This window comes from Furipterus horrens, unplaced genomic scaffold, assembly GCF_987537825.1.
Source record: "Furipterus horrens unplaced genomic scaffold, mFurHor1.1.pri manual_scaffold_13, whole genome shotgun sequence".
NCBI classification, from domain to species: Eukaryota; Metazoa; Chordata; class Mammalia; order Chiroptera; family Furipteridae; genus Furipterus; species Furipterus horrens.
This window is the reverse complement of record NW_028327183.1, coordinates 38,105,862-38,250,040: the sequence shown is the minus strand read 5'-3', so window position 1 is coordinate 38,250,040 and position 144,179 is coordinate 38,105,862. Positions and strand designations below refer to the sequence as shown.

Sequence of the window (144,179 nt, the reverse complement as noted above, 5' to 3'; positions counted from 1 at the left end):
TTAGCCTGATTTTAATTCCTTCTATTGTGTTCTTTAATTCAGAGATTGTATTCTTCATTTCCTCCTGGCTCTAATTGATAGCTTCTACATCCTTTTTCATGCTGGTGTAATTCTCGGTAAGTTCCTTGTAGTTTTTCTGGAGTTCCTTATAGTTTCCGCTGGGCTCATTGAGCTTCTCCATAATCCATGTTTTGAATTCCATATCTGATAGTTTGCTCCCCTCTATTTTCATTTAGTGCTCTTTCTGGAGATTCTACCTTTCCTTTCGATGGGGGTTTGTTTCTCTGTCTCCCCATTTTTGTGACTCCTATTGTTTGTTTGTGCTTTAGAATGATCTGCACTTCCTGAGCTGCCCCTGGTGGCGTCAGATCCTGTACCAGTCTGGGCGTAGGCAGCCTGTTGGAGACTTCCAGGGATCTACTGCCTTTGTCTGACTTCTTTAGTTGTTAATCTGTTCAATCTGTGATTAGCCGTCAGGCTTAAGGACCGTGGGTGCAGCTTAATTTTTGTAGGCTGGGCTTTTGGTTCCCCTCAGGCTAATGCCACTTGGAGTGGGGGGAATGATCTGCCTGCAGTACTGGGGATGAGCCAGCACTGGGACCCGGTTGGCTGCTTCCCCAGTCTCCCCTCAAAGCCACCACACCAAACTTTCCCCAAGCATCTCCAGTCCTCTCTGCCTTCCCTCCACTCGAGCCCAGGGTAAGTGGGGGCCAAAATATTTTCGTATGTGATCCACTTAAGAGCTCTTTTTCTCCAGCTGTTTCCCTCCAGCTAACAAGAAACCCTGTGGCTTTTCACTTTTCACAGCTGGATACTATTTTACTTTCCACTCTGTTGCTGTAGGCTGGGAAGCTCAGCTGGGGGTTTAGACCCTGCCCTTCTCAGGGGGATCCCCGGATGCTGAGCTGTCTCTCAGTCCCTTCAGCTCCCACCCATGTGAGCCCAGCCAGCCCTTCCGCGTCTTCGCACTCCCTACTGGTCACGTTGTGATGTAGCGGCCTTTTCTGTCTCTCCGTGGTTATAAGACTTTTCTCCAGCTAGTGTTCAGTTGGTTATTCCAGGTGATTTCTCCAAAATTAAGTTGTAAATCTAGACTAGTTCTGGGAGGAGGTTAGTGTAGCTTTCACTTTGTCTTCCGCCATTTTGTTTCACCTGTGTTAATTTCTAATCCTGACTTTTCTAAGTTTAAGCGTGGTATTTATTTAGGACCCGTTTTATGACCTTCAATACATTGATGTTTCTTTTCCTTTTTTTTAAAGTATATTTCATTTATTATATTGTCACAATAGTTTCAATTTTTGCCCTTTGTTCCCCTCTGTCCAGCACCCCCGTACCCCAGTCCATGCCCATGGGTCACACATACAAGCTCTTTGGTTTCTCCCTTTCCTATTTATTATTTTTTTAATTAATTAATTAATTTTTTATAACAATCTCCCCCTCAGATTTAAGACCCTTTATGATCTTATAGAGGACAATGGGCAACAGTCTCATGCTCCTCTAGCTGCTTCAAGCTGGGCATGGTCGTCGTCCTACCTACTCTTGGGTCCAAAATTCCCTAATAAGAGTAGGGGTGTGGAGGGGAAGGTGGCCTTCCCACATGGGGAAGGATCTTGCAGACTCCAGGTCGCTTGGCTGTTCCCAGACAATGGTGTGCTTGATTTAACAGGCTGGCATCCTTCTTGTATTCTGGGGGCAACAGATCTGGCAACAGGGTTAAAAGACATCATTCAATCCATAACCACTAGATGACAAAAGAGAGGTATTAATTTTTTAATGTCCCAATTATGGGGAAAAAAAAGGGCTTCTTTGGAGGAATGTGTGCCAGGCATGTCATACCTGTCCAAAACCCCTTTGCCCACTATACTTAGCTTGGGCTGAGGGAAATATTTTAGGTTTCCCCCCTCTCAGACCTCTGGGTCCTTTTTGTCCAAGCCATTAGGATAGAAAAGAGAAACCCGTTTTAAGGTGAAGCCCACAGACCACCCCATTCTTCACCAACCCAGCCACTTAGTTCAGCCAAACCATTGAGTCTCAGGAGGCAGCAATGCGGACAAGATTAAGCGAGGCCTGTACATACAGACAATCACTCAGGTAATGAGATCATAGCCTTATGCCCTTTAAAAAACAGAAAACACATGTTAATTTATGCAATATAACCCACAAACTAGTCTAAGTCTGTAAGACTATCTTATTGGAAAGACATCCAGTTACAAGGCATTTGACATTCTTCTTGCCTGTAAATTAAACATCTTTGATGATGTCACAGACCTAGTTTAACTTACAAATGAAAAGAAACTTTAACTGAAAAGAAACTTTAAAGACAGTTAGCTGCACTACTTTATAGTCTCCCACTGAGAATTGTGATTTTCCTTGGATCACAATTTTTCTCCTTAAGATTACTCTTCTTGTCATTAAGGGGACTGCATTAGATCCATTTATAATTTATCCTGTTCATTGGCATAAACACAACAAGAGCAGCAAATGATCACTTATGATCTTTAGTTCTGCTTTGCTGGAACTTACATGAGGAACATTTAGGGTGACCTTCAGTCTGCCCTTCAGGGCACAGAAGCTGAGCCACATACCTGCCATTCAGGCTTGCCTGTAAACACCTGTCTTTTCCAAGTCTTTCAGGTTTTCCATTGTGCCTTAACGTCTCTTCTAGCCATCTTTCAGGAAAGCAACCTTCGTTCCTTCCCTGGAGAGATTGCCATGGACCGCACATCCAACCAAGGTACCAGGCCTTTTTTCTCGTGAGCTCTTATTACCGGCGAAAGTCAATCCTAATTCCTCAGGGCTTTTTGCTAACAACCAGAGTCTAAGCATGTCACCTTTAGGCATCACATTCCAGTCAAAGTCTTGATCAACAAAACCTCTAGTAACAAGTGGTCTTATTAGCTTCATGCAAAGAACCTTACGTCATTACTTCTTCAGAATGCCAAATTCTGGAGGGATTAGGTACAGAGAAAAATATACAGAGTGAAGGAAAATTATTGTCCTTCTAATATTCACTAGAATTGCATTTCCATTCTTTATATTTTCATTTTTCCCTCCGCTAAAAATGATTTTTTGTTTGTTTTTCTATTACATTTGTCCCACTATTTTCCATATTGCTTCCCTGCACCCTGCCCACCCTTACTCCCACAGTTGTCCATGTGTGGGGGTCATTTATACATGTTATTTGACTAGACCCTTCCCCCTTTTGCCCCCTTCTCTCCCTCCCCCCTCCACCCTTGTCACTGTTAGTCTGCTCCTTGTTTACATACCTGTGGTTCAATTTTGCTCATTTGTTTGTGTTGTTAATTAGTCTCCTGTAATAGGTGATTGCATAAGGTATTTTTCTTTCATTGCCTGGCTTATTTTGCTAAGCATAATTCTCTCTAGTTCCATCCATGTTGTTGCAAATAGTAGAAGTTCTTTCTTTCTGCTACATAGTACTCCATTGTGTAAATGTACCACAATTTTTTTGATCCACTCATCTACAGATGGGCACTTAGGTTGCTTCCAGCACTTGGCTATTGTAAATAGTGCTGCTATGAACATAGAGGTGCATAGGTTCTTTAGAATTGGTGTTTCAGGATTCTTCGGATATAATCCTAGAAATGGAATTGTTGGTTCAAGGCAGTTCCATTTTTAGTTTTTTGAGGAAATTTCAAACTTTTTCATAGTGGCTACACCAGTCTGCATTCCCACCAGCAGTGCACTAGGGATCCCTTTTCTCCACATCCTCGCCAGCACAAGATGTTTGTTGATTTGTTGATGATGGCCATTCTGACTGGTTTGAGGTGGCATCTCATTGTAGTTTTTATTTTCATCTCTCTGATGGGTTGTGATATTGAGCTTTCTTTCATATGTCTATGGACCCTCTGTATGTCCTCTTTGGAGAGGTGTTTGTTCAGGACCTTTGCCCATTTTTGAATTGGGTTGTCTGTCTTCTTGGTGTTGATTAATCCCTTGTCTGAGATATCATTGGCAAAGATATTTTCCCATATGGTTGGTTTCCTTTTCATCTTGCTGATGTTTTCTTTTGCTGAGCAGAAACTCTTTAGTTTGACACAGTCCCATTTGTTTGTTATTTCCTTTATTACCTTTGCCTTAGGAGATATATCAGTGAAAATATTGCTACGTGGGATATCTGAAATTTTCCTGCCTATGTTTTCCTCTAGAACTTTTATGGTGCCACAGCTTGCATTTAAATCTTTGATCCATCTTGAGTTTATTCTGGTATATGGTGTAAGTTGGTGGTCTAGTTTCATTTTTTTGCATGTCTCTGTTCAGTTCTACCCACACCATTTGTGAAGAGGCTCTTTTTACTCCATTTTATGTTCCTTCCCTCTTTGTTAAATATTAGTTGACCATATAGACCTGGGTTTATTTCTGGGCTCTCTGTTTTGTTCCATTGATCTATATGTCTGTTCTTATGCCAGTACGAGGCTGTTTTGATTACCGTAGCCTTGTAATATAGTTTGATATCAGGTATTGTGATTCCTCCTACTGTGTTCTCCTTCCTCAAGATTGCTGTGGCTATTCAGGAATTTTTTTAGTTCCATATAAATTTTTGAACTATTTGTTCTAGGTCTGTGAAATATGTCATTGGTATTTTAATAGGGATTGCAATGAGTCTATGAATTGCTTTGGGTAGTATGGACCTTTTAATGATATTGATTCTCCCCATCCATGAACATGGTATGTGCTTCCATTTATTTCTATCTCCATTAATTTCTTTCTTCGGTGTTATGTAGTTTTCTGAGCACAGGTCTTTTACCTCCTTAGTTAAGTTCATTCCTAGGTACTTTATTTTTCCGATTGCTATGATAAATGGGATTTTTCTTTTAGTTTCTATCTCTGATATTTTATTGTTGGTGTACAGAAATGCCTTTGATTTCTGAATATTGACTCATTAAGTCGAGTAGTTTTTTCGTGGAGTCCATAGGGTTTTCTATGTACACTATCATGTCATTGGCAAATAATGACAGTTTTACTTCTTTTTTTCTAATTTGGATGCCTTTTATTACTCTTTCTTGCTGATTCCTGTGGCTAGAACTTTCAAGACTATGTTTAATAGGAGTGGAAAGGGTCGACATCCCTGTCTTGTTCCTGACCTCAGGGGGAATTCTTTCAGTTTTTGCCCATTGAGTATGATGTTGGCTTCAAGTTTCTCATATATGGTTTTTATTATGTTGAGGTATGTTCCCTCTATTCCAATTTTGCTGAGTGTTTTTATCATAAATGGGTGTTGTACTTTATCAAATGGTTTTTCTGCATCTATTGATATTATCATGTGGTTTTTTTCTTCCATTTTGTTTATATGGTGTATTATATTTATTGATTTGCAAATATTAAACCATCCTTTCATCCTTGGGATGAATCCCACTTGATTGTGGTGTATGATCTTTCTAATGTGTTGTTGGCTCCAGTTTACCAATGTTTTGTTGAGGATTTTAGCATCTATATTCATCAGCGATATTGGCCTGTAGTTTTCTTTCTTTGTTGTGCCTTGACCTGGCTTTGGAATTAGGGTAATACTGGCTTCATAAAACGAGTTTGGTAGTTTTCCCTCTTCTTGGATTTTTTTTGAAAAGTCTGAGAAGGATAGGAGTTATTTGTTTCCTAAATGTTTTGTAAAATTCACCTGTGAAGCCATCCCGTGCATGGCTTCTGTGTGCCAGGAGTTTTTTGATTACTGCTTCAATTTCACTAGTTGTTATTGCTTTGCTCAGGATTTCTGCTTATTCTTGATTCAGTTTTGGAGGATTATATGTTTCCAGAAATTTGTCCATTTCATCTAGGTTGTCAAATTTCTTGTGATACAGTTGTTCATGATAATATCTTACAATCCTTTGTATTTCTGTGATATCGGTTGTGATTTATCCTCTTCCAATTCTGACTTATTGGGTCCTCTCTTTTTTTTTTCTCCTTTTTTAAAAAGTATATTTTATTGATTATGTTGTTACAGTAGTTCCAATTTTTTCCCCTTTGCTCCCCTCTCCTCTATCTCCAGGAATCCCACCCCCCTTAGTTCATGTCCATGGGTCATGCATATAAGTTCTTTGGCTTCACCCTTTCATATATTATTCTTAAGTTCCCCATGTCTATTTTGTACCAACCAATTATGCTTCTTAATCTCTGCATCATTTCCCCATTTCTCCCCCTCCCGCCTCCCGGCAGATAACCCACCAAATGATCCCCATGCTTATGATTCTGTTCCTATTCTGGTTTGCTTATTTGGATTTTGTTTTTATTTTTTAGATTCCGTTGTTGATGGTTGTGTTTGTTGTCGTTTTATTGTTCATAGTTTTCATCATCTTTTTATTAAGTAAATCCTTTTGATATTTCATATAATAATGGCTTCGTGATGATGAACTTTTTTAGCTTTACCTTGTCTGGAAAGCACTTCATCTGCCCTTCCATTCCAAATGATAACTTTGCTGGATAGAGGAATCCTGGTTGCAGGCTGCCTTTCATCACATCAGCTACTGCTTGCTGGTTTCTTCCTGCATGCAAAGCGTCCTATGAGAAGTCAGCTGATAGTCCTATAGACACCCCTCTGTAGTCAACTCTCTGCCTCTCTCTTGCTGCCCCTAGGACTCTCTCCTTATCTTTCACCTTTGGCATCTCAATCATGATGCATCCTGGTATGATCCCCTCTGGGTCCAGCTCGCTGGGGACCCTCCATGCTTCCCAGACCTGTATGTCCATCTCCTTCACAAAAATTGGGAAGTTTTCCTCATTTTTTTCAATTCTTGCTTTTTCATTCTGCACTGGTGGCCTATTTTTTAATTCCTTATGTTCCAAATCATTGATTTGAACTCCAATTTTCTTCCCTTCACCATTGGTTTTGTGTGGATTTTCCTTTGTTCCACTTAGCTTAGTGTTCACTTCTTCCCCTATGCATCTACCATACTCAAGCATATCTGTCAAGCCTGTGAGCATCTTTGTCACCAGTGTTTTGAATTCTGCATCTGTTAGGTTTACTATCTCCTCATCTGTTATGTTGGCTATCTCCTCATCGCTTAGTTCTCCCACTGGAACCTTAATCCGTTTCCCCTTTTGGCCCATACTTCTCTCTCTCCTCATTCTGACAGGCTCCTGTGTTTGTTTTTCTCCACGTCCTAGGTAGAACTGTCGCTCCTGTTACATTGTAAGGGGCAGAGCCTTAGGAATTCATCAATACAGGACGACCTCTTTCAACACATTGTGGCGCTGTATGTGGGAGAGGGATCCGGGAGGGAACAATGCCACTGGTCCAGCACTCACCCCTTTTTCAGGCACCTCTGACACTTCCGCACCAAATTGGCGCCCCTCTAGCTGCTGTCCTGGCTGTCATTTCCAGAGTGTGTAGGTCTTCAGACATTCTAGGACCATGGGCGCCTTTTAAACAAGTGGACTCTGCTGAGAGACCAGCAGTTTCTGCCTCCGCCCCAAACCCGTCGTCTGCACAGTCAGAAGCAATGAGGCTTGATTTTCCACGGTACTGGGACAGTGAGCTGAGAGGTCCAGTGAAAAGCTGGGAATGCACCCCAGGTGTCCCTCCTGAGTTTTTAAAAGGTATGATTGTGCTTTCTGCCAGACTGCCACTGCTGCCGCCAGCACACCATGTCCTCTCCGCCCTGGCTCTGCCATTCCTACCTGTCTGGATGAGTATTTCTTCTTTATACCTTTGTTTGCTGGACGTCCATGCAGTTTGATTTTCTGGAACTTCTGGTTGTTTCTAGTTTTGAGGTATTTGTATTCCTTCTTAGTTGTGGAGGGAGATGTAGCATGTCTTTCTACACCTCCATCTTGACTGGAGGTCTCTGTTTTTTTCTTGACGAGCCTGGTTAAAGGCTTGTCAATTTTGTTTATCTTTTCAAAGAAACAGCTCCTACTTTTGTTGATCTTTTGTATAGTTTGTTTGGTCTCTATGTCATTTAATTCTGCTCTGATCTTGATGATTTCCTTCCTTCTACTCACTCTGGACTTTGTTGTTCTTCCTCTCGTTCTTGTAGCTGTAGATTTAGATTTTTTTTTATTAGAGACCCTTCTGTCCTTTTTAGATAGGCCTGTATTGCTATGAACTTTCCTTTCAGGACTGCTTTTGCTTTACCCCATAGGTTTTGGGTTGTTGTGTGTTCATTGTCATTTGTTTCCAGAAAGTTCTTGATTTCTTCCTTGATGTCAGTGTTAACTATTCATTATTTAATAGCATGTTATTCATTCTCCATGAGTTTGAATGTTTGAGTTTTTTCTTTGAAGCTGATTTCCAGTTTTAAGTCATTGTGATCTGAGAAGATGCTTTATATAGTTTAAATTTTCTTGAATTTGTTGAGGCTTGTTTTATGTCCTACCATGTGGTCTATCTTTGAATATGTTCCATGTGTACCTGAGAAGAATGTGTATTTTGCTTATTTGGGGTGAAAAGTTCTATATATATCAATTAAGTCCCTTTGATCTAGAGTGTTGTTCAATGCCTCAATATCTTTGGTGTTTCTTTGCTTCAAAGATCTGTCTATTGTTGACAATGGGGTGTTAAAGTCCCCTCCTATGGGTGTGTTGTTGTCTGTATACTTCCTAAAGTCTTTCAAAATTTTCCTTATATATTTGGGTGCTCCTATGCTGTGTGCATATATGTTTATAAGGGTTATATCTTGTTGATGGATTTTTCCATTAAGTATTATGTAATGTCTTATTTGTCTCTTTTTATGGCCTTTGCTGTGAAATCTGTTTTGTCTAATATAAGTATTGCTACCCCAGCTTTTTTTTCATGTTCATTTGCTTGAAATACTTTTTTCCATCTCTTCACTTTCACTTTCAGTGTGTGTAAATCTTTTGTTTTGAGGTGTGTCTTTTTTAGGCAGCATATATGTGGTTCATGTTTTCATATCCATTCTGCTACTTTATGTCTTTTAATAGGGACATTTAATCCATTTACATTTAAGGTTATTATTGATAGGTATTTATTTATTGCCCTTTGTACTTGTGTTTCTGTCCTTCTCTTTTTTTCTTATTTTTCTTAAAGCATTCCCTTTAGCATCTCTTGCAATGCTGGTTTGGTGGAGATGTATTCTTTTAGTCTTCCTTTATCTGATAAACTCCTTATTTCACCTTCCATTTTGAATGAGTGCCTTGCTGGGTAGAGTATTCTTCATTGTAGGCCTTTGTTTTTCATTGCTTGAAATATTTTTTTGCCATTTTCTTCTGGCTGTAGTGTTTCTGTTGAGAAGTCAGTTGATAGCCTTATCCGAGCTCCCTTGTATATTATTTGCTGTTTTTCTCTTCCTGCTTTTAGGATTCTTGCTTTGTCTTTGAGTGTTGCCATTTTAATTATGATGTGGGCCTATTTGGATTCATCTTCATTGGGACCATCTGTGCTTCCTAGATTTGCATGACTTTTTCTCTCACAAGGTTAGGAAAGTTTTCTGTCATTACTTTTTAAAACTGGTTTTCTACCCCATTTTCCTCATATTCTCCTTCTTGTATCCCTATGATTCTATTGTTGTTTAGTCTCATGTTGTCCTGCAGTTCTCTTAAACTCTCTTCATTTTTTAAAAATCTTTTTTCATTTTGTTGTATTGTCTGCGATTTTTTTCTACATTGTCCTCTAACTCACTGATCTAATCTGCTTTATTTAGCCTGCTTTTAATTCATTCTACTGTGTTCTTCAGTTCAGACATTGTATTCCTCATTTCTTCCTGTTTTTTATTAATAGTTTCTATGTCCTTTTTTATGCTGGTGCAGTTATATGCTATATGTTTAGTGTGAGGGGGAGGATAAACAAAACAGACAAACAAAAATTAAAGCAGAAGGATAGGGGGGATAGAAGGTAGGAAATAGATTAAAGAAAGTGTTTTTCTTAAAATAAAAAAATAATAGAAAGTAAGAGAGAGAGAAAAGAGAGAGAAAAAGAAAAGGGGATGGAAGAAAAAAAGAAAGGAAGGGGAGGAAAAAAAGAGGAAAAAAAAAGAAAGAGTGTTTATTCAGTTCAACCTTTAGGCACAGTCTCCTTTTTTTGTGGATCCGCCCCTGGTCAAAATTTCTTGGATTTCAAATCTTTTCTGGTTGGTTGGCTGGCTGTGGGGAGATCCAGCTTGCTTCTGGGCCTGCCACCACTTTGCTGTGAGCCGAGTTTAGTTGTCCCCTCCTGTGGTACCGTCAGCCCTCCTCAGGCTTGTCTAGCAACATTGTTCTGCTGTTGGGCCAGCGTGCGCATGCCAGTAATCTCTGCTCTGCTTCCAGTTGTGTCTCTATTCCCGAGCTACAGCATCCACTCACATCCCTGCCTGTATGCCTGCGCACACCACCTGCCAGCCTGAGGTTGCCACTGAGTCTGCAGTTCCACTGCAGCTTTCCATCATGGGCCCCTCTCCTTGCCTGAAAACTTCCCCTTTGTTCGGTAGGGCCCTGGCGCAATCACTCAAAGCGCAGGGGCATGCACCTCCTGCTCACCTGGAGTCCCCACCAAGTCTGCAGTTTCACCGCAGGTTTCCCATGTGGGCCCCTGTCTGTGGCTCAAAGCTGCCCCTTTGTTGGGGCCCTGGCTCGAGTGCCGTGCTCACCCAGAATGCAGAGCTTTCAGTTCCAGGTTGCAACCAAGGGGGTCCCCACCTAGACTCAGTTCATACAGTTTCTCCACGTTTGGGTTGTTCACTGTCCTCCTATGCCTCCGGCCTTATCAGCCAAACTCTCTCGCTGACTCTCTGCGAGACTTCACTGGTTGGTGCACCCCTGGCAGGGGGAAGTCTTCAAGCAGTTCCTGGCTAACAAGCTGTTCAGCAGCTGCCCACCTCGGGTGCAGTACGGCAGATGAACCAGTCCCAGAGACCAAGCGACTCAGCCTGGAGTGTGCGACTGAACTTTCCGCCCTCCTTCACGCTGCTCGCACACTCCCTTCCCTGTTCACACTGACTGAAATCCGCAGTCACTCACTCCTCTCCGTGTTTGCACCCCAAGTCCTTCTGTGATGGGAGTGAGCAGACAACACCGCTACCTATTTCACTACCATCTTCTCTCTCTGACTTTTCTTGATCAGGCTCTTACATGGCTTTTGTTTGAACCAGAGGATTTTATTTTACCTACATCATTCGTTCTCTGATGTTTTTTCTTTGTTTTTGTAGATTCTGGTTTCTGACCTATATAATTTTTCTTCACTTTTAACATTTCTTGCAAGGTAAGTCTGCTGGTGATAAATTCCCTCAGTTTTTTTTTATTTGAAAACTCTATTTCTTCTTTACTTCTGAAGGATAATTTCCCTGGATGGAGAATTATAATTTTTTTTTTTTTAACCCTCTCAGTCTTTCACTACATTCTCTTCTTGATAATATGGTTTCCGATGAAAATTCTGCTGTACTTCTTATCATTGTTGCTTTATAGGTAAGGTGTTTTCTTCCTTTTTTCTTTCCTTCCTTCCTTCCTTTTTTGGGTTTTCTTCAGTTTTGGTATGATATGCCTAGATGTGGTGTTTTTTTTGGTAACTTATTTTGCTTAGTGTTCTTTAAACATCATGGATGTATGATCTTATGTTTGTCATTTATTTGGAAGATTCATAGCCATTGTTACTTAAAATATTTCTCCAGTCTTGCCTATTCTCCTTTTGGTGTTCCAGTTATATTTTCCCATATGTTATATTGTCCTATACTTTAGATGTTCTCTTCTGTTCTGCTCTTCATTGTTTTTTCTTTTTGCATTTCAGTTTGGGAAGTCACTATTAACCTCTCTTAAAGTTCACTGATGGTTTTCTCAACCATGTTGAGTCTGCCAATGAGGACATTGAAGGCATTCTTCATTTGTTAATGTATTTTTGATTGCTAGCATTTCTTTTGATTCTTTCTGCTTACATTGCCCATTTATTCTCCTAATATTTCCATTAGAGCCCTCAACATATTAATCAGTTACTTAATTTTAAAAATTTATTTATTTATTTTTCTATTTCCTGAGATCATTTTTCTTCTGATATGTATTCTTTTTTTAAATTGTAGACACTATTACAGATGTCCTACATTTCCACCCACCCTTTGCACCCTCCATTCAGACCCTGCCCCGCTAGCCTTCATCACATTGTTGTGTGTGTCCATGGGCTATATGCATATGCATATGTTCTTTGACTAATTTCTTCCAGTCACCCTCAACCCACTCACCTCTGAGATCTGTTTGTTCCATGTATTCATGTGTCTGGTTCATTTTGTTTGTCAGTTTATTTTGATCATTAGGTTCCACATATGAGTGAGCTCATATGGTATTTGTCTTTCTCTGACTGGCTTACTTTGCATAGCATAATATTCTCTTGGTCCATCCACATTGTCACAAAGGGTAAGTGTTCATTCTTTTTTATAGCAACACAATATTCCATTCTGTAAATATACCAATCTTTTTTATCCACTAATCTACTGATGGACAGTTGGGCTGTTACTGGATCTTGACTATTGTAAATAACACTACTATGAACATAGGAGTGCATATATTCTCTCCAATTGGTGTTTCAGGAATCTTAGGATATATTCCTAGAAATGGGATTTCTGGGTGAAACATCAGTTCCACTTTTTAGTTTTTTGAGGAAACTCCATACAGTTTTTCACAGTGGTTGCATCAGTCTGTATTCCCACCAGCAGTGCACTAGGGTTCCCTTTTCATCACATCCTTGCCAGCACTTGTTGTTTATTGATACTGGCAGGTGTGAGGTGATAATTTACTTATTTAATTTGCACCTCTGATGATAAGTGATGTTGAGCATTTTTAAAATATGTCTGTTGACTATTTGTATTTTCTTGTTGCAAAAGTATCTATTCTGATTCTTTGCCATTTTTTAATTGATATTTTTGTGTTCCTATTGTTGAGTTGTATAAGTTCTTTATATATTTTGGAAATTAACCCCTTTTCAGATATATCATTGATGAATATGTTCTCCCATACAGGGGATACTTTTTTCATTTTGTTTATGGTTTCTTTTACTGTTTGATATAGTCGCATTTGTTTATTTTTGTTTCTGTTGCCCTAGGAGATATAGTGGCAAACATATTGCTACGTGATGGCTGAGATTTTACTGCCTATGTTTCCTTCTAGGATTTTTATGGTTACATAACTTACGTTTAAGTCTCTTATCCATTTTAAGTTTATTCTTGTGTATAGTTTAAGTTGGTGGTCTAGTATCATTTTTTTTCAAGTACCAGCCCAATTTTCCCAATACCTTATTGAAGAGACTGTTTTTACCCTGTCATGTGCTCTAGCCTCCTTTGTCAAATATTAATTTAATATAAAAGCATAGGTTTATTTCTGTGTTCTATGTTATGTACCATTGATCTATATACCTCTTCTGTGCCAGTACTAGACTGTTCTAATTACAATGACTTTGTAATATAGTTTAATATCTAGTATTGTGATCCCTCCAATGTTCTTCTCTCTGAAGATTGCTGAGGCTATTTGGGGTTTTATTTTGTTCCATGTAAATTTTTGGAATATTTGTTTTAGATCTATTAAATATGCCATCAATATTTTAATAGGAGTTGCATTGGATCTAGAGATTGCTATGAGCAATAAGGACATTTTAGTGATGTTAATTCTTCCAATCAGTAAGTATATATTTTCACTTGTTTGTGTCTCTTATATTTTCTTAAATGTCCTATAGTTTACTGAGTACAGGTCTTTTACCTTCTTGGTTAAGTTTATTCTGAGGTATCTTATTATTTTGTTGTTGTTGTTGCCTTAGTAAATAGGATTGTTTTCTTAGTTTCTCCTTCTGAGAGTTAATTATTGGTGTATAAAAGTGCCACTGATTTCTAGATATTAACTTTGCATCATGCTACGTAGCCATATTCATTTATTCTACATCATGTCATCTGCAAAAATAATATTTTCCTTTCTCCCTTTCAACTTGGATGCCTTTTATTTCATTTTTTTCTCTGATCACTTTGTCTAGGAATTCCAGTACTATGTTGAATAAGAGTGGTAAAAGCAGAAACCCTTGAATTGTTCCTGATCTTATGGGAAACCTTTTAGTTTTTGACATTGAGCATGATGTTGGCTGTAGGTTTTTCATATATGGCTTTTATTGTGTTGATGTTGATCCCTCTGTTCCCATTTAGCTGAGAGGGTTTTTTTTTTTTTTTTTTTTTTTTAACATAAATGCATATTGGAATTTATCAAATGTTCCCTTGACATTTGTTGATATGGTCCTGTAATTTTTATCCTTCATTTTATTTATGTCACATATCACATTGGTTTGTGAATATTTTACCAGTCTTGCATCCTTTGCGTAAATCTCACTTGTCATAGTGTGTAATCTTTAAAATGTATTCCTGGATCTGATTTGCTAATACCTTGTTAAAGATCTTAATATTTATGTTCATCAGGGATATTGGCCTATAATTTCCCTTCTTTGTGGTGTCTTTATTTGGTTTTGGAATTAAGATGATCCTGGCCTCATAAATAGATCTTGAAAGTCTTACCTCCTGTTGATATTTTGGAATAAATTGAGGAGGATAGGTATTACTTCTTTGACTGTTTGGTAAAGTTCTCCTGTGAAGCTATCCTGTCAAGGACTTTTGTTTGCTGGGAATTCTATGATTACTGCTTCAATTTCATTAATTGTTCTCTGTCTATTTAGGTATTCTGATTCTTTCTGATCCAGTTTTGGAAGATTAGATCCTTCTATGAATCTGCCCATTTTGCCATTGTCCAATTTGTTGTTATATGGTTGTTCATAGTATTTTCTTACACTACTTAGTATTTCTGTGATCTCCATTGTTACTTTGCCTCCTCCATTTCTGACTAAAAAATTTAAGTCCTCTCTCTTTCTTTTTTTTCTTTTGTTTTTATTTTTTTATTATTGTTTTTCAATGACAGTGTTCCTATTTCTCCCCCATTGCTCTGCCCCCACCCAGCCCACCCTTTCTCCCACAGTCATATCCCATCCCGCTGTCCATGTCCATGTGTCATTTATACATGTTCTTTGGCTAGACCCTTCCCTTACTAATCACCGTTCTCTCCCTCCCCCATTCCCCTTATAACTGTTATTCTGTTCCTTGTTCAATTTTGTTCATGTTTGTGTTGTTCCTTAGTCTCCTGTATTAGGTGATATCATATGGTATTTTTCTTTCTTTGCCTGGCTTATTTCACTAAGCATAATTCTCTCTAGTTCCATCCATGTTGTTGCAAATGGCAGGAGTTCCTCCTTTCTTTCTGCTACATAGTACTCCATTGGGTAAATGTACCACAGTTTTTTAATCCACTCATCTACAGATGGGTACTTAGGCTATTTCCAGCACTTGGCCATTGTAAACAGCTATGAACATAGGGATACATAAGTTCTTTTAAATCGGGGTTTCAGGATGCTTCAGGTCTAATCCTAGCAGTGGAATTGCTGGTTCAAAAGACAGTTCCATTTTTAGCTTTTGTATGAAATTTCATACTATTTTCCATAGTGGCTGCACCAGTCTGCATTCCCACCTACAGTGCACTAGGGTTCCCGTTAATTCACATCCTTGCCAGCACTTGTTGTTTGTTGATTTGTTGATGATGGCCATTCTGACTGGCGTAAAGTGGTATCTCATTGTGGTTTTTATTTGCATCTCTCTGATGGCTTGTGATGTTGAACATTCTTTCATGTGTCTATGGACCCTCTGTGTAGCCTCCTTGGAGAGTGTTTCTTTGGGTCCTTTGCCCATTTTTTAATTGGGCTGTCTGTCTTCTTGGTATTGAGATGTGTAAGTTCTTTATATATTTTGGAGATTAATCTCTTGTCTGAGGTATCATTGGCAAGTATGTTTTCCCATATGGTTGGTTTCCTTTTCATCTTGCTATTGTTTTCTTTTGCTGAGCAGAAACTCCTTAGTTTTATGTAGTCTCACTTGCTTATTCTTTCCTTTATTTTCCTTGCCTTAGGAGATATATCGGTGTAAATATTGCTACGTGGGATATCTGAAATTTTCCTGCCTATGTTTTCCTCTAGGATTTTTATGGTGTCACATCTTACATTTAAGTCCTTGATCCATCTTGAGTTTATTTTGATATGTGGTGTGAGTTGGTGGTCTAGTTTCATTTTTTTGCATGTCCCGGTCCAGTTTACCAGCACCATTTGTTGAAGAGGCTCTTCTCACTCAATTTTATGCTCCTTCCCCCTTTGTAAAATATTAGTTGATCATATAGACCTGGGTTTATTTCTGGGCTCCCTATTTTGTTTCATTGATCTATATGTCTGTTCTTATACCAGTACCAGACTGTCTTGATCACAGTGGCTTTGTAGTATAGTTTAGTGTCAGGTATTGTGATTCCTCCTGCTGTGCTCATCTGTCTCAAGATAGCTTTGGCTATTCAGGGTCTTTTTTGATTCGATATAAATTTTTGAAGTATTTGTTCCAGGTCTGTAAAATATGTCACTGGTATTTTAATAGAGATTGTGATGAATCTGTAAATTGCTTTGGATAGTATGGACACTTTAATGATGTTGATTCTTCCCATCGATGAACATGGTATTTGCTTCCATTTATTTGTATCTCCCTTAATTTCTTTCTTTAGTGTTACGTAGTTGTCCAAGTATAGGTCTTTTATCTCTTTGGTTAAGTTTATTCCTAGGTACTTTATTTTTCTTGTTGCTATAGTAAATGGGATTTTTTAATGTTTCTATATCGTTGCTGTACAGAAATGCCTTCAATTTCTCAATATTGACTTTGTATCCTGCTATTTTGCCAAATTCACTTACAGTAGCCCCTCTCTCTATTGCGGTTCACTTATCGCAGCCTCACTTTATCACGGGATTTTAAAAAATATTATATTTAATTATTTATCATGCATTTTTTGCTATATTGTGGGATTTTGCTGTACTGTGTATGTTTTTAAAGTTATATAGGTTAAAAAGTGTGGGATAAATATAAAGTTCCTACTTCACAGAGGGGTCTAGAACATAATACCTGTGATAAATGAGGAATATTCTATTACGTGGAGTAGTTTTTTAGTGGAGTCTATAGGGTTTTCTATGTACACTATCATGTCATCTGCAAATAATGACAGTTTTACTTCCTCTTTTCCAATTTGGATGCCTTTTGTTTCTCTTTATTTTCTGATTGCTGTGGCTAGAACTTCCAAGACTATGTTGAATAGGAGTGGAGAGAGTGGACATCCTTGTCTTGTTCCTGATTTCAGGGGGAATGCTTTCAGTTTTTGTCCATTGAATATGATGTTGGCTTCAGGTTTCTCATATATAGCCTTGATTATGTTGAGGTATATTCCCTCTGTTCCCATTTTGCTGAATGTTTTCATCATAAATAGGTGTTGTACTTTATCAAATGCTTTTTCTGCATCTATTGATATGATAATGTGATTTTTGTCTTTCATTTTGTTTAGGTGTTGTATTACATTTATAGATTTGTGAATATTAAGCCATCCTTGCATCCCTGGGATGAATCCCACTTAATCGTGGTGTATGAACTTTTTAGTGTGTTGGTGGATCCAGTTTACCAATATTTTGTTGAGGATTTTAGCATCTATGTTCATCAGCGATATTGTGCTGCAGTTTTCTTTCTTTGTTATGTCTTGACCTGGTTTTGGTATTACGGTAATACTGGCTTTATAGAAAGTTTTAGAGTTTTCCCCTTTTGGGATTTTTGGAATAGTTTGAGAAAGGTAGGCATTAATTCTTCCGTAAATGTTTTGTAAAATTTGCTGTGAGGCCATCCGGTCCAGGGCTTTTGTGTGTTGGGAGTTTTTTGATTATTGTTTCAATTTCACTCTTGTTATCAGTCAATTCAGGCTTTCCTCTTCTTTTTTTTTTAGTTTTGGAAGATTATATGTTTCTAGAAATTTGTCCATTTGATCTAGGTTGTCAAGTTTCTTGCCATGCAGTTGTCTGTAGTAATTTCTTACACTCCTTTGTATTTCTGTTATATCAGTCACGATTTCTCCTCTTTTGTTTCTGATTTTCTTTATTTGGGGCCTCTCTCTTTTTTTCTTGATGAGGCTGGCTAAAGGCTTGTCAATTTTGTTCATCTTTTCAAAGAACCAGTTTCTACTTTTTTTGATCTTTTGAATTGTTTATTTAGTCTATGTCATTTAATTCTGCTCTGATCTTGATGATCTCCTTCCATCTACTCGCCCTGGGCTTTGTTTGTTGTTGTTGTCTTAGTTCTTGTGGCTATAGGGTTAGATTTCTTATTTGATATTTTTCTATTCTTTTCAGGTAGGCCTGTATTGCTATGAACTTTCCTATCAGGACTTCTTTTGCTGTGTCTCATAGGTTTTGGGCTGTTGTGTGTTCATTATCATTAGTTTCCAGAAACTTTTTGATTTCTTCTTTGATGTCATTGTTAACCCGTTCATTATTTTATATCAGAGAGGAAGCAGCTCTGAGGCTCTCCGCATGCACTCACGAGGTGCAAGGCCAGATTCCTTCCGTCTTTAAAGTCACAGTTTTGTGAGCCTCGGAGAAGCATAATCTTAACGGAGTCATGGACATGTATGCGTAGTATCTCAGCCTGACACTTAGTGTGAAAAACTGTTCTGGAAGTGGCAGCCACAGCAGCAAACAGCGGGACCAGCTCCATGCCTCCTACTTATCTGGGTGAGTGTTTCTTTTTTGTATCTTTGTTTGTTGGCCTTTCATGCAGCTCGATTTTCTGGAACTTCTGGTCGTCTCTAGTTTTGAGTTACAGTATCCCTCACTTATCATGGGTATTCCATTCTAGACACCCCTCAATTGGTGAAAATCCGTGAAGTAGGAACCTTACATTTGTTTTAGTATCTATATATATTAAGGCTTTATGAACCCTTCCCACACACTTACAAACCGTTCCCAGTCCCTTATTAACCTTCTCCACACTTTCATAAACACTGCTTATGTTCTTGAACATATTCTGCACTCTTAAACCTACGTAACTTTAATAACATATGTATACAGTACCACAAGCCTTCCACCCATCCCCCTCTGATCAGAATCAGGGAATCAGGTCCTGGAGGGGGCAGGTGGCTCAGACACCAAGTGGGCCATCTCTACTCCTGTAAAGGAGGAAAGAGGAAGGACATCTCTAAAATCAGAGAAGGAAAACTCTGACTCCAAAAAACCTCCGCTGCCTTGCGGCATACCTCTTCAAGGAAAGGCTAAGGGAGTAAACCCCGACAGAAAATCCGGAGCCGGAGTCCCTAAGGTGGTTTGACATTGTAGTCAACACCGGCAACTCCTGCGGCGCACCTGAAGCCAAGCTGTATTGATTTCGTCTTTCCCTTGGACCCTTCAGCTGCGAAGAGAGGGGGGGTCTGCTGCATGGGCAACAGCAGATCCTCCATATCACCCTGCCAGGCTCTGTAGCTTCAGTTTCACTGGAGAGGACACTCCAGCATCATCGCAAGATGTCGACTCAACACGGGAGGAGACAGATACCGGTTATAAGCTCATCCGATTGGCGAAGGAAACGAGCGCCAGGGGTCTCCTCTGATGGTGGGAGAGGTCATCGCACCTCACTGGACAGCTACCGCCCGCCTCAAGCTGGGCAGCCCCAGCCAATTAGGTGCCGTCTCGCCATGGCTCGCCTGCCCCACTGGGTGCGTGGGGATCAGAGAGGCGCCTCTCGAAAAGTGGGCCACAAAACACCCACACCAGTTAATTCCAAGCAAACAACAAGAAAGAAGCCTCCAGCTCTTCGCCTCGCTAGCTGGAACATCAGGACCATGTGCCCCGGACTTACTGCAGACCTTCCGTGGATCAATGGTGCCAGGAAAACCGCTGTCATCGATAGGGAACTGGCACGACTAAACATCGACATTGCGGCTCTACAGGAGACCCGGTTGGCCGACAACGGAACTATCAGAGAAACCAACTACACCTTCTACTGGCAAGGGAAGTCTCCGGACCAACCAAGACAGCACGGTGTTGGGTTCGCTGTGAAGAACACGCTTGTTAACTCCATAGAGCCACCCACAGGAGACACAGAGAGATTACTTACCCTCCGATTGTCAACAACTTTCGGCCCAGTCAGCATTCTTAGCGCGTACGCCCCAACCCTCTGCGCCACCATCGAAGAGAAAGAACAGTTCTACCATGCACTGGACGAAGCGTTATCCAAGATCCCCAGAAGTAACGCTCTCTATCTCCTTGGAGACTTCAACGCAAGAGTAGGAGCCGACCACATGGCCTGGGCCACCTGCCTTGGAAACTTTGGGAGAGGAAAGATCAATGAGAATGGTCAGCGACTGCTTGAGCTTTCGTGTCACCACGGCCTGTGCGTGACAAACACATTCTTCAAGTGCAAAGAGATACATCAGGTGTCATGGAGGCACCCCCGCTCCCGCCACTGGCACCAGCTTGACCTCGTCATCACCAGAAGAACGGATATTGACAGCACCCTCCTCACCCGCAGCTACCACAGTGCAGACTGCGACACGGACCATGCCCTCGTGGTAAGCAAGGTGCGCATAATGCCGAAGAGGTTGCACCACTCCAAGATGAAGGGTCGCCCACGCATCAACACCAGTTGTGCCAGCAACCCAGTTAAGACCCAGCAATTCATCAACAAGATGGAAGATGCACTCGGCGAGGGAGTGGCGGCAGACGACATTATCGAATCCAATTGGCCACGTCTCCGCGACGCCATATACAACTCCGCCATTATTGCTTACGGGAAGAAAGAGCGGAAGAACGCTGACTGGTACGAGGCTCACTGGGAAGAAATGGAACCCGTGATCAAGGCTAAGAGGAAGGCCCTACTGGCTTACAAGGCCACGCCCACTCCCAGTACACTTCAAGCTCTACGGGCTGCCAGGAACAAAGTCCAGAAGACCGCCTGCCACTGTGCCAACACCTATTGGCTAAACCTGTGCAGAAGCATTCAGGAAGCCGCTGATATAGGCAACGCACGAGGAATGTATGAGGGTATCAAGAAGGCAACAGGCCCAATCCCCTCCAAGATCGCCCCCCTTAAGTCCAAGACAGGTGAGGTCATCACTGACCAGGAACAGCAAATGCGGCGGTGGACCGAGCACTACCTCGAGCTGTACGCAACGAAGAACACCGTAACAGACACTGCTCTTAACGCCATCCCAGACCTACCAGTCATGGAGGAGCTAGACACCCCACCTACTGCGGCAGAGCTCAGCAAAGCCATCGACCGCCTCGCTTGCGGGAAAGCACCAGGAAGCGACGGAATCCCTCCAGAAATCCTAAAGAGCGGGAAACCAGTCCTGCTACAGCCGCTCCACCATCTACTCTGTCTCTGCTGGAAGGAGGGTTACATCCCCCAGGATATGAGAGACGCCAACATTATCACCATGTACAAGAACAAAGGAGACCGCAGCGACTGCAACAACTACCGGGGCATCTCTCTCCTCAGCGTCGTCGGCAAAGTATTCGCCCGGGTCGCTCTTGCCCGCCTGCAGACCCTTGCTTCCCGCGTCTACCCAGAGTCCCAGTGTGGCTTCAGAGCTGGCCGATCAACAGTGGACATGATCTTCTCCCTACGCCAGCTGCAGGAGAAGTGTCACGAGCAGCATAAACCACTCTACCTCGCCTTTATCGACCTTACGAAGGCGTTTGATCTGGTCAGTCGAAGCGGTCTCTTCAGCTTGCTACGGAAGATTGGCTGTCCACCACATCTGCTTGCTGTGGTCATGTCCTTTCACGACAACATGCACAGCACGGTGTCCTACAACGGCGCAACCTCTGAGGCCTTCCCAGTCAGCAGCGGAGTAAAGCAGGGCTGCGTCCTCGCGCCTACGCTGTTCGGAATCTTCTTCTCCATGCTCCTCCAATACGCCTTTAAGGACTGCAGCGAGGGTGTCTTCATTCACACCAGATCTGATGGCAAGCTCTACAACCTGGCCCGTCTACGAGCCAAGACCAAAGTCAAAGAGGTGCTCATCCGTGAGATGCTCTTCGCCGACGACACAGCTTTGACATCACACTCTGAAGAGGGACTCCAGCAGCTAGTCACTTGCCTTTCCCACGCATGCAAGGAGTTCGGACTAGCCATCAGCCTGACGAAGACGAATGTTATGGCTCAAGGCACGGGGACTCCCCCATGCATCACCATCGACGGATACACCCTGGAGGTTGTCAACGGTTTCACTTACCTCGGGTCCACCATCTCGAGCTCTCTGTCAGTCGACTTGGAGGTCAACCGGAGAATCGCCAGGGCAGCCACAGTTATGGCCAGACTGAACCGGCGAGCGTGGAACAACTCCAGCCTCACTGAGAAAACCAGACTGCGCATCTACCAAGCCTGCGTACTCAGCACTCTCCTCTATGGCAGCGAGACGTGGACCACCTACGCAAGGCACGAAAGGAAACTCAACAGCTTCCACATGAGGTGCCTGCGACGCGTCCTGCATGTCGCCTGGCAGGATAAGGTCCCCAACACCGAGGTGCTGAAGCGAGCCAATATGAGCAGTTTGCATGCAGTTCTTAGCGAGAGACGCCTCAGGTGGCTCGGCCATGTCAAAAGAATGGATACAGGCCGTATCCCCAAAGACCTCCTCTACGGCGAGCTAGCAGAAGGCAAGAGGATGACAGGGCGCCCAAAACTGCGGTTCAAAGACATCTGCAAAAAGGACATGACACAATGCTCCATCAATCTCAGCACATGGGAAGTTCAAGCAGACGACCGCCTAGCCTGGAGGCTCGCGGTCAGGCAAGGTACGTCACGCGCGGAGGCTGCGCGCAACGAGGAGGCGGTCCAGAAAAGATCGAGGCGGAAGCAGCGTCAACAGCAGCAACAACAGCCGTCTGCCTTCACCTGTAACAAGTGTGGCAGGGATTGTCACTCCCGAGTCGGACTGCACAGCCATTCTCGGCGGTGCAGATAGACTCTCAGGAAGCTACACCATCGTCTCTCGAGACGGACGGCTGCCGACGACGACGACGACGACGACGACGACGACGACGATTTTATATCATGTTATTCATTCTTTGCGAGTTTGGATGTCTTCGATTTTTTTCCTTGAGGTTGATTTCTGGTTTCAAGGCATTGTGGTCTGAGAAGATGCTTGATATAATTTCAATTTTCTTGAGTTTGTTGAGGCTTGTTTTGAGTCCTATCATGTGGTCTATCTTTGAAAATGTCCCATGTGCATTTGAAAAGAATATATATTTTGCTTCTTTCAGGTGAAAAGTTCTATATACTTCAATTAAGTTCATTTGATCTAGTGTGTTGTTCAATGCCTCAGTATCCTTGGTGTTTCTTTGCTTGGAAGATATGTCTATTGTTGATAATGGGATGTTAAAGTCCCCTACTATGAGTGTCTTGCTGTTGATATTCTTCTTGTAGTCTCCTAGTACTTTCCTTATATATTTGGGTGCTCCTATGTTGGGTGCATATATGTTTACCGGGGTTTTATCTTCTGATGGATTGTTCCCTTATGTATTATTAAATGCCCTTCATTGTCTCTTCATGGCCTTTGTTGTGAAATCTGTTTTGTCTTATATAAGTATTGCTACCCCTGCATTTTTTCATGTCCATTTCCTTGGAATACTTTTTTCCATCCCTTCGCTTTCAATCTGTGGAAATCTTTTGTTTTGAGGTGTGTCTCTTGTATGCAGCATATATATGGGCCATGTTTTACTATCCATTTCACTACCCTATGTCTTTAGAGTGCAGCATTTAATTCATTTACATTTAAGGTTATTATTTACAGGTATTTATTCATTTCACTTTGTACCTGTTTTCCTCTCCCTCTCTTTTCTTCTTTTTTTTTTTAAAAAGCGTTCCCTTTAGCATCTCTTGCAATGTGGGTTTGGTGGAAATGTATTCTTTTAGTCTTCCTTTTTCTGGTAAACTTATTCTTTCACCTTCCATTTTGAAAGAGAACCTTGCTGGGTAGAGTATTCTTGGTTGTAGGCCTTTGGTTTTCATTGCTTGAAATATATTTTTCCATTCCCTTCTGGCTTGTAGTGTTTCTTTTGAGAAATCAGTTGATAGCCTTATCCAAGCTCCTCTGTATGTCATTTGCTGTTTTTCTCTTGCTGCCTTTAGGTTTCTTGCTTTGTCTTTGAATGTTGCCATTTTAATTATGATGTGCCTTGGATTGGGCCTCTTTGCGTTCATCTTCATTGGGACCCACTGTGCTACCTGGCCTTGCATGACTTTTTCTCTCATGAAGTTAGGAAAATTTTCTGTCATTACTTTTTCAATCAGTTTTTCTATCCCATGCTCCTCTTCTTCTCCTACTTGTATCCCTATAATATGAATATTTTTTTGTTTCATGTTGTCCAGCAGTTCTCTTACACCGTCTTCATCCTTTTTTTTTTTCTTTTTCTTTTGTTGTATTGTCTGGGAATTTTTTTCTACATTGTCCTCTAACTCACTGATCCAATCCTCTGCTTTGTTTAGCCTTCTTTTGATTGATTCTACTGTGTTCTTCAGTTCAGAAACTGTATTCTTCATTTCTTCCTTGTTCTTCTTGATAGTTTCTATGTCCTTTCTTACACTGGGGTAGTTCTCAGGAAGTTCCTTGTAGCTTTCCTGTAGTTCTTTGTAATTTCCCTGGAATTCGTTGTCATTTTCTCTGAGTTTGTTATGTTCTTTCAGCTTCCTTATAACCATTCTTTTGAAAACCATGTCTGAGAGTTTGCTTAGCTCTGTTTCATCTAGCTCTCTTTCTGGAGATTCCTATTTTTTTTTTTCCATTGGGAGATTGTTTCTGTGTCTCCCCATTTGGATGCTTCTTGTTTGTTTTTGTTTCTTAGATTTTTCTGCTTTGATTTCCCACCATCATGGTGTGAGATTCTGTATAGAAGATCTGGGGGATTCAGTGGTGCAGTCTCTTTGATCTCCTGAGTTTGACGCTCTTGGGATGCCTTTTATGCTGTTTGTTTAAGCTGTCTGATTGTATTTTAGTTATCTTTGGTTACCCTTGGTGCATCACAGGCTTCAAGTTCCTCTAAAGATACATATTTTTAAGGTATGGGATAGTTTTTAGCATTCTTTTTTTTTTTTTTTAATATATTTTATTGATTATGCTGTTACAGTAGTTCCAATTTTTTCCCCTTTACTCCCCTCCACCCAGTATCTCCCTCCCCCAGCATCCCCCCCCAAGTCCATACCCATGGTTCGTAAAAAATAACTATCCCTCCCTCTCAGATATTAAGACCCTTTGTAATCTTGTAAAGGACAATGGGCGAAGGTCTCAAGCTCCTCTAGCTGCTTCAAGCTGGACATGGTCGTCGTCCTACCTACCCTTGGGTCCAGAAATCCCTAATAAGAGTGGGGGTGTGGAGGGGAGGGTGGCCTTCCCACATGGGGAAGGATCATGCAGACTCCAGGTCAGTTGGCTGTCTCCGGACAACGGCGTGCTTGGTTTAGCAGGCTGGCATCCTTGTTGTGTTCTGGGGGCAACAGATTTGGCAAAAAGGGTTAAAAAGCATCATTCAATCCATAACTACTAGGTGGCAAAAGGCAGGGATTAATTTTTCAATGTTCCACATTAGGAGAAAAAAAAAAAAAAAAAAGGGCTTCTTTGGAGGAAGGTGTGCTAGGCACATCTCTCCTGTCCAAAACCCTTTTGCCCATTTTATTTAGTTTGGGCTGAGGGAAATAGTTTATGTTTCCCCCCTCTCAGACCTCTGGGCCCTTTCTGTCTAAGCCATTAGGATAGAAAAGAGAATTCAGTTTTAAAGTGAAGCCCACAGACCACCCCATTCTTCACCAACTCAGCCATTTAGTTCAGCCAAACTGTTGAGTCTCCGGAGGCAGCGCTGCAGAGAGGATTAAGTGAGGCTTATGCATACAGACAATCACTCAGGTAATGTGGTCATAGGATTATGCCCTTTGAAAACAGAAAACACATGTTAATTTATGTAACATAACCAACAAAAAAGTCTCTAAATCTGTAAGACTGTCTTATTGGGAAGACATACAGTTGCAAGGCACTTGACATTCTACTTGCCTGCAACTTGAATCTCTTTGGTGATATCACAGATATGGTTTAATTTTCAAGTGAAACCATTTTTTAAATGAGAAGAAACTTTTAAGACGGTTAGCTGCCCTACTTTACAGTCTGCCACTGATCATTGTGATTTTCCTTGAATACTGATTTTTCTCCCTAAGATTACTCTCCTTGTCTTTAAAGGGACTACATTAAGTCCATTTTTAATTTATACTGTTCATTTGCATAAGCATAACAAGAGCAGCAAATGATCACTTATGATCTTTAGTTCTGTTTTGCTGGAACTTACCCAAGGAACATTTAGGGTGGCCCTCAGTCTGCTCTTCAGTGCACAGAAGCTGGGCCACATACCTGGCATTCATCCTTGCCTGTACACACCTGTCCTTTCCAAGTCTTTCTGGTTTTCCATTGTGCCTTAAGGTCCCTTCTAGCCATCTTTCAGGAAAACAACCTTCGTTCCTTCCCTGGAGAGATTGCTGTGGACCGCACAACCAACCATGGCAGCAGGCCTTTTATGTCGCGGGCTTTTATTACCTTTGAAAGTCATTCCCAGTTCCTTAGGGCTTTTTGGTAACAACATGAGCCCAAGCATGTCTCCTTTAGGCTTGACATTCCAGTCAAAGGCTTGTTCAGAAAAAGGAACCTCTATTAACAACTGGTCTTATTAGGTCTATGCAAAGAAACTTAAGTCATTACTTACTTGTTTAGAATGCCAAACTCTGGAGAGATCAAATAGGGAGAAAAATATACAACGTGAAGGAAAATCTTTGTCCTAATATTCACTGAACTGGCATTTCCATTCTTCATATTTTCATTTTCCCCCACTAAAAAAAATTTTTTTGTTTGTTTTTCCATTACAGTTGTCTCTCTTTTTTTTCCCCTCTTGCTTCCCTGTATCCTGCCCCTCCCTTCCCCCACATTCAGTCCCCACTCAGTTGCCAATGTCTGTGGGTCATTTATACATGTTCTTTGATTTTACACTTCCCCTTCTTACCCCCTTTTCTCCCTCCCCCCTCCCCCCTTGTTACTGTTAGTCTACTCCTTGTTTACATACCTCTGGTTCAATTTTGCTCATTTGTTTGTGTTGTTCATTAGTTTCCTGTAATAGGTGACAGCATAACGTATTTTTCTTTCGTTGCCTGGCTTATTTCGCTAAGCATAATTCTCTCTAGTTCCATCCATGTTGTTGCAAATGGTAGAAGTTCCTTCTTTCTTTCTGCTACATAGAACTCCATTGTGTAAATGTACCACAGTTTTTTGATCCACTCATCTACAGATGGGCATTTAGGTTGTTTCCAGCACTTGGCTATTGTAAATAGTGCTGCTATGAACATTGGAGTGCATAGGTTCTTTTGAATTGGTGTTTCAGGATTTTTCGGATATAATCCCAGTAATGGAATTGCTGGTTCAAAAGGCAGTTCCATTTTTAGTTTTTTGAGGAAATTCCAAACTGTTTTCCATAGTGGCTGCACCAGTCTGCATTCCCACCAGCAATGCACCAGGGTTCCCGTTTCTCCGCATCCTCTCCAGCACAAGTTGTTTGTTGATTTGTTGATTATGGCCATTCTGACTGGTGTGAGGTGGTATCTCATTGTGGTTTTTATTTGCATCTCTCTGATGGCTAGTGATGTTGAGCATATTTTCATATGTCTATGGGCCCTCTGTATGTCTTCTTTGGAGAAGTGTTTGTTCAGGTCCTTTGCCCATTTTTTAATTGGGTTGTCTGTCTTCTTGGTGTTGAGTTGTATGAGTTCTTTATATATTTTGGAGATCAATCCCTTGTCTGAGATGTCATTGGCGAATATATTTTCCCATATGGTTGGTTTCCTTTTCATCTTGCTGATGTTTTCTTTAGCTGAGCAGAAACTTTTTAGTTTGATGTAGTCCCATTTGTTTATTCTTTCCTTTATTTCCCTTGCCTTAGGAGATATATCAGTGAAAATGTTGCTACGTGGGATATCTGAAATTTTCCTGCCTATTTTTTCCTCTAGGACTTTTATGGTATCACGGCTTACATTTAAGTCTTTGATCCATTTTGAGTTTATTCTGGTGTATGGTGTAAGTTGGTGGTCTAGTTTCATTTTTTTGCATGTCCCTGTCCAGTTCTCCCAACACCATTTGTTGAAGAGGCTCTTTTCACTCCATTTGATGTTCTTTCCCCCTTTGTCAAATATTAGTTGACCATATGAACCTGGGTTTATTTCTGGGCTCTCTATTCTGTTCCATTGATCTATATGTCTGTTTTTATGCCAGTACCAGACTGTTTTGATTACCGTGGCCTTGTAGTATAGTTTGATATCAGGTATTGTGATACCTCCTACTGTGTTCTTCTTCCTCAAAATTGCTGTGGCTATTCGGGCTCTTTTTTGGTTCCATATAAATTTTTGAAGTATTTGTTCTAGGTCTGTGAAATATGTTGCTGGTATTTTAATAGGGATTGCATTGAATCTATAAATTGCTTTGGGTAGTATGGACATTTTAATGATGTTGATTCTTCCCATCCATGAGCATGGTATATGCTTCCATTTATTTGTATCTTCTTTAATTTCTTTCTTCAATGTTATGTAGTTTTCTGAGTACAGGTCTTTTACCTCCTTGGTTAAGTTTATTCCTAGGTATTTTATTTTTCTTGTTGCTATGGTAAATTGAATTTTTCTTTCAGTTTCTATCTCTGAGTTTTTATTGTTGGTGTATAAAAATGCCTTTGATTTCTTAATATTGACTTTGTATCCTGCTATTTTGCCGAATTCACTTATTAGGTCGAGTAGTTTTTTTGTGGAGTCTATAGGGTTTTCTATGTACACTATCATGTCATCTGCAAATAATGACAGTTTTACTTCCTCTTTTCCAATTTGGATGCCTTTTATTTCTCTTTCTTGTCTGATTGCGGTGGCTAGAACTTCCAAGACTATGTTGAATAGGAGTGGGGAGAGCGGACATCCTTGTCTTGTTCCTGATCTCAGGGGGAATGCTCTCAGTTTTTGCCCATTGAGTATGATGTTGGCTTCAGGTTTCTCATATATGGCCTTTATTATGTTGAGGTATGCTCCCTCTATTCCCATTTTGCTGAGAGTTTTTATCATAAATGGGTGTTGTACTTTATCAAATGCTTTTTCTGCATCTATTGATATTATCATGTGGTTTTTGTCTTTCATTTTGTTTATGTGGTGTATTACGTTTATTGATTTACGAATGTTAAACCATCCTTGCATCCCTGGGATGAATCCTACTTGATCGTGGTGTATGATCTTTCTAATGTGTTGCTGGATCCGGTTTGCCAATATTTTGTTGAGGATTTTAGCATCTATGTTCATCAGCGATATTGGCCTGTAGTTTTCTTTCTTTGTTGTGTCTTGACCTGGTTTTGGAATTAGGGTTATACTGGCTTCATAGAATGAGTTTGGCAGTCTTCCCTCTTCTTGTATCTTTTGGAATAGTCTGAGAAGGATAGGAGTTAGTTCTTTCCTAAATGTTTTGTAGAATTCACTTGTGAAGCCATCCGGTCCAGGGCTTTTGTGTGCTGGGAGTTTTTTGATTACTGCTTCAATTTCACTAGCTGTTATTGGTCTATTCAGACTTTCTGCTTCTTCTTGATTCAGTTTGGGAAGACTATAGGTTTCCAGGAATCTGTCCATTTCCTCTAGGTTGTCAAATTTCTTGCCATACAGTTGTTCATAATAATTTCTTATAATCCTTTGTATTTCTGTGGTATCAGTTGTGATTTCTCCTCTTTCATTTCTGATTTTATTTATTTGGGTCCTCTCTCTTTTTTTCTTGATGAGCCTGCTTAAAGGCTTGTCAATTTTGTTTATTTTTTCAAAGAACCAGCTCCTACTTTTGTTGATCTTTTGAATTGTTAGTTTAGACTCTATGTCATTTAATTCTGCTCTGATCTTGATGATTTCGTTCCTTCTACTTGATCTGGGCTTTGCTTGTTGTTCTTCCTCTAGATCTTGTAGCTGTAGGGTTAAATTTTTTATTAGATATTCCTCTAGCTTTTTTAGGTAGGCCTGTATTGCTATGAACTTTCCTCTTAGGACTGCTTTCGCTGTATCCCATAGGTTTTGGGTTGTTGTGTGTTCATTATCATTAGTTTCCAGAAACTTTTTGATTTCTTCCTTGATGTCATTGTTAACCCATTCATTATTTAATAGCATGTTATTCATTCTCCATGAGTTTGAATGTTTTTGAGTTTTTTCCTTGAGGTTGATTTCCAATTTTAAGCCATTGTGATCTGAGAAGATGCTTGATATAATTTCAATTTTCTTGAATTTGTTAAGGCTTGTTTTGTGTCCTACCATGTGGTCTATCTTTGAAAATGTTCCATGTGCACTTGAGAAGTATGTATATTTTGCTTCTTTGGGGTGTAAACTTCTATATATATTGACTAAGTCCATTTGATCTAGAGTGTTGTTCAGTGCCTCCATATCTTTGGTGTTTCTTTGCTTCGAAGATCTGTCCATTGTTGACAATGGGGTGTTAAAGTCCCCTACTATGAGTGTGTTGTTGTCTATATCTTTCTTGGAGTCTTTCAAAAGTTTCCTTACATATTTGGGTGCTCCTAAGTTTGGTGCATATATATTTATAAGGGTTATATCTTCTTGATGGATTTTTCCCTTAAGTATTATGAAATGCCCTTCTTTGTCTCTTTTTATGGACTTTGCTGTGAAATCTGTTTTGTCTGATATAAGTATTGCTACCCCGGCTTTTTTTTCATGTCCATTTGCTTGGAATACATTTTTCCATCCCTTTACTTTCAGTCTGTGTAGATCTTTTGTTCTAAGGTGGGTCTCTTGTAGACAGCATATATGTGGGTCATTCTTTCTAATCCATTCAGCTACCCTATGTCTTTTAATTGGAGCATTTAATCCATTTACATTTAAGGTTATTACCGATAAGTACTTATTCATTGTCATTTTTCCCCTTTGTACTCGTGTTCTTCTCTGTCTCTCTCTGTTTCTTTATCTTCTTAGAGCAGACCTTTTAGCATCTCTTGCATTGCTGGTTTGGTGGAGATGTATTCTTTTAGCCTTCTTTTGTCTTGGAAGCTCCTTATTTCACCCTCCATTTTGAATGAGAGCTTTGCTGGGTATAGTATTCTAGGTTGTAGGCCTTTGTTTTTCATTGCTTGGAATACTTTTTGCCATTCCCTTCTGGCTTGTAGTGTTTCTGCTGAGAAATCTGATGATAGCCTTATTGGAGTACCCTTGTATGTTATTAGTTGTTTTTCTCTTGCTGCTTTTAGGATCCTCTCTTTGTCTTTGAATGTTGCCATTTTAATTATGATGTGTCTTGAGGTGGGCCTGTTGGGGTTCATCTTCATTGGGACCCTCTGTGCTTCCTGGACTTGCGTGACTCTTTCTCTCGTCATGTTAGGAAAGTTTTCTGTCATTAGTTTTTCAAAGAGGTTTTCTATCCCTTGCTCTTCTTCTTCTCCTTCTGGAATTCCTATGATACGGATATTATTACGTTTCATGTTGTCCTGCAGCTGTCTTAGAACCTCTTCAGTCTTGTTCAGTCTTTTTTCATTTTGTTGCATTGTCTGGGAGTTTTTGTGTAGGTTGTCCTCCAGCTCGCTGATCCGATCTTCTGCTTCCTCTAGCCTGCTTTTAATTCCTTCTACTGTGTTCTTCAATTCAGAGATCGTATTTTTCATTTCCTCCTGGCTCTTATTGATAGCTTCTATGTCCTTTTTCATGCTCACGTAATTTTCTGTGAGTTCCTTGTAGTTTTTCTGGAGTTCTTTGAAGTTTCCGCTGAGCTCATTCAGCTTCTCCATAATCCATGTTTTGAATTCCATATCTGATAGTTCGCTCCCCTCTATTTCATTTAGCACTCTTTCTGGGGATTCTACCTTTCCTTTTGATGGGAGGTTGTTTCTCTGTCTCCCCATTTTTTTGACTCCTATTGTTTGTTGGTGCTTCTTGGAATGATCTGCACTTCCTGGATCTGCCTCTGGTGGCGTCAGATCATGTACCAGTCTGGCCCTAGGCAGCCTGTTGGAGACTTCCAGGGATCTACTGCTGTTGTCTGTCTTCTTTGATTGTTAATCTATTCAATCTGTGATTAGCTGTCAGGCTTAAGAACTGTGGGTGTGGCAGCTTAATTCCTGTAGGCAGGGCTTTTGCTTCCCCTCAGGCTGACGCCACTTGGAGGGGAATGGTCTACCCGCAGTACTGGGGATGAGTCAGCACTGGGACCCAGTCAGCTGCTCCTCCAGTTCTCCCCTCAAAGCCACCGTGCCAAATTCTCCCCAAGTGTCTCCAGTCCTCTCTGCCTTCCCTCTGCTTGAGCCCAGGGTAAGTGGTGGCCAAAATATTTTCGTATGTGATCCACTTAAGAGCTCTTTTTCTCCTGCTGTTTCTCTCCGGCTAGCAAGAAAGCCTGTGGCTTTTCGCTTTTCACAGCTGATACTATTTTACTTTCCACTCTGTCGCTGTAGGCTGGGAAGCCCAGCTGGGGGTTTAGACCCTGCCCTTCTCAGGGGGAATCCCCGGCTGCTGAGCTGTTTCTCAGTCCCTTCAGCAGCCACCTGTGTGAGCCCAGCCAGCCCTTCCGCGTCTCCGCACTCCCTACCGGTCACGTTGTGATGTAGCGGCCTTTTCTGTCTCTCCGTGGTTATAAGACTTCTTTCCAGCTAGTGTTCCGTTGGTTATTCCAGATGATTTCTCCAAAATTAAGTTGTAAATCCAGACTGGTCCTGGGAGGAGGTTAGTGTAGCTTCCACTTACTCCTCCGCCATCTTGGATCGAAATCGTTTTTAGCATTCTTTACTCAAAGTATATTTCTCCCTTGGCTTTGGGTATTCCATTTGTGCTGCTCCTGAGAGGGACTCACTCTCTTGCAGGTCTCCCAGATGTATTCCACTGTTATTTTCATTTGATATGTGTTAATGTATTAGGGGTATGTATAGGATTGGTGGAGAAAAGTGGGCGCTTATATTCTAAGCCTAGTACTTTTGCAGGCACTATGTCTCTATAGCATTAGGCCTAGTAGATATTCCTTCCCCACTCCCAGAGGTAGTGCTTTTTTTTTTTTTTTTTCAGTTCCCTTTCCTGAATAGCAATACATTAAACCAATGCTTTTCATTGTGTCAATTAAAGTTTTTGCTGTGTGTGGAAGATGGGTTTGGGCTGCCGTTCCTCATTTTATGAGGCCAGCCATACCCTGACACCAAAACCAGACAATGAAATTATGAGAAAAGAAAACTTCAGACCAATATTTTTCAGATATTTAGAAACAAAAATTCTCAACATTGAATTGAAAAATCAAATCTAGCAATGTACAAAAGGGATAATATATCATGACCAAATAGGTTCATCTTAGGAATGCAAGATGAATTTCAAGTTCATTTTTTGAAAATAAGTTACCGTAATTAACCATAACAAGAGATTAAATAATAATCATATTATCATCTCAATAGATTCAGAAAAATCACTTGAAAAAATTTAACATTTATTCATAAAAAAATAATTCTTGCCAAATTAAGAATAGAAGGGAACATCCTTTAATAAAATCCATCTTAAAAACAAAAACAAAACAGAAGACATAGAATTTACATTGTAGTTAATGATAAGATAATGAATGCTTTACCCCTAAGATTGTGAACAATGTAAGGTTGTCCTCTGTTACCAACATCACTCACCATCACATTGGAAGTACTAGCCAGTGCAATAAAACAAGAGAAAAACATAAAAGACATACAAATTAGGCAAAAATGTCTTTTTCGAGACAACATGATTAAGTAGAAAACTTCAAAGAATCTACAAAAAGCTCCTAGAATGATAAATCATTTTTATATTCCAGGAATAAACTATTGGAATTTTAAGTAAAATGTCACTTTATTAGCACCTCCCCAAATTAAATACATAAAAATAAATTTCACAAAATATTTGCAGGTAGCACTGAATGCTGAAAATTAAAAAAGAAAAACTGATGAAAGGAATGAAAAGTAAATATAGAAAAACTACATTTATGGATTGGAAGATTTGTTTTTATTTTTGCTCAGTTTGATTTATCGATTAAAAAGAATCCTAATGAAATCCCTAGCAGTCTTTTTGGTAGATATTAATGAGGATGGAGGTGGAATCAAAATGGAATGCAGAATATGAAAAATTATTTATTGTACTACTAGTGTATGACATAGCCTTACTGAAGGTGATGTGGAAGAAAGCAACTGACCTAAGTAATTCTGTAAACAGTGTCCATCTCCCCCCAATAGAGGACTTTTATTGCATCTTTAAATTAGCACAAAGAGTTCTTAGGAATTACCCAAACTTTTTTTTCTGTAGTTGGACAGCTCTTATGTCTTCTTTTTAAACTAGAAAACAGAGAAATTTCCTTTACCTTCTACCAAGCATTATCATAAATCCTGTTGGCTAATTCTCTGTCACATGGTAACTTTTAGCTATTTGAAGGGTTGCTGGGAAAATAACTGGCAAAGGGGAACAGGATTACTGTTATTAACTTAGATCAAACAGGATTCATCCTTGGTAGAGTTATGTTGCCACTGTGATAAAAGTAAGGTCTAGTTTTCAAGGAATAAGGTGGGGACAATGGCTATTTTTAGGTAACAACATTATTTGCCAAATCTAGCCTAGGATATGCTGATTCTCCATCCTTAGCTAGGCATGAGATTTTATTTACAGACTTTCACAATGCTGGTGTCCTCTTAAAATTTGATTGTAATGGTTCAAAGAAAATGGATTTGGACTTCCGGCCAAGATGGAGGCTTAGACAGACACGCTCGGTCTCCCTCTACAACTAGAGAGGAATACAACTACTTCAAAACAAAAGATAACTAGAAATTCCAGAAAATAAAACTACACGGAAGCCCAACGTATGAAGTTATAAACCAGCGGCGCCCTTTGGGCAGGTAGGACGAGTGAAAGGGGGCGGTGCTGTTTGCGGTCGCACCAGGGACAGCGGCAGGGAGAACAATCCCAGCAGCAGGGAGGACAATCCCGGCTGCAGTGGAACCCCTGGCAGCTTGCGACCCCAACGCTGGGGAAAGCAGCCACCACATCGCCTCAAACAGTGAGGCCCAGGGGGACGGGAGGATGGATCCCGGTCTCCTAGCGGAATAACTGTGTGAATCCATCTTGGACCCCCGCCCCCACACAAGCCACCACAGGGCTGCGAAATAGGTTGTGGATAGACGCCGGTCGCTGGGTTGTGACGACAAAGCACCACAGCGCAGCGAGAAAGGTTGCGGATCGGCACCGGTCGCTGGGTTGTGATGAGTACACAGGCACTGCCCCCTATAGCCGGCCCAAGGAAACAAAACGCATCTGTCAAAATGAGGCAGATAACTATAGAAATCCTGGTGGCGCAGCTCACCAGGCAACAGATGAGGAATCTGACAGATGAACAAATAAGAAACCTGTCAGAGGCTCAGTTCAGGGCCATTGTTATCAGGTGGCTTATAGAATTAACAAAAGATCTGGAAAAAGATGAGAAAGAAGCGAAAAACACTCATAACGAAAGGAACAAAACCACACACGAGACAGATGGTGAGGGAAAAAAATCCAGAGTTCATTTCAACAAACCAGAATATAGAGAAGGAACAAACAGTCAACCAATGCAGAAAGAGGAAATGGGAAGCAACGATGAGAGGATCAGGAACCTCTGGGACAGCTATAAAAGGCCCAACATAAGAATCATTGGTCTGCCAGAGAGCGAAGAAGATGAACTAGAACTTGAAAAATTGAGTGAAAATATAATAAAGGAGAACTTCCCAAACTTGGGGAAGGAAATAGACTTACAGGTCCAGGAAGCACAGAGAATTCCAAAAAAACTGGACCCAGGGAGAACCACTCCAAGACACATTATAATCAAAATGTCAAAAATTAAAGATAAAGAGAGAATCTTAAAAGCAGCAAGAGAGAAGAAAAGAATCATGTACAAAGGGGTCCCAATTAGACTATCAGCTGACTTCTCAAGGGAGACCCTGCAGGCAAGAAGGGACTGGCAAGAAATATTCAAAGTAATGAAAATCCAAAACCTACAACCACGAATACTCTATCCAGCGAAATTGTCATTCAGAATAGAAGGGCAGAGAAAGTGTTTCCAGGAAAAAATAAAACTGAAAGAGTTCATTAGATCCAAACCACTGTTATATGAGATGTTAAAGGGACTGGTTTAGAAAAAGGAGGATCAAAACTATGAAAACTGCATCACAAGAAACAACAGAAGCTAGGGAATTGAAACAAAGGCAAACTAAACAGGCAACAAGAGTGGAAAAAGAACTATAGGTACGGGAAACATATTGGGGGGAGGTCAACAGGGAGGGGGAATGGGGAGAGGGAGGGAGATGATATAGGAATTAAGGATCATGGTAGGAGGGAATGGAATAGACAGAGAGAGGTTGAGAAGAACTATATGCACAACTAATGGACATGGTCTAAAAGGGGGGGACAACTGGAGAGAGGGGGGCCACCAGGTGGAGGGGAGCAGAGGGAAGGGAAATTGGGACAAATGTAATATTATAATCAATAAAACACAAATTAAAAAAAAAAAAAGAAAATGCATTTCCCAGAGTCATAGTACTTTTCAGTGACATAGAGGACTAGAAAGCAATTCTATTTGCCCCCAAGTCATTGTTCTTTCCCATTATAATTAATCTGGCCTAAAGTTTCTTTTAAAAAATCTCTTAGGGATGAATCCCAAATGAGTAAAAAAATGAATTAAAACAAGCCAAAAACAATGAAAGAAAAAGTAAAAAAAGTAGGATCGTAAAATAACAGAGAAATTTTCCTCGGTCATATTAAAACTGGGAAAGGGGCTGTGCATGTGGGCAGGGGAGAATATCCATGTTGCTTGACTATAGTCATGGTGTATATTTCTTAATTAAATTTGTATTTTGGGGAAAGTAACATGTGAACTTGTTTTAAAAAAATCAAATAGTGCTACCATACTTGTAATAATAATGAGAAAAACTACAGTGGGACCTTGGTCATTGAACTTAATTCATTCTGGAAAACTGTTAGAGAAGGGTTTTGTTCAAAAACTGAATCTTCTTGTTGCCTGAGAGATGTGTGAGTGATCGTACAGGTGTCAGCATGAAAAGGTTGTTGGGTAGAGAATTGAGACTCGAAGTTTTGTTAGTCAACCGAGATATTATTTTCATGAATAACTTGGTCGAGACCCAAATTGTTTGAGAACCAAGATGTTTGAGAACCAAGATGTTTGAGAACCGAGGTTTGACTATACCCTGTTCATTTTCTCCCCATTCATAATTCCTATTCCCAGAGAGAACCACTTTCTAATCATAAGTTAATTTCTCATTTACTCCATTTTTCTACATCATGTTTATTGCCTATAATTTGACACGTTTCAAATTTGAATTTTTTTTTTACTATAGAAAATAAGAATTTAACTCAGCACCACCAATATCTCTGATATATTTCATTCTCACATACAAACTTTCTACTCCTTCCTCAAAATATATTGTCACCATTTTGGTTAAATTCCCATTTAGTTGGTACTTAAATATTTCTCTTTAAATGTTTCAATATACTAAAATACTTTAGGATTTTGTCAGTTTTATAATTTTCTTGGTTATATGCTTTCATGAAGCGAGCTAGCTCCATGTGAACTGTTTATTCTCTGGTATAGAGCTATAGATAAATTCATGGGACATCTCCTATTTATTTCCATCTCCTATTCCTTTCCATTCCTTTGCATTTTCTATTCCACATATACACTCCTATTCCTTTTCACTTCATGCTTAAGCTCCACACGATCACACCAGTCATCCTTGTACTTATTAGCACCTCTGTGTTATGGATATTCTTAGTCTTTCTGATGGACCCAAATATCATTTTGTTACAGTGTTACCTTAATCTCTTGTGAGTGCATGTTTCTGAAACCACAATGCAAGACTGGTCTCATATCTTTCCTTTGCTTTTCCAGCTCTGCCTTCTCAGGCTGTCCACTCCCACAAAGAAGAGGAAATGACGGAGTCCCAGGTAAATTTTAAATAGTGTATTTGTTCTTTGCTTTATTCTATAGTGTAGTTTAAGAGGACTGCAGTAATCCGTGCAGTAAATTAGAAAATATTAAATAGATATATATTTTCAGAGGAAATAGAGTTGGAAGATTAAAACTAGGAAAGAGTTAAAATGTGGTTATGCAGAAAAGTGTTCATTCAGGGAGATTAAAGTTGAGCTTCAATTTTGAGTTTTATTGTGATAGGTAAAGCAAACCAGAGCACAAATTTATTTCATAATTTTCATTGTACAAAAGACAAAGATGAACATTTCTTAGAAGAAGTAAGCTTTTCATTGACACCTAGGTCAATGAATACATTATTGTATGACCTCGTGTAGTTGATAAATCCAGGTTCTTTGTTTGTTTTGGTTAATGATAAAATTAAGACTATATGTTAAAGTAGCTTAGAATTGGAAAGAACACAAATGAAGATTATCAGAAAAAGAGATCAGTTATAGTACTGCATGTAATAGAAGACTACACAACAATAAAACAAATAGCAGATTACTGCTTCTCACAAAAACATGGGCAAATCTCACAAAAATATGGAGTAGTTTATATATAAAGTGTATAGCAGAATTCAATTTATTTTTTGTTCTTTGAAAAAGTCAGATAATAACAACCTTTGAAAAATGTAATTGGAAGAAGGAGCCCTCAATTCCACACAAATATTGCTACTGTTTCCCTAGCCTGGTAATGTTAAATTGCATAATACCAAATTTAGATGTATTTTTTTTTCCATTTCAATATGGGCCAAATGATTCCTATGATACTTAAGAACTGACGTAGCTTTTGGAATAAAGTCCCCCAAATTATCCAGAAGTCTCTTTTTTGCTAATAACTTTGTCCTCTAACTTTCTGAATTGAAACTCTCCACTGACTTAGTTGATTCAGTAATTCATCCTCTGGACAAACCTGGAAACTTTTCTATCTGCCCCCACTCAATGCCTGCTCTCCATTCTGTCCTTCAATTCCCACACTTAATCAACCAAATTGGATTTTTGGTATCCATCTGTCTGGAGGAAGTAGCAAAGATGTGTGGCCTGAAGTGGACTGAGATTGAGGTGCAATCCTAAAATACTCCTGATGTCCTTCAAAAATGGATTCTTCTATCTTTAAGAAGCCAGTGATACCTAAAAGAGTCCAAAGCAAGTGAAGGCAGCAAAGAGAGGTAACTGAAAACAAATGATTAAACGTGATCATTTTGTAAAACATTTTAAATACACTTCCTGTTTAGGGAGTAAGATTTACAGTTTTTGCCAACATTTTGTCTTTTTTTTTTTTTTAGTATGTATAAAATCCTTTATGTAGCTATCTCTATCTACAATCTTTTGTCTTATGGCTCATGGCCTCAGTTAAATTAGGACATCCCATCTTCACCTCAGATACAACATAGCTACACATCTTAAATTGTCTTTACCTTTCTCTAAAAATTCATGCCCCTGAACCTACTGAACTATAACCTTCAACTTTAATGCACAGGTGGCCTCCGTTTTCAAGGGGATTTGAAACTGTGAGGGAAGAGACCATAATTTAGACATTTAGGGATTATACCCTAAGCACCCCGAAACACTAATTCAAAACAACCTATGCACCCCAATGTTCATAGCAGTGTTATTTATAATAACCAAGTGCTGGAAACATCCTAAGTGCCTATCAGTAAATGAGTGGATCAAAAACCTGTGGTACATTTATACAACGCAATACTACACAGCAGAAAGAAGGAAGGAACTCCTACCCTTTACAATAGCATGGATAGAAATGAAGAATATTATGCTAAGTGAAATAAACCAGGCAGTGAAAGACAAATATCATGATCTCACCTATAAGTGGATATTAATGAACAAAACAAACAAATGAGCAGAACCGAACCAGAGACATAGAAATAAGGAAGAAACTGACAGCAAACTGAGGGGTGGGTGGAGGGAGATAACGGGGTAAAGAAGGGGAGGGGTTTTGTCAAGGAACAAGTATAAAGGACCCATGGACATGGACAATAGGGTTGGGGATTGACTGTGGGAGCTGGGGGTGGGAGGGCAGGGGAGAGCAATGGGGGAAAAACTGGGACAACTGTAATTAAAAACAATAAAATTTAAAAATCTCTAATACTTTACAGAAAGTGCTCAGTAAATATTTGTAAATGGATAAATAAAAAATAGTTAAATATATGACAAAAGTATAGAAAATTGACAAAATTGGATGATCTGGGTGTTTTAAAACACTCTGATTTCCGTAATACAGAAGACCTGTTTTATAATCCTAACCAGAGCTAACAAAATTTTCTTTTGCTTCCCCTGCTAAGCAAATATATCAGAAAAAATATTGCTACCACAAATTTCCAAGATTTTACTGTCTTTCTTCTAGGATTTTTATGGTTTTGAGTATAACATTGATCTTTAATCCATTTTGAGTTTATTTCTGATGTATGGTATAAGAAGGTGGTCTAGTTTCATTTTTTTGCATATCTCTGTCCAGTTCTCCCAACACCATTTGTTGAAGAGGCTCTTTTCACTCCATTTGATGTTCCTTCCCCTTTTGTCAAATATTAGTTGACCATATAGACCTAGGCTTATTTCTGGGATCTCTATTTTGTTCCATTGATCTATATGTCTGTTCTTATGCCAGTATCAGACTGTTTTGATTACCGTGGCCTTGTAGTATAGTTTGATACAGGTATTGTGATTCCTCCTACTGTGTTCTCCTTCCTCAAAATTGCTGTAGCTATTCGGGCTCTTTTTTGGTTCCATATAAATTTTTGAAGTATTTGTTCCAGGTCTGTGAAAAATGTCATTGGTATTTTAATAAGGATTGCATTGAATCTATAAATTGCTTTGGGTAGTATGGACATTTTAATGATGTTGATTCTTCCCATCCATGATCATGGTATATGCTTCCATTTATTTGTATCTTCCTTAATTTCTTTCTTCAATGTTATGTAGTTTTCTGAGTACAGGTCTTTTACCTCCTTGGTTAAGTTTATTCCTAGGTACTTTATTTTTCTTGTTGCTATGGTAAATGGGATTTTTCTTTCAGTTTCTATCTCTGAGATTTTATTGTTCGTGTACAGAAATGCCTTCGATTTCTGAATATTTACTTTGTACCCTGCTATTTTGCCGAATTTACTTATTAGTTTGAGTAGCTTTTGTGGAGTCTATAGGGTTTTCTATGTACACTATCATTTCATATGTAAATAATGACAGTTTTACTTCCTCTTTTCCAATTTGGATGCATTTTATATCTCCTACTTGTCTGATTTCTATGGCTAGAACTTCCAAGACTATGTTGAATAGGAGTGGAGAGAGTGGACATCCTTGTCTTGTTCCTGACCTTAGGGGGAATGCTCTCAGTTTTTGCCCATTGAGTATGATGTTGGCTTCGGGTTTCTCGTATATGGCCTTTATTATGTTGAGGAATGCTCCCTCTATTCCCATTTTGCTGATAGTTTTTATTATAAATGGGTGTTGTACTTTATCAAATGCTTTTTCTGCATCTATTGATATGATCATGTGGTTTTTGTCTTTCATTTTGTTTATGTGGTGTATTACATTTTTTGATTTACAAATATTCAACTATCCTTGCATCCCTGGGATGAATCCCACTTGATTGTGGTGTATGATCTTTCTCATGTGTTGCTGGATCTGGTTTGCCAATATTTTGTTGAGGATTTTAGCATCTATGTTCATCAGTGATATTGGCCTGTAGTTTTCTTTCTTTGTTGTGCCTTGACCTGGTTTTGGAATTAGGGTAAAAATGGCTTCATAGAACGAGTTTGGGAGTGTTCCCTCTTGTTGGATCTTTGGAATAGTCTGAGGAGGATAGGAGTTAGTTCTTTCTTAAATGTTTTGTAGAATTCACCTGTGAAACCATCCAGTCCAGGGCTTTTGTGTGCCGGGAGTTTTTTGATTACTGCTTCAATTTCACTAGTTGTTATGGTCTACTCAGGCTTTCTGCTTCTTCTTGATTCAGTTTTGGAAGACTATATGTTTCCAGGAATTTGTCCATTTTCTCTAGGTTGTCAAATTTCTTGCCATACAGTTGTTCATAATAATTTCTTACAATTCTTTGTATTTCTGTGGTATCGGTTGTGATTTCTCCTCTTTCATTTCTGATTTTATTTATTTGGGTCCTTTCTCTTTTTTTCTTGATGAGCCTGGTTAAAGGCTTGTCAATTTTGTTTATCTTTTCAAAGAACCAGCTCCTACTTATGTTGATCTTTTGAATTGTTAGTTTAGTCTCTATGTTATTTAATTGTGCTCTGATCTTGATGATTTCCTTCTATCTATTTAATCTGGGCTTTGCTTGTTGTTCTTCCTCTAGTTCTTATAACTGTAGCGTTAAATTTTTTTATTAGAGATTCTTCTAGCTTTTTTAGGTAGGCCTGTATTGCTATGAACTTTCCTCTTAGGACTGCTTTCGCTGTATCCCATAGGTTTTGGGTTGTTGTGTGTTCGTTATCATTAGTTTCTGGAAACTTTTTGACTTCTTCCTTGATGTCATTGTTAACCCATTCATTATTTAATAGCATGTTATTTATTCTCCATGAGTTTCAGTGTTTTTAAGTTTTTTCTTTGAGGTTGATTTCCAATTTTAAGCCATTGTGATCTGAGAAGATGCTTGATATAATTTCAATTTTCTTGAATTTGCTGAGGCTTGTTTTGTGTCTTACCATGTGGTCTATCTTTGAAAATGTTTCATGCTTACTTGAGAAGAATGTATATTTTGCTTCTTTGGGGTGAAAAGTTCTATATATATCGACTAAGTCCATTTGATCTAGAATGTTGTTCAGTGCCTCAATATCTTTGGTGTTTCTTTGCTTCGAAGATCTGTCCATTGTTGACAATGGGGTGTTAAGGTCCCCTCCTATGAGTGTGTTGCTGTCTATATCTTTCTTGGAGTGTTTCAAAATTTTCCTTATATATTTGGGTGCTCCTACATTGGGTTGCATATATGTTTACCAGGGTTATATCTTCTTGATGTATTGTTACCTTAAATATTATAAAATGTCCTTCTTTGTCTCTTTTTATGGCCTTTGCTGTGAAATCTGTTTTGTCTGATATAAGTATTGCTACCCCAGCTTTTTTTTTCATGTCCATTTGCTTGAAATACATTCTTCCATCCCTTCACTTTCAGTCTGTGTAGATCTTTTGTTCTAAGGTGGGTCTCTTGTAGACAGCATATATGTGGGTCATTCTTTCTAATCCATTCAGCTACCCTGTGTCTTTTGATTGGAGCATTTAATACATTTACATTTAAGGTTATTACCGATAAGTACTTATTCATTGTCATTTTCCCCCTTTGTACTTGTGTTCATCTCTGTTTCTTTATCTTCTTAAAGCAGACCCTTTAACATTTTTTGCAATGCTGGTTTTGTGGAGATGTATTCTTCTAGCCTTCTTTTGTCTTGGAAACTCCTTATTTCACCTTACATTTTGAATGAGAGTGTTGCTGGGTAGAGTAGTCTTGGTTGTAGGCCTTTGTTTTTCATTGCTTGGAATATTTTTTGGCATTCCCTTCTGGCTTGTAGTGTTTCTGCTGAGAAATCTGATGATAGCCTTATTGGAGCTCCCTTGTATGTTATTAGTTGTTTCTCTCTTGCTGCTTTTAGGATTCTCTCTTTGTCTTTGAATGTTGCCATTTTAATTATGATGTGTCTTGAAGTAGGCCTGTTGGCGTTCATCTTCATTGGGACCCTTTGTGCTTCCTGGACTTGCGTGACTCTTTCCTCATGTGAGGGAAGTTTTCTGTCATTAGTTTTTCAAAGAGGTTTTGTGTCCCTTGCTCTTCTTCTCCTTCTGGAATTCCTATGATACGGATATTATTATGTTTCATGTTGTCCTGCAGCTGTCTTAGAACCTTTTCAGTCTTGTTCAGTCTTTTTTCATTTTGTCGCGCTGTCTGGGAGTTTTTTTCTACATTGTCTTCCAGCTCGCTGATCTGATTTTCTGCTTCCTCTAGCCTGCTTTTAATTCCTTCTACTGTGTTCTTCAATTCAGAGATCATATTCTTAATTTCCTCCTGGCTCTTATTGATAGCTTCTATGTCCCGTTTCATGCTGTTGTAGTTATCAGTAAGTTCCTTGTAGTATTTCTGGATTCTTTGTAGTTTCCCTGGATTTCTTTGTAGTTTCAGCTGAGCTCATCAGCTTTTCCATAATTCATGTTTTGAATTTTATATCTGATAGTTTGCTGCCCTCTATTTCATTTAGCGCTCTTTCTGGGGATTTACCTTTCCTTTCGATGGGGGGTTGTTTCTCTGTCTCCCCATTTTTGTGACTCCTATTGTTTGTTTGTGCTTTAGAATGATATGCACTTCTCTGATCTGCCTCTGGTGGTGTGAGATCCTGTACCAGTCTGGGCCTAGGCAGCCTGTTGGAGACTTCCAGGGATCTACTGCCTTTGTCTGACTTCTTTAGTTGTTAATCTATTCAATCTGTGATTAGCTGTCAGGCTTATGTACCGTGGGTGTGGCAGCTTAATTCCTGTAAACTGGGCTTTTGCTTCCCCTCAGGCTGACACCAGTTGGAGGGGAATGGTCTGCTTGTAGTACTGGGGATGAGTCAGCACTGGGACCTGGTCGACTGCTCCCCCAGTTCTCTTCTCAAAGCCAACGCGCCAAACTCTGCCCAAGCGTCTCCAATCCTCTACGCCTTCCCTCTGTTTGAGCCCAGGGTAAGTGGGGGCCAAAATATTTTTGTATGTGATCCACTGAAGAGCTCTTTTTCTCCCACTATTTCTCTCTGGCTATCAAGAAACCCTGTAGCTCTTCGCTTTTCACAGCTAATACTATTTTACTTTCCACTTTGTTGCTGTAGGCTGGGAAGCCCAGCTGGGGGTTTAGACCCTGCCCTTCTCAGGAGGAACCCCTGGCTGCTGAGCTGTTTCTCAGTCCTTTCAGCTGCCACCTGTGGGAGCCCAGCCAGCCCTTCCGCGTCTCTGCACTTCCTACCGGTCAAGTTGTGAGGCAGCGGCCTTTTCTGTCTCTTCATGGTTATAAGACTTCTTTCCATCTAGTGTTCAGTTGGTTATTCCAGATGATTTCTCCAAAATTAAGTTGTAAATCCAGACTGGTCCTGGAGGACGTTAGTGTAGCTTCCACTTACTCCTCTGCCATCTTGGATCTCAAGATAACAATTTCTTGATAAGTAATAATTACTATAAAATGACATAAATGAAGAATATAAAGTCCAAATTTTTAGATTAAACACACTATCTTAATATATATAAAGACCTAACAGTATGCAAGGTTTTAAACTACTGAACAGGATTTTTTGGAAGTGCATGTTGAGCATTGGAAGCAATTCATATATTCCCAATGTGTGGGTTAGAAATATCCAGACACCACTGCTTGATGTCTCCATAGGAAATGAACCATCACTCTTGGCTTGTCCAGAGTCTTTGACAGGACACATGTTACCCCTGAGAGCTTCCTGTTTGTACTTGATTGTATATGTTTACAAGTTCTTCCATAGGGGAGGTTGAAATTTCTAGAAAATCAATTTTAATAAAAATATATGTGTACAAATAAAACAGTTATTATTATTTTGTTTGGCGAAGGTTCCCATGTAATTTTGAGCATATTAAATAGGCCTAATTAGTTCAAAGCTTTTCTTTCTTAAGGAAAGAAAATAAATCCTTGAGGTAGTTCAAGACCCATTGGAATAACTCAAATTCATTTCTCAGTTTTTTAAATTAAACTTTGGGAAGGTTGTCAAATATACTTAGCCAAAAGATTACAATCTAAACATTTTGGTAACACTTTTTTTGTAATTACCCTAAAAGACAATCAAACTTAAAACTGGTTTTAATATCAAATATTTTGTCTATAACACAGGATCCTGCTTAATTTATATAAGTACTTGATATCTTTAGGCCAATAAAATATTACACCCTAGTTATGCCATCCTGAGGCAGAAAATGCACCACATGTAACACACAAACACATATCACACACACATGAAGACAACACATAAAGACCGTACACATAATTTGAATTACTAATTTTTGTAGAGAAATTAGAAGATTTCTCTTATTTGCTTTTGACAGCTTTTAAGAGGACTGGAAAGGGGATGGAAGGTCCTAAATACCAAGCAAGAAGACCTGTTGAGAATCTCAATAAAAGCTTTAAGGACTGTTAATGAGTGGTGGAAATATAGTCTCAGCTCCAGGGAATCTAGCAGTAGGGAAGAGCGTGGGTGGGGCTCATTTGGTCCCCTGAAAGATCAGAAGCCTGCTAACAGAAGATACGTGCTCCAGGTGGAGTTATAGTCCACTACAGAGAGAAATAAAAAGAGATATATGTGTTTACCCTGTGCTTGAGGGTGACCTTATCAATGACAAGAACACCAGCTGGATGCCCTGGGAATGGATTTACCTACTTAGACAGGCGACTCAGTTCCATGCCAGTTATAAATATAACTGTATAAAAATGTATCAGGTTTTACACCTCATATTAGTGCATTGTATTAATTATTTTATGAATGTCATACCTTATTAAAAAAGAAAACTAGAATATTTTAAAGAAATATATGTCTTTCAAATGATACTACATAATTATCTTTCTTTTCAATGGGCATTTGCTATAGATTGGAGCATAATTTAAAGTAAAAATTGCTGGTAATTCTTATAATTCTATCCCACTGGAATGTGAACAGAGAGTATGTTTTATTCTGTTTACTGCTATATTTTCAGCCCCTAGAACAGTGCCTGTTATACATGGTTTTTGTGAATATTTGTGATTTTAATGAATTGGATCCACAGTTCTTTATTTATTCTTTTACTCTTAGAATAAATGATGTCTGACTCCTCTTCAAGTGTAATTTATTTCCTCAGAACTTCATCCTTTATCTTCACACTTTCTTTGGAATTTTTCTCTTTCAGATTTACTCTCTACTGTTTGATACCAAACATATCTCACTTTACTTCCATTGTAACCTCAGCTCAAAGCTTTACTGTGCTGAGATATACCTTTGTTTGACCGTGTGTCCCTTACTAGCAGCTTCTCTATATCTCTAGTTTTTCTTATCAAACTCAGATAACTTTAAAAATGAACTTAACTTGTATAACCAGCATATGCAATAGATCAAGAGATAGAATACCCTAACATACTTTAGACTCCTTCTCTTCCTTTCCATATCATTATCCTTACCCCAAGGTAACCATTATTGAACTTATATCACAATTTATTATTTTGCCTATCTTTTATTTTATTTTTAAAAATATTTCATTTATTTTCAGAGAGAGGGTAAGGGAGGGAGAAAGAATGGGAGAGAAACAAACATCAATATCTTGCCTCTTGTACAGCCCCAATGGGGCCCTGACCTGCAACCCAGGCATGTGAGCTGACAGGAAATTGAACTGGAGACCTTTCAGGTCACAGGCCAGTGCTCAATCCACTGAGCCACACCAGCCAGGGCTTTTGCTTATCTTTTAACTTTATATAATCTATGTACTCTGTGTCTAGCTTCTTTTGCTTAACGTTATAGTCATGTTGTTGTGCCCTGGCTGGTTTAGCTCAGTGGATTGAGCGTCGGCCTGCGAGCTAAGTGTCGCTGGTTTGATCTTCCAGTCAGGGCACATCAGAGAAGGAAAACTCTGACTCCAAAAAACCTCCGCTGCCTTGCGGCATACCTCTTCAGGGGAAAGGCTAAGGGAGTAAACCCCGACAGAAAATCCGGAGCCGGAGTCCCTAAGGCGGTTTGACGTTGTAGTCAACACCGGCAACTCCTGCGGCGCACCTGAACCCAAGCTGTATTGACTCCGTCTTTCCCTTGGATCCTTCAGCTGCGAAGAGAGGGGGTGTCTGCTGCATGGGCAACAGCAGACCCTCCATATTACCCTGCCCAGGCTCTGTAGCTTCAGCGTCATCGCAAGATGTCGATTCAACACGGGAGGAGACAGATACTACCATGTCACTCCCGAGTCGGACTGCACAGCCATTCTCGGCGGTGCAGATAGACTCTTAAGAAGCTACACCATCGTCTCTCAAGACGGACGGCTGCCGACGACGATAGTCATGTTGAATTGCTTGACATTATATTATTCAGATTCATGTTGAATGGCACGTAGTTGTAGTTCACAATTTTATTTATCCAGTCTACTGATTGTTATCTAGGTAGTTTTTATTTGTGGAAAATTACAAATGTTATTGCCATGAACCTTCTTGTAGATGTCTTTTGTGGCACATATATGCACATTCCTTGGTGTATACACCAGAAGTAGAATTACTTAGTCATATGTTAGGCATAACGTCACCTGCCAAAGAGTTTTTCAAAGTAGCTGTCCAAAATTACACTTTTAACAGTGTATGAGAGTTTTCAGTTACTCCAAGACAAACTTCTTGAGTGTGCTTTCTACACATGCTAACTTACCTTTTTGGCATAATATCAAACTCATAGGCAGAAAAAGAGAAGCTCAACTAAAGTTAAGTACATAAAAATTACATTCTCTTTTTGATACCATCACCATAAATGAATAGGCAAAATGGCAATAATTTTAGTAATTTAGTAATTTTAGCAGACTCAACATGGTATTTGAATATATTTTACAAATTGTATTAAAATCCAATAGAAAACTGCATATAGGACATGAAAACTCATAATTGGAAAAAATAATAAAGAATAAATTTCCAATAAAAATATATTGTTAATTAAAGTTTTATATGGATGACCATATACAATCCTCATAAAGAGTCTATTTTACTTTATTTATTTCATGAGTGGGGAAACAAGCACAGAAAGGATAAAAAACTTGCTAAAGGTCATAGGTGAAGGATGTAGTAGAATCGGGATTCAGTTCCAGGCATTATGACTATGAAGACTGTCATCTTAACCACTGTCATGTGTAACTTCAGCCTCACTTGTGATTAATGAAATGCAAATAAAATGAATTTTTATAAGATTAGTCCATTCTTGTTAAAGTCTTTCACACCTTGAATCTGATCACTTGTCAGCAATTCCATGGATCTTGTTGTGATGCAGGCCATATTGTCTATTACCTGGAAGTGCTTCAGTAATTTTTCCAAGCAAAGGTTTGCTGCCTGACATGTATAGAAGTCAATAGTATAAAACTGGCTATTGAGAAAAGAAAAAAAGTTTAATTGTGAAGTCAATCATCAAGGAGATAAGAGGCAAGGCTCAAGAGATTTTAGCACCGGACCTTCCTAGACAATAGATACTTTGATTCTGAAAGGGTTCCAGTGTTCAGGTTTTGGTCATGTGTTAGTCATTTAGTTTCATGGGGGACAAAATCTTTGATTTTGGGTGTAATTCTTAACATGTTTTTCTTCTCTGTGTGCTTCAGCTGCATGACTTCCAGTATTCCTCTGCTGTCTCTGAAAAACAACTCAGTATCTTATAAGAAACGGGATAGGGCCAGTTTGAGCTGGTTCTGTGGTTACAAATTCCCACTTTTTTTTTGTTCATTACTAGGAGGTAAGTCTTGCAATAAAGCATAGTAAAGTACAATACTAGGACTATACAAAGAAATATCACAACCAGGAAAGTAAAACACATTGTTTAAATCAAAATAATACCAAGTTAATGGAGAGGGAAGAATTTAGCTTTACTCTTGGGTAGAACTAGTGTAGTTTCAAGATTCTGTGTCTTCTCTTCTTGTCCAGGTGGGGTCTCAGAGGTTCTGTTTCTTTTGAAAAGTCATTTATAATACCCAAGTTTTTTTTAAATTTATTTTTATTGTTTTTCTATTACAGTTGTCCCATGTTTTCTCCCATTGCTGCCCCCCACACCCAGCCCACCTCTTCTCCCAAAGTCATTCCCCACCCTGTTGTCCATGCCCATGGGTTATTTATACTAGTTCCTTTACTAAATCCTTCTCCTACTTATCCCCCTTCTCTCCCTCTCTGCCTCTCCCCTAATAACTGTTATTCTGTTCCTTGTTCAGGTTTGTTCATTTGTTTGTGTTATTCATTGGCGTCCTGTATTAGGTGGTTTCATATGGTATTTTTTTAAAGTATACTTCATTGACTATGCTGTTCTCCCAATTTCTTTTCCCTTTGCTCCCCTCTTCCCAGTACAACCCTTTCCTCCAGCAATCCCATCCACCTTAGTTCATGTCCATGGGTCATACATATAAGTTCTTTGGCTTCACCCTTTCCTATATTATTCTTAACTTACCCTGTCAGTTTTGTGCCAGCCAATTATGATTCTTAGTCCCTGCACCATTTCCTCATTATTCCCTCTCCCCCTCCCACCTGATAACCCTCCAAATTATCCCCACACCCATGATTCCATCCCTGTTCTGGTTGTTTCCATAGTTAGTTTTTGTTATTTTTTAGATTCAGCTGTTGATAGTTGCAAATTTGTTGTCATTTTAAGGTTCAGAGTGGTGATCTTCTTTTTCTTAAATAAGTCCCTTTAACATTTCATATAATAATGGCTTGGTGATGATGAACTCCTTTAGATTTACTTTGTCTGGAAAGCATTTTATCTGCCCTTCCATTCTAAATTATAACTTTGCTGGATATAGTAGTCTTGGTAGTAGGTCCTAGCTTTTCATCACATTAAATACTTCTTGCTACAAGGAACTTCCGGAGAACTACACCAGGATAAAAAAGAACATTGAAACTATCAAGAAGAACAAGGAAGAAATGAAGAATACAATTTCTGAACTGAAGATCACAGTAGAAGCAATCAAAAGCAGGCTAAACAAAGCAGAGGACTGGATCAGTGAGTTAGAGGACAACATATAAAAAAAATTCCCAGACAATAAAAAAAATGAATAAATAATGAAAAATAATGAAGATGGTTAAAGAGAACTTCAGACAACATGAAATGAAACAATATCTGTACCATAGGGATACAAAAAGGAGAAAAAGAGGAGCATGGGATAGAAAACCTGACTGAAAAAGTAATGACAGAAAATTTTCCTAACTTCATGAGAGAAAAAGTCATGCAAGTCCAAGAAGCACTGAAGCTCCCAATGAGGATAAACCCGAAAAGGCCCACTCCATAGCACATCATAATTAAAATGGCAACATTCAAAGACAAAGCAAGAAACCTAAGGGCAGCAAAGGAAAATCCACAAATAACATACAAGGGAGCTGCGATAAGTCTATCGACAGATTTCTCAACAGAAACACTATAGCCAGAAGGGATTGGAAAAATATATTTCAAGCAATAGAAAACAAAGGCCTACAACCAAGACTACTCTATCCACCAAAGCTCTCTTTCAAAATGAAAGGTGAAATAAGGAGTTTACCAGAAAAGGAAGACTAAAAGAATACATCTCCACCAAACCCATATTGCAAGAGATGCTAAAGGGAATGCTTTTAAAAAAAGAAAAAAAGAGAGGGAGAGGAACACAGGTACATTGGGAAATGAATAAATACCTGTTAATAATAACCTTAAGTGTGAATGGGTTAAATGCTCCAATCAAAAGACACAGGATACTGGAATGGATACAAAACCATGACCCACATATATCCTGCCTACAAGAGACACACCTCAAAACATATGATTTCAACAGGCTGAAAGTGAAGGGATGGAAAAAAGCATTTCAAGCAAATGGACATAAAAAAAGAGCTGGAGTAGCAATGCTTATATCAGACAAAACAATTTCACAGCAAAGGCCATTAAAAGAGACAAAGAATGGTATTTTGTAATACTTAAGGGTACAATCCAACAAGAAGATATAACCCTGGTAAACATATATGCATCCAACATAGGAGCACCCAAATGTTTAAGGAAAATATTGGAAGAATACAAAAAGGATATCAATAGCAACACACTCATAGTACAGGACTTTAACACCCCATTGTCAACATGGACAGATCTTTGAAGCAAAGAAACACCAAGGATATTGAGACATCGAACAACACTTTAGATCAAATGGACTTAGTTGAAATCTATAGAACTTTTCACCCCAAAGAAGCAAAATACACATTCTTTTCAAGTGCACATGGAATATTTTCAAAGATAGATCTCATGTTAGAACACATAACAGGCCTCAACTAATTCATAAAAATGAAAATTTTATCAAGCATCTTCTCAGATCACAATGCCTTGAAACTAGAAATCAACCTCAAGGAAAAAAATAGAAAACATTCAAACTCATGGAGAACGAATAACATAATATTGAATAATGAATGGATTAACAATAACATTAAGGAAGAAATCAAGAAGTTTCTGGAAACAAATGACAATGAATACACAACAGCCCAAAACCTATGGGACACAAAAAAAGCAGTCCTGAGAGGAAATTTCATAGCAATAAAGGCATACCTGAAAAGGAGAGAAGAATTCAAATTAAAAAATCTAACCCTACAGCTACAAGAACTAGAACAAGAACAAACGAAGTCATCAAGATCAGAGCAGAATTAAATGACATGGAGACTAAACAAATAATTCAAAAGATCAACAAAAGCAGAGTCTGATTCTTTGAAAAGATAAACAAATTCAACAGGCCTTTAGCCATGCTCATCAAGAAAAAAAGAGAGAGGACCCAAATAAACAAAATCAGAAATGAAAGAGGAGAAATCATAACTGATATTACAGAAATACAAAGGCTGTAAAAAATTACTACAAACAAACGTATGGCAAGAAACTTGACAACCTAGATGAAATGGACAAATTTCTAGAAACAGATAATCTTCGAAAACTGAATCAATAAGGAGAAAGACTGAACAGACCAATAACAAAGAGTGAAATTGATGCAGTAATCAAAAAACTCCCAGCACACAAAAGCCCTGAAATGGATGACTTCAGAGGCAAATTTTATAAAACATAAGTAAGAACTAATGCCCACCCTTCTCAAACTTATCCAAAAAATCCAAGAAGAGGGAAGACTCCCAAACTCTTTCTATGAATCCAGTATTACTCTAACTCCAAAACCAGGTCAAGACACAACAAAGAAAGAAAACTACAGGCCAATATCACTGATGAACGTAGATGCTAAAATCCTCAACAAAATATTAGTAAACAAGTCCAGCACACATAAAAAAGATCATACACCATAATCAAGTGGGATTCGTCTCAGGGATGCAAGGATGGTTTAATATTTGCAAACCAATAAACGTAACACCCCACATAAAGTGAAAGACAAAAATCACATGATCATATCAATAGATGTTGAAAGGGATTTGATAAAGTACGACACCCATTTATGATGAAAACATTCAGCAAAATGGGAATAGAGGGAGCATACCTAAACATAATTAAGGCTATATACAAGAAACCTGAAGCAAGCATCATACTCAATGGACAAAAACTGAAAGCATTCCCCCTGAGATCACAAACAAGACAAGGACGTCCAATGTCTCTACTCCTATGCAACATAGTGTTGGAAGTTTTAGCCACGGCAATCAGACAAGAAAAAGAAATATAAGGCATCCAAATTAGGAAAGAGGAAGTAAAACTGTCATTATATGCAGATGACATGATAGTATACATAGAAAACGCTATAGACTCCACTAAAAAACTACTCAACATAGTAAGTGAATTTGGCAAAATAGCAGGGTACAAAATAAATATACAGAAATCTAAGGCACCAACAATAAAATATCAGAGATAGAAACTAAAAAAAATCCCATTTACTATAACAACAAAAAAAAGTATCTAAGAATAAACTTAACCAAAGAGATAAAAGACCTGTACTTGGAAAACAACATAACACTGAAGAATGAAATTAAGGAAGATACAAATAAATGGAAGCAAATACAATGTTCATGGATGGGAAGAATCAACACCATTAAAATGTCTATACTACCCAAAGCAATTTGCCCTGGCTGGTTTAGCTCAGTGGATTGAGCGTCGGCCTGCGAGCTAAGTGTCGCTGGTTCGATCTTCCAGTCAGGGTACATCAGAGAAGGAAAACTCTGACTCCAAAAAACCTCCGCTGCCTTGCGGCATACCTCTTCAGGGGAAAGGCTAAGGGAGTAAACCCCGACAGAAAATCCGGAGCCGGAGTCCCTAAGGCGGTTTGACGTTGTAGTCAACACCGGCAACTCCTGCGGCGCACCTGAACCCAAGCTGTATCGACTCCGTCTTTCCCTTGGACCCTTCAGCTGCGAAGAGAGGGGGGGTCTGCTGCATGGGCAACAGCAGACCCTCCATATTACCCTGCCCAGGCTCTGTAGCTTCAGCGTCATCGCAAGATGTCGATTCAACACGGGAGGAGACAGATACCATGTCACTCCCGAGTCGGACTGCACAGCCATTCTTGGCGGTGCAGATAGACTCTTAAGAAGCTACACCATCGTCTCTCGAGACGGACGGCTGCCGACGACGACGACGACGACCCAAAGCAATTTACACATTCAACACAATCTAAGTCAATGCTGGGCACACTTAGTAAAATAAAACCACATAAATCCAGAGCTCAAATAATTATTTTTAATACTCTTTAGTGGCAATAGTCACATGGAAAAACCTCAAGTACTACAAAACCCTAAAATAGTGTCTGAGCTTTCAAAAAAAGGCTCAACCATTTAATCCTAGAATTCTACTATGTTAATATATAATGAAAATTGAAGAGTTGGCATTTAGGAAGTATTGTTGAGACTGAATGAAAGGAAATTATTGATACATGGTACCTATGTGTTGAAGAAGAGGTAGAAATGAAAACTTACAGCTATAGTTCCATTTTTAAGTATATTTTATTGATTATGTTGTTATAATAGTTCCAATTATTTTCTCCTTTGCTCCCCTCTGCCAAGTACCCCTGTTACCTCCAGCATTCCCACCCCCCTTACTTCATGTCTATGGGTCGTGCATATAAGTTCTTTGGCTTCACCCTTACCTATATTATTCTGAACTTCCCCGTGTCTATATTGTACCAACCAATTATGCTTCGTAATCCCTGCACCATATCCCCATTTCTCCCCCACCACCCTCCCAGCTGATAACCGTCCAATGATCCCCATACCTATGATTTTGTTCCTATTCTGGGTTCCTTAGTTGGATTTTGTTTTTATTTTTTAGATTTGGTTGTTGATAGTTGTGAGTTTGTTGTCATTTTAGTATTCATAGTTTTGATCTTTTTCATAAGTAAGTCCCTTTGGCTTTTCATATAATAATGGCTTGGTGATGATGAACTGTTTTAGCTTTACCTTGTCTGGGAAGTGCTTCATCTGCCCTTCCATTCTAAATTATAGCCTTGCTGGATAGAGTAATCCTTGTTGCAGGTTGCCTTTCATCACATCGAATACTACTTGCCAGTCCCTTCCTGCATGCAAAGTGTCTTCTGAGAAATCAGCTGATAGTCCTATAGGCACTCCCCTGTAGGCAACTCCCCGCCTCTCTCTTGCTGTCCCCAGGGCTCTCTCTTTATCTTTCACCTTTGGCATCTCAATCATGATGCGTCCTGGTGTGGTCCCCTCTGGGTCCAGCTCATCTGGGACCCTCTGTGCTTCCCGGACCTGTATGTCCATCTCCTTCGCAAAAATTGGGAAGTTTTCCTATTTTTTTTCAATTATTGCTTCCTCATTCTGCACTGGTTGACTGTTTTTTTCTTCCTTATATTCCAAATCATTGATTTGAACCCCAGTTTCCTTTCTTTCACCATTGGTTTTGTGTGGATTTTCCTTCATTTCACCTAGCATAGCCTTCACTTCTTTTTTTTAAGCGTTTGTTATACTCAAGCATATCTGTCAAGGCTGTGAGCATCTTTATCACCAGTGTTTTGAATCCTGCATCTGTTGTCTATCTCCTCATCTGTGATGTTGGCTATGTCTTTGTCACTTAGTTCTCCCACTGGAACCTTGATTTGTTCCCCCATTGGGTCGTACTTCTCTTTCTCCTCATTCTGACAGGCTCCTGGATTTGTTTGCATCTGTGTCTTAGGTAGAGCTGTCACTCCTGTTATGTTGTAAGGGGCAGAGCCTTAGGGATTCTTCAGTACAGAGCAACCTTTTTCACCACGTTGTGGTGCTGCATGTGGGGGAGGGGTCCGAGAGGGAACAGTGCCGCCTGCCCAGCATTTGCCCCCTTTCCAGGCACCTCTCCCACTTCCGTATGGGACTGGCGCCTATCTAGCTGCTGCTCTGGCCATCATTTCCAGAGTATGTAGGTCTTCAGACATTCTAGGACTGTTGAGGCCCTTTAAACAAGCGGACTCTGCTGAGAGACCTTCAGTTTCTGCCTCCACCCCAACCCCCACTGGTCTGCATAGTCAGAAAGCAATGAGGTTTGATTTTCTCCGGTGTTGGAACCGTGAGCTGTCAGTGCTGCTGAGGAGCTGGGAATGCTCCCCAGGTGTGCCTCCTGACTTTTAAAATGTGTGATTGCGCTTTCTGCCAGCCTGCCAGTGCTGCAGCTGCTGCCACCTCCACACCGTGTTCTCTCTGCCCCAGCTCCACCACTCCTACCGTCTGGATGAGTATTTCTTCTTTATATCTTTGTTTGCTGGACTTTGATGTAGTTTGATTTTCTGGAACTTCTGGTTGTTTCTAGTTTTGAGGCAGTTGTATTCCTTCTTAGTTGTGAAGAGAAATGTAGCGTGTCTGTCTATGCCTCCATCTTGGCCAGAAGTCCCATAGTTCCATTTTTTAAAAAGGTGGTTAGTGTTGCCATTGACAAAGATAAGATAGTTAATGGTATAAAATGCTGAATATTATACTATTCTTCACAAACCTAATGTGGAATACATAATGTTTCTTTGAAATAGTGAACTGCCAAAGACAAACTACTAACTTGATTATAGGCAGTAACTAAACATATGATGATTAGAAAAGCAAATTTTTCTATTAAAGAAGGCTATAACTTTTTGTCTGTCAAAAAGTACAGGATTCTTTAAAGAATATCATTCATTTTCCTAACTATTCCTTTTTCTATTGAGAATGATTAAATATTACAAGGGAACTTAAGATAATATCTATTCCAACATTTCACTTAAAAAATGGGAAGCTCTTGACCCAGAGAAATTTTAATCTTTGTTTAAGTAATGCCATACCATGTAATTTAAAAAGGGGAAAGTCTGTGTTAATATCAGGTAATATAAAATTCAAGACAGTAAACACTGTACATAATAAAGGTAAGTGACTAGGACTACTTCTGTCCCAAAAGACCTGCAGCATTTCAATAAGGAACACTGAAAAATAATAAAAAACATATCAGTAGGAAACTTTCATCTATCTTAGCTCAATATACACAGGTAAATTAAACCAAAAATGAATGGAACTATCAATAACAATTTGATATGAGGCTGCTGGCCAAGATGGAGGCTTAGACTGACATGCTCGGTCTCCCTCTACAACTAAAAAGAAATACAACTACCTGAAAACAAAAGATAACTAAAAATTCCAGAAAATAAAACTACCCAGAAGCCCAACGTATGAAGTTATAAACCAGTGGTGCTTGTCCAGATGGGTAAGAGGGGCGAGAAAATGTGGCCCTGTCTGTGGTAGCAGTGGGCAGAGCGATGGGACTGCAAGAAGTGCCAGGGGAGCAATCCCAGCTGCAATCGAGACCCCGTAGCTCACAATTCAAACGCTGAGAAGGGCAGCCCCCCCATTACCTCAGATGGTGAGGCCCAGAGGGCGAGGGGATGGATCCCAGTCTCTCAGTGGAGAATAATAGCAGGAAACTATCTTGGACCCCTGCCCCCACACAAAGCGCCACAGTGCACCGCTGGTCTCCTGGTAGTGATGAGTGCATGGGGCTCCGCCCCCTATAGCCTGCCCAGGAAGCACAGCTAAACACAAGTCTGTTAGAATGAAGCAGACAGCAATTGAAATCCTGGTGACACAGCTCACCAGGCAGCAGATGTGAGACCTGACAGATGAACAAATAGAAAACCTTTCTGAGGCTCAGTTCAGAGCTATAGTTATAAGGTGACTTACAGAATTAACAAAAGATTTGGAACAAGACAGGGAAGGAAAGAAAGCTACTCATACTGAAATACACAAAAACACATATGAGACAAGTGGTAAGGAAATAAAATCCAGAGATCAAATCAACAAACCGGAAGATAGGGAAGGAACAAACAGTCAACCAGTGCAGAAAGAGAAAACAAAAAGTAAGGAAAGTGAGGAGAGGCTCAGAAACTTCTGGGACAGCTATACGAGAATGAACATTCGAATAATAGAATTGCCAGAAGGTGAAGAAGAAGAAGTAGAAATTGAAAAATTATGTTAAAAAATAATGAAGCAGAATTCCTGAACTTGGGGAAGAAAGTACTTACAGGTCCAGGAAGCACAGAGAGTTCCAGAAAAACTGGACCCAGGGAGAACCACTCCAAGACACATTATAATCAAATTGTCAAAAATTGAAGATAAAGAATCTTAAAAGCAGCAAGAGAGAAGAAAAGAATTATGTACAAAGGGGCCCCAACTAGACTATCAGCTGATTTCTCAAAGGAGACTCTGCAGGCAAGAAGAGACTGGCAAGAGATATTCAAAGTAATGAAAAGCAAAATCCTACAGCCAGGAATACTCTATCCAGTGAAGCTGTCATTTCAGAACAGAAGGACAGAGAAAGTACTTCCAGGACAAAGTAAAAATGAAGGAGTTCATTAGATCCAAACCACTATTATATGAGATGTTAAAGGGACTGGTTTAGAAGAAGGAGGATCAAAACTATGAACATTAAAATGAAAACTGCATCACAAGAACCAACAACAGAAGCTAGGGAATTGAAACAAAGGCAAACTAAATAGGCAACAAGAGTGGGAAAAGAACTATAGGTATAGGGAACATATTGAGGGAGAGGTCAGCAGGGAGGGGGAAGGGGGAAATGGAGGGAGATGGTACAGGAATTAAGCATAGTAGGAGGAAATGGAGTAGACAGGAAGAGGTTGAGAAAAACTATATGCACAGCCAATGGACATGGACTAAAAGGGGGGACTACTGGAGAGAGGGAGGCCACCAGGTGGAGAGGAGCAGAGGGAAAAGAAATTGGGACAACTGTAACAGCATAATCAATAAAGCATATTTAAAAAATAACAAAAAAACAATTTGATAGAGTTTATTGAATTACATACCTTATAGCCTGGACACAAGTAATATGCCTTATTTAGTTGTGGAATAAACTAAAAAACTGGCTATATATTAGGTCTGAAATTCAATAAATTTTGAAAATAGAAACCATATATCTTTCACAATGCAATTACATATAAAGTTAATAATAAAATATTCAAAAAAAGAAAAAAATCTTCCACATGGAAAATTTTAACCTAGCATAAGCAACTCAGGTCAAGTAGAACATAAAATTTGTGTTATAGAACATCTAAAAAATAAAGCAATACAGAAGAAAACCTAAAAGCTGAAAACTAATATTTTAACAAAATATGCAGCTCTAGAAATTACAAACAGGATGAGAAAATTAAAATAATTGGTAAGGATAAAATTTAAGTCAGTAAGTTAGAAAAACCCAAGTAGCAGAATGAATAGAGTTATTTCTTCTCCATTTTTCTCTCATCTCTATTTTGTACTTTCTTTCTTTATTATTTTAAAATTAGGAAGTATGTGAGAAAAGTAGAGTAAACAGTCCCAACACCAAGAGTTAGCATGTTTTATTATTTTATAATTTTTGCCTCCAAATTTTTCAATAAAATAATTAGAATATTACAGACATCCATCCACAGACAACCATGAATGTTATACATATCTGTAGAGTCCATGGTTTTATATTTTTACCATGTAGAGTTGTATATAAAAAAATTACAAAATGTTGCTCTCAGTTTTAGATTTTTAAATAACTGGGAACATAATGGACTTTCAATTCTGCAGCTTCCATTCCACTTTGTGTTTTTGACATATTTTTGCAACACATGTATTTCTAACTATATGTCTTTTTCCACTCTTTTATCTTTCCTTGTGTCAATTCAATTTTTTTGACTATATTGAGGTGACATTGGTTAATAAATTACATAGGTTTCAGGTGTATAGTTCTATAATACATCATCTGTATATTGTACTGTGTTCACCACCCCAAGTCAAGTCTTCTCCCATCACCATTTATTCCCCACCATACTTACCCTCTGGTAATTATTGTACTGTTGTCTGTCTATGAGGTCTTTTTCCTTCGCTAATGCTTTCACCTTTTTCACCCATCCCCCAACCTCCTCTCCCCTCTGACAGCTGTTAGTCTGTTCTCTGTATTTATGAGTCTATTTATATAATTTTTTGTTAGTGTATTTTGTTTATTAGATTCCACATATAAGTGAAATCATATGGTACTTTTTCTCTGACTGGCTTATTTCACTTACCATAATACTCTCTAGGGCAAAAGGTAAGATTTCCTTCTTTTTAATGGCTGAGTAGTTTTCCATTGTGTAAATGTACCACAGCTTTTGTATCCACCCATCTACTGATGGATGCTTGGGCTTCTTCCAGGTCTTGGCCATTGAAAATAATGCTTCAAAGAACATAGCAGTGCATATATTATTTTGAATTAGTATTTTGGGTTTCTTCAGATATAGTCCCAGAAATGAAATTGCTGGGTAATAAGGCAGTTCCATTTTTAATTTTTTGAGGTGACTTTCCACAGTGACTGCACCAATATAAATTCCCACCAATAGTGCATGAGAGTTCTCTTTTCTACACATTCTAACCAAGACTTGTTTGTTGATTTATTGATGATAGCCTTTCTGACAGATATGAGATGATATCTCTTTGGGGTTTTCATTTTCATTTTCTGATGGTTAATGATTTGGATCATCTTTTCATATGACCACTGGCCCACTGTGTGTCCTCTTTGAAGAAATCTGTATTCAGGTCCTTTGCCAATTTTTTAATTGGATTGTGTGTTTTTTGCTGTTGAATTTTATAAGTTGTTTATAAATTTTGAATATTAACCCCTTATCAGATGTATCATTGGCGAATATGTTCTCATATTCATTGTTATTGTTTTGTAATGGTTTTCTATGCTGTGCAAAAATTTTTAGTTTGCTATAGTTCCATTTCTTTATTCTTTTGTTTCCCTTGCTCAAAGAAAAATATCAGGAAAAAGAAATTGCTATGAAAAATTTCCAATAGTTTACTGCCTATGTTTTCTTACAGGATTTTTATGCTTCTGAGTCTAACGTTTAAGTTTTTACTCCATTTTGAGTTTATTCTGGTGTAAAAAGGTGGTCCAGTTTCTTTTCTCTTTTTGCATGCACCTGTCCAATTTTTCCCAACACTATTTATTGAATAAACTATCATTACCCCATTGTATGTTTTTGCTTTATATTGTCAAATATTAATTGACCAAAAGATATGGGTTTATTTCTATGCCCTCTTTTCCATTCCATTGATCTATATATCTGGGGTTTTTTTCATTGTTTTTCTATTACGGTTCTCCCATTTTTCCCCAACTTAGCCCACCCCTTCTCCCACAGTCATTCCCCACCCTGTTGTCCATATCCATGGGTTATTTATACTAGTTCCTTTACTAGACCCTTCCCCTATTAATCCCCCTTCTTTCCCTCCCCCCTGATAACTCTTTTATATTTGTTTTAATGCAAGTACCATGTTGTTTTTATTATTATGGCCTTGTAGTATAGTTTGATATCAGATAATGTGATTCCTCCAACTTTGCTTTTCCTTTTTTGAAGTATATTTTATAGATTATGCTGTTACAATTGTCCAAATTTTTTCCCTCTGCCCCCTTGCCCAGTACCCCCATTCCCTCCAGCATGCCCCCCCCCAAGTTCATGTCCATGGGTAGTGCATGTAAGTTGTTTGGCTTCACCCTTTCCTATACTATTCTTAACATCCCCTGTCTATTTTGTTCCTACCAGTTATGCTTCTTGATCCCTGCACCATTTCCCCTTTTTCACCCATAACTATGATTCTGTTCCTGTTCTGGTTGTTTGCTTAGTTTTCCTTTTTTTTTTTTTTTTAATTCAGTTGTTGATAGTTGTTTGTTGTCATTTCAATATTTAGAGTTTATATCCTCTTCTTTTTCCTAAGTCTCTTTAATATTTCATATAATAATGGCTTGGTGATGATGCACTCCTTTAGCTTTACTTTGTCTGGGAGGCACTTTATCTCCCCTTCCCCTTCCATTCTAAATGATAGCTTTGTTGGGTAGAGTAATCTTGGCTGTAGGTCCTTCCTTTTCATCACTTTGAATACTTCTTGCCAGTCCCTTCTTGCCAGCAAAGTTTCTTTTGAAAAATCTGCTGATAGTCTTATGGGAACTCCCCTGTAGGTAACTCTCTTCTTTCCTCTTGCTACTTTTAAGAATCTCTCTTTGTCTTTAACCTTTGACATTTTAATTATGATGTGTCTTGGTGTGGTCCTTTTTGGGTCCAATGTGTTTGGGACTCTCTGTGCTTCTTGGACTTGTATGTCTATTAGGGAAAGTTTCCTTCATTATTTTTTCACATAAGTTTTTAATTTCTTGCTCTTCCTCTTCTCTTTTTGGTGCTCCTATGAGTAAGATGTTGGTACATTTAAAGTTGCCCCAGAGTTTCCGAACCCTCTCCTCATTTTTTTCAATTATTGTTTCTTCTCTCTGTTTTGGGTGAATGTTTATTTCTTCCTTTTATTCCAATTTGTTGATTTGAATCCCAGCTTCCTTCCCATCACTTTTGGTTTCCTGTATATATTACTTTATTTCACTTTGTGTAACCTTCACTGCTTCCTTTATTTTGTGGCTATAGTCAATCATTTCTCCGAGCATCCTTATTACCAGTGTTTTGAACTCTGTATCTGATAGATTGGAAATCTCTGTTTTATTTAGTTATTTTTCTGGAGTGTTGTTCTTTTTTTTCATTTGGGCCATATTTCTTTGCCTCCTCAATTTGGCAGCTTCCCTGCATTTGTTTCTGTGTATTGAGTAGAGCTGCTTTGACTCTGTGTCTTTGTAGTGTGTCCTAATGTAGTAGGTGTCCTGTATGGTCCAGTGGCACAGCCTCCTCATTCACCCAAGCTGTGTACTAGAAGTGCACCCTTCATGTGGGCTGAGGACACACTTCATTTTTAGTTGACCCTTGGTTGCTGTTAGCAGATCAATGGGAGGGATTTACCCAGGCCCATCAGCTGCAAGGCTTGGCTGTGACCACTGACCACCAACCTCTGCCTTCTGTGGAGGATCAGCTCTGCAGAGGCAGGGTGGTGGTGCTCCAAACTGGTCTGTAGCTGTCTACTTGGTGCGCTGGCCCTGGGGCCGGGCTTGGAGATTACCACGGATGCCAACTGTGAATCTAACCTGTCTGCTAGTAGTGCTGGGCCTAGAACTCACTGAGGCCAGCCTTCTTATTTGATAGGATTTAGGAAGTTGTGAAGCATAAGCCAAAACCAGCCATTCATATGGAAAAGCTGCTTGGTTGGGCCTATAAGTTGGGTTGGGGGGAGTCTCTGGGTATCTCCAAGGTGGGTCAAACAGAATTATCCAGGTTGTTGGAGTTTCAGACATGGCACCAACCAACTGCCTCTGTTGTGGGGAGGGCTCAATAAAAGAGACAATGGCCTCTGCTTGCTTTGATGTCAGACACTTCATTTTCCCCCTGTACTATACCACTGGTGCCTTTAAGGCTGCTACCCCAGTGCTAGAGCTCAGAAGGAGTGAGTCTGAGTGGGTGAGTTTGTGTGTGGGTTCTTTAAGATGAACTGTGTGGGCTCCAGCAGTTTCTTCCATTGACTCAATTCCCACTGGTTTTTGCAGCTAGAAGTTGTGAGAACTTATCTTCTTGGCACTGGAACCCTGGGCTCAGGGGCCTGGAACTCTTTGTTCCTGGGATATCCCCTCCAAATTTTTATCCACCACATGTGGATGTGAGACCAGCAAGTTTCATGTCTGTGCTCCTCCTACCTGTCTTGATGGATGTCTTTTCTTTAATTCCATAGTTCTTAGACTTCTATTCAACTCAATTTCTGACAGTTCTGAGTGATGGCTGTTCAATATTTTAGTTGTAGTTTTGATGTGATAGTGCTAAGAGGCGAACCATATCTGCTTATGCCACCATCTTGGCTGGATCTGCCAACTTTGTTTTTCTGTCTCAAGATTGCTCTTCCTATTCTGGGTCTTTTGTGGTTCCATATAAATTTTTGTAATATTTTTTCTAGTTCTGTGAAATATGCTATTGTTATCTTGACAGGAATTGCACTGGAAATATATGTTGCTTTGGTAGTATGGACATTTTGTTACAGAGCAGGGGTCTCCCCAAATCACCAGAGCCTGTGGTTGGGGGATGGAGGAAGGAGGCAGCTTTCAAGATACCTTTGCATATCTATGGCTTGTAGCTAGTTTCTTAGTTATGCAAATAGCTTTGGTTCTTCCAAGAACCCAAGAAGATGGTAGGGGTTTTGACCATGGAATGGTGAGGAAAGTGCATATAGGTCTTGTACAAGGTTCTGAGAATGATCAGAACCTGTTACCCTGCCTACTGCATCACAGGCCTCTGTCAGGAATTTAAAAATAAGGCAGCAGCCATTTTGGGGAGTAGAGAGTTCCATGCAGTTTGCAAGGAGGTAGAAGGAGGAGAAGAGAACCATGCAGTTTGTGAGGAGGAAAGAGAACAACATGCAGTTTTAGAAGGAAAGAGAGATCCATGCAGCTTTGAAAGGGCAGAGAGAGAACCATGGGTGATCCAGTGCAACACGGCACATGTTTTCCTGGACTGTTTTATGGAGACTGCTGACATCGTACACCAGATCCTGAAAGAGAGAGCAGACAGATAAGGGATGGGGAACTTCTGGTCATGGTTTTGGTTTCTAGTCTTTTGGGGAGCAAGAGAAGTGCTGGGTCCCATGGAAGAACAGGGCTCTGAGCTGAAGTGCTCACTACCCTCCCCAGGTTGGAATATTGTAAATAAAGACCTGTTTTTCTCAACACTAGTTGTTGGGTTTTACACCAAGGTGCCATGTGAAAGAACCCCCTTTTGCTCTGTAACAATTTTAATAATGTTAATTATTTCTATCCATGAACACCATATATGCTTCCACTTATTTGTTTATTCTTCAATTTCTTCAACGTCCTACAGTTTTCCACGTAAAGGTGTTTTACATCTGTGGTTAAATTTATTCCTAGGTATTTTATTTTTTGATGCTAATGTGAATGGGAGTTTTCTTAGTTTTCTTTTCTGATAGTTCATTACTGATGTATAAAAATGAAACTGGATAAAGGAGCTTCCGGCCAAGATGGAGGCTTAGATGGACACGCTTGGTCTCCCTCTACAACTAGAGAGGAATACAACTTCTTCAAAACAAAAGATAACTAGAAATTCCAGAAAATAAAACTACATGGAAACCCAGTGTACAAAGTTATAAACCAGTGGCTCTCTTCAGGCAGGTAAGAAGAGCGAATTGGGAGGTGCTGTTTGCGGTAGCACCAGGGACAACAGCAGGGAGAGCAATCCCAGCTGCAGTTGAACCCCGGCAGCTTGCGACCCCAGCGCTGGGAAAAGCAGCCACCACATCGCCTCAAACAGTGAGGCCCAGAGGGCGGGAGGATGGATCCCGATCTCCTAGCAGAATAACTGCAGGAATCCCTCTTGGACCCCCGCCCCCACACAAAGCGCTACAGCGCTGCGAAATAGGTTGCGGATCGCCACCAGTCACTGGGCAGTGACGACAAAGCACCACAGCATGGCGAAAAAGGTTGCGGATTGCCACCGGTTGCTTTGTTGTGACGACAAAGGGCCACAGCGTGGCAAAAAAGGTTGCGAATCATTGCCGGTTGCTGGGTTGTGACGAGTACACAGGCACTGCCCCTTATAGTCGGCCCAAGAAAGCAAAACGCATCTGTCAAAATGAGGCAGGCAACTATAGAAATCCTGGTGGCACAGCTCACCAGGCAACAGATGAAGAATCTGACAGATGAACAAATAAGAAACTTGTCAGAGGCTCAGTTCAGGGCCATTGTTAGGTGGCTTACAGAATTAACAAAAGATCTGGAAAAAGATGAGAAAGAATTGAAAAACACTCATACTGAAAGGAACAAAACCTCATACGAGACAGATGGTGAGGAAACAAAATCCAGAAGCCAGAACATAGAGAAGGAACAAACAGTCAACCAGTGCAAAGAGAGGAAACAGGAAGCAAGGAAAATGAGGAGAGGATCAGAAACCTCTGGGACAGCTATAAAAGGCCCAACATAAGAATCACTGGTTTGCCAGAGGGCGAAGAAGATGAACTAGAAATTTGAAAATTAAGTGAAAATATAATAAAGCAGAACTTCCCAAACTTGGGGAAGGAAATAGACTTACAGGTCCAGGAAGCATAGAGAGTTTCAGAAAAACTGGACCCAGGGAGAACCACTCCAAGACACATTATAATCAAAATGTCAAAAGTTAAAGATAAAGAGAGAATCTTAAAAGCAGCAAGAGAGAAGAAAAGAATCATGTACAAAGGGGTCCCAATTAGACTATCAGCTGACTTCTCAAGGGAGACCCTGCAGGCAAGAAGGGACTGGCAAGAAATATTCAAAGTAATGAAAATCCAAAACCTACAACCACGAATACTCTATCCAGAGAAATTGTCATTCAGAATAGAAGGGCAGAGAAAGTGTTTCCAGGACAAAATAAAACTGAAGGAGTTCATTAGAGCCAAACCACTGTTATATGAGATGTTAAAGGGACTGGTTTAGAAAAAGGAGGATCAAAACTATGAACACTAAAATGAAAACTGTATCACAAGAAACAACAGAAGCTAGGGAATTGAAACAAAGGCAAACTAAATAGGCAACGATAGTGAAAAAAGAACTATAGGTATGGGGAGCATATTGGGAGGAGGTCAGCAGGGAAGGGGAAAGGGGAGAGGGAGGGAGATGGTATAGGAATTAAGAAGCATAGTAGGAGGGAATGGAATAGACAGAAAGAGGTTGAGAAGAACTATATGCACAACCAAGGCACATGGACAAAAATGGGGGGACAACTGGAGGGAGGGGGGCCACCGGGTGGAGAGGAACAGAGGGAAGGGAAATTGGGACAACTGTAACACTATAATCAATAAAACACATTAAAAATATTTATAAAGGAACTTCCTCAAGAAGAAAAAAAAATGAAACATTTCTGGATATTTATTTTATATCCTGCTACTTTACTGAATTTATAAGTCCTAGTAGATTTTAAGTGGAGCCTTTAGGGTTCTCTCTATGCAGTATCATGTCATCTGCAAATAATGACAGTTTTACTTCTTTCTAAATTTGGATGCCTTTTATTTCTTCTTCTCTGGTTTCTGTGGCTAATACTTCCACTACTATGTTGAATAACAATTATGAATATGGACATCTTTGTCTTGTTTCAAGCTGATCTTTTTATTAAGAGAAGAAACGGTAGGAAATGGTTTTGGGAAAAGGTTAATTGGATAAGAGTTGAAGCCAAGGGCAATTTTCCTAGTACTTCTTTATTTGATGAGCAACAATTCTTTGTCTCTGGAACACAATGGCTCAGAGATTATCTCCATCACTTGCAGACTCCCTGGGGCACAAAGGTTGATTTGCTTGTCAGCCTCCTGAAGTTACGTAGATCATGCATTCCAGTTCCTGGAATAATAGCTTTCCCACAAGTGTTAATCACTTAAGCCTTTCAAACATCATTAAAAATACATTTATTTTATTTATTTTTGATTAATTATTTTTTAATTAAAAAACCTTTATTGTAATTTTTCCATTACCATTTAGTTCCTTTATACTGCCCTCCCCCCAGCAATCACACTATTATCCATGTCCATGAGCCTGTTTTCCTTTTTGCTCAGTTCCTCTGCCCCCTAACCTCACCCCCACCACTAGGAGTAATTGTGCTCTCCATCTAAGAGCCTGTTCTCATTTTCCTTCTTGTTTCAGTTTGTTCATTAGATTTCACATATGAAGGAAATCATATAGTATTTGTCTTTCTCTGGCTGGCTTGTTTTACTTAGCATAATGTTCTCCAGGTCCATCCATACTGTCTTAAAGGGTAAAAATTTCTTCTTTTTTATGGCTGAGTAGTATTCCATCATGTAAACCTCCTTGAGTTATTTTATCAACTCATCTACTGATGGACACTTGAGCTTCTTCCATATCTTGGCAGTTATAAATAATTCTGGAATGAACATAGGGGTAGTTATGTTCTTTTGAATTAGTTGTTGGGTTCCTTTGGATATATTGCCAGAAGTGGGATCGCTGGATCAAAACTCAGATTCATTTAAAATTTTTTCTAGTATCTCCATACTGCTTTCCACAGTGGCTGCACCAGTCTGCATTCCCACCAACAGCACAAAAGGGTTCCCCTTTCTCCACATTCTCACCAGCACTTATTGTTTGTTGATTTATTGATGATAGCCATTCTGACAAGTGTGAGATGGTATCTCATTGTGGTTTTAATTTCCATTTCTCTGATGATTAATGATGTTGAACATCTTTTCAAATGTCTATTGGCCATCTGTATGTCCTCCTTGGAGAAGTGTCTATTCAGATGCTTTGCTCAATTTTTAATTGGTTTTTTTTTAATAATTTATTTGTTTGTTTATTTATTTTATTTTTAGAGAGAGGGGAAAGGAGAAAGCGAGGGAGAGAAATATCACTGTGTGGTTGCCTCTCACTTGCTCCCCCAACTGGGGACCTGACATGCAACCTAGTAATGTGCCCTGACTGGGAATCAAAAGAGCGACACTTTGCTCGCAGGCCGACGCTCTGGGTTGTTTTTTTGGTATTGAGTTTTGTGACTATTTTATAAATTTTGGATATTAACCCCTTATCAGATATATCAGTGAATATCTTCTCCCATTCTGTGGATTGTCCTTTTATTTGTTGGTTTTCTTTGTTGTGCAAAAACTTTTTAGTTTGATGTAGTCCCGTTTATTTTTTCTTTTGTTTCCCTTGTCTGGGGAGATATATCTGATAAAAAAAATTGCTACAAGCAATGTCCAAGATTTTGCTGCATAGGTTTTCTTCTAGGATTTTTATGTTTTCAGGTCTACCATTTAAATCTTTGATCCATTTTGAATTTATTCTTGTGTTTGGTGCAAGAAAGTGGTCTAGTTTTTTTTTTTTTTTACACATCTATTCAATTTTCCCAACACCATTTATTGAAAAAACTATCTTTAGCCCACCAAATGTGCTTGCTTCCTCTGTCAAATATCAATTGACTATAAAAGTGCGGGCTTATTTTTAGTATCTCTATTCTATTCCATTGATCTATGTGTCCGTTTTTATGCCAGTACCATGCTGTTTTGGTTAGTATGGCCTTATAGTATAATTTGATATTAGGTAGCATGATTCCTCCAACTTTATTCTTCTTTCTCAGGATCGCTGTTGCTATGTGGGGCCTTTTGTGGTTCCATATACATTTTTGAAATATTTGTTCTAGTTCTGTGAAATATGTCACTGGAATCTTCATAGGAATTGCATTGAATCTATAGATTGTTTGGGTAGTATGCGCATTTTACTGATGTTAATTCTTCTTATCCATGAACATGGTATGTGCTTCCACTTATTTGTATCTTCCTCAATTTCTTTCTTCAGTGTCTTATAATTTTACGGGTGCAGGCGTTTTACATCCTTGGATAAGTTTATTCCTGGATATTTTATTCTTTTTGAAGCAATTATGAATGGGATTGTTTTCTTAATTTCCCTTTCTGTTAACTCTAAAATCCTTAACTCTTGAGTTCCCCTATCAGCTGCAGCTAGTGCCCTGCCTGGGGCCACTTAGCAAGAGGAAGATGGTACAGAGTGGTCAGATGCAGCTTGTTTGAAATATTTTAGAAAAGTCTGAAGCCTGAGCCAAGAGAGGCTGTTTGTATTAAAAAACCAGTGGAAACTGCTTGGATGGTCTTGCAAGTTTTCTGGGGCAGGGTCTCATGTAATTACTAGGGCAGTGAAAATGGTGTTATCCAGGTTGATGGAGACTCAGATATGGTCCCTGTCTGCCAGCTCTGTGGGTGGATCACTCAGATAAAGAACAGTGGCCTCTGCCAGCAGTTTTGTCTGGGAGAAAGCTGCTCCTCTAGCTCTTGTTCTGATGCCAGGCAATTTTATCTCTGTGCATACATTCTTGGTACCTTTGGAGCTGCCCAGAAGTGGAGTTCAGAGTAAGTGAGTCCATGGAAGTCCATGTGCAAGCCCTTTAAGAGGAACTCCTGGGACTCAAGAATTTCTCCATCTCACTTAGCCACAATACCTGCTCATTTTCACAGCCAGAAGTTATAGGGACTTCTCTTCCTAGCACTGGAACCCTATGCAGGTGGCTGGAACTGGGGCTGGGACCCCTTGCTCCTCAGGGAGTGCTCCAGAGCCAAGGTATTCCTCCGAATGTTTAACTGTCCTATGTGGGTGTGGAAGTACCTCATTCTGTCTATGTGACCCTCTTACCAGTCTAAATGTGGCTGTTTCTTTATAACCTTAATTATAGGATTTCTGTTCAGCTAGATTTCAGGCACTCTGAGTATTTGTTTTTCTATAATTTAGTTGTAATTCTGATGTTGTTGTAGGAGGTTCAAGTGCCACATTTATTTTTGCTTCCACCTTGACCAGAAATCCTGTGTGATTTTCTTTTCTTTCTTTCTTTTTTCTTTTTTTGTTGATTTCAGGCTATTCATTTGTTGATTTTACCATATAAGTGATATTTTATGGTTCTTGACTTTTTCTGTATTACTTATTTCTCTTAACATGATATACTCAAGATTCATCCATGTTGTCACAAATGGCAGTGTTACATCTTTTCTTATGACTCAGTGGTCTTCCATTGTATATATGTACCACATCTTCTTCATCCAATAATTTGTTAAAGCATACTAGTTGTTTCCATGTCTTGACCACCAGGGATAATGCTGAAATGAACACAAGAGTGCATATATCTTTGTGAATAAATGTTTTCAAATATTTTGGGGAGATACCCAGAGGAGGCCTTGCTGGGTCATATGCTAACTTTATTCTTAGTTTTTTTCGAGGAACCACCATACTGTTTTTCATAGTGGCTGTCAAGTTTATATTTCCACCAGCAGTGAATAAAGGTTTCTTTTTATCCGCAACCTCTCCAACATGTATTATTATTGTCTTGTTAATAGTGGCCATTCTAATACTTCGTCATTGTAGTTTTGATTTGAATTTCTGTAATAGCTAGTGAAGTTGAGCATATTTTCATATATATCTTGTTCATTTCTTTATCTTTTGGGGAGAAATGTTTGTTCAGATCACTTGCCCATTTTTACTTGGAATGTTTTGCTTTGTTTTGGTGTTGAGATTATAGGTTCTTTTTCTTTAATTAAAATATTGATTCAGATAACCATGGAGAGACAGAAAACTCCACTTCATCACAACGCGACTGGCAGGAAGTGTGGAGACCCGAAAGAGCTGGCTGGGATGCCACAGGTGGCAGCTGAAGGGACTGAGAAACAGCTCAGCAGCTGGGTATTCCCTCTGAGAAGAGCAGGGTCTAAACCCTCAGTTGGGCTCCCTAGTCTACACCAACAGAACGGAAAGTAAAATAGCATCCAGCTGAGAAAAGCAAAAAGCCACAGGGTTTTTAGCTAGTCTGAAAGATACAGCAGGAGATAAAGAGCTCTTAAATAAATCATATACAAAAATATTTTGGCACTCAATTACCCTGGGCTCAAGCATAGGGAGGGCAGAATGGACTAGAGATTCTTGGGGAGAATTTGGGGCGGTGGCTTTGAAGAGAGAACTGAGGGAGCAGCTGAACGAGTCCCAGTGGTGACTGATTCTTCATACTGCAGGCAGACAATTCCCCTCCAAGTGGCATCAACCTGAGCAGAAGCAAAAGCCCCGCCTGCAGGAATTAATCTGCCCTATTCTCAGTGCTTAAGCCTGATGGCTAATCAGAGGTTTAATAGATTAACAACTAAAGGAGACAGACAAAAGCAGTAGATCTCTGGTAGTCTCCAATAGGCTGCCTAGACCCAAACTGGTACACGATCTGATGCCACCAGGGGCAGATACAGGAAGTGCAGATCAATGGGGACACAGAGAAACAACTCCCCATCAAAAGGAAAAGAGAAATCCCCAAAGAGTGCTAAATGAAATAGAGTAAAGCAAACTATCAGACATAAAATTCAAAACATGGATTATAGGGAAGCTTAAAGAGTTCAGTGAGCTCTAAGAAAACTACAAAGAACTCCAGGGAAACTACAGAGAACTTACTGAGAATTACACCAGCATGGAAAAGGATATAGAAGCTATCAATAAGAAACAGGGGGAAATGAATAATACAAGTTCTGAATTAAAGAACACAGTAGAAGGAATTAAAAGCATGCTAGAGGCAGCAGAAAATCGAATCAGCGAGCTGGAGGACAATGTAGAAAACAATTCTCAGACTGTGCAACAGAATGAAAAAAGACTGAAAAAGTGAAAAGATTTTAAGAGAGCTGCAGGACAACATGAAACATAATAATATCCGTATCATAGGAATACCAGAAAGAGAAGAAAAGGAACAAGGGTTACAACACCTGTTTGAAAAAGTAGTGACAGAAAGCGTCCTAAGCATGAGAGAAAAGCTCTCACAATTACAGAAGGCAAAGAGGGTCCCAAGGAAGATGAACCTCAACAGGCCCACTTCAAGACACATCATAATTAAAATGGCTACATTGAAAGACAAAGAGAGAATCATAAAATCAGCAAGAGAGAAACAACTAATAACATACAAGGGAGCTCCAATAAGGCTATCATCATTTTTCTCAACAGAAACACTACAGGCCAGAAGGGAATGACAAAAAATATTCCAAGCAATGGAAAAACAAAGGCCTATATCCAACACTACTCTACCCAGCAAGGCTCTCATTCAAAATGAAAGGTGAAATAAGGAGTTTCCCAGACAAAAGAAGACTAAAAGAATACATCTCCATCAAACCAGCACTGCAAAAGATGCTAAGGGGTCTGCTTTAAGAAGATGAAGAAGCAGAGAAAGACAGGAACACAAGTACAAAGGGGGAAAGTAACAATGAATAAGTACCTATCGATAATAACCTTAAATCTAAATCGATTAAATGCACCAATAAAAAGATGAAGGGTAGATGAATGGATTGATTAGAAAGCATGACCCACATATATGCTGTCTACAAGAGACCCACCTTACAACAAAAGATCTACACAGACTAAAAGTGAAGGCCTGAAAAAAGCTATTTCAAGCAAATGCACATGAAAAAAAAGCTGTGGTAGCAATACTTATATTAGACAAAACAGATATCACAGCAAAGGCCATAAAAGAGACAAAGGACATTCATAATACTTAAGGTAACAGTACATCAAGAAGATATAACCCTGGTAAACATATATGCAACCCAACATAGGAGCACCCAAATATGTAAGGAAAATTTTGAAAGACTTCAGGAAGGATATAGACAGCAACGCACTCATAGTAGTGGACCTTAACACCCCATTGTCAACAATGGACAGATCTTTGAAGCAAAAAAACACCAAGAATATTGAGACATTGAATAACACTCTGGATCAAAGGGACTTAGTCAATATACATAGAACTTTTCATCCCAAAAAAGCAAAATATACATTCTTTTCAAGTGCACATGGGACATTCTAAAAGATAGACCACATGGTAGGAGACAAAACAAGCATCAACAAATTCAAGAAAATTGAAATTATATCAAGCATCTTCTCAGATCACAATGGCTTGAAACTGGAAATAAACCTCAAGGAAAAAACTAAAAACACTCAAACTCACAGAAAACAAATAACATGCTATTAAATAATGAATGCATTAACAATGACATCAAGGAAGAAAATGAAAAAATAAAAGTTTCTGGAAACAAATGATAATGAACACACAACAACCCAAACCTATGGGACACAGTGAAAGCAATGCTGAGAGGAAAGTTCATAGCAATACAGATCTACCTAAAAAGGATAGAAGAATATCAAATAAAAAATCTAATGCTACAGCTCGAAGAAGTAGAGGAACAACAACAAATGAATCCCAGAGTGAGTAGAAGGAAGGAAATCATCAAGATCAGAGCAGAATTAAATGACATAGAGAATAAACAAACAATTCAAAAGATCAATAAAACCAGGAGCTTGTTCTTTGAAAAGATAAACAGAATTGACAAGCCTTTAACCAGCCTCATCAAGAAAAAAAGAGAGAGGACCCAAATAAATAAAATCAGAAACGGAAGAAGAAAAATCACAACCGATATCACAGAAATACAAAGGATTTTAAGAAATTACTATGAACAAGTGTATCACAAGAAATTTTACAACCTAGATGAAATGGACAATTTTCTGTAAACATATAATCTTCCAAAACTGAATCAAGAAGAAGCAGAAAGCCTGAATAGATGGAGAGAAATATCGATGTGGGAGAGAAACGTTGATGTGAGAGAGAAACATCTATCAATTGCCTCTTGTAAACACCCTAATCTGGTACTGAACCCACAACCCATGCATGTGCCCTGACTGGGAATGAAATTGGTGATCCTTCACATTGCAGGATGATGCCCCAACCAACTGAGCAAAACTGGTCAAGGCCACTTATCATTTTTCTATAGAACTTTTTTCTCTTAAATTCTATATTGTCTGATATAGGTGTAACTACTACTACTTTATTTATTTTCCACTATTGTTGAATATCTTTTACCATCCTTTTTTTTTTAAATTGTTTTTCAATTACAGTTGTCTCATTATTCCCTCATTTCTCCTCCCCACCCAGAACACCCCTTCTCCCATAGTCATTCCCCACCCTATTGTCCATGTCCACTTGTCATTTATACATGCTCTTTGACTAGACCCTTCCCTTACTTATCCCCTTTCTCTCCCTCTTCCCTCCCCTCCTGATAACTGTTATTCTTTTCCTTGTTCAATTTTGTTAATTTTTTTGTGTTCATTAGTCTCCTGTATCAGGTGATATCATATGGTGTTTTTCTTTCTTTGCCTGGCTTATTTCACTAAGCATAATTCTCTCTAGTTCCATCCATGTTGTCGCAAATGACAGGAGTTACTCTGCTTTTTCTGCTGCATAGTATTCTGTTGTGTAAATGTACCAGTATTTTTTAATCCACTCATCTATCGATGGGCACATAGGCAGTTTCCAGCACTTGGCTATTGTAAACAGTAGGGGTGCATAAGTTCTTTTGAACTGGAGTTTCAGGATTCTTCAGGTATAATCCTACCAGTGGAATTGCTGGTTCAAAAAGCAGTGCCATTTTAGGTTTTTTTGAGGGAATTCCATACTGTTTCCATAGTGGCTGCGCAGTCTGCATTCCCACCAACAGTGCAGTAGGGTTCCCATTTCTCCACATCCTCGTCAGCACTTGCTGTTTGTTGATTTGTTGATGATGGCCATTCTGACTGGTGTAAAGTGGTATCTCATTGTGGTTTTTATTTGCATCTCTCTGATGGCTAGTGATGTTGAGCATTTTTTCATGTGTCTATGGACCCTCGGTGTATCCTTCTTGGAGAAGTGTTTGTTCAGGTCCTTTGCCCATTTTTAAATTGGGCGTTTGTCTTCTTGGTGTTTAGATGTGTAAGTTCTTTATATATTTTAGAGATCAATTCCTTGTCTGAGGTATCATTGGCAAATACGTTTTTCCATATGGTTGGGTTTCTTTTAATCTTGCTGATGTTTTCCTTTACTGAGCAGAAACTCTTTGGTGTATTCCCATTTGTTCATTCTTTTGTTTATTTCCCTTGCTGTAGGAGACTCGATCGTTCTTTCAGCAGCCGTCCGTCTCGAGAGATGATGGTGTAGCTTCTTAAGAGTCTATCTGCACCGCCGAGAATGGTTGTGCAGTCCGACTCGGGAGTGACACGGTATCTGTCTCCTCCCGTGTTGAATCGACATCTTACGATGACGCTGGAGTGTCCTCTCCAGTGAAGCTGAAGCTACAGAGCCTGGGCAGGGTGATATGGAGGGTCTGCTGTTGCCCATGCAGCAGACCCACCCTCTCTTCGCAGCTGAAGGGTCCAAGGGAAAGACGGAGTCAGTACAGCTTGGCTTCAGGTGCGCCGCAGGAGTTGCCGGTGTTGACTACAATGTCAAACCGCCTTAGGGACTCCGGCTCCGGATTTTCTGTCGGGGTTTACTCCCTTAGCCTTTCCCCTGAAGAGGTATGCCGCAAGGCAGCGGAGGTTTTTTGGAGTCAGAGTTTTCCTTCTCTGATGTGCCCTGACTGGAAGATTGAACCAGCGACACTTAGCTCGCAGGCCGACACTCAATCCACTGAGCCAAACCAGCCAGGGTGTGCAGGGGAGAGTAAGTACGAGTTATTGTTAACTCCGTATGGAAGTGTCATTACTTGGAGTCCATATGGCTCCACTCATACAGCAAATCCTAAGCAAAACATACTATGGAGATGTATCAGTGAAAATATTGCTACATGGGATATCTGAAACTTTCCTCCCTATGTTTCTCTCTATGACTTTCATGGTGTCACATCTTACATTTAAGTCTTTGACCCATCTTGAGTTTATTCTGGTGTGTGGTGTAAGTTGGTGGTCTACTTTCATTTTTTTGCATGTCCCTGTCCAGTTCTACCAGCACCATTTGTTGAAGAGGCTCTTCTCCATTTTATGCCCCTTGCCCCTTAGTCAAATAAGTTGACTATAGAGACGTGGGTTTATTTTTGTGCTCTCTATTCTGTTCCATTGATCTATATGTCTGTTCTTATGCAAGTACCATACAGTTTTGGTCACAGTAGCTTTGTATTATAGTTTGATGTCTGGTATTGTGTTTCCTCCTGCTGTGTTCTTCTGTCTCAAGATTGCTTTGGCTATTCGAGGTCTTTTTGGGTTCCATATGAATTTTTGAAGTATTTGTTCTAGGTCTGTGAAATATGTCATTGGTATTTTAATAGAGATTGCACTGAATGTGTTATTTGCTCTGGGTAATATGGACATTTTAATGATGTTGATTCTTCCCATCCATGAACATGGTATGTGCTTTCATTTATTTGTATCCTCCTTAATTTCTTTCTTCAGTGTTATGTAGTTTTCCAAGTACAGGTCTTTTATTTCTTTGGTTAAGTTTACTGCTAGGTACTTTATTTTTCTTGTTGCTATAGTAAATGGATTTTTTTTTTTTTTAGTTTATATTTCTGATATTTTATTGTTGGTGTAAAGAAATGCCTTCAATTTCTGTATCTTGACATTGCACCCTGATATTTTGCCAAATTTGCTTCCTATCGAGTAGTTTTTTAGTGAAGTCCATAGGGTTTTCTATGTACACTATCATTTCATCTGCAAATAATGACCATTTTACTTTCTCTTTTCCAATTTGGATGCCTTTTATTTCTTTTTCTTTTCTGATTGCTGTGGCTAGAACTTCCAACACTATGTTGAATAGGAGTAGAGAGAGTGGGCATCCTTTTCTTGTTCCTGATCTCGGGGGAAATGCTTTCACGTTTTGTCCATTGAGTATGATGTTTGCTTCAGGTTTCTCATATATAGCCTTAATTATGTTAAGCTATGTTCCCTCTATTCCAATTTTGCTGACTGTTTTCATCATAAATGTGTGTTGTACTTTATCAAATGCTTTTTCTGCATCTATTGATATGATCATGTGATTTTTGTCTTTCATTTTGTTTAGGTGATGTATTATATTTATTGACTTGCGAATATTATACCATTTTTGCATCCCTGGGATGAATCCCACTTGATCATGGTGTATGATCCTTTTGATGTATTGCTGGATCCTGTTTGCCTATATTTTGTTGAGGATTTTAGCATCTATGTTCATCAGTGATATTGGTCTGTAGTTTTCTTTCTTTGTTGTGTCTTGACCTGGTTTTGGTATTAGGGTAATACTGACTTCATAGAAAAAACTTACGAGATTTCCCTCTTTTTGTTTTTTTGGGGTTTTTTTTTTTTTTGGAATAGTTTGAGAGGGTAGGCATTAGTTCTTCCCTAAATGTTTTGTAAAATTCACCTGTGGAGCCTCCGGTCCAGTGCTTTGGTATGCTGGGAGTTTTTTTATTACTGTTTCAATTTCACTCTTTGTTATAAGTTGTTCAGGCTTTCTACTTCTTCTTGATTCAGTTTTGGAAGATTATATGTTTCTAGAAAGTTGTCCATTTCATCTAGGTTGTGAAGTTTCTTGCCATGCAGTTGTTTGTAGTAATTTCTTACAGTGGTTTGTATTTCTGTGGTATCGGTCATAATTTCTCCTCTTTCGTTTCTGAATTTGTTTATTTGGATCCTCTCTCTTTTTTTCTTGATGAACCTGGTTAAAGGCTTGTCAGTTTTGTTTATCTTTTCAAATAACCAGCTTCTACTTTTGTTGACCTTTTGAATTTTTTGTTTAGTCTCTATGTTTTTTAATTCCGCTCTGATCTTGATGATTTCCTTCCTTCTACTCGGCTTGGGCTTTGTTTTTTGTTGTTGTTCTAGTTCTTGTAGCTGTAGGATTAGATTTTTTATTTGAGATTCCTCTGTCTTTTTCAGGTAGGCCTGTATTGCTATGAACTTTCCTCTCAGGACTGCTTTTGCTGTGTCACACAGGTTTTGGGCTATTCTGTGTTCGTTATCATTAGTTTCCAGAAACTTTTTTATTTCTTCTTTGATGTCATTGTTAACCCATTCATTATTGAATATTATGTTATTCATTCTTCATGAGTTTGAATGTTTTTGATTTTTTTCCTTGAGGTTGATTTCTGGATTCAAGGCATTGTGGTCTGAGAAGATGCTTGATATAATTTCAATTTCCTTGAATTTGTTGAGGCTTGTTTTGTGTCCTACCATGTGGTCTATCTTCAAAAATGTCCCATGTGCATTTGAAAAGAATGTATATTTTGCTTCTTTGGGGTGAAAGGTTTTATATATATCAGTTAAGTCCATTAGTTCTAGTATGTTGTTCAATGCCTGTATATCCTTGGTGTTTCTTTGCTTCGAAGATCTGTCAATTGTTGATAATGAGATGTTAAGGTCCCCTACTATGAGTGTCTTGCTATTGATATCCTTCTTGTAGTCTTCTAGTATTTTCCTTATATATTTTGGGGCTCTTATGTTGGGTGCGTATATTTTTTACCAGGATTATATCTTCTTGTTGGATTGTTCCCTTCAGTATTATGCAATCTCTTCTTTTTCTTTTTTTATGGCCTTTGCTGTGAAATCCATTTTGTCTGACATAAGCATTGCTCCCGCAGCTTTTTTTATGTCCATTTGCTTGGAATACTTTTTCCATCTCTTCACTTTCAGTCTGTGTAAATCTTTTGTTTTGTGGTGTGTCTCCTATTATAGACAGCATATATGTCGAACATGTTTTTTTAATCATTCCACTACCCTATGTCTTTGATTGGAGCATTCAATCCACTTACATTTAAGATTATTATTGACAGATATTTTTCATTTCCCTTTACACCTGTGTTCCTCTCCCTCTCTTTTTTTCTTTTCTCTCTCTAAGCATTCCTTTTAGCATCTCTTGCAATGCTGGTTTGGTGGAGATGTATTCCTTTTGTCTTCCTTTGTCTGGGAAACTCCTTATTTCACATTCTATTTTGAAAGAGCGCCTTTCTGGGTAGTGTATTCTTGGCTCTAGGCCTTTGTTTTTCATTGCTTGAAATATTTTTTGCCATTCCCTTCTGGCTTGTAGTGTTTCTGTTGAGAAATCAGGTGATAGCCTTATCGGAGCTCCCTTGTATATTATTTGTTTTTCTCTTGCTGCTTTTAGCATTCTCGCTTTGTCTTTGAATGTTGTCATTTCAGTCATGGTGTGCCTTGCAGTGGCCCTCTTTTGGTTCATCTTCATTGGGACCCTCTGTGCTTCCTGGTCTTGCATGACTTTTTCTCTCATCAAGTTAGGAAAATTTTCTGTCATTACTTTTTCAATCAAGTTTTCTAACCCATGCTCCTGTTCTTCACCTTCTTGTATCCCTATGATTTGAATATTTTTTTGTTTCATGTTGTCCAGCAGTTCTCTTACACTCTCTTCATTCTTTTTAAGTCTTTTTTCTTTTTGTTGTATTGTCTGGGAAATTTTTTCTACATTGTCCTATAACTCAGTGATCTGATTATCTGCTTCATTTAGCCTGCTTTTGATTGATTTTACTGTGTTCTTCAGTTCAGAAATTGTATTCTTCATTTTTTCCTGGTTCTTCTTAATAGTTTCTATGTCCTTTTTTATGCTGGCATAGTTCTCCATAAGGTCCTTGTAGCTTCCCTGGAGTTCTTTGTAGTTTCCCTGAAGTTCTTTGTAATTCCCCTGGAGTTTTTTGTAGTTTTCTTTGAGTTTGTCAAGTTCATTGAGCTTCCGTATAACCATTCTTTTGAATTCCATGTCTGATAGTTGGCTTATGTCTATTCCATCTATCTCTCTTTCTGGGGATTCCTATTTTTCTTTCATTGGGAGGTTGTTTCTGTGTCTCCCCATGTTGGGTTCTTCTTGCTTGTTTTCGTTCCTTAGATTTGTCTGCTTTGATATCTCACCTTCGTGGTATGAGATTCTGTATAGGAGACCTGGGGGATTCAGTGGTCCAGTGTCTTTGATCTCCTGAATTTGATGCTCTTGGGACACCCTTTATACCATTTGTTTAAGCTGTCTGGTTGTATATCATTTACTCTTCGTTGGAACCTTCCCTCTGACTAGTTGATTTAGAGTCACTCTGCCCACCACGTCTTGAGTTCTTTCGTGAAGTTTCTGTTAAAACATAAACACACAACTCAGGCAAGAAACCCACACCCTCAAAAATATCCCCCCACCCCCAATCACACTATCAGCAGCAAATGAGCCTGTATTAATTTAAATGTAAAGAGATTAAGACTATTGTACTATAGGAGAAACAGATAAGAATTGTTTTAAATGAAAGAAAGACCTTTTTTGCAAAGGATGATGATAGAATAATAATAGTAGCATGCAGAGTTTAGGCTATGTGAGACAGTAAGTAATATCTACATTGTATGTTGAAATGGGAAGGAAGAATGCAGAATGAAGTGAGAAAGTGCAATTGTATAGTACTAGGTTTATATAGCAGTTATATGCTATATGCTTAATGTGAGAGGGAGGATAAACAAAACAGACAAACGAACAAAAACTAAAGAAGAAGAATAGCAGGGAGAGAAGATAGGAAACAGATTAAAGAAAGAGTTTTTCCCCAGTACAACCTTTGGGTGCTCTTTTTTTTCTGGATCTGTCCCTGGTCAAAATTCCATGGGTTTCAAATCTTTTCTGGCTGGCTGGCTGTGAGATCTGGCTTGATTCTGAGGTCGCTGTTCTCTCACGTGTGGGCCTGCCCCCACTCTGCTGTGAGTCGCAGTTAGTTGAGACCCCTCCCTCCTGGTCCTGTGGCACCCTCAGCCCTCCTCAGACTTGTCTAGCAGTACTGTTCTGCTGGTGGGCCAGTGCATGCATGCCAATAGTCTCTGCCCGGCCTCAAGTCCTGTCTGCTACTGCAAGAAAGTCTCTGTGTTGCCTCCAAGCTGCAGGACCAGCTTGTGTCTGCCACTTGCCTGTCTCGGGTCCCTACTGAGTTTGCAGTTCAGCTGCAGCTTTCCCATATGGGCCCCTCTCCCCAGCTCGGTTCTGCTTTTTTATTTGATGGAGCCTTGGTGCAAGCACCCCAGGGTACAGAGTTGTGAGCCCAGGCGTGCCAGCCAAGGGAGTTTCCACTTAGCCTGAGTTCATACAGTTTCTCACAGTCCAGGCTGTTCACTGTCTTCCCATGCCTCTGACTGTTTCAACCAAATCTTCTTGCTGGCTCCCTTGGGACTTTGCTGGTCAGTGCACCTTTGGCAGGGGGAAGCTTCTAAGCAGATCCTGGCTAATGAGCCAGTCAGCAGCTTCCCCTTTTGGGTGCAGTGCAACAGAGGCGCTGGGCTGGGAGGCCCAGCGACTCCGCTTGAAGAGTGTGGGCCAAGCTTTCTGCCCTCCTTCACGCAGATCCCACATTCCCTTCCCTGTTCATGCTATCTGAAATCCACACTCACTCACTCCTCTCTGTTTTTTTTCCAAGTCCTTCCGCGATGGCAGCAAGCCAACAGCACTGCTACCTACTCTGCTGTCATCTTTTCTCCCTCTCTCTTTTACCATCCTTTTAGTTCGTGCCTATGTGTGTACTTTAGGCTAAAGTGATTCTTTTGTAGACAGCATATAGTTGGATCTTGTTTTTATATTCATTGAGCCACTTTACAAATTTTTTGATTGAAGAACTCAATCAGTTTACATTTTGAGTAATTATTGATGGGTAAGGACTTACTCATGACATCTTATTCATTGTTTTCTGGATGTTTATAGTTCACTTGAAGTTTTGCATTGATGTAACAGTCTCCTTCTCATCTTTACTAACTACTTTCAGGAGATAAATACCTTTTATCAGCTCTGCTAGGGATTCTGAGGTAGTTTTAGAGCATCTGTGGATATACCCACTCCACTCTTCTTGCTCCCTCTTGTGGCAGAATTCTTAAGCTTGTACACCTTCTCTTGATTCTGCAACACACTACACAGAATGCTTGCTGAGAGTCTCTCTTTTGTTTTTTTCAAAAGCAGTACCAAAGCTCATGTCTGTGGTTTCTCCCTGGCCTGCAGATTCAGGCTGGGCCTCTGCACATGCTCACTAGTCATATGCCAAAGCTCACTCTCACCACCACCATTGGGAATATGAACAGGGAGCTAGTTATAGAATCCAGTGTGTGGGGATAAGGCCTGCAGATCTCAGAGGTGCCCATGAGTATTTGGGGGAATCTACGGGTAAAGCGTGCCCAGAGGCCTGTGGACAGGCTTCTTGATGGAGTCTGCAATGCAGTTGGTAGGATCTGTGTCCCTTTAATGCACTATAAGAGTCTTATGTTCCACTCTCCCAGACTTTTTCTTCCCCCATTATTGAGCTCAGAATTCAGTCCTCTGGATGGGACAAGAGATAAATGAGCCTTTTTGGCACTATACTGCACAGCTAGGAATGCAGGTGCTAAATCACACACCCTTACTTTTCTCTGTGGATGAGATCACAGGCCAAGAGGATCTCATATGTCTCTAATCACACTGAGGGAAAGGTGATGCAAATCAAGTCAAACTGTTTCTCTTACTATTTCTGATTAGTCAAAACATGTTTTTTCCTTCAGTGGTATGCTGGAACTTTTCTACTGTATACCTGTCATCCATGCATGATTGTCTAAGACAGTTTTTCTCCAGGGGCTTCTGGACTATGGCCAAGAGGGACTAGAGTTGGTTTATTACCCCCTGCAAGGTCCATAGCTGGGACCAAGGTCTGTATACTTATCTAATACGTGGGTGGGCAAGACTCTTTCTGAGCCTGTTGGTATATGGTGCTGGATCACACAGTTCCCACAAAGGAACTTTTGTCCATGGATGCATGCCAAATTACTGTTGTGAGAGAGGGGGAAACAAATAAGGGGTGTCTTATTCAGCCATAATTGCCTTTGGTTTCTTTAACCTGTTTATTACAAAAGCCTTGATCGTTAGCAGAAAACAGGTCCAAAAGATAACTTCCTGTTAGTCCCACAGCCTACTCTTAACCTTTAGTGTTCAGAGTGAATTTTTATGTTCATGGGATCCTTTTAGGACCTAGAAATAAATTCTTAGAAACAGTGATTGTGAATTAGCTCCTGATTTCTTTATTATTTATTTTTTTAATCCTCACTCGAGGATATGTTTATTGATTTTTAGAGAGGAAGGGAAGAGAAAGAGAGAGAGAAAGAGAACCATTGATGTGAGAGAGAAACATTGATTGATTGCCTCTCATACATGCCCCAACTGGTGATTGAATCCACAACCCAGGCATGTGCTCTGACACTCCAACCAACTGAGCCACCTGGCCAGGGCTCCTGGTGATGTCTTTTTATCTCACCCATCACTCATAGAAATCCCTCAAAAGGCAGGAAATATAGACAGCTTCTTTTGTTTCACTGCTGTTGAAGTGTTTTTTGTTTTTTTGTTTTTGTTATATTTCTTTGACTACTTCAGTTTTTAACTAGGAATAGTACATTGTATTTCTCATATTTAAATCACATTGCTTTCAAGAAATTTTTCACCAGTATCTCATTTCTGAGACTTATTCTAAAGCTCTTTCTTAATAATCTTTCATCTTCATTCTACTTATAATTTTAGTTCAGAGCATTAGAAAATTTTTAAGAATTTTTTTCTTTGATGGTAGTTGTATGATTCTGTCTGTAGCTCTATTTTTTCAATGTATGTGAACTCTGAGCAATCATAGCTTATTTTCATGGCTTCAGACACCTAGCATAAACTAATGAACATTCCTCATTTCACTCAAGATTTCTCCTGATCTAATGAACAATATGTTCAACAATATGTCAATGTATACCTCTAGTCGTGATACCAAACCTGACCAGAACCACTTGGGTTATTGTCTCCTGAAATAAAAGAACTTATTTCAGGGATGCTGATAATGAAAGTAGAATTTATTTCAACTCTGCCGAGGGCAGAAACTCTGGATGTGAGAACCAGACAGTCATGCCAAGGTGAGAGAAAAAGAGGTTTTTTAAGGGTTGCTGGGTTCTTCTGGGTTTTGAATTTCTGTTAGCCTATAGGGTCTACGAAAAAGGTTCTTCTCTTTGTTTTACACCCAGTCATATATGATAGGTTGATTTCATCTAATTATTTTCTCAGTAGGTGGTCATTTCTTTTCTCCATGGGAATGTTGAAAACAGGATGACTGTATTTTCACATCCTCCTCTCTTGGCCCTGGAATCTGTACCTAGAACTTAGCAGAGAGATTATTATTTACATATTTCCTTCTTGGTCCTAGATTCTATGAATACATTATTAATGTTCCACTCTGGCTGATGAGGTGGTTGTCATAGTCTCCGAGGTGGTTGTCATAATCTCCAAGGTGGTAGTCAAGGCCTCCTATTCTCTCAGTTGGATGTTCTACCATACCACAAATTTTGCATATCCTTCTCTCCCTGCTTCTGTTCCATCCAAATCCTGTTTCATTTTTTTTTCCTGCCTCATTAAATCACAGGCATCTAGAGAATTCCCAAACCAGTTAACCTGAGTAAAGTTTTATATTCTCCCATCCTCCACACTCAATATAAGTTGGTGCCCAAGAGCTCTTTAATCCATGGTGGTTATTAAAGATATGTGCTTGCTAATTCAGTGAATGACCATAAATTGACAGGATGTTGCTAATGTGATCTTTTTCTTTTAGAAAATTTTAAAAAACAGATAAATTTTTATAACTTCTTACCTGTGCGTACCATGAGAACACCATTCAGTATGTTTTGTCCACATCATCTAAGACGAATGAATTCAAACTGAGTAGGAGTGTGTTGTTTCAGGGAAGAGTGACATTCAAAGATGTGGCTGTTGACTTCACCCAGGAAGAGTGGCAGCAGTTGGATTCTGCTCAAAGAAACCTGTACCGGAATGTGATGCTAGAAAACTATAACAACTTAATCACAGTGGGTAAGGGTAGTTTCCTGTGTAACCCAAATTCTGGGAGGGAAGTTGCTTTTTTGACCCCCGATTTTCTGAAGTGTGTGGAATCTTTAAGTGTTAAAGGGAATTTGGCCTTTAGATGTCTATTCATGTGAATGTGCATGCTGCAGTTTTCGAAACAAAAGGTCCGTTCTGGTTATGATTCAGGGGCAGTATCTCCAGAAACCACACTTCTCTTTTCTTTCAAAAAGCCTTTTTACCCTTGGCCAACCTAAATTCTTGAATAATTCTTTGTTCTAGTATTTGTGCCTAAATCATATGTCATTTCCCTTTGACAGGCTGTCCATTCACCAAACCTGATGTGATTTTAAAGTTGGAAAAAGAAGAAGAACCATGGGTTGTGGAGGAAGAAGTGTTAAGGAGACCCTGTCCAGGTTAGTGAGAGGGAACCAGATAGGTGAGGAGGAGTTAGGACCTTTTAGTAATTAATATGTGAATAGTTGATTCCTCTAAAATGTTCATCAAAGATATTTTATTAAAGACTGGACTTCTGTAGTGACAACTGGTGTGAATTCTTTATAAACTTAAGGTGTCATTTGTAGACAATATTCTTAACTTCTTTTCTCAGAAGCTATTTTCAAGAATCTTAATTTTTACCTATATGTTATATATCAATATTTCCTAACTTATTTCCAGCTTTAATTCGATAATCATTCTATTTTTGACATCTTCAGTATCTCTGCCCACCTTTTTATATAGGATCACTTCATTTAAAAAAAATTTTTTTTTTTTGGTTTTTCAATTACAGTTGTTCCATTTTTTTCCCCATTGCTCCCCCCCTCACCCAGCCCACCCCTCCTCCCACAATCATATCCCCCCGTTGTCTATGTCCGTGAATCATTTATACGTGTTCTTTGATTAAACCCTTCCCTTACTTATCCCCCTTCTCTCCCTGCCCCCTCCCCCCTCCCGCCTAATAACTGTTATTCTGTTCCTTGTTTTACTTAGTTCATTTGTTTGTGTTCTTCCTTAGTTTCCTGTATTCGGTGATATTATATGGTATTTTTCTTTCTTTCCCTGGCTTATTTCACTAAGCATAATTCTCTCTAGTTCCATCCATGTTGTCTCAAATGGCAGGAGTTCCTTCTTTCTTTCTGCTGCATAGTATTCCATTGTGTAAATGTACCACAGTTCTTTGATCCACTCATCTACAGATGGGCACTTAGGCTGTTTTCAGCACTTAGCTATTGTAAACAGTGCTGCTATGAACATGGGGGTGCATAAGTTCTTTTGAGTTAGGGGTTTAGGATTTTTCAGGTATAATCCTAGCATTGGAATCGCTGGTTCAAAAGGCAGTTCTATCTTTAGTTTTCTCAGGAAATTCTATACTGTTTTTCACAGTGACTGTACCAGTCTGCATTCCCACCAACAGTGCACGAGGGTTTCCGTTTCTCCACATCCTCGCCAGCACTTCTTGTTTGTTGATTTGTTGATGATGGCTATTCTGACTGGTGTAAAGTGGTATCTCATTGTGGTTTTAATTTGCATCTCTCTGATGGCTAGTGATGTTGGGCATTTTTTCATGTGTCTATGGACCTTCTGTATGTCCCCTTAGAGAAGTGTTTGTTCATGTCCTTTGCTTATTTTTAATTGGGTTGTCTGTTTTCTTGATATTGAGTCATATAAGCTCTTTATATATTTTAGAGATCAGTCCCTTGTCTGAGATATCATTGGCAAATATGCTTTCTCATACGGTTGGTTTCCTTTTCATCTTGCTGATGTTTTCTTTTGCTGAGCAGAAACTCTTTAGTTTGATGTAGTCCAATTTGTTTATTTTTTCCTTTATTTTTCTTGCCTTAGGAGATATATCAGTGAAAATATTGTTAAATGGGATATCTGAAATTTTCCTGCCTATGTTTTCCTCTAGGACTTTTATGGTGTCACGGCTTACATTTAAGTCTTTGATCCATCTTGAGTTTATCCTGGTGTGTGGTGTAAGTTGGTGGTCTAGTTTTTTTTTTTTTTTTTTTTTTTTTTTGCACGTCTCTGTCCAGTTCTACCAGCACCATTCGTTGAAGAGGCTCTTCTCACTCCATTTTATGTTCCTTCCTCCTTTATCAAATATTAGTTGATAATATAGTCCTGGATTTACTTCTGAACTCTATTCTGTTCCATTGATCTATATGTTCTTATGACAGTACCAGACTGTTTTGATCACAGTGGCTTTGTATTATAGTTTGATATCTGGTATTGTGATTCCTCCTGCTGTGTTCTTCTGTCTCAAGATTGCTTTTGCTATTCAGGGCCTTTTTTGGTTCCATATGAATTTTTGGAATATTTGTTCTAGGTCTGTGAAATATGTCACTGGTATTTTAATAGGGATTGCATTGAATCTGTAACTTGCTTTGGGTAGTATGGCCATTTTGATGATGTTGATTCTTCCCATCAAAGAGCATGGTATTTGCTTCTATTTATTTGTATCTTCCTTAATTTCTTTCTTCAATGATACTCTCTCTCAGAGTACAGGTCTTTTGCCTCCTTGGTTAAGTTTATTCCTAGGTACTTTATTTTTCTTGTTGCTATAGTAAATGGTATTTTCTTTTTTGTTTCTGTCTCTGATATTTTATTGCTGGTGTACAGAAATGCCTTAGGTTTCTGCATATTAATTTTGTACCCTGCTATTTTGCCAGATTTGCTTATTATATAGAGTAGTTTTTTAGTGGAGTTTATAGGGTTTTCTAGGTATACTATCATGTCATCTGCATATAATGATAGTTTTACTTCATCTCTCCCAATTTGGATGCCTTTTATTTCTTTGTCTTGTCTGATTGCTGTGGCTAGGACTTCCAACACAATGTTGAATAGGAGTGGAGAGAGTGGACAGCCTTGTCTTGTTTGTGATCTCAGGGGGAATGCTTTCAGTTTTTTGTCCATTGAGTATGATGTTTGCTTCAGGTTTCTCATATATAGCCTTAATTATGTTAAGGTATACTCCCTCTATTCCCTTTTGCTGACTGTTTTCATCATAAATGTGTGTTGTACTTTATCAAATCCCCTGGCTGGTTTGGCTCAGTGGATTGAGCGTTGGCCTGTGAGCTAAGTGTCGCTGGTTCGATCTTCCAGTCAGGGCACATCAGAGAAGGAAAACTCTGACTCCAAAAAACCTCCGCTGCCTTGCGGCATACCTCTTCAGGGGAAAGGCTAAGGGAGTAAACCCCGACAGAAAATCCGGAGCCAGAGTCCCTAAGGCGGTTTGATGTTGTAGTCAACACCGGCAACTCCTGCGGCGCACCTGAAGCCAAGCTGTATTGACTCCGTCTTTCCCTTGGACCCTTCAGCTGCGAAGAGAGGGGGGGTCTGCTGCATGGGCAACAGCAGACCCTCCATATCACCCTGCCCAGGCTCTGTAGCTTCAGCTTCACTGGAGAGGACACTCCAGCGTCATCGCAAGATGTCGATTCAACACGGGAGGAGACAGATACCGTGTCACTCCCGAGTCGGACTGCACAGCCATTCTCGGCGGTGCAGATAGACTCTTAAGAAGCTACACCATCGTCTCTCGAGACGGACGGCTGCCGACGACTGTATCAAATGCTTTTTCTGCATCTATTGATATGATCATGTGATTTTTGTCTTTCATTTTGTTTAGGTGATGTATTATATTTATTGATTTGCGAATATTAAACCATCCTTGCATCCCTGGGATGAATCCCACTTGATCATGGTGTATGATCTTTTTGATGTATTGCTGGATCCTGTTTGCCTATATTTTCTTGAGGATTTTAGCATCTATGTTCATCAGTGATATTGGTCTGTAGTTTTCTTTCTTTGTTGTGTCTTGACCTGGTTTTGGTATTAGGGTGATACTGACGTCATAGAAAAAACTTACGAGTTTTCCCTCTTTTTGTTTTTTTGGGTTTTTTTTTTTTTTTTTTTTGGAATAGTTTGAGAGGGTAGGCATTAGTTCTTCCCTAAATGTTTTGTAAAATTCACCTGTGGAGCCATCCGGTCCAGGGCTTTTGTATGCTGGGAGTTTTTTTATTACTGTTTCAATTTCACTCTTTGTTATAAGTTGTTCAGGCTTTCTACTTCTTCTTGATTCAGTTTTGGAAGATTATATGTTTCTAGAAAGTTGTCCATTTCATCTAGGTTGTGAAGTTTCTTGCCATGCAGTTGTTTGTAGTAATTTCTTACAATCGTTTATATTTCTGTGGTATCGGTCGTAATTTCTTCTCTTTCGTTTCTGAATTTGTTTATTTGGATCCTCTCTCTTTTTTTCTTGATGAACCTGGTTAAAGGCTTGTCAGTTTTGTTTATCTTTTCAAATAACCAGCTTCTACTTTTGTTGACCTTTTGAATTTTATGTTTAGTCTCTATGTTTTTTAATTCTGCTCTGATCTTAATGATTTCCTTCCATCTACTCGGCTTGAGCTTTGTTTTTTGTTGTTGTTCTAGTTCTTGTAGCTGTAGGGTTAGATTTTTTATTTGAGATTCTTCTATCTTTTTCAGGTAGGCCTGTATTGCTATGAACTTTCCTCTCAGGACTGCTTATGCCGTGTCACACAAGTTTTGGGCTATTCTGTGTTCGTTATCATTAGTTTCCAGAAACTTTTTTATTTCTTCTTTGATGTCATTGTTAACCCATTCATTATTCAATATTATGTTATTCATTCTCCATGAGTTTGAATGTTTTTGATTTTTTTCCTTGAGGTTGATTTCTGGTTTCAAGGCATTGTGGTCTGAGAAGATGCTTGATATAATTTCAATTTCCTTGAATTTGTTGAGGCTTGTTTTGTGTCCTACCATGTGGTCTATCTTCAAAAATGTCCCATGTGCATTTGAAAAGAATGTATATTTTGCTTCTTTGGGGTGAAAGGTTTTATATATATCAGTTAAGTCCGTTTTTCTAGTATGTTGTTCAAAGCCTGTATATCCTTGGTGTTTTTTTGCCTCGAAGATCTGTCTATTGTTGATAATGGAGTGTTAAAGTCACCTACTATGAGTGTGTTGCTGTTAATATCCTTCTTGTGGTCTTCTAGTATATTCTTTATGTATTTGGGTGCTCCTATGTTGGGTGCGTATATGTTCATCAGTGTTATATCTTCTTGATGGATTGTTCCCCTAAGTATTATGAAATGTCCTTCTTTTTCTCTTTTTATGGTCCTTGCTTTGAAATCCATTTTGTCTGATATGAGTATTGCTACCCCAGCTTTTTTTTTCTGTGTCTGTTTGCTTGGAATATTTTTCTCCATTCCTTCACTTTCAGTCTGTGTAAGTCTTTTGTTTTGAGGTGTGTTTCTTGTAGAGAGCAAATATGTGGGTCCTGTATTTGTATCCATTCCATTACCCTATGTCTTTTAATTGTAGCATTTAATCCATTTATATTTAGGGTAATTATTGATATATTTATTCATTTCCCTTTGTACCTGTGTTCCTCTCCTTCTCTTTTTTTTTCTTATTTTTCTTAAAACATTTTTTTTACCATCTCTTGCAATGCTGGTTTGGTGGTGATGTATTCTTTTAGTCTTCTTTTGTCTGAGAAACTCCTCATTTCACCTTCCATTTTGAGTGAGAGCCTTGCTGGGTAGAGTATTCTTGGTTGTAGGCCTTTGTTTTTCATTGCTTGAAATATTTTTGACCATTCCCTTCTGGCTTGTAGTGTTTCTGTTGACAAATCTGTTGAAAGCCTTATCAGAGCTCCCTTGTAAGTTATTTGCTGTTTTCCTCTTGCTGCTTTTAGGATTCTCTCTTTGTCTTTGTATGTTGCCATTTAAATTATGACGTCCCTTTGAGTGGGCCTTTTTGGCTTCCTCTTCATTGGGGCTCTCTGTGCTTCTTGGACTTGCATGACTTTTTTTCTCATCAGGTTTTGAAAATTTTCTGTCATTACTTCTATCAGCTTCTCTATTCCTGGTTCTTCTTCTCCTCCCTCTTTTATTCCAATGATCCGGATATTATTTTGTCTCATGTTATCCTGTAATTCCCTTAGACTTTCTTCATACTTTTTAATCTTTTTTCATTGTGTTGTATTTTCTGGGAATTTTTTTCTACCTTGTCCTCTTAACTCACTAATCTGATCCTCTGCTCCATTTAGCCTGCTTATGATTGATTCTACTGTGTTTTTCAGTTCAGAGATTGTATTATTCCTTTCTTATTAATAGTTTCTATGTCCTTTTTTATGCTGGTTTAGTTCTCTGTAAGTTTCCCGTAATTTTTTTGGAGTTGTTGGACCAACCCTGGAAGTTGTCGTAGTTATTTTTGAGGTTGTTGAGTACATTGAGCTTCTTCACCACCATTGTTTTGAATTCCATGTCTGAAATTTGGGCTATGTCTATTCCATCTACCTCTCCTTTTGAGGATTCCTCTTTTCCTTTCATTGGGAGGTTGTTTCTGCGTCTTCCCATGTTAGATTCTTCTTGTTTGTTTTTGTTTTTTTGGATTTGTCTGCTTTTATTTCCCTCCTTTGAGGTATGAGATTCTTTATAGGAGATCTGGGGGTTTCAGTGGTGCAGTCTCTTTGAGCTCCTGAGCCTGATGTTCTTGGGTTACTTTTTATGTCATTTGTTTATGCTGTCTGGTTATATTTCAGATGCTCTTTGGTGGGACCTTTCCTCTGGCTAGTAGATTGAGAGTCACTCTGCCCACCTTGTCTTGAGTTCTTTTGTGGAGATGCTGTTAAAAACATAAACACACAGTCCAGGAAGAAACCCACCCCCTCAAAAATATCCTCCACCCTCTATCCCACTATTGGCAGCAAATGAGCCTGTATTAATATAAATGTAAAGAGTTTAGGGCTATTATACAATAGGAGAAATGGATAAGAGTTGTTTTAAGTGAAGAGAAAGATGATTTTTGAGAGGGGGGATGATAGAGTAATAATAGTAGCAAGTAGTTTTAAGACTGTGCAAGACAGTAATATTTACATTGTATGTTAATAATAAAAAATAGAGGTAAGAATGCAGGATACAGTAAGAAAGTGATAGTGTATAGTATTAGATTTATATAGTAGTTATATGCTATATATTTAGTGTGAAAGGGAGGCTAAACAAAACAGACAAACAAAAATTAAAGATGAAGGATGGGAGGGAGAGATGGTATGAAACAGATTAAAGAGATAGTTTAAAGAGAAAAAGAAAGAGAAAAATTTATATAAAAATATTAAAATTTAAATTTAAAAGAAAGTTTTTACTCAGTTCAGCCTTTGTGTAGTCTTCTTTTTCTAGATCCCCACCTGGTCAAAATTCCATGTGTTTCAAATTTTTTCCTGGTTTCCTGGCTGTGAGGAGCTCTGGCTGGTTTCTGTAGCTGCTTTTGTGTCCCTCTGGGGCCTGTTGTAACTACTTGCTGTGAGCCGCAGAGTTGTTTCTTTGCCCTCTTGTTATGTGGCACCCTCCAGCAGTCCTCAGGCTTCTCTAGCAACACTGTTCTGTTGGCAAGCCAGTTCCTAGTCCCTTCCCAGCCTTGGGTCCTGTCTTTGCTCCTCCTCCCAAGAAGTCTCTATGCTCCAAGCCACAGCACCGGGCTGTGTCTGTCCCTGGCTGGCAGCATCTCACCATTGGTCTGTGCACATTGCTGGGCCACCTGGGCCCCTCACTGAGCCTGCGTTTCTGTCGCAGCTCTCCTGGCCCCGCCACTCCTTTCTGTTCAGTGGCGCCATGATGTGTGCTCCCAGAGTGTGGGACCCCCGGCTCAGACCCGCCAGTCCATGGGTTCCCTACCCAGACTCAGTTCACACAGTTTCCCACAGTCTGGGCTGCTCGCCTTCCTCCTGCACCTCTGGATGTTTGAAGGAAATCTTCCTTTTGTCTCCCTCTGAGATTCTGCTGGTCCCAGAACCTTTGGCAAGCAGCAGTTTCCAAGCAGATCCGGGCCAGTGAGCTGGTCTGCAGCTGTCCCCCTGGGGTGTGGTTCAGTAGTGGCTCCAGGCTTGGTGGGCCCAATGACTGGTCTGGTGGGCCCAGGGACTCCCCTTGAAAGCACAGGCGAGTCTTTTGCCCTTTTCCACTTTGCTCTTGCACTCCCTTCCGTGCTCACACTGTCCAAAATTTGCACTCACTCACTCGTCTATGTGTTTGTACTTTAAACCTTTCTGTGATAGGGGCAAGCAGACAATACTGTTGCCGGTCTGCAGCAGCCCTTCTGGTGTGCAGTTCGGTAGTGGCGCCCGGCTCTGCACTCCCTTCCCTGCTCGCGTTGTCTGAAATTCACATTCACTCACTGGTCTCTGTGTTTGTACTTTAAGCCTTTCCACAATAGGAGCAAGCAGATAACACTGCTACCTACTCCGCCGCCATCTTCTTCCCCTCCTGGATCCATTCTTTTTGTGTTCAGATGGAATTACAGTTGTTCAAATAAACCTGTTAACATTTATATTCCTTTACTTTCTAATTTCTTTTGTTCCTTCCACTGTAAGTGCCTTAACATATTTTGTACTCATAATCATACTTCCCACTGTATTAGCTTTTTCTCACGTATGTCAGTAATGGGTACATTTGACATAAGAAAAGTTTTAAAGACAGTGATGCTTTTTCAGTTAGCTCACATCTGCTACATTTGTCTTGTACATATTTGCTGCTATTTCTGTGTGAATATGTGTGATGTGTGTGTATACACATATGAGGTCTGTACAAAAAGAAATCCAGCCATTGTTAATATAACATGAACAGTTTGCATGACATCAATGTAACCTGGCAGCCAAGAAGAGTGGACTGAAATGCTCATGTGTGAACAATGATGACTTCACTATAATAGTCAGTGGGGGTGGTAGATGCTGTTAAGTGAACATGTGTACTGTGTGGCTGTTGCATTCAAAATGACTGAGCAAGTAGAGCAATGAAGCTGCATTAGATTTTGTGTTAAGCTTGGACAGTCCTTTGTGGAAAGTATTCAGATGGTTCAGAAGGCTGCAGCTATTGGCAACTGGTGACTGGCAGCGTCATCACGACAATGCGCCTGCTCATGCATCATGTATAGTGCAGTTTTTGGCAAAACATCAGATCATCCAGGTGACTCAGCCCCCCTACAGCCCAGATCTGGTGTCCTGTGACTTCGGGCTTTTCCCAAAACTAAAGTCACCCTTGAAAGAGAAGAGATTTCAGACCACTGAGAAGCTTCAGAAAAATATAATGGGGCAGCTGATGGTGACTGGGAGAACTGTGTGAGGTCCCAAGGTGCCTACTTTGAAGGAGACTGAAATGTCGTTTTATTACATACAAAGTTTCTTGTATCTTGTATCTTCTTTAATAAATGTCTCTATCTTATTACATGACTGGATACCTTCTGGAAAGACCTCATATACATATGAACATGCAAACATATGTACATTCATACACATATATACATGTATTCCTAATGTGGTAGATATTGCCAAGTCTTTTTTAACCCTCCACGGATATTTTAACAATTCCTATTTCTATCAACAATTTTTGCCAGCATAGCCAATTGGCATATTTTAAAATCTTTGCCAAATTGATAGGTAAAAAAATAACATGATTTTGAATTTATGTTTTTCATTATAAGTGAAGGCAAGCATCTTTTTATCTGTTTAAGTTGGATCAATATTTCATTATGAGCACTTTGTATTTTATGCTTTTTTTCTGTTGCATTCTTAATTTTTATGAACTCAACATATTAATGTGAGCCCTTTGTCATATGTTTTTCTAGTATTTTTTCACAATTGGTCATTTGAAGTACAATTCCTCTTTGACCCACCTTGAGTTTTTTAATGTTCATGTAGTTAAAATAACAATATTTTCTTATAGGAAATTATATTTTCCCTTTTATGTATGTAGGTGAATTGTATTTATATATTTCTTTCTTTTTTCTTGTTGACACTGCTACAGCTGTCCTGATATTCCCCCCTAACTCCCCACCACTCAACCCTCTCATCCTGGCTTTCACCATCTTGTTGTATGTGTCCATGGGCTATGCATATATGCATTTATGTTCTTTGGCTAATCTCTTTCAGTCACCCCCGCCCCTCTGAGATCTGTCAGGCTGTTCCACATATCCATGCCTCTGGTTTTATTTTGTTTGTCAATTTATTTTGTTCATTAGATTCCACATATGAGTGAGATCAGATGGTATTTGTCTTTCTGTGACTGGCTTATTTCACTATAAATCATTATTAAGAAATATGTGAACATAATAATCTCCAGCTGTTAACTGTAAATTTTTAGGCTGTGAAGCTAGGGTTACACTGTTTTCATAAGTAAAATTTGAAAGCTTTTCTTCACGTTTTGGAACACTTATAATAGCACTGGCATATAAGTCCCTTAAAATTTTGATTTATCTTACCTGTTGAACTATTTGGACCTTGAGGATTATTGAAGGAAGTTTCTTTGATAACATTTTTCTTTATTTTTTCCTCTTAATTGAATTTATTTTGGTGATGTTGGTTAACAAAATTATACAGGTTTCAGGTGCACAATTTTACAACTCATCATCTATACATCGTAGTGTGTGTTCACTACCCGAAATCAAGTCTGTCCATTGCCACTTATGTCCCCTATCCCCTCCTCCACTTCCCCTCATCTCCTTCCCACTGGAAATCACCGCACTGTTGTTGGTGTCAATTAGTTTTTCCTTTTCTTTTTCTTTTTAGCTCAATCCCTCCACCTCCCCAGCCACCCCACCCCAACAGCTGTCAGCTTGTTCTTTGTCTATGAGTCTGTTTCTATTTTGCTTATTAGTTCATTATATTCCACATATGAGTGAAAGAATATGGTCCTTGTCTTTCTCTGACTGGCTTATTTCACTTAGCATAATGGTCTCCAGGTTCATCTATAGTCACAAAGGGTGAGATTCACTTTCTTATGGCTAAGTAGTATTCCATGGTGTAAGTGTACCATAGATTTTTTATCTACTCATTTACTAGTGGACATTTGGACTGCTTTCAAATATTGGTTATTGTAGATAATGCTGCAAAGAACAAAGGGGTATATATTTTCTTTTTGAGAATTCAAGGGCTTCTTTTTATTGTCACAGCTCAAGAGATTTTATTTCTTAAATTCTCTCTCTCTTTTTAAATTGTTTTTCTATTACAGTTCCATTTTCCATCCCATTGCTCTCCCCTACCCCACCCCAAACCACCCCTCCCACAGTCAATCATCACCCTGTTGTCCACGCCCATGGGTCATTTATACTAGTTCCTTGACTAGTCTCTTCCCCTTTCTTCCTCCCTTTCCCTCCTCCCCATTCCCCCCGGTCACTGTCAGTCTGTTCCTTGTTTTACATGCCTCTAGTTCTAGTTTGCTCATTTGTTTGTTTTGTTCATTAGGTTCCCATATTAAGTGAAATCATATGGTATTTGTCTTTTACTGCCTGGCTTATTCCAGTAAGCATAATACTCCCCAGTTCCACCATGTTGTCGCAAATGGAAGGAGTTCCTTCTTTCTTTCTGCTACATAGTATTCCATTGTGTAGATGTACCACAGTTTTTTGATCCACTCATCCACAGACGGTCACCTAGGCTGTTTCCAGCACTTAGCTATTGTAAACAGGGCTGCTATGAACATAGGGGTGCATAAGTTCTCTTGAATAAGGGTTTCAGGATTTTTTGGGTATAATCCTAGCAGTGGAATCACTGGTTCAAATGGCAGTTCCATTTTTAGTTTTTTGAGGTAATTCCATACTGTCTTCCATAGTGGCTGCACCAGTCTGCATTCCCACCAACAGTGCGGTAGGGTTCCCGTTTCTCCACATCCTCGCCAGCATTTGTTGTTTGTTGATTTGTTGATGATGGCCATTCTGACAGGTGTAAGGTGGTATCTCGTTGTGGTTTTTATTTGCGTCTCTCTGATGGCCAATGATGTTGAGCATTTTTTCATGTGCCTATGGACCTTTTGTATGTCCTCTTCAGAGAAGTGTTTGTTCAGGTCCTTTGCCCATTTTTTAATTGGGTTGTTTGTTTTCTTGATGTTGAGTCGTACAAGCTCTTTATATATTTTGGAGATCAGTCCCCTGTCTGTGATATCATTGGCAAATATGTTTTCCTATATGGTTGGTTTCCTTTTCATCTTGCTGATGCTTTCTTTTGCTGAGCAGAAACTTTTTAGTTTGATGTAGTCCCATTTGTTTATCTTTTCCTTTATTTCTCTTGCCTTGGGAGATGTATCCGTGAAGATATTGTTACGTGTGATATCTGAAATTTTCCTGCCTATGTTTTCCTCTAGGACTTTTATGGTGTCACTGCTTACATTTAAGTCTTTAATCCATCTTGAGTTTATTCTCGTGTGTGGTGTAAGTTGGTGGTCTAGTTTCATTTTTTTGCACATCCCTGTCCAGTTCTCCCAGCACCATTTGTTAAAGAGGCTCTTCTCACTCCATTTTATGTTCTTTCCTCCTTTATCAAAGATTAGTTGACCATAGAGGCCTGGGTTTATTTCTGGGCTTTCAATTCTGTTCCACTGATCTATATGTCTGTTCTTATGCCAGTACTAGACTGTTTTGATCACAGTGGCTTTGTAGTATTCTTTGATGTCTGGTATCGTGATTCCTCCTGCTGTGTTCTTCTGTTTCAAGATTACTTTTGCTATTCGGGGTCTTTTTTGGTTCCATATGAATTTTTGGAGGATTTTTTCTAGGTCAGTGAAATATGTCATTGGTATTTTAATAGGGATTGCATTGAATCTGTAAATTGCTTTGGGTAGTATGGCCATTTTGATAATGTTGATTCTTCCCATCCAAGAACATGGTATTTGCCTCCATTTATTTGTATCTTCCTTAATTTCTTTCTTCAATGTTGCATAATTTTCAGTGTACAGGTCTTTTATCTCTTTGGTTAAGTTTATTCCTAGGTACTTTATTTTTCTTGTTGCTATAGTAAATGGTATTTTCTTTTTTGCTTCTGTCTCTGAGATTTTATTGTTGGTGTACAGAAATGCCTTAGATTTCTGTATATTTATTTTGTACCCTGCTATTTTGCCAAATTCACTTATTATATCAAGTAGTCTTTTAGTGGAGTTTATAGGGTTTTCTAGGTATACTATCATGTCGTCTGCAAATAGTGATAGTTTTACTTCTTCTTTCCCAATTCGGATGCCTTTTATTTCTTTGTCTTGTCTGATTGCTGTGGCTAGGACTTCCAACACTATGTTGAATAGGAGTGGAGAGAGTGGACAGCCTTGTCTAGTTCCTGATTTCGGGGGGAATGCTTTCAGTTTTTTTCCATTGAGTATGATGTTTGCTTCAGGCTTCTCATATATAGCCTTAATGATGTTAAGGTATGCTCCCTCTATTCCCATTTTGCTGTGTGTTTTCAACATAAATGGGTGTTGTACTTTATCAAATGCTTTTTCTGCATCTATAGATATGATCATGTGACTTTTGTCTTTCATTTTGTTTAGGTGATGTATTATATTTATTGATTTGCGAATATTAAACCATGCTTGCATCCCTGGGATGAATTCCACTTGATCATGATGTATGATCTTTTTGATGTATTGTTGGATCCTGTTTGCCAAAATTTTATTGAGGATTTTAGCATCTATGTTCATCAGTGATATTGGCCTGTAGTTTTCTTTCTTTGCTGTGTCCTGACCTGGTTTTGGGATTAGGGTAATACTGGATTCATAGAAAGAGTTTGGGATTTTTCCCTCTTCTTGGATTTTCTGGAATAGTTTGAGGAGGGTAGGAGTTAGTTCTTCCCTAAATGTTTTGTAAAATTCGCCTGTGAAGCCATCCGGTCCAGGGCTTTTGTGTGCAGGGAGATTTTGGATTACTGTTTCAATTTCCTTCTTTGTTATTGGTCTGTTGAGACTTTCTACTTCTTGATTCAGTTTTGGAAGGTTATATGTTTCTAGAAATCTGTCCATTTCTACTAGGTTGTCAAATTTCTTGCCATAGTGTTGTTTGTAGTAATTTCTTATAATTGTTTGTATTTCTGAGGTATCAGTCGTGATTTCTCCTCTTTCATTTCTGATTTTGTTTATTTGGGTCTTCTCTCTATTTTTCTTAATGAGCCTGGCTAGAGGTTTGTCAATTTTGTTTATTTTTTCAAAGAACCAGTTCCTAGTTTTGGTGATTTTTTGAATTGTTCGTTTCGTTTCTGTGTCGTTTAATTCTGCTTTGATCTTGATGATTTCCTTTCTTCTTTTTGCCCTAGGCTTTGTTTGTTGTTGCTGTTCTAGTTCTTGTAGCTTTATGGTTAGGTTTTTTATTTGAGATTCTTTTATCCTTTTCAGATATGCCTGTATTGCTATGAACTTCCCTCTTAGGACTGCTTTTGCTGCGTCCCATAGGTTTTGGGCTGTTGTGTGTTCATTGTCATTAGTTTCTAGAAATTTCTTGATTTCCTCTTTGATGTCATTGTTAACCCATTCGTTATTTAAGAGCATGTTATTCATTCTCCATGAGTTTGGGTGTCTTTGATTTTTTTCCCTGAGGTTGATTTTTAGTTTCAAGGCATTGTGGTCTGAAAAGATGCTTGATATGATTTCAATTTTCTTGAATTTGTTGAGGCTTGTTTTGTGTCCTATCTTTGAAAATGTCCCATGTGCCTTTGAAAAGAATGTATATTTTGCTTCTTTGGGGTGAAAAGTTCTATATATATCAGTTAGATCCATGTGGTTTAGTGTGTTGTTCAATGCCTGTATATCCTTGGTGTTTCTTTGCTTGGATGATCTGTCTATTGTTGATAATGGAGTGTTGAAGTCCCCTACTATGAGTGTGTTGTTGTTAATATCCTTCTTGTGGTCTTCTAGTATTTGCTTTATGTATTTGGGTGCTCCTATGTTGGGTGCATATATGTTTATCAGTGTTATATCTTCTTGATGAATCGTTCCTTTAAGTATTATGAAATGTCCTTCTTTGTCTCTTTTTATTGCCCTTGCTTTGAAATCCATTTTGTCTGATATGAGGACTGCTACCCCAGCTTTTTTTTCAGGTCCATTTGATTGGAATATTTTTTTATATCCCTTTACTTTCAGTCTATGTAAATCTTTTGTTTTGAGGTGTGTTTCTTGTAGACAGCAAATATGTGGATCCTGTTTTCTTATCCATTCCGTTACCCTATGTCTTTTAGTGGGGGCATTTAATCCATTTACATTTAAGGTTATTATTGACATGTATTTATTCATTTCCCTTTTGTATCTCTGTTCCTCTACTCTTTTTTTGTTTTTTCTCTTCCTTTTTTCTTAGAATATTCCCTTTATCGTCTCTTGCAATGCTGGTTTGGTGGAGATGTATTCTTTTAGTCTTCCTTTGTCTGAGAAACTCCTCATTTCACCTTCTATTTTGAATGAGAGCCTTGCTGGGTAGAGTATTCTTGGTTGTAGGCCTTTGTTTTTCATTGCTTCAAATATTTTTGACCATTTCCTTCTGGCTTGTAATGTTTCTGTTGAGAAATCGGTCGATAGCCTTATTGGAGCTCCCTTGTAAGTTATTTGCTCTTTTTCTCTTGCTGCTTTTAGGATTCTCTCTTTGTCTTGGAATGTTGCCATTTTAACTATGATGTGCCTTGGAGTGGGGTTTTTGGGGGTTCCTCTTGATTGGAACTCTCAGTGCTTCTTGGACTTGCATAGCTTTCTCTCTCATCAGTTTCGGAAAATTTTCTGTCACTATATCTCCTATCAGATTTTCAATTCCATGCTCCTTTTCTTCCCCCTCTCGTATTCCGATGATCCTTAAATTATTTTTTCTAATGCTATCCTGTAATTCCCTTACATCTTGTTCATATTTTTTCAATCTTTTTTCATTTGGCTTCATCATTTGAGAATTATTACCTACATTATCCTCTAACTCACTAATCCGATCCTCTGCTTCGTTTAGTCTGCTTTTGACTGATTCTACTGTGTTTCTCAGTTCAGAGATTGCATTCTTCATTTCTTCCTGGTTTTTGTTGATAGTTTCTATGTCTTTTTTTATGCTGGTGTAGTTCTCTGCAAGTTCCCTGTAATTTTCTTGGAGCTGTTGGTAACTTCCTTGGAGGTTGTCATAGTTGTTTTTGAGGTTTTCGAGCATATTGAGCTTCTTCACCACCATAGTTTTGAATTCCATGTCTGACATTTGGGCTATGTCTATTCCATCTACCTCTCTTTCTGGGGATTCCTCTTTTCTTTTCATTGAGAGGTTGTTTCTGTGTCTTACCATGTTGGAATCCTCTTGTTTGTTTTTGTTATTTGGATTTGTCTGTTTTGCCTTCCCACCTTTGTGGTATGAGATTTTTTATGGTAGATCTGGGGGTTTCAGTGGTGCAGTCTCTTTGATCTCCTGAGCCTGATGTTCTTGGGGGACCTTTTATATCGTTTGTTTATGCTGTCTGGTTATATTTCAGATTTTTTTTTGTTGTTGTTGGTGTTGTTAGGATATTCCTTCTGGCTTGTTGATGGGAGTCACTCTATCCACTTTATCTCAAATTCTTTTGTGGAGATGTCAGTTCAGCCTTCTTGTGTTGTCTTCTTTTTTTGCGTCCACAGCTGGTCTAATGTGATGGGTTAGAGATTCCTATTCCTTGTAGCAGTGGTGTGCGCGAGGTGGCCGGCAAGGCAGCCAAGAGCCCACTTCAGGTCTGCCACACCGCGCTCCAGGAAAGCAGGCCACGCCGCACTTTGGGGAAGCTGGCAAGGTGTTTTGTTTTTTTTTTTTTCACTCAAGCATCAGTGCGCACCCAAGGCAGCTGGGGAACTAAGCTCAGGCCTGCTGCGCCGCGCTCCTAGAAAGCAGGACATGCCAAGCTCCAGGAAAGCCCTCCAGGTGTTTTTTTGGCTCGAACACTGGTTTAGCGCCCAAGGCGGCTGGGGAACTAAGCTCAGGCCTGCCGCACCGCGCTCCTAGAAAGCTGGCCACGGCCGCGCTCCGAGGAAGCCGGCCGCGCTGCACTCAGGGAAAGCCCTTGAGGTGTTTTTTGGCTGGAGTGCAGGTGTGCACCCAAGCGGCTGGGGAGCTAGCCTCAGGACTGCAGCGCCGTGTTCTGGGCGTTGGTCTTTCGCCTCTTAGGGCAGGGCTGCAGACACTTGTGCTCAGTAGAAGTGAGTGTCTGTGAGTCCTGCTGCCCACCGTTCCCGCACCTCCTGAGCGGGCACGCGCAGAGCCTGGGCAAGTGCTCTGCGCTCTGGATTCTGGCCTGGTACTTCAGCCTAGCGCCCACTGGGCTGGCCAGGGGCGACTGCGCACAGTCTTCTGTGTGTCCAGTGGGTCCTCCCTGCGCCCGTTGGGTCACTGATTTTATGTCTGTTGGCGTGTGTCCGAGGGGCACCTGGACACACAGCCCTGCGCACCTGGGCCAGTGAATGAGGGCACTTCCCTATGCGCACCCCCGCGACCCAAGGGGAGGGTTGGGGGGTGGATGAGCGCACCACTGCGCCTGCGCTCCTCAAGAATGGCCTACCACCCCCAAACTTTCCTCCCCTCTCCACCATCCACTAGAGAAAAATATAAAGGAGAATTATGTTCTCACTTGCCCGGCAGCATGCTGTCTCCTGTCCTTCAGCACCAATGCCACTTGGTCGAGTTCGGTCTCTGCCAGTGGGCAGAGATCCGCTCTCCTCCCAACTCCTCTCCCAGGGCAGCCTGTGGTCCCCCAAAATCCTTTGTGCCCTTCCAGCCGCAGCTCGGGCAGCCGCCCCAGTCAGGAATCCCGTTTCGTACCCTTTTTATCCGCTATCCTCCCTAAACAGGTTGTTCCCAGATGGATTTTCTCTAATCCAGCAGTGCCTTGGCTCGACTCCTGCCAGTGTCCAGCTGCTCACTGAGATGTTCTGTCTGCAGTTAGCCCAAACTGCAGAAGAGTTTTGGGAGCCTGAAACCTCAGCCTCTCCTCACTCCTCCACCATCTTCCCTCTCTCTATAGAGTTTTCTATGTCATGTGCAGATAATGACAGTTTTTCTTTCTCTTTCCCAATTTGGATGCCTTTTATTCATTTTTCTTGTCTGATTGCTCTGGCTGGAGCTTCCAAAACTATGTTGAATAGAAGTGAAGAAAGGGGACATCCTTGTCTTGTTCCTGATCTTAGTGGGAAAGCTTTCAGTGTTTGTCCATTGAGTATGATATTGGCTTCAGGTTTCTTGTAGATGACCTTTATTATGTTGAGGTATGCTCCCTCTATTCTTTTGAATTAGTGTTTCAGGTTTCTTTGGATAAATTCCCAGAAGAATAATCTCTGGTTCATAAGGTAGTTGCATTTTTAATTTCTTAGGTAACTCTATACTGCTTTTCACAATGGCTGTACCAACCGGCATTCCCTCCAACAATGCATAAGGGTTCCCCTTTCTCCACATCCTTGCCAAACTTAATGTTTGTTGATTTATTAATGATAGCCATTTTGTAAGATGTGATGTGCTATCTCATTGTGGTTTTACTTTGAATTTCTCTGATGATTAGTGATGTTGAGCATATTTTTATGTGTCTATTGGCCATCTGTATGTCCTCTTTGGAGAAGTATCTATTCAGTTCCTTGTTCAGAGCATTACTAACTGAAATGTTAGTCAGAGAAAGACAAGTATCATAACATTTCACTCATATGAGGAAGCTAATGAACAGAAACAGACTCACAGATAAAGAGCAGACTGATTACCTGGGGGTTGGGGCTGGGGTGGTGGAGGGACTGAAAAAAAAAAAAGAGAAAGAACTCATGAACAGGAACAACAACACGGTGATTGCAGGGATTAGCAGTGTGGGTGCAGGTGGAAGAGGGTATGCGAGGATAAATAGTGCTGGGAAAAAATTAAATCAAATCTTTTAAAATGATGTTCTTGTAAATCACCTCTTAATTCTTCCTCAATTTCTTTTATTTTTAAGGCATTAATTTTATTTTTTAAGCTTATTTTAATTTATTCATTTATTTTTCTATAACAGTTGTCCCACATTTTCCCCTATTGCTCTGCCCCCACCCACTTACCCCTTGTTCCATAGTCCATCCCCACCCTATTACCCCATTGTCCATGTCCATGGGTCATTTATACTAGTTTCCTGACTTGTGATACTTGTGATTGATTTGTTTCAGTAATTTTTAGAATTAATATATTGTGGTAAAAAAAAAGTCACCTTTCTAATTGTGTAGATATACATATATGCACACACAAACATATATAAACATATGTAAATAAATTATATATGGTGAGAGAGAGAGATAGGTCTGTCCAGAAAAAATCCAGCCATTGTTAATATAACATGAATTTTGCACAGCATCAATGTAACCTGGCATCTAAGGAAAGTGGACTGGAATACTCATGTGTGAACAATGATGACTTCACCATACTACTCAATGGAGGCAGTAGATGCTGTTGACTGAGCATGTGTACTGTGTGGCTGTTGCATTCAAAATGGCTGAGTAGAACAATGAATTTGCATCAGATTTTGTGTTAAACTTTAATTTTCTTCCACAGAAACTATTCAGGTGATTCAGAAGGCTATAGCTGTGGGCAACTGGTGATTGGCAGCTTCATCATTTGGCAAAACATCAAATAACCCATGTTATTCAGCCCCCCTCTAATCCAGATTTGGCGCCCTATGACTTCTGGCTTTTTCCAAAACTAAAATCGCCTTTGAGAGGGAAGAGATTTCAGATGGTTAATGAGATTCCAGAAAACGCAATGGGAAGTTGATAGTGACTGGGAGAACTGTGTGAGGTCCCAAGGTGTCTACTTTGAAGGGAAATGAGGTGTCATTGTCTTATGTACAATATTTCTTGTATCTTGTATTATATTCAATAAATGACTATTTTTAATAGTACCTGGCTGGGTACTTTCTGGACAGACCACACATGTGCGCATGCACCCATATGCACAGTATATACAGTAGTCCGTCTCTATATTGTAGTTCACTTATCATGGCCTCATTGTATCTCAGGATTTTAAAAAATATTATATTAAATTATTTATTGCGGATTTTTTGCTATATCGCGGGATTTTGTGATACTATGTATGTATTTATATGCATAGTATTTATAATTTTAATGATTTTTGCCTAAACTTTTTCAAAAAATATATTAAAAATATAATAAATTATTCTAACATTAAAAGAATATTAAATCAAAATAAAATACTGCACACTGTTTACAGTATGTATTTTTTTGTGTGGACAAACACATAATTACGCTGAAAATGAGATGTATGCTCAAGCTCATTTGCCTACGTGAGATTGTACACGGCATACAATTGGCTGATTGATGAAAGGCGACCAACCAGAGCATTGTCTTGTGTATCCTGGATGCTGATTGGCTCAGTAACCATATCATCAGCCTGTCTGCTATACCACACTGTGCGCATACATTCTGCATCTTGCCTTGTCCACTTCACTCCTACCTCTGATTACTGTGCATAGTTTTGCTCTGCGGTGTTGTGTTTTGTGAAAATTTCCTTAAAGACTGAATTTATTGCAAGCTCTACAATGCCACCCAAACGTTCTGTATCTTCTAAGGATTCTGGCAGTGAACCCAAGTACCAGAGGAAGATGCTTACCATAAAAGAGAAGGTGGAACTTCTCAACATGTTGAAGAAAGGGAGAAGCTATGCATCTGTTGGCCGCCATTATGGGATCAATGAGTCCACAGTTCGCTATATAAAGAAAGATGGGAAGAATATCAGGTCTACGGCATCAGTGTTTCAACAAAACAGCAAAGAGGGTGGTTAATTCCCACAATAAGATCATTGTGAAGATGGAGTCTGCATTAGCTGTGTGGATAAACATTGCAGAAAAAAGAATATCTCGCTGGATACAAACACCATCCGGATGAAGGCCAAGCAACTTTATGATTGTTTTGTAGCAAAAAGGGATGATCACGACGGTGATGAGAATGAAGAAGAGGACGACGATGACGACGCTGAAGCAGGACCTTCGAGTGCTTCTCCAACCAGACCAACCCCATTCAGTGCCAGTAAGGACTGGTTTGACAAATTTCAGAAATGCTTTGGACTCAAGAGCGTTCCTCTGCACAGAGAGGCTGCCTCTGCAAATAAAGCTGGAGCCAAGGAGTACGTGAACAACACATTCAAAGACATCATCAAGGAAGGAGGCTATAAGCCTGAACAAGTTTTCAACATGGATGAAATGGGCTTATTCCAGAAACGGATGCCATCTCGCACTTTCATTATGAAGGAAGAAGCAAAAGCCCCTGGTTTCAAGGCCCCAAAAGATAGGGTAACTTTAATCATGTGTGGGAATACTGCAGGCTTTATGATAAAGTCAGGGCTTATTTATAAGTCTAAGAACCCAAGGGGCCTAAAAAACAAAAATAAGAATGTGTTACCTGTGTACTGTATGCACAACCCTAAGGCTTGAATCATGAAACTCCTCATGACTGATTGGTTTCATCAATGTTTTATCTTGGAGGTTAAGGTTTATCTGGCAGGAAAAGGCCTTGATTTCAAAGTGCTTCTGATAATGGGCAATGCTGGAAGCCATGCTGTCGACCTGATGTATGATGGCATACAGATAGACTTCCTGCTGCCGAACACCACATCACTCTTTCAGCCAATGGATCAAGGCTTTATTCACGCTTTTAAGGTGCTTTACACCTGAAATGCCCTGCAAAACCTTGTTGAAGCTATGGACTCGGATGAAGACTTCTCGCTAAAGACGTACTGGCATGAGTATTCAATTGCATCGTGTTTCCAAAATATTCAAAAGACCATAAAGGAGAAAAAGAGTGAGACTTTGAATGCCAGCTGGAAAAGATTGTGGCCAGAAGTGGTTCATGATTACAAGGAATTCTCTCCTGATGAAATCCATTACTGTGCGGTGGATAAGGCCATGAAGCTCGCAAAAATACTGGGAGGGGAGGGCTTCAGTGACATGATTACTGAAGATGTAAATACCCTGATCAATGTGCACTCTCAACTGTTGATGGGCAAAAACCTGGAGGAGCTGACTAAGTCAGCAAGTGAAGAAGAGGATGAGGAACAAGACGAACAATGGGTTGAAGAAGAGGAGGAGGTTGGCCTAACACTTGATCATCTTCCAACCATGGTCAGAATGGCCAAAGAACTTCAACAAGTGGCTGAAGAATGGGACCCCTATATAGTTCATTTGTTGCAGTTTGCAAATTCAATTGACAATGCCATGTCAGTTTACAAAAACTTTCTCAATCAGATGAAGAAGCAGTGCCAACAACTCCCCATAACTATGTTCATCACTCGAACAAAGAGGTCGGTTATGCCTATGCCTTTAGCAGAAATAGAAGTTACGAACGAGGCTGAAGATATTACTGCACCACCTGAAGAAGTGCCTGATGAAGTGGTGCCTTTAGAAGAGCTGTAATGCTCTTCTTTGCTGTGCAGTACATTCATCTAATCTTCATCACCTTCATCGTCATCAGTACTGCACAGCTAATTCATCATCTTCATCATTCAAGTTGTAGTATACTTCACTGGTGAGTACCCATATAAAATTTTACAGTACTGTATACATATGTTGTTAAAGTTACGTAGGTTTAATAGTGTAGAATATGTTTAAGAACATAAGTAGTTTATAAAAGTGTGGAAAAGGTTAATAAGGAAGTGGGAAAGGTTAATAAGGGACTGGGAACAGTTTATATGTGTGTGGGAAGGGTTTATAAGGCCTTAAAATATATATAAATACTAAAATAAATGTAAGATTCCCACATCATGGATTTTCACCTATTGCGGGGGGTCTAGAATGTAATACCTGTGATAAGTGAGGAAATACTGTATACCAATTTTTTAGATATTTGAAGGAATATTTAGTTTTTGTAAGATAGAAAATTATAGCGTATGGAGATTTAACCAAGCTCACAGTTTTATCTGTCCTACATGTCAAAATCATGAGTTGTGTTCTAGTTTTACACAAAAATGTAGAAGGATTCTGATGTCACCTTTATTGCTTCTCCCATAGCTTCTGTATTTGTTCCTTCTGGTATTTTCTTATTGCATCTTCTGGATCTGGAATTCACATTTATTAATTCTAAAATGATTTCTCATTGACTCAGTTTTTTGAATTTTTACTACTTGAAGTATATCATTCATAAAAATTACTTTTCATATGAAAACAACCATTCTGAATCTAATTGCTCCTTTTTGAGAGATACATTACTGTAAATTTTTTTAGAATTAAAATTAGAAATTAAAGTTTTCTCTTTTCTGGAAAGAAAATACATCACTCGTGTATTTTGTATTTGACAACTCTAATATTTTCAGTCATCTGGTTTTAAGTATATTGTTTTCAATGACACACATTATCCATGCTTCATCACGTGCTTGATTTTTTATTGCAAATTCAAATCTTAAAATCTTAACTTCTGATAATGTTACTGTTCTAAATTGGGTTGCTTAGTGTTTTATAACATAATTTTAATTATTTATTATTTTGTATGTACGTATTTTAAAATTTTTTTATTCTATTACAGTTGTCCCAATTTTCCCCCTATTGCTTTCCACTGCCCCACCCACCCCACACTTTTTTTTTTTTAAGAATGCTGGCTGATACCTTTATTGCTTTGGGGGAGAGGGGGTGCTCAGGAGCTCTTGGTGGGATGGCCCGCTTCCTCTTCACCATCACGGGCTTCTGGCTGCGCAGGATGGTACTGGCCTTGCGGATGGCGGCCATGCACAGATCTGCACGGTACTTGTTCTTGCGGATCATGTGCTGGATGCTGCTCAGGGTGGCCCGGGCATTCTTGTTGAGGGTGGTCCGCATGTAGGAGGTGGCTGGCTCTCGTTCGCTGTATCTCTGCTTCATGATGACCACCATGCCTTTGCCATCGGCTGCTGGCTCCACGCCCACCATCTTGCGGTGTATCAGCTCGTTATAGTGAAAGGAGTTATGGGCCTTCAGGTTATTGGGTTTGGTGCTGTACGTCTGCTTGTTCCTCTTGATCAGGAAGTTGGAACGGATGACCATCCATTGCAGGTGGGCAGACATGGTGTCAGCTGTGGGAAAAGGGGCCTCCTCTCGCTGCGGCAGCCTGAGATGGAAAGAGCCCACCCCGCACTCTTACAGTCAATCTCAACCTTGTCGTCCACGTCAATGGGTCATTTATACTAGTTCCTTGAGTAGATGCTTTCCTTTCTTTCCCCTTTTACCCTCTCCCCCTGCCCCTCTAGTTCTATTTTACTCATTTATTTGTTTTGTTCATTAGGTTCATCCTATAGCTGAATTCATATGGTATTTGTCCTCTGCTGTCTGGCTTATTTCATTTAGCATAATACTCTATATTTCCATCCATGTTGTTGCAAAAGATAGGAGTTCCTTCTTTCTTTCTTCTGCATAGTATTCCATTGTGTACATGTACAACTTTTTTTTGATCCACTCATCTACTGATGAGCACATAGGCTGTGTAAATAATGCTGTTATGGACATGGGTGCATAGGTTCTTTTGAATTGGTGTTTCAGGATGCTTTGGGTATAATCCCATTTGTAGTTTTTTGAGGAAATTCCATACTGTTTTCCACAGTGGCTGTACCAGTTTGCGTTCCTACCAATGGTGCACTAAGGTTCCAGTTTCTCTGCATCCTCACCAGCACTTGTTTGTTAATTTGTTGATGATGGCCATTCTGACCAATGTGAGGTGGTACCTCATTGTGGTTTTAATTTGCATCTCTCTGATGGCTAGTGATGTTGAGCATCCTTTCATATGCTTATGGGCCACTGGTATGTCCTCCTTGGAGAAGTGTCCAAGTCCTTTGCCCTATTTTTAGACTCCTTCTTCTTCTGTTCCAGACTCTGCTATATCTGTTAACACCAACTTATGTAATTTGGAGGATATTTACCCCATAGGAACTTTGAAGAATCAACAACTTTGCTTTCTCCTTCTTTATAGAGAAAAAAATAGATTAAATACTTTTTCATTCCTTTAATCTTCAACATGGAGTCTTTTCTTTCACATTTGATATTTTGATCTTGCCCTTGGAATTTTTTTCAGTTATGCTTGGATAGTACCTTGATGACCCAATCCTACCTTCTCTCTCAACATAATTTGCTTAATTGAGCTTCCCTCTTTCCCCAAAATGAACTGACCCCAAAGCTTAGTATTCTTCCTTCTTTTTTTACTTATCGTCTGCAACCAAGTCTCTATCTTTACATGTTTTACCACTTCAAAGGAATTTTTCCCTTATGTTAGCCTCAGTCTGGTAGAGAGGGGAAAAAAATCAGTTTTTCTATCTAGGAGCTAAGCCACAATATAGGACTATACATATCACCCTTCAATATGTAGAGTTCACTTATTCTCTCTATGCTTGAGTCAGTCATTTTTCTCTGTATTCTTCTGCCTGGTGTCCCTGACTCTAGAACCATTTGGCTCTATTGTTTTGAGAATAATTTTTCAACCTCTCTAAGGTAGAGCAGTGATTTTGTCTTTGCTAGTTTATACCCTTTTAAAAACTCTCACATTAGTTTGATTTTAGATGGGATCAGAGATAAATTAATCTATTTATTATAACATATTTAAGCTCAATTTCTTATCTTTGTTTTCCTTTTTGCTCACTATACTTCTTATCCAATCACGCTAGACAGGCTCTTTCATCTAATATTTACCTTCTCATTGTTTGTTCTTATTTTATTAATTCATGTATTATTCAAAATAATTTTAGGTAATTACTTTTTAAATTATACAATACATTCTATAGTACAAGTTTTTAAAGTACTAAAGGATATATATTGAAAAGTAATTAAACTTTTCTTTACCATTTTCCCTCAGGCTGGCCTGTAGTGTGTAGGTTCTTGACATCTTGTAGGAAAGATTTCACAATGTAAGTTCAGGTCATATTGAGAGTACATTTATTAAAGCTGGGGACAGTGAAATAAAGGAAGGACTTGTGGTAGAAGAAGTAACAGGAGAGAGCCTAGGTGGTGTGCTGCTTTGGCTACATAGAAAAGTTATAGGAAAGGAGTGAGCCAAGGCAGGGCTGCTTTTAGCTTACTGGAAAGTCAGAGGAAAAAGGGGGCTTTGGAGACAGGACCATAGGGTAAGCCTAGGTTGAGCTGCTGCTGCCTGCTGCTTCTCAGGCTGCCAGTCTCATGGGGACCTTTAGAGTTTAGGAGAAAGTAAAAAGTTCATGCCCAGGAAGCGGTATGGGATAATCTAGTGAGCCTGCACTGAGTCTTTGCTCTGAGGGCTTTTTATCATTTTATTTTTCTGTGGGGAAGAATCTTAGAAGAGGGTTTCAGCAGATTATCAGTTTTCCAGGTGTATTTTTAATATGCTGATGTGTCAGAATGAACATATAGGGGAGTTTGGGATTAATCTTTAGTCTGCTGTATTGTTTTACTTTTTTCTTGGGTCTGTCTGGCTTTTAATTGGGGTTTTTGTTATTTAGCTGGAGGAAATGACATTAATTGGGTCTCTGTTCTCTATTTTCCCAGACCAGGGTGATTTAAGATATGTATTCATTGGTGAGGGAGGAGAGGTTTAAACCATTCACTCTCTAATGTCCTTGGTTAAAGGAGATAAGGCCATGTGATTTACCAGCAGGCTGTAAGTTGCTCAAACTGTTTGACCTTGTTTAACTTTCTTGTCTCAGTTTCCCCATTCCACTTGCCCAGGAATTTTCCTAGCTTCTTACTAACATGTCACAGTGGGAAACCCTAGCATCATTTTCCTTTGAGCTATTACTTGTATTTTCAAACATTCTTATTGCAACCACTTTAAGTTATTAGGTTATCCTATGATAATTGTCATCTTTGCTGTTGAATGTTCTTTTTAAAAATTTTAAAAATTATTATTCTATTACAGTTGCCCCAATTTACCCCATTGCTCTAAGAATGTAATATGCAGTTTATCCTTAGATTTCTAGGGTTGCCATAACAAAGTACTGCAAACTGGGTGCCTTAGAATAAAAGAAATTTATTCTCCCAGTTCTGAAGACTAGAAACACTAAATAAAGGTGTTTGAGGGTTATGCTCCATTGAAACCTACAGACGGACCCTTCCTTGCCTCTTTGAGCTTCTGATAGCCCCAGACACTTTCTGGCTTGTGACAGCATAGCTCCAGTTTGTCTTCACCTTCAAAAGGCATTCTTCCTGTGCTTCTGTTTCTTCAGGTGTTATTCCTTTTATAAGAAACCAGTCGTATTAGATTAGGAGTTACCCTAATCAGCTATGACTTTATCTTAACTTATTACATCTGCAATAACCATATTTCTAAATTACTTCCCATCTAAGATTCTAGGAGGTTAGCACCTCAACACATACTTTTTGATGGGGGAGTGTTACAGAACCCCTGGGCTGCTCCAGTTGAAAACAAACCCACGGGCTCTTTAGTTAGGGGCCCGATTGCCCGCCGCCAAAATTATAACTCTCAATACCAGAGTTTGGTGAAAAGAAAAAGAATTGTTTATTTAACAGTTATATAGATTTAGTTATTTGCGGATTTCTGTTGTTAAGTCTTATGCTCTTTAAAATACCCACAAACACATATCCTTGCCTCCCCCCCTTCCAAACCAGGCTAGTTTTAGGAAAGTCAGAGAAACTGTTTCCCTACTTTCCAAACACAGTTCAGCTTTACCAGCAGCTGCCAATCATTCAATCTGATTGGGGAGGTCCTTTCTGTGCTGTGGTGCCCTCCAGCTCTCAATGCAGAACCACCTGGATTCTCAGCCTCCTTGCAAACTGCCTTCTTCCTGCAAACCGCGTGGATCTTCTCTCCTTCTCAAAACTGCATGGCGAGAGCCTCTTAAAGCAGCCTGGAGACCCCTTCACCAAGCCACGTGGAGGGAGCACACGAGAGAGCGAGAGAGCGAGAGCGAGCGCGAGCGCACGAGTGAGAGAGAGTCAGAGCGCCAGAGCCAGAGCGCGAGAGCCCGAGCGTGCCAGAGAGCGAGAGTCTCAGAGTGAGAGCACGAGCGAGAGCCAGACAGAGTCTGAGCTAAAATGTCTGCAGCTACTTATATATCCCTGACTGCGTCATCTGATGCAGTGGGCGTTGCAAACAGTTCTGACCATTCACAGACCCTTACGTAGGCTCTGTGTGCTTTCTCCATACTGTCCCCTGGTTCAAGACTCCTCCCATCTGCCTGAGGCTTTGGATGCATTAAAGCCAGTTGCATAAGAAAGACACTAGCCACCAGCCTCAGGCATGTGGAGGCATTCTAAAAGCTGCTTCCTTCTCCCCATCCCCCAGCTGCAAGCTCTGGGGATTTTTGGACTCCCCTGTTTCTGTAACAGGAGGGGTACATAGTTCAGCCCATTGTGTGAGAAATGCTCACAATAAAAACTGGGACACAGGACTTGAGCAGTAAAGCGAGGCCTTTATTCACGAGTCTGCAGAGCCAGGCGCACCCTCACAGCCAGGAGAATGTGCGCACCAAGTAGACAAAGAAACCTGGTTTTATAGTCTTAGCTTCCCCACTCTGAAATTGCCCTGAAAGTGATTATCTTGCCCACCCTAAAATCGCCACCCTAAAGTGATTAGCTTCCCCACCCTGAAATTGCCACCCTAAAGTGATTAGCTTCCCCTCCCTAACTCGATTAACTCCCCCTCCCCTCTCCTTCTTCCCTGTTTCTCCATTACTGGTTACTCGGGAGTTACAGTCTAACACGGTTATCTAAATGCCCCTATTGTGATTTGTAAATATGCTAATGCTGTCAACTCCCTTCTCAGAGATCTTTTAATTACATTTGCCCTTAAGACCCTTTAATTACATTTGCCCTTTGTTACTAATGACTTTCTCCTGATTTGGGAGTCACTATGTCCTTGTTTCTAACACATGGCACTTTTTTATTTGTTCAAATCTGTGTGTGCATTTTAAAGTTTTCTTATTATTTTGGGACATTTAGTTACATTTATTACCATATTTTTCATATTTGTATTGTATTTGTAAGTGTAGTCTTCTGTTACTGCCCTGGCTGGTTTAGCTCAGTGGATTGAGCGTCGGCCTGCGAGCTAAGTGTCGCTGGTTCGATCTTCCAGTCAGGGTACATCAGAGAAGGAAAACTCTGACTCCAAAAAACCTCCGCTGCCTTGCGGCATACCTCTTCAGGGGAAAGGCTAAGGGAGTAAACCCCGACAGAAAATCCGGAGCCGGAGTCCCTAAGGCGGTTTGACGTTGTAGTCAACACCGGCAACTCCTGCGGCGCACCTGAACCCAAGCTGTATCGACTCCGTCTTTCCCTTGGACCCTTCAGCTGCGAAGAGAGGGGGGGTCTGCTGCATGGGCAACAGCAGACCCTCCATATTACCCTGCCCAGGCTCTGTAGCTTCAGCGTCATCACAAGATGTCGATTCAACACGGGAGGAGACAGATACCATGTCACTCCCGAGTCGGACTGCACAGCCATTCTCGGCGGTGCAGATAGACTCTTAAGAAGCTACACCATCGTCTCTCGAGACGGACGGCTGCCGACGACGACGACGAGTCTTCTGTTACATTTTAATAAATAGTTGTTTGTTTATATGAAGGTTATTAAAACTGAATATTTGTTATATATAGTAAATTTAATGAGTTTTTTAAATAATTATCAATTAGCTCTGAAAATAGTAAAAATAAAAGTTACAGGCTTATGTGAACTCTTCAAAAGTTAAAATAATCTTCAAACTTATTTTTATTATTGTCATTTTAATGGGAGCTATTTAATTATTAAAAATTTTAATTGAGTTTATTGGGTTGATATTGATTGACAAAAACATACAGGCCTTAAGTGTACATCTCAGCAAAACATTATCTGCCTACTGCGTCATATGACAATTGCCCAAAATAAAATATCTTTTTGTCCACATTTATCCCCCTTTTGCCCTTTTTCACCTTCCCCCACCTCCTTTCCCTTTGGCAATCACCAAAGGGGTTTTCTGTTTATATGTGTTTTATAAATATTTTGCTTAATCTCTTCACCTTTTTTTTCACCCAGTGCTCCAACCCCACTCCCTTCTCATGCTGTCAGTCTGTTCTATGCATCTATGCTTCTGTTTCTATTTTGTTTGCTAAATTATGTTGTTCATTAGATTCCACATATAAGTGAGGTCATATGGTATTTGTCTTTCTCTGACTGGCTGATTTCACTTAGCATAATATTATCCAGGTCAATCCATGCTATTGCAAAAGACAAGGCTTCCTTTTTTTTTTTTTTTAAGGCAGAGTAGTATTAAGTTGAATAAATGAGCCACAGCTTTTTTATCCACTCACCCACTGATGGGCACTAGAGCTGTTTCCATATCTTAGTTATTATAAATAATACTGCAATTAACATAGGGGTACATATATTCTTTCAATTTTCCAGCTTTGTATACTTTTTATTTCTTTACTTAATGCACTATTAAATGCTGTAATAATAATGGAATAGTACTCATCTTCTTCCTGACTTTAGTGTGTATGTTTTGGGAATTTTCCCATTAAGTATGGTGGTTTTGTTTAAGTTGTACTATACTTTATTTAAGTTAAATAAAGTGTTCATCTAGTCCCATTTTATAAAGATTTTTTAATGGAAAATAGATGCTGAGTTTTACCATCTCTTTAATATCTTTGGAAATGATTACTTAGTTTTTTACTTTTGGCCAATTTACTTATAGTAAATGATTTTTTTCCAATATTGAAACATGCTTATATTCCAGAAAAAAATCTACTCATGTATGATGTATCTTATATTTAATGTGCTTCTGAGTCCCTTTATTTTTCTTCCAGGTAATTTTGATATTTTATGTAGAATATTTGCGTTGATATTCCTGAGTGAAATTGGTGTATAATTTTCTTGTTTTTGGTTGTCATCTTTATCAAGTTTTGGTGTTAATATTGTTTGTTTCACACACACAAAGAAAATTGGAAATTCTACTCTTTTGTAACACTTTTCACAACATTAGTGTTGTCCCTTAAATATTTGTTAAAATTCCATGTGAATCTCTCTATTTGTTCTGTTTTTAGGGGATTTCTTTTTATATTATTCTGTTTATTTTATAGATATTGTCTACTAGGTTTTCTATGTATTATAGACTCATTTTGGTCATTTACATTTTCCAGAAAATTATTTATGTCAAACAGTTTATAATAATGTATTTCAATAGAGTTCTGCAAAATTTATGATTTTAACTTCCTGTCTGTTTTTTCTTCATTATTATTTCTTCTTAATTTATTTATAAATTCTGCATTCTCTTTTACTTATTCAACAGTTTATCCGCTTTCTCTCAGATCCTATTTAAAAGCAATCAAAGCTAGTTGTATTCATAAATGTCTGCCTCTACTCATATTTACTTTCCTCAAATTTTCTAAAACTTAGGAAATAGGTATGTGTACCTGGAATTTGCTTAATAATGAGAAACTAGGCTGTAAGCTATGAATCAATCCTATAATAGCATATTTTTGAAATCTTCTTTATAATATTGGAAAAATTTATAAATAATATTTATTTACAATCTGTTTTAGGAGAAATGTGGAGAATTGATGGTCATCAGAACACACAGGACAGACTCGTGACACAACTTGAAGATAAGTTTATAAAAACACTGACTGAAGAAAAATTCAGTAAATGTCATAAGAAAAGTTCTTATGCATTTTCTCCAAACTCAGACTTTTTTTCTTCTAGTAACAACCTTTATGAATATAACTTATTCGGAAAATGTTTAGAACATAATTTTGAATGTCATAATAATGAGAGAATCATTATAAGAAAGGAACACTGTGAATATAATGAACCTATGAAGTCATCTGGCAATAGCTCATCACATCTTGTAGTAACCCCCTTTAAGTGTAATTATTGTGGAAAAGGATTTAGTCAAACCTTGGATTTCATCAGACACCTGATGATTCATACTGGAGAGAAATGCTATAAATGTAAAAAATGTAGAAAAGCCTTTAGCCATAATGAAGAACTCCTAAAACATCAGAAAATTCACAGTAGGGAAGAATCTTATGAATGTAGTAAGTGTGAGAAATCTTTAATTAAAGTGTCAAATCTCATTAGACATCAACAAATTAATACTGGGGAGAAACCCTATGCATGTAAAGAATGTGGAAAATTCTTCAGTCAGAAATCAAATCTCATTGATCATGAAAAAAGTCACACTGGAGAGAAATCATATGAATGTGATGCATGCAGAAAAGCATTTAGCCAGAAGAAAAGCCTCATTGCACATCAGAAAGTTCATACTGGGGAGAAACCTTATGCATGTGATGAATGTGGTAAAGCTTTTCCTCGAATTGCATCCCTCGCTCTTCATATGAGAAGTCATACAGGAGAAAAACCTTATAAATGTGATAAATGTGGAAAAGCCTTCTCTCAATTTTCCATGCTTATTATACATATGAGAATTCACACAGGTGAGAAACCCTATGAATGTAATAAATGTGGAAAATCTTTCTCTCAAAGATCAGCTCTTACTGTACATATGAGAAGTCATACTGGTGAAAAGCCCTATGAATGTAAGGAATGCAGAAAAGCCTTCAGCCACAAGAAAAATTTTATTACACACCAAAAGATTCATACTAGAGAGAAACCTTATGCATGTAATGAATGTGGGAAAGCATTTATTCAGATGTCAAATCTTGTTAGACACCAGAGAATTCACACTGGAGAAAAACCTTATATATGTAAGGAATGTGGCAAAGCCTTTAGCCAGAAATCAAATCTCATTGCTCATGAAAAAATTCATTCAGGAGAGAAACCCTATGAATGTAATGAATGTGGTAAAGCCTTCAGCCAAAAGCAAAACTTTATTACACATCAGAAAGTTCACACTGGAGAGAAGCCTTATGATTGTAATAAATGTGGTAAAGCATTCTCTCAAATTGCATCCCTTACTCTTCATCTGAGAAGTCACACAGGGGAAAAGCCCTATGAATGTGATAAATGTGGAAAATCCTTCTCTCAGTGCTCACTGCTTAATTTACATATGAGAAGTCATACAGGTGAGAAGCCTTATGTATGTAATGAATGTGGAAAAGCTTTTTCTCAAAGAACTTCCCTTATTGTGCATATGAGAGGTCATACCGGTGAGAAACCCTATGAATGTAATAAATGTGGAAAAGCTTTTTCTCAAAGCTCATCCCTTACTATACATATACGAGGTCATACAGGTGAGAAACCCTTTGATTGTAGTAAATGTGGAAAAGCCTTCTCTCAAGTCTCATCTCTTACACTTCATATGAGAAAACATACAGGTGAGAAACCTTATCATTGTAATGAGTGCAGTAAGGCTTTCAGTCAAAAGTCACATCTTATTAGACACCAGAAAATACATACTCATTAGAAATAGAAACTCTATGAATGTTGTGAATATGGAAAAACCTTCAGAAGGAATCAGCACCTCCTTACATATTACAAAACTGATTCTGGAACAGAAAACTATGAGTATGGGAAAGCTTTTGAAGAAGTCACACATTTATGAAACATGATAATTCTTACCAAGGTTACAAATTGTATAATGAAAAAGCTGATTATCAAAAAGTTTTGGTAGACATCTTATTTATTGACATTTATTCATCATTCTCATTAAAGCCTGAAATAAGATATCTTCTGTCAGCTCATCAACATGACACTTGTACTCCTAGCCAATGCATTATCAAGAAAAAAGATTGGGGAAAAAAGAAGCTATAAAAATAACCTTTTATATGAGAAATAATTAGAAAATGTATTGATATAAAATATCTAGGAATAGACACAACAATGGACATTATATTTCATATATTTGTATCTATATATATACATATATACATATACATGCATGCATACCTACATACATATATATATTACATATAATCTCATTTTGAAGAACATAAAAGAACACTTAAAAAATTTAGAAAAGTAGCCCTGGCTGGTGTGGCTCAGTGGATTGGATGCCAGTCTGAACCAAAGGGTCACCGGTTTGATTCGCAGTCAGGGCACATGCAGGCCAGGTCCCCAGTTAGGGGCATGTGAGAGGCAACCACACATTGGTGTATCTCTTCCTTTCTTTCTCCCCTTCTTCCCCTCTCTCTAAAAATAAATAAATAAAATCTTTTTGAAAAATTGAGAAAAATAAGATTGAAAAGACTTGGCATTATAAAAAGTTTTTTTTCCCCTCACAAATCTCTAAGGTACTTCTAAAGTACTTTTACTCAAAATTTTCATTAGCTATAATTTAAGAATTTTACAAGCTAACCTGAAATTCTATATTGGAATGTAAAGTACTACAAATAGCTGAAGAAAATGTGAAAGAAAAAGAGACAGCAATTTACTAGATATCACATACTTTATTTAAAACTGCATCATTTAGACAACATGTTCTTGATGAGTAAATCAGTAGGAACAAATTGAGGATTGAAGGAAAGAGATATGTGGACTTTGTGTATGACAATACTATGGAAATCATTGGAGAAAGGATGGCCTATTTGATAAACAGAAGATTCATATTAACAAAAAACATGAGCTCTTTACACCATATATTAAAAAATTCAAATAAATAACAATATAAAGTGCAAAATTCTAAAACTATAATAAAATAGAATACAGTAGTCCCTCACTATATCGCGGTTCACTTATCGCAGCCTCACTGTATCGTGGGATTTTAAAAAATATATTTATTGTGGATTTTTTTGCTATATCATGGGATTTTGCATACTGTATACGTATGTTGTTAAAGTTATGTATGTTTATGAGTGTAGAATAAATGTAAGGTTCCTACTTTGCGGGGGGGGCGTGTCTGGAATGTAATACCCGCGATAAGTGAAGGAATACTGTATACTTATTACTTTAGAGTAACAGGATTTTTAAAAAACATAAATATCAATTCTATTTTGGTGCATTGGTTTCAGAGCCACCCACATATGTGTACAAAGAGATATATATGTTCACTGTATTATGCTTTGTATTATCGTGAATTGGGCATAGCATAAATTTATATTAGTATAGATAGATCAATATGATGTGGTTATTTCTGTGGTACAATAGAGTATTTACAGAGTACAAATTTGACATAGTTACATGGATAGTCTACATAATAGGGATAAAAAGCAAAGTGTACAATAAAATATGACATAATATTTGTATCAATATAACAATGCAAAGAATAGTACTGTATATTGCCCATGGATCCATATATTACTGTGAATCCTACTTTTAGGGAGTGGCAAAAGGTATGAAGGGAGTAGATATATTTACCTTTAATAATTTTTAAAGAATGAAAGCAAAGATGACAGTGGTAACAAATCTGGTTGTCAAAATTATGTTGCTTTTTTGTATTCTTTCTTGTCTTTGTTCATTATCTATTTTTCTAGAAAAGAAATCAAGTTGGTACAGGAAACCTGGACCGATATACATAATTTTTAAGTGGATTCTTATTTTTGATCAGATACTAACATTTACAGAGAGTTCTTTTTGCTAACACACAAACCAAACCTGAATTATGATAATGCTTTGCTTACCATATCCTCATATTGTTAATTAGGATAATAAAAATTGGCAGTATATTGCATTTGTTTGAGGTTAGCTTTTTTTAAATTTAATTTTTATTTCGAATACTAATTATTCCCTAGTTGAAAGTAGTAAAATAGCAAAAGAAATATTCAATATTTTAGACAACAGACATTCCATTTGGGGAAAAAAAATGTCTGCATTTGGGCTGCTTTCAGATGGATGAGAAGTCATCATCCATGCATACTATAGTATGTGGTTAATATTCTAACATGTCAAGCGTAAGGGTAGTAACTCATATCAGAGCAGAAGTGTAGTGTTGAATATGATCGGAGATGTGGAGGCAATTCCAGAAAGCAGAATGATAAGATGAACAGGGGGTTGCAGCATGCTCTGGCCATCAGCAAAGAGCGAGAAGCTTTACTGTCCTTTTATTAGGATTTCAAGAGTTACAAAAATAGAATGGGGGGGGGTGAGCTTTACAGCCAACAGTGAAAGAATTTTTACAATGTATCATTAATGTGTAAAGTACAGCCAGGGTAACTTATGGTTTAGATAGCACCTATTAGGGATACAAAGCAGACCCATTAATCCTCAAGGCCGGCTCCAGTTTAAGGCGTTATCTACAGGGAGACAGATGGAGTACTTAGCAGACCTCTTTGTTCTCAGGATTCCATGACCCAGTGGCCTGGACAGCCTAAAGTCGCAGGCAGAGACAAGACCAGCTTGTCTTCTGAATCATAGGACACCTGGACAGAGGGGCATGGGAAAATGCCCCTACCCAGAGATCTGAGTTTCTGCTACACAGAAGCAATTTCAAAGTATCTAAAAAAAGGTTTGTTTGGTTTCTTAAATGAGGATGCAGATGCTGGTGATTTTATATATCAGGTAAGGGCCCAGTGGATGTGAAAGGACACTACCACAGCTGCTTTATAATATGTTGAGGACTTTCAGATATTTTTGGTACTTAAATTTCCCTTTCTGTGAATAGCCCATTCATATATTTTGTATATATTTTTTCTACTTGGACTTTTAAAATGTTTATATTTAGAAATGAGTATAGATTTATAGGAAGTTAAATAATATCCTATAATACTATTTAGTTGGTGGACCTTACATCCAGTTTTCTTTATTGGTAACATCTTGTATAACTATAGTATAGTATCAACTTTGACACTGGAATGATCCACAGGCCTTATCATATTTCACTAGTTTTACATGCACTTGTGTATGTGTGTCCATGTAATTCTATATAATTTTATCTTATGAAATTTGTGTAACTACAACCACAATCAAGATATAGAACTTCCAACACCACAAAGGTCCTTTGTTCTATCTCTATCCATCCTTTCCTCTCTCTGCATCCCACTCCTAAACCCTAAATCTATTCTCGATAATTTTGTCATCTCGAGTGTTTTTTAATAAATGGAATTATACACTATATAACTATGTAACCTTTTGAGATTGGCTTTTTACACTCAACATAATTCCCTTGAGATCAATCCCAGTTTTTTAGGTACAAAAATTTGTTCCTCTGAAGAGGGGTATATTTTTTGATAATTTTCTATGGTATGGATAATTTACTGTATTCTTTAACTATTAAACCCCTGAATGAAATTTGGGTTGTTTCCAATTTGGGGTTATTACAAATAAAACTGCTATAAACATTTTCACTTCTGAAAAGATATCCACAGGAAACAACAACAACATACACTATGCGGAAGAAGTAACTGCATTCCCATGTTTATAAAGGATTATTTATATAATAACCAAGAAATCGAAACAACGTAAGTGTCCAATGAATGAATGGAGAGGAATGGATGTAGCAAAATACTATTCAGCCATAAAAAGAAGAAAATCCTGCCATTTCCTGATATGGATGGACCTTGAGGGTATTGGGTAAAGTGAAACAAATTAGAGAAAGGTAAATATTGTATGATATCACTTATATGTGGAAACTTAAAAAAAGACAAAAAAACAAAGCTCATAGAAAAAAAGATCAGATTCATGGTTACCCAAGGTGGGAATAAAGGAGGGGGAATTAGATGAAGGTGGTCAAAAAATACCAACTTCTAATTACAAAATAAATAAGTACTCTGAATGTAATATACATCACAATGACTAATTAAGAAATTTAAAATTTCTTAAAAGAGTAGATCCTGATTCCTCATTACAAACATTTTTCTCTTTTTTTTTATCTCTTTTGTACATATACAAGCTGGTGAATGTTAACAAAACATATTGTGATAACCATTTCACAATATGTATCATTCAAATTATTGTTGTACACCTTAAAAATATACAGTACTGTAGTTAATAATATCTCAATAAAACTGAAGAGCTAAAACTGCAGTTCTCCAGTTAATTATCCAAGTAGCTATAGACATTTTCAGTAGATATTTTAAGGATTTTTATATTTATTAAATTTATTTGAGTGACATTGGTTAATGAAATACGTGTTTCAAGTATACTATTATATGATATGATCTGTACATTGAATTGCGTGCCCACACCCCCAAATTTAAATCTTTCATTACCATATATTTGACCCTTTTACCCTTTATTACACTTTCACCCTCCTACTCTGTGGAAACCACCACACTATAGTCTGTTTCTATGAGTTGTATTTGTTTTCCTTGTTTGTTCATTTGTTGCTTTCAGTTTTATATCTCACATATGATTAAAATCATATGGGTCTTGAAAAAACAAGATGGCGGAAGAGTAAGTGGAAGCTACACTAACCTCCTCCCAGAACTAGTCTGGATTTACAACTTAATTTTGGAGAAATCATCTGGAATAACCAACCGAACACTAGCTGGATAGAAGTCTTATAACCACGGAGAGACAGAAAATGCTGGTACATCACAACGTGACCAGCAGGGAGTGTGGAGACGTGGGAGGGCTGCCTGGGCTCACACGGGTGGCAGCTGAAGGGACTGAGAAACAGCTCAGCAGCCAGGGGTTACCCCTGAGAAGGGCAGGGTCTAAACCCCCAGCCTTGCAACTGGATGTCTTTCCGATAAGACAGTCCTACAGATTTAGAGACTTGTATGTGGCTTATGTTACATAAATTAACTTGTGTTTTCTGTTTTCAAAGGGCATAAGCCTATGATCTCATTACCTGAGTGATTGTAAGTATAGGCCTCACTTAATCCTGTCTGCATCGCTGCCTTCTGAGACTCAATGGTTTGGCTGAACTAAGTGACTGGGTTGGTGAAGAATGGGGTGGTCTGTGGGCTTCACTTTAAAACCGGTTTCTCTTTTCTGTCCTAATGGCCTGGACAGAAAGAGCCCAGAGGTCTGAGAGGGGTTCCCACCCTCACCTCCACACCCCCACTCTTATTAGGGATTTCTTGACCCAAGGGTAGGTAGGACAACGACCATGTCCAGCTTGAAGCAGCTAGAAGAGCTCGAGACCTTTGCCCATTGTTTTTTTATAAGATTGTAAAGGGTCTTAAGCCTGAGAGGGAGGGATTGTTATTTTTTATTGTTAAAATAAATAAATAATTAATTAATTATTTTTTTAAAAAAGAAGAATATATGAAAGGGTGAGGCAGGAGAGCTTGTATGTACGACCCATGGGCATGGACTTTGGGGTGGGGATTGTTGGGGAATGGGGGGTGCTGGGCGGAGGGGAGCAAAGCAAAATAATTGGAACTATTGTAACAATAAATATATACTTAATAAAATATACTTAAAAATATACTTAAAAAATCATACGGGTCTTAATTTTCAGTCATTTTATTTATGAACATAGTATATACTGCCATTTATTTGTATCTTATTTAATTTATTTCTTCAGAGTCTTATTTTAATATTTAATTTTATTTTTTAAAAATTTTTATTGATTTTATTGGGGTTACATTGGTTAATAAAATTATATAAATTTTAAGTGTACAATTCTATTATATATTATCTGTATATCATGTGTTCACCACCCAAAGTCAAGTCCCCTATTGTCACCATTTAACCTTTCTTTACACTCTTCTCCCCTCCCCTACCCACCTTTTCTTCTGGTAATCACCATACTGTTGTCTGTATCTATGAGGCTTTTTACTCAAATCCTCCACCTTTTTCACTCAACTCCCAAACCCACAATCCCTCTGAGAGCTCTCATTTTCTTCTCTGTCTATAAGTTTATGTTGTTTGTTAATTTGTTTTATTTATTAGAGTTCAGGTATATGTGAAATCATAATGGTATTTGTCTTTCTCTGATTGGCATATTTCACTTAGCATAATACTTTCCAGATCTAACCATGCTGTCAGAAAAGGTAAGATTTCTTACTTTCTTTTTCTTTTTGTTAAAGTATGACAGCTTTTTTATTCACTCATCTACTAATAGGCACTGGACTGCTTTGAAAGCTTGACTATTATAAACAGCATGAAAGTGAACATGGTGCATATATACTTTTGAATTCGTGTTTTCAGGTTTCTTCAGATATATTTCCAGAAGTGAAGATTGCTGAGTCATAAGGTGGATACATGTTTTTACGTTTTGAGGAAACTCTATGTTTTCCATAGTGGCTGTACCAATCTACATTTCCACCAACAGTGCACAAGGATTTCCTTTTCTCCACATCCTCATCAATACTTGTTTGTTGATTTATTGATGATAGCCATTTTGACAGGTGTGAAGTAATATTTTATTATGATTTTAATTTGAATTTCTATGATTAGTGACATTGAGGATCTTTTCATTTGTCTAATAGCCATCCATATGTAATCTTCAGAGCAGTGTCTATTTAGGTCCTTTGCCCATTTATTAATTAAATTGTTAATTTGTTTGCTATTGAGTTGTAAAGGGTTTTTTTAAGTGTATTTTATTGATTATATTGTTACAGTAGTTCCAATTTTTTCCCCTTTGCTCCCCTCCACCCAGCACCCCCCTCCCCCAGCAATCCCCCCCAAGTCCATGCCCATGGGTTGTACATACAGGCGCTCCTGCCTCACCCTTTCATATATTTTTCTTCTCTTTTTTAAAATAAATGATTAATTATTTTAACAATAAAAAATAACAATCCACCCCTCTCAGACTTAAGACCCTTTATAATCTTATAAAAAAAACAATGGGCAAAGGTCTCGAGCTTCTCCAGCTGCTTTAAGCTGGACATGGTCGTCATACTGCCTACCCTTGGGTCCAAAAATCCCTAATAAGAGGGGGGCTGTGGAGGGGAGGGTGGCCTTCCCACATGGGGAAGGATCCTGCAGACTCCAGGTCGGTTGGCTGTCCCCGGACAACGGCGTGCTTGGTTTAACAGGCTGGCATCCTTGTTGTATTCTGGAGGCAACATATTTGGCAACAGGGTTAAAAGACATCATTCAACCCATAACCACTAGATGACAGAAGGCAGGGATTAATTTTTAATGTCCCACATTAGGGAAAAGAAGGGCCTCTTTGGAGGAAGGTGTACCAGGTACATCTCACCTGTCCAAAACCCTTTTGCCCATTATACTTAGTTTGGGCTGAGGAAAATATTTTAGGTTTCCCCCCTCTCAGATCTCTGGGTCCTTTCTGTCCAAGCCATTAGGACAGAAAAGAGAAACCAGTTTTAAAGTGAAGCCCACAGACCACTTCATTCTTCACCAACCCAGCCACTTAGTTTAGCCAAACCGTTGAGTCTCAGGAGTCAGCATGGAAGACAGGATTAAGTGAGGCCTATACATACAGACAATCACTCGGGTAATGAGATCATAGGCTTATGCCCTTTGAAAACAGAAAACACATGTTAATTTCTGTAAAATAACCCACAAACAAGTCTCTAAATCTGTAAGACTGTCTTTATTTTATTTTATTTTATTTTTTTTAATTTTATTTTTGGTTTTTCAATTACAGTTGTCCCCTTTTCCCCCAATTTCTCTACCTCACCCAACCCAACCCCTCTCTGACAATCATATCCCACCCCGTTGTCCATGTCCATGAGTCATTTATACAGGTTCTTTGACTAAACCCTTCCCTTACTTATCCCCCTTCTCTCCCTCTCCCCTCCCCCCTATTGACTGCTATTCTGCTTTTTGTTCTATTTAGTTCCTTTGTTTGTGTTGTTCTTTAATTTCCTGTATTAGGTGATATCATATGGTGTTTTTCTTTCTTTGCCTGGCTTACTTCACTAAGCATAATTCTCTCTAGTTCCATCCATGTTGTTGCAAATGGCAGGAGTTCCTTCTTTCTTTCTGCTACATAGTACTCCATTGTGTAAATGTACCACAGTTTTTTGATCCACTCATCTACAGATGGGCACTTAGGTTGTTTCCAGCACTTAGCTATTGTAAACAGTGCTGCAATGAACATAGGGGTGCATAAGTTCTTTTGAATTTGTGTTTCAAGATTCTTTGGGTATAATCCTAGTAGTGGAGTCGCTGGTTCAAAAGGCAGTTCCATTTTTAATCTTTTGAGGTAATTCCATACTGTTCTCCATAGTGGCTGCAACAGTCTGCATTCCCACCAACAGTGCAGTAGGGTTCCCGTTTCTCCACATCCTCGCCAGCACTTGTTTGTTGATTTGTTGATGATGGCCATTCTGACTGGTTTAAAATGGTATCTCATTGTGGTTTTTATTTGCATCTCCCTGATGGCTAATGATGTTGAGCATTTTTTCATGTGTCTATGGACCTTCTGTATGTCCTCTTCAGAGAAGTGTTTGTTCAGGTCCTTTGCCATTTTTTAATTGGGTTGTTTGTTTTCTTGATGTTGAGTCGTATAAGTTTTTTATATATTTTGGAAATCAGTCCCCTGTCTGTGATGTCATTGGCAAATATGTTTTCCCATAGGGTTTGTTTCCTTTTCATCTTGCTAATGTTTTCTTTTGCTGAGCAGAAACTCTTTTGTTTGATGTAATCCCATTTATTTATTCCTTTATTTCTTTTGCTCTAGGAGATGTATCCGTGAAGAAATTGTTACGTGAGATATCTGATATTTCCTTGCTATGTTTTCCTCTAGGACTTTTATGGTGTCACTGCTTACATTTAAGTCTTTGATCCATCTTGAGTTTATTCTCATGTGTGGTGTAAGTTGGTGGTCTAGTTTCATTTTTTTGCAGGTCTCTATCCAGTTCTCCCAGCACCATTTGTTAAAGAGGCTCTTCTCACTCGATTTTATGTTCCTTCCTCCTTTACCAAATATTAGTTGACCATAGAGGCCTGGGTTTATTTCTGGACTCTCTATTCTGTTCCACTGATCTATATGTCTGTTCTTATGCCAGTACCAGACTGTTTTGATTACAGTGGCTTTGTAGTATTGTTTGATATCTGGTGTTGTGATTCCTCCTGCTGTGTTCTTCTGTCTCAAGATTGCTTTTGGTATTCGCGGTTTTTTTTGGTTCCATATGAATTTATGGAGTATTTGTTCTAGGTCTGTGAAATATGTCATTGGTATTTTAATAGGGATTGCATTGAATCTGTAAATTGCTATGGGTAGTATGGCCATTTTGATGATGTTGATTCTTCCCATCAAAAAGCATGGTATTCGCTTCCACTTATTTGTATCTTCCATATTTCTTTCTTCAATGTTATGTAATTTTCACAGTTCAGGTCTTTTATCTCTTTGGTTAAGTTTACTCCTAGGTACTTTTATTTTTCGTGTTGCTATAGTAAATGCTGTTTTCTTTTTTGTCTCTGTCTCTGCTATTTTATTGTTGGTGTACAGAAATGCGTTAGATTTCTGTATATTTATTTTGTACCCTGAGATTTTGCCAAATTCACTTATTATATCGAGTAGTCTTTTAGTGGAGTTTATAGGACTTTCTAGGTATACTATCATGTCATCTGCATATAATGATAGTTTTATTTCTTCTTTCCCAATTTGGATGCCTTTTATTTCTTTTTCTTGTCTGATTGCTGTGGCTAGGACTTCCAACACTATGTTGAATAGGAGTGGAGAGAGTGGACAGCCTTGTCTAGTTCCTGAGTTCAGGGGGAATGCTTTCAGTTTTGTCCATTGAGTATGATGTTGGCCTCAGGCTTCTCATATATATCCTTAATTATGTTAAGGTATGCTCCCTCTACTCCCATTTTGCTGAGTGTTTTCATCATAAATGGGTGTTGTACTTTATCAAATGCTTTTTCTGCATCTATTGATATGATCATGTGATTTTTGTCTTTCATTTTGTTTAGGTGATGTATTATATTTATTGATTTGCGAATATTAAAGCATCCTTGCATCCCTGGAATGAAGCCCACTTGATCATGATGTATGATCTTTTTTATGTATTGCTGGATCCTGTTTGCCAATATTTTATTGAGGATTTTAGCATCTATGTTCATCAGTGATATTGGCCTGTAGTTTTCTTTCTTTGTTGTGTCTTGACCTGGTTTTGGCATTAGGATAATACTGGCTTCATAGAAAGAGTTTGGGATTTTCCCCTCTTCCTGGATTTTTTTGGAACAGTTTGAGGAGAATAGGAGTTAGTTCTTCCCTGAATGTTTTGTAGAATTCGCCTGTGAAGCCATCCGGTCCAGGGCTTTTGTGTGCAGGGAGATTTTGGATTACTGTTTCAATTTCCTTCTTTGTTATTGGTCTGTTGAGACTTTCCACTTCTTCTTGATTCAGTTTTGGAAGGTTGTATGTTTCTAGAAATTTGTCCATTTGTTCTAGATTGTCAAATTTCTTGTCATACAGTTGTCTGTAGTAATTTAACTATCATTTGTATTTCTGTGGTATCAGTCGTGATTTCTCCTCTTTCATTTCTGATTTTGTTTATTTGGGTCTTCTCTCTTTTTTTCTTGATTAGACTGGCTAGAGGCTTGTCGATTTTGTTTATTTTTTCGAAGAACCAGCTCCTTGTTTTGTTGATCTTTTGGATTGTTTGCTTAGTCTCTATGTCACTTAGTTATGCTCTGATCTTGATGATTTCATTCCTTCTTCTTGCCCTAGGCTTTGTTTGTTGTTGTTCTCGTTCTTGTAGCATTATGGTTAGGTTTTTTATTTGAGATTCTTCTATCCTTTTCAGATATGCCTGTATTGCTATCAACTTCACTCTCAGGACTGCTTTTGCTGTGTCCCACAGGTTTTGGGCTGTTGTTTGCTCATTATCATTAGTTTCTAGAAATTTCTTGATTTCTTCTTTGATGTCACTGTTAACCCATTCATTATTTAATAGCATGTTATTTATTCTCCATGAGTTTGGGTGTCTTTGATTTTTTTCTCTGAGGTTGATTTCTAGTTTCAAGGCATTGTGATCTGAAAAGATGCTTGATATGATTTCAATTTTATTGAATTTGTTGAGACTTGTTTTGTGTCCTGTCATGTGGTCTATCTTTGAAAATGTCCCATGTGCATTTGAAAAGAATATATATTTTGCTTCTTTGGGGTGAAATATTCTATATCAGTTAAGGCCATGTGGTTTAGTGTGTTGTTCAGTGCCTGTATATCCTTGGTGTTTCTTTGCTTCGATGATCTGTCTATTGTTCATAGTAGAGTGTTAAAGTCCCCTACTATGAGTGTGTTACTATTAACATCCTTTTTGTGGTCTTCTGGTATTTTCTTTATGTATTTGGGTGTTCCTATGTTGGGTGCATATATGTTTATCAGTGTTATATCTTCGTCATGGATTGTTCCCTTAAGTATTATGAAATGTCCTTCTTTCTCTCTTTTTATTGCCCTTGCTTTGAAATCCGTTTTATCTGATATGAGGACTGCTACCCCGGCTTTTTTTCCTGGTCCGTTTGCTTGGAATTTTTTTTTTATATCCCTTTACTTTCAGTCTGTGTAAATCTTTTGTTTTCAGGTGTGTTTCTTGTAGACAGTAAATATGTGGGTCCTGTTTTCTTATCCATTCCGTTACTCTATGTCTTTTAATGGGAGCACTTAATCCATTTACATTTAAGGTTATTATTGATGTGTATTTATTCATTGCCCTTTGTACCTCTGTTCCTCTCCTCTCTTGTTCTTTTCTTCTTTTTTCTTAGAACACTCCCTTTAGTATCTTGCAATGCTGGTTTGGTGGAGATGTATTCTTTCAGTCTTCCTTTGTCTGAGAAACTCCTTATTTCACCTTCTATTTTAAATGAGAGCCTTGCTGGGTAGAGTATTCTTGGTTGTAGGCCTTTATTTTTCATTGCTTGAAATATTTTTGACCATTCCCTTCTGGCTTGTAATGTTTCTGTTGAGAAATCGATCGATAGCCTTATTGGAGCTCCCTTGTGTGTTATTTGCTGTTTTTCTCTGGCTGCTTTTCGGATTCTCTCTTTGTCTTGAAATGTTGCCATTTTAATTATGATGTGCCTTGGAGTGGAGTTTTTGGGGGTTCCTGTTCATTGGAACTCTCTGTGCTTCCTGATCTTGTATAACTTTTTCTCTCATCAGGTTCGGAAAATTTTCTGTCACTATTTCTCCTATCAGTTTTTCAATTGCATGGTCCTTTTCTTCTCCTTCTCTAATTCCTATGATCCTGATATTATTTCTGATCATGCTATCCTGTAAATTCCTTTACATCTTCTTCATATTTTTTCATTTTGCTGTGTTGTCTGGGAGTTTTTCTCTGCATTATCTTCTAACTCACTAATCCGATCCTCTGCTTCATTCAGTCTGCTTTTGACTGATCATACTGTGTTTTTCAGTTCAGAGATTGAATACTTCATTTCTTTCTGGTTCTTGTTAATAGTTTCTATGTCTTTTTTTGTGCTGGTGTAGTTCTCTGCAAGTTTCCTGTAATTTTCTTGGAGCTGTTGGTAACTTTTTTGGAGGTTGTCATAGTTGTTTTTAATGTTGTCAAGTACATTGAGCTTCTTCACCGCCATTGTTTTAAATTTCATGTCTGACATTTGGGCTATGTCTATTCCATCTACCTATCTTTCTGGGGATTCCTCTTTTCTTTTCATTGAGAGGTTATTTCTGCATCTTACCATGTTGAATTCTTCATGTTTGTTTTTGTTTTTTGGGTTTATCTGCTTTGACTTCCCACCTTTGTGGTATGAGATTCTTTATAGGAGATCTAGGGGTTTCACTGCTGCAGTCTCTTTGATCTCCTGATCCTGATGTTCTTGGGTTACCCTTTATGTCATTTGTTTATGCTGTCTGGTTATATTTTATATGCTCTTTGATAAAATCTTCCTCATTACTAGTTGATTGAGTCACTCTATACACTTTGTCTTGAGTTCTTTTGTGGAGATGCTGTAAAAAACATAAACACACAGCCTAAGCAGGAGACCCACGCCCTCAAAAATATCCCCCACCCTCTATCCCTCTATCGTCAGCCAACAATCCAGTATTAATATATATGTAGAGAGATTAGAGCTTTTATACCATAGGAAGAATAGATAAGAATTGTTTTTTAGGGAGGAAGAATATGATTTTTGAGAGAGGGGATGATAGATTAATAATAGTTGAGACTATGCAAGACAGTAGGTAATATTTACATTGTATATTAATAACAATAGAAAAGGAGGGAAGAATGCGGAATATAGTAAGAAAGTGGGATTGTATAGTATTGGATGTATATAGTAGTTATATTCTATTTATTTAGAGTGAAAGGGAGGCTAAACTAGACACAAAAAAATTAACAGCAATTAAAGGGAAAGGATGAGAAGGAGAGATTGTATGAAACAAATTAGAGATATAATTTTATTTTTATTTTTCCTTTCCCTTTAAGGAAGAAAAAAAAAAAGGAATGTTTGCCCCTGCAAAGGAAGGTGGCCTGAGAGCTTGCCTCAGGGCTGCCCTCTCTCGACTCTTAGGGTGGGGCCCCAGACACTTGCGTACAGTGGAAGTGAGAGATTGGCACCTATTGAAGCTGGCTGAGGTGTTTTTGCACTCGTGCGCCTGTGCAAGTGCAAGGCGGCCTGAGAGCTAGCCTCAGTGCTAGCCTCAGTCCTGCCGACTGTGCTCCCGGAGTTGGTCTCTCACCTCTTAGGACGGGGTTCCGGACACTTGTGCACAATGGAAGTGAGCATCTGTGAGTCGCTGCCACCCACTGTTCCCGCACCGCAGCCACCAGTCGTTCCCGCACCCGGCTGGGCAGGCAGGAGCAGAGCCTGAGCAAGTGGTCTGTGCTCTGGCCTGGTGCCCACTGGAGCTGGCTAGGGGTGTCTGCGCACGGTCTTCTGCGTGTCCAGTTGGCACTCCCTGTGCTCTTTGGAGCACTGATCTTATGTCTGTTGGGGCGTGTCAGAGGGGCACCTGGACTCGTGGCCCCACGCACCTGGGCCAGTGAATGAGGTCACTTCCCTATGCGCATCCTAGCGACCCAAGGGAAGGGTTGGGGAATGGATGAGCGCGCTTCTGCGCCTGCACTCCTCAAGCATGTCCTACCAACCCCAACCATTCCTCCCCTCTCCGCAGTCCACAGGATAAAAATATAAAGAAAAATTATGTTCTCACATGCACAGCAGTATGCTGTCTTCTGTCTTTCAGCACCAATGCCACCTGGTCGAGTCCTGTCTCTAACACCACGCAGAGATCCGCTCTTCTCCCAACTCCTCTCTGGGGAAGCCTGTGGTCACCAAAAAGCCTTTGCGTACTTGCAACCACAGCTTGGGCAGCCACCCCAGTCAGGAATCCCATCTAGTCTTTTTTTCCTTCGCTATCCTCACTAAACAGGTTTTTCACAGATGTTTTTTCTCTAATCCAGCATTGCGAAAGCTTGACTCCTGCCATTTTCCAGCTTCTCACTGAGATGTTCTGTCTGCAATTAGTTCAAACTACAGACAGGTCTCGGAAGCCATAAAGCGCAGCCTCCCCTCACTCCTCCACCATCTTCTTTCTCTAATTTTAATTTTGATTTTTACTTTTATTTAAAAATTTTTTTATTAAACTGTCTCTTTAATTTGTTTCATATCATTTCTCCTGCTCATCCTTCCTCTTTAACTTTTGTTTATTTGTTTGTCTGTTTTGTTTAGCATCCCTTTCACACTCAATAAATAGAATATAACTACTATACAAATCTAATACTATACAATTCCACTTTCTTACTATATTCTACAATCTTCCCTCTTTTTCTTTTATTATTATTAACATACAATGTAAATATTACCTACTATCTTGCATAGTCTTGACACTACTTGCTACTATTACTAATCTATCATCCCCTCTCTCAATAAATCATATTATTCCACTTTAAAAATAACTCTTATCAATTCTTCCTATAGTATAAAAGCCCTAACCTCTCTACACTTATATTAATACTGGCTTATTTGCTGATGATAGCAGGATAGTGGGTGGGGGATATTTTTGAGGGTGTGGGTTTCCTTCCTGGGCTGTGTGTTTGTGTTTTTAAGACTATCTCCACAAAAAAACTCAAGATAAAGTGCACAAAGTGACTCTCAATCAACTAGCGACAGAGAAGGTCCCACCAAAGAGCATCTGAAATATAACCAGACAGCATAAACAAACAATATTAAGTGTAACGCAAGAACATCAGGCTCAGGAGATCAAAGAGACTGCAGCACTGAAACCCCTAGATCTCCTATAAAGAATCTCATACCACAAAGGTGGGAAGTCAAAGCAGACAAACCCAAAAAACAAAAACAAAGAAGAAGAATCCAACATGGTAAGATGCAGAAACAATCCCATAATGAAAAGTAAAGAGAAATCTCCAGAAAAAGAGGTAGATGGAATAGACATTGACCAAATGTTAAACATGGAAGTCAAAACAATGATGGTAAAGAAGCTCAATATACTCGACAACCTCAAAAACAACTATGACAACCCCCAAGGAAGTTACCAACGGCTCCAAGAAAATTACAGGGAAGTTAAGGAGAACTGCACCAGTATAAAAAAGGACAGAGAAACTATTAACAAGAACGAGGAAGAAATGAAGAATACAGTCTTTGAACTGAAAAACATAGTAGAATCAATGAAAAGCAGGCTAAACGAAGCAGAGGATCGAATCAGTGAGTTAGAAGGCAACGTAGAAAAAAAAAAATCCCAGACAATACAACAAAATGAAAAGATTGAAAAAGTACAAAGATGTAAGGGAATTACAGAAAAGCATGAGGAAAAACAACATCAGTCATCGGAATTAAAGAGGGAGAAGAAGAAAAATGAGAAATAGAAAAGCTGATAGGAGAAATAGTGACAGAAAATTTTCCCAGCCTGATGAGAGAAAAACTTATGCCAGTTCAGGAAGCACAGCGAGTGCCAATGAAGAGGAACCAAAAAAAAAAAAAAAAAACCCACTCCAAGGCACATCATAATTAAAACGGCAACATTCAAAGATAAAGAGAGAGTCCTAAAAGCAGCAAGAGAAAAACAGCAAATAACATACAAGGGAGCTCTGATAAGGCTATCAACTGATTTCTCAACAGAAACACTACAAGCCAGAAGGGAAGGGTCAAAAATATTTCAAGCAATGAAAAACAAAGGCCTACAACCAAGAATACTCTACCCAGCAAGGCTCTCACTCAAAATGGAAGGTGAAATAAGGAGTTTCTCAGACAAAGGAAGACTAAAAGCATACATCTCCACCAAACCAACATTGCAAGGGATGCTAAAGGGAATATTTTAAGAAAAAGAAGAAAAAAAGAGAGAGAAACACAGTTACAAAGGGCAATGAATAAATACACGTCAATAATAACCTTAAATGTAAATGGATTAAATGCTCCCATTAAAAGACATGGGGTAGTGGAACGGTTAAGAAAACAGGACCCACATATTTGCTGCCTACAAGAAACACACGTCAAAACAAAAAATTTACAGAGACTGAATGTAAAGGGAAACAAAAAAGTATTCCAAGCAAACGGACCTGAAAAAAAAGCTGGGGAAGCAGTCCTCATATCAGACAAAACGGATTTCAAAATAAGGGCAATAAAAAGGGACAAAGAAGGACATTTCATAATACTTAAGGGAACAATCCATGAAGAAGATATAACACTGATAAACATATATGCACCCAACATAGGAACACCCAAATACATAAAGAAAATACTAGAAGATCACAAAAAGGATATTAATAGTAACACACTCATAGTAGGGGACTTTAACACTCTACTATCAAAAATAGATCATCAAAGCAAAGAAACACCAAGGATATACAGGCACTGAACAACACACTAAACCACATGGACTTAACTGATATATATATAGAACTTTTCACCCCAAAGAATCAAAATATACATTCTTTTCAAATGCACATGGGACATTTTCAAAGATAGACCACATGATAGCACACAAAACAATCCTGAACAAATTCAGAAAAGTTGAAATCTTATCAAGCATCTTTTCAGACTACAATGCCTTGAAACTAAAAATCAACCTAAGAGAAAAAAATCAAAGATATCCAAACTAATGGCCAATGAATAACATGCTATTAAATAATGAATGGGTTAACAATGATATCAGAGAAGAAGTCAAGAAATTTATGGAAACTAATGATAATGAACACACGACAGCCTAAAACTTATGGGACACAGCAAAAGCAGTCCTAAGACTGAAGTTGATAGCAATACAGGCATATATGAAAAGGATAGAAGAATCTGAAATAAAAACCCTACAGCTACAAGAACTAGAAAAACAACAAACAAAGCCTAGGGCAAGAAGAAAGCAGGAAATAATCAAGAGCAGAGCAGAAATAAATGAAATAGATACTAAACAAACAATCCAAAAGATCAACAAAACTAGGAGCTGGTTCCTTGATAAAATAAAGAATATTGAGAAGCCTATAGCCAGGCTCATCAAAAAAAAAAAAAAAAAAAAAAAGAGAAAAGACCCAAATAAACAAAATCAGAAATGAAAGAGGAGAAATCAAGACTAATACCACAGAAATACAAACAATGGTAAGAAATTATGACAAACAACTGTATGGCAAGAAATTTTACAATTTAGAAGAAATGGACAAATTTTTAGAAACATATAACCTTCCAAAACTGAACCAATAAGAAGCAGAAAGTCTCAACAGATCAATAACAAGGAAGGAAATTGAAACAGTAATCCAAAATCTCCCTGCACACAAAAGCCCTGGACCAAATGGCTTCACAGACGAATTTTACAAAACTTTTTGGGAAGAACTAACTCTTATTCTCCTCACACTATCCAAAAAATTCAAGAAGAGGGAAAAATTCCAAGCTCTTTCTATGAAGCCAGGATTACCCTAATTCCAAAACCAGGTCAAGACACAACAAAAAAGTGAACTACAGGCTAATATCACTGATGAACATAGATGCTAAAATCCTCAACAAAATATTGGCAAACAGGATCCAGCAATACATCCAAAAGATCATACAGCGTGATCAAGTGGGATTCATCCCAGGGTTGCAAGGATGGTTTAATATTCACAAATCAATAAATATAATACATCACCTAAACAAAATGAAAGAGAAAACACACATGGTCATATCAATAGATGCAGAAAAAGCATTTGATAAAGTACAACACCCATTTATGATGAAAACACTCAGCAAAATGGGAGTAGAGGGAGCATACCTTAACATAACCAGGGCTATATATGAGAAGCCTGAAGCCAACATCATACTCAATGTACAAAAATTGAAAGCATTCTTTCTGAAATCAGGAACAAGACAAGGCTTTCCACTCTCTCCACTCCTATTCAACATAGTGTTGGAAGTCCTAGCCACAGCAATCAGACAAGAAAAAGAAATAAAAGGCATCCAAATTGCGAAAGAAGAAGTAAAACTATCATTATATGCAGATGACATGATAGTATACCTAGAAAGTCCTATAAACTCCACTAAAAGACTACTCGATATAGTAAGTGAATTTGGCAAAATCGCAGGGTACAAAATAAATATACAGAAATCTAACGCATTTCTGTACATCAACAATAAAATATCAGAGACAGAGACAGAAAATAAAATACCAATTAGTATAGCAACAAGAAAAATAAAGTACCTAGTAGTAAACTTAACCAAAGAGATTAAAGACCTGTACTCTGAAAATTACATAACATTGAAGAAAGAAATAGGGATGATACAAATAAGTGGAAACAAATACCATGCTCTTTGATGGGAAGAATCAACATCATCAAAATGGCCATACTACCCAAAGCAATTTACAGATTCAATGCAGTCCCTATTAAAATACCAATGACATATTTCACAGACCTAGAACAAATAATTTAAAATTTTATATGGAACCGAAAAAGACCCCGAATAGCCAAAGCAATCTTGAGACAGAAGAAAACAGCAGGCAGAATCACAATACCAGACATCAAAGAATACTACAAAGCCACTGTCATCAAAAGAGTCTGGTACTCGCATAAGAACAGAAATATAGATCAGTGAAACAGAATAGAGAGCCCAGAAATAAATCCAGGAATCTATGGTCAACTAATATTTGATAAAGGAGGAAGGAACATAAAATGGACTTAGAAGAGCCTCTTTAACAAATGGTGCTGGAAGAGCTGGACAGGGACATGCAAAAAAATGAATCTAGAACACCAACTTATACCACACACCAGAATAAACTCAAGATGGATCAAACACTTAAATGTAAGCTGGGAAACCATAAGTCATAGAGGAAAACATAGGCAGGAAAATTTCAGATATCCCACGTAACAATATCTTCACGGATACATCTTCTAAGGCAAGAGAAATAAAGGAGAAAATAAACAAATGGGACTACATCAAACTATAGAGATTCTGCTCAGCAAAAGAAAACATCAGCAAGATGAAAAGGAAACCAACCATATAGGAAAACATATTTGCCAATGATACCTCAGACAGGGGATTGATCTCCAAAATATATAAAGAGCTTATATGACTCAACATCAAGAAAACAAACAGCCCAATTAAAAAATGGGCAAAGGAACTGAACAAACACTTCTCCGAAGAGGACATACAGAAGGTCCATAGACACATGAAAAAATGCTCAACATCATTAGCCAGCAGAGATATGCAAATAAAAACCACAATGAGATACCACTTTACACCAGTCAGAATGGCCATCATCAACAAATCAACAAACAACAAGTGCTGGCGAGGATGTGGAGAAATGGGAACCCTACTGCACTGTTGGTGGGAATGCAGACTGGTGCAGCCACTATGGAAAACAATATGGAATTACCTCAAAAAACTAAAAATGGAACTGCCTTTTGAACCAGGGATCCCACTGCTAGGATTTTACCCGAAAAATCCTAAAACCCTAATTCAAAAGAACTTATGCACTCCTATGTTCATAGCAGCGTTGTTTACAATAGCTACGTGCTGGAAACAGCCGAAGTGCCCATCTGTCGATGAGTGGTTAAAAAAACTGTGGTATATTTAAACAATGGAATACTACGTAGCAGAGAGAAAGAAGGAACTCCTGCCATTTGCGACAACGTGGATGGAACTAGAAGGAATTATGCTTAGCGAAATAAGCCAGGCAAAGAAAGAAAAATACCATATGATATTACCTAATACAGAAAACTAAAGAACAGCATAAAGAAACAAACTAAATTGGATAAAGGGCAAAATAGCAATCAATAAAGGGGAGGGGGGAGGAGAGAAGGGGAAGAAATAAGGGAAGGATTTCGTCAAGGAATGTGTATAAATGACTCATTGACATGGACAATGGGGAGGGATATGATTGTGGGAGGAGTGGGCTAGGTGAGGGTGAGCAATGGGGGAATAATGGGACAGCTGTAATTGAAAAAAAAAATCTCACACTCACTACTACAGCTTCTTCTGGTACCCATTCTAGCTTTGGGAGGGTCAAGGAAGATGGCCAAACTTTAATAATAGTTAACTGGACTAGAATCTAATATTCACAATTGTACATTATGGTTTTTATTGAAATGATTTTTCTCAAAAATTACCTTCATTTTACACACTCAGTGATATTAGAGAAATGGCAACATGAGAGATTCCCTTGGTTTCTCCCCCTGAAATTTCAACAAATTAAACAGCTGTAACTCAACAAAAGATTCCATGCCAGAGATCCACATATTGAAGCATCACCTAAAGGTGGGTAAGTGGGGACAAACAAGGGAGGCAAGAAGGGATGCGGGCTCAGACTAACTACAGAAACAGTCTTGCAGCTCAGAACTCATGGTGGGCTCAGCCCAGAGAGGAGAGGAAGCCAGCTGTGGCTAGCACTTCCTTCAACCAGTAGGAGGAAAGAGACTTGTATGGGCACTCCTACAGGACTTGGCAGTGTGAGCTGAGAGACCTGGGCAAGGACATAGCACAGGAATTCTGCTGTGGCTGTTGGGTATTTGGCAATCCAACAAAGAAAGCCACAAGCCTTGTTATTCTGCAGACTCCAAAAATTCGCCTCCCATTGCACTTGGTGTTGAGTTGCAGAGCACACTATTTGAAAACCCAAGAACTATTATCTCAAAATCAATATTTTCCCTGAGCAAAGGAAACACTGTGACAAATGCCAAGTTGGGGCATGTGTGTGTGTGGAGTACCTGTGGAGGTGTGAGGCAGCCATTAATGAAAGGGCAAAACAAAGAAGGTGGCAGGTCCCCACAGACAACCCCACTCTCAAGCATTGTGGCTATACTGAGGTCAGCTTTCGGTTTCCATGGAGCTAAAAAACTTGTGATTTAGTGCTAACTACTGGAAAACAATTGAACCTCTTTGTAGTAATCTGATAACCAAGTCCCATCAATAGATAGACACCTAGTTGGAGAAGGAACACATCAAATACCCTAAATATTCAAGGTAGTGAGACAGCTCAGAAAGAAAAGAAAAATCTCAAGGAAGCAAACTTGAGCACATGGAACTATGTGATATAAAGGACAGAGAATTCAAGGCACAAGAAAACACAGACAAGCAATTTAGCAAGCTCAGAAAACAGTTAACAAAATGAGTACATAACCAAAGAGATTCAAACTTTAAAAAAGAACCAAACAGAAATCCTGGAGATAAAGATTGTAATAAAAAAGAAGACATACAAAATGGCAAAGGAGTAAGTGAGAGCTGCACGGACCTCTTCCCAGGACCGGAATGGAATTGCAGCTGAATTATAGAGAGGTCATCTGGAATGACAAACCAAGCAGTGCCTGGAGAGAAGCCGCAGAACCACGGACAGACAGAAGAAGCCACTTTATCACAGCAAGACAAGTATGGAGTGCAAGGGAGACACAGGAAGCTGGCTGGGCTCCCATGAGTGGCAGCTGAAGTGCCAGAGGGATATTTCGGTGGCCAGGGATTCCTCCTGAGAAGTGTTGGGTCTAAACTCTGGGTTGGGCTCTGCAGCCTACATAACCAGAGCTGGAAAGGCACCTAGTTAATATCCAGCTGTGAAAAGCAGAGTTTCTGTCTGCCAGGGAGAGATGGCTGGAGACACAGAGAGACTTTTAAAGGGCCAAGGCACAAAACTTTCTTTGCAGCCACTTACAGGAGGCTCTGGCGCGGAAAGGCAGAGTGGAGTAGAGATGCTTAATAGGAGTTTGAGGATTGAGGCTTTGGAGAGAGAACTAAGGGAGTGACCAGTAGGATCCGTGTGCTGAGTCGTCCTCCATACTGCTCAAGCAGAGCACTCCCCCACAAGTGGCATCAGCCTGAAGGGGAGAAATTGACCCACCCATAGGAATTACTCTGCCCCACCATGTGGTTCTTACACCTGACTGCTGATTACAGATTGACTAGGTTAACAACTGAATGAGACAGCCACAGTTGTGGATCACTGGTAGTCTAAAACAGATTGCCTATGCCCAGACTGGGACATGATCTGACATCACCAGGAGCATATCAAGAAGTGGCTCGATTGGTGAAGAATGGGGTGGTCTGTGGGCTTCAGTTTAAAACTGGTTCCTCTTTTCTATCCTAATGACTTGGATCAAAAAGGCCCAGAGGTCTGAGAGGGGGGAAACCTAAAATATTTCCCTCAGCCCAAACTAAGTATAATGGGCAAAAGGGTTTTGGACAGGTGAGATGTGCCTGGCACACCTTCCTCCAAAGAAGTCCCCTTTTTTTTCCCCAATGTGGGACATTAAAATATTAATCCCTGCCTTTTGTCATCTAGTAGTTATGGATTGAATGATGTCTTTTAACCCTTTTGCCAAATCTGTTGCCCCCAGAATACAACAAGGATGCCAGCCTGTTAAACCAAGCATGCTGTTGTCCAGGGACAGCCAACTGACCTGGAGTCTGCACGATCCTTCCCCATGTGGGAAGGCCACCCTCCCCTCCACACCCCCACTCTTATTAGGGATTTCTGGACCCAAGGGTAGGTAGGACTATGACCATGTCCAGCTTGAAGCAGTTAGAGGAGCTTGAGACCTTCTCCGATTGTCTTTCATAAGATTATAAAGGGTCTTAATATCTGAGAGGGAGGGATTGTTATATTTTATTGTTAAAATAATTAATCATTTATTTATTTAAAAAAAAGAAGAATATATGAAAGGGTGAGGTGGGAGAGCTTGTATGTACAAACCATGGGCATGGATTTGGTGGGGTATTTCTGGGGTGGGGGGGTGTTGGGTGGAGGGGAGCAAAGGGGAAAAATTGGAATTATTGTAACAATATAACCAATAAAATATAATTTAAAAAAAAAGAAAGATAAGACAGTGGTAAAACTAGATTCTACTGAGATGAATTCCACCATAGGTCTTCTTAAAGATTTTCTCTCCTGTACAGCATTTTAACATCCAGTTCTTGTCCTTCAAGTTTGTGCCCACTAGGTCACTACTATTTATACTATAGTTTATTTCTAATCTTATATTTTCTCCTCCATTTTACCTTTTTTCCTCTTCTTATTTTCATTTCAAATTTTATTTACTCTCTTGCTATGACTTGATTCTATACTCTTACTAATTCTCCCCCCTCTGGCCTCTAAAAAACCACTTTTCTTGTAGTCACCTCAAATTCTCTTTCCCGTTCTTAAAATATCTTTTCTTCCTCTCCACTTTTATCAATTTTTGCTCGTTGGCTATGGCTATGGTGGCTGCTATTGCATTTCTTATTTTATTTCTAAATCTTCTCTATTTCTCTATTTTAAAACCCAAATTTTACTGTTCCTCTCTCCTACTCCATTTTGCCTTCCTACAGCCTTTTCTTTTTAAAAAAAATAATTTATTTATTTATTTGTTTATTTATTTTTAGAGAGAGGGGAAAGGAGAAAGGAGAGAAACATCACTGTGTGGTTGCCTCTCACTCATGCCCCCAACTGGGGACCTGACATGCAACCTAGTTAATGTGCCCTGACTGGGAATTGAACCAGCGACACTTGGTTTGCAGGCCAACACTCAGTCCACTGAGCCACAGCAGCCAGGGCTTCCTACAGCCTTTTCTTTTTTCTTTCTTTCTTTCTTTTTTTTTGTTATAAATTTTAATTTTTCCCTCTAAGCTTGGTTTCCATTCCTCATTCTTAGTATTCTTTCTCCCTCTATCCTCTCAAAATCACTTCTCTTTCCTCTAGCTATCTCTTAAGCGTTTCTTTCTGTCTCTTTTCCTGATTATTTCCATCCAACCTATATTAATCTTTGCCTTGTTGATATTGCTGTGGTGGATCTATTGCCTCAATTTGGTTCCTATTTTTCCCTCTCACTTTTTTTTGTTTCTTTTTTCTCTCTCATTTTATATATATATACATAATGTGTGTTCTTTCTCTCTTTGCCTTGTCTCTATTTCCTTCTTTTAGTATTGCTTCTCCTTATATTCTGTCAAATTCATTTTTCTTTCAGTTAGTCATTTCACTTTCATTTTGCCTTTCTTATAATAGTCTTAATCCCTTTACACTTTTATTAATATTGGCTTATTTGCTGTTGTGTGGGCGGGGGTTACTTTTAAAAGTGTGGGTTTGTTTCCTGGGCTAGCTTTTTTCTGTCAGTGCCTGTACAATAGCATACAAAACATGGTGTGTGAAGTGATTCTCAGTCAGCTAGCTGGAAGGAAGGACCCACCAAAAAATGACCCTACAACAACCAAAATTCAATTACAACCAGAGGGCCCACATAATGGCATAAAAGTTATCCCAAGACAATCAAGCTCAGGAGATCAAGGGGAGTGCACCAGAGGTATCCTACCACAGAAGGCCATACCCTGAAGACAGGGAGACAAAGCAGATCAATATAAGATGCAGAAACAAATAAGAACAGCTACCCCAAAAATGGGGAGACAAAGAAACAAAACCCAATTGAAAGGAAAGGCGGAATCCCCAGAAAGAGCACCAAATAATACCGAGGCATGGAAACTATCAGACATTGAGTTCAAAACAATAGTTATGATAATCCTCAAAAAGCTCACTCAGAACTATAAAGAAATCAAGGGAAGCTGCAAGGAACTTACTGCAAACTACAACAGCATGAGAAAAGACACAGGAAAAAACAATAACAGCCAGAGGAAATGAAGAATACAATCTCTGAATTGAAGAACACACTAGAAGGAACTAAAATTAGGCTAGATGAAGCAGAGGTTTGAATCAGCGAGATGAAGGACAAGGTAGGAAAAATTCCAACACAGAGCAACAAAACAAAACAAAACAAAAAAGGACTTCCAGCTAAGATGGAGGCCTAGACAGACACGCCGTCTCCCTCCAAACTAAGAAGGAATACAACTACATCAAGACTACAGAAAACCAGAAGTTACAGAAAATTGAGCTGTATGGAAGTCCAACAAACAAAGATATAAAGAAGAAATACTCATCCAGACAGGTAGGAGGGGCGGAACCAGAGTGGAGAGGATTCAGTGTGGTGGCGGCAGCAGTGATGGCAGTGGCAGGCTGCCAGAAAGCATAGTCACACATTTAAAAAAGTCAGGAGGGACACCTGGGGAGCATTCCCAGCACCAGACCCAACGATGCAGCTCACGGTCCCAGCGCTGGGGAAAATAAAGCCTCATTGCTTTTGACTATGTAAACCAGTGGAGGTTGGGGTGGAGGAAGAAACTGCCAGTCTCTCAGCATATTTCACTTGTTTAAAAGGCCCCCATGGTCCTAGAAATTCTGCAAACCCACCCACTCTGGGAATGACAGGGCAAAAACAATATAGGTGCCAGTCCCATAAAAAGTGGGAGAAGTGCCTGGGAAAGGGGACAGTGCTGAGCAAGCAACATTGTTCCCTCTCAGATCCCTCTCCCACATACAGCGCCACAACATTGTGAAACAGGTTGCCCTCTACTGATGAGAAAACCTAAGGCTATGTCCCTTACAACATAACAGGAGTGACAGCTCTACCTAAGACACAGAGGCAAACAAACATAGGATGAAGAGACAGAGAAGTGTGGCCCAA

At 38.9% G+C, this 144,179-nt stretch overlaps 1 protein-coding gene and 1 pseudogene across 1 annotated transcript; one reads left to right on the top strand and one right to left on the bottom strand.

The window, feature by feature from the left end:
- The first annotated feature begins 37,748 nt into the window (after window positions 1–37,748).
- Window positions 37,749–118,045, top strand: ZNF569 (zinc finger protein 569). Its single transcript, XM_090260703.1, has 5 exons — window positions 37,749–37,802; window positions 84,830–84,956; window positions 85,268–85,357; window positions 102,196–102,201; window positions 116,169–118,045. Exons 1-5 carry the CDS (start codon window positions 37,788–37,790, stop codon window positions 117,989–117,991), a joined length of 2,061 nt encoding a protein of 686 aa, XP_090116829.1. The 5' UTR covers window positions 37,749–37,787; the 3' UTR covers window positions 117,992–118,045.
- Window positions 105,396–108,744, bottom strand: LOC149994584 (large ribosomal subunit protein eL28 pseudogene; annotated as a pseudogene).
- Window positions 118,046–144,179: the final 26,134 nt, after the last annotated feature.

Bases quoted from the DNA above. Each gene is read 5' to 3' on its own strand.
- ZNF569 (XM_090260703.1), top strand. The intron at 84,957-85,267 runs GTAAGGGTAGTT...TCCCTTTGACAG, and splicing joins TAACAACTTAATCACAGTGG to GCTGTCCATTCACCAAACCT.